General features: G+C 41.0%; 1 protein-coding gene and 1 long non-coding RNA gene across 6 annotated transcripts; one reads left to right on the forward strand and one right to left on the reverse strand.

Moving 5' to 3' along the window:
* Window positions 1–17,234: 17,234 nt before the first annotated feature.
* On the reverse strand, window positions 17,235–20,445 carry CCN2 (cellular communication network factor 2). The gene is made up of 5 exons (XM_068938330.1): window positions 20,031–20,445; window positions 19,714–19,936; window positions 19,338–19,589; window positions 18,899–19,110; window positions 17,235–18,570 (listed from the first exon to the last, which is right to left on the reverse strand). The coding sequence occupies exons 1-5, from the start codon at window positions 20,079–20,081 to the stop codon at window positions 18,274–18,276; spliced, it is 1,035 nt and encodes a 344-aa protein (XP_068794431.1). The 5' UTR covers window positions 20,082–20,445; the 3' UTR covers window positions 17,235–18,273.
* LOC104153122 (uncharacterized) lies at window positions 20,020–93,002 on the forward strand. Of its 5 annotated transcripts, XR_011140204.1 has the most exons (8): window positions 20,020–20,125; window positions 42,447–42,544; window positions 43,129–43,312; window positions 44,281–44,400; window positions 46,546–46,736; window positions 69,465–69,899; window positions 70,015–85,435; window positions 85,514–93,002. It is a non-coding gene; the product is annotated as an uncharacterized lncRNA (long non-coding RNA). The 5 variants fall into 5 exon arrangements; XR_011140205.1 differs by having other exon boundaries at window positions 69,818–69,899; window positions 70,015–93,002; XR_011140206.1 differs by lacking the exons at window positions 69,465–69,899; window positions 70,015–85,435; window positions 85,514–93,002 and adding an exon at window positions 50,194–56,716.
* The last annotated feature ends 20,750 nt before the right edge of the window (window positions 93,003–113,752 follow it).

Here is a 113,752-nt window from a genome sequence, read left to right on the forward strand (position 1 = left end):
AAAAATCAGAAACATAGTCATGGAAAAACATTTTGGAATGCCTTGTGCATCACTGCTTATGACTGAAGGATACGAACAAACCCTTTGGGCACACTGAATTGGCAGGGGCTCGGAACACAGCAGGCAAAGGAGTGACTGGAGATTTAGGAAAACGCAACCTGTGAGCAAAGACAAAAACAACTCCTGTGTTCATTTAGTCTAAGGAAAGGAAAGCTGAGGGACTTTCTGCTGGGAGCCTCTGTAGAGATAAAAGATTGTTCCAGAGTGGACAGGAATAATCTAGTCTTTTGACCACTATGGTAACAAAGAAAGAGAGGCCTGAAGTTATGACAAAGGACATCTGGGTTAGGTGTTAGATAAGGCTGTCTAACTACAGTATGAGTTAAGCAATGGGATGGGTTGATTACTTAAGCAGTGAAATGGCTTGTGAAATGGCTTCAGGCAGACAAACCTTAACAGCTCTGAGAGTCTGATACCTTTGGGGTGATGGGATAGGAATGAGCAGCAGGGCGAGCGGACATCTCAAGATGATTTTGCTGCTGAAAAATGTACAGGGAGTCATGCCTTCAGAGCTGTTCAGCTGGTATAGATTTATATTGTTAGCTGCTCCTCTCACAGAAATTGTGAGGTAATTTGCTTGGCTAATGTGTTATACATTTCTTGTTCTCTTTTATCTCATGGTTAAAAGGCTTGCAAAACCAAACCTGAATGAATTACTTACGAGGTCTGGGTGCATCAACCAAATCAACTGCAAGAACTGTGAAAACACAACTAGAGTTATTTGATACTTAAAGGTGCAAGCAAGATTCTAAATATTTTTTGATTTTATTTTTTCTTTTAGTGTAAAAGATAAACTATTTAAAAAATACGCATTACTTAGTCTGACTAGTTACTATTTTCATTTAATTCAAGTCTCCAACCACCCTTTTAATGTTGGACAGCAGCCAAAAACTCAACATTCAACATTCATCTTGCAATATTTAAATTAATTTTGTTGAATATCTTCTATTATGTTGCTACAGTTACCTGACACAAAATCAAGACCCATGAATCTCTAAGTGGGACTCAAAATGAATTATACTAGTATGCCTATGCTCAGGTCTAACATCCATCTAAATCCCTGTTACCGACTGACTATAGGCCCACAAATATGACTTAAAACAGAAGGCAGGCCCCTTAGCCCTCTTCTTTATACCTTAATTTCTCAGTGCTCCTGTCTGATAAACTGGAGATAACAGTGAGAGCTGCATGTCTGTTGTAAATAGGTTTTGAAGCACTCGGGCCATTCCCATCTCTGCTGCCACTGTAGCTGTGCTGGTACAGATATCTTTGTACCCATGCAGCAGACCTAATCCAGGAACAGTGCCAGGTAACGAGGAGCTTAGAGAAAAAAAAAAAAAAAAAGAACTAACATGTATTTTTGACTAGTATCTGTTCTCTGCCTCAGCATAACGGAGGAGTGCACAGTGGTAACAATGAGCAGAGGGAGGGAGTGTTGGATAGCAGCAGCTGGTTAAATTGCTGCTGTTACAGAATGAGGAGGTCCTCAAGCCAGGCCTTCAGACAGATTCCCAAAGCGGTTTCATTGCCTAAATCTCACCTGACAATGTGGCCCTCACACCCCAGTAAAAAAATTTCTTCTATCTGCAGAGGAGTCCTGCATAGTGTTCAATAGCTATGAGCTGGGAAACACATTTAACAATCAGAAGTTAACAATATGCTGAATAAGCTGCTCATTAACGGAGTATTGTTCATTTGTGCAAATAATGAAACATATTGTAAAGATAATCTGTGATCATGTCATTAAGGACTGTATCAGAGTGACTCTGTAAATACCACCAAATTCAGGTCACATTCTAGCACTTCCCTCTGTTTGCGGATTAATTTTGCAATCTTAAAAATGCTGCAATAGTTTATCTATCTGGAGGGAAAGGTTGTGTGAAAGTAATAGCTTATAATGTTGCTTTTCCAGTCAGTTTCTGAAGATGATATATCTAACCAGAAAGAAGCAAAAAAATGTTTTCCTTATGTATGGATAGTTTGCCAAATTAACTAGCTCCGACTTTCTTAATGTAAATCTATTTCTACTAACAAATGCTAAATTCATGCCTCCTTAAACAGCAACTGGTTGCAGCCATGCTCCCTCTAGTGTTCGTGATGTAATTTTGATGTAGGAGCTCCCCTAGGTCTGAAAGTTAGTGTGACAAGAATAACTATATATCACGACAAGATGAATAATCTTTATTAGAGAACTCAATAAAATATTCAGAGACATCAATTTTTAAAATCAGTCAATCTTCTTTCTTCAAAAGAAAGAAGTGTTTCAGTACAGGCATGTATGAAATTTTTGCCAAGAAACTCAAAATGTAATAAATTTCTCTGTGGCTTGTTCAGCTGCTAAATAAAACTTGCGTTGTTCCCTTCGTCCCACACTGCTACAAACAGCTTTTCAAAGCTTAAAAAATGAAAACTTACTTATCTGTAATGTGGGAGGACCAGAAAGTCTCTCTGTTTTGAAATGATTTAGCATCAGTGCCTTTAGTCTGGTTTAAGTGTATTGTTTCATATGCAAAGGAATAATTTCAACAAGAGAGACTCTGCTGAGAGTGTACTATAGAATTAGGGCAGTGGCCTGGGTGGTCAGAGATGTGAATTCAAAGGTTTACTCCAAATCAGGTTCCATCATATTTTAAAAAGAAAATGAAGCAATATCTAAACTGCTATATTTGAAAAAGGCCTGTTCTGGCAGACATATTCTCAACATATCTGTCACACACTAAAACCACTGTGTCCATCCCGATACGTAACAGTCCTGAAAACTGTCATCTGGTCATAGCACCTGCCAGAGGCTGTCCTGTCTCATCCAGTGAGTGGGTGGCCTGGGTTTCTGACTTTCTTTAGTCTGAGGAGATTTGAAGTGCAAAATTATCCCTTTAAATACAAGGTTGTAAACTGGGCGTGGCAAGCTGGGAGGCACTACCTCTCTTTTGCATGGGAGGGCACCCACTTTTCCAGGAAAATGAGATTTGTGGGGCCAGAAGGAAAAAGGAGTATAAAAGAAAGCCTAAATCTGTAGCTCTGTGGTTAGGACGCTCAGCTGGGAGAGAAGGATCCAATTTCTGACCTCTCTTCTTCCAAGAGCTGCAGTAAAACTCAAGCCTGTTTCTGAGGAGGCATCTTGGCCAGGACGAATTGCCCCAGAGCACCACTGTCAAGACAATGCTCGGAGCACTCGTATGACAGGATAACAGAGGAGCTGCTGTAATACTCTGTGCCCGCACTAGCGTTCCACTAATGAAGCTAGGAAACCACCCTGTGGCTCATGGCAAGGGCTGAACTAAGCTCTTTTACCATTTCTGCTCTTCGGAAGCGTTCTGGGGTAGAGCTAGTGTGAGCCCAGCCACTCGCTAAAGCAGAAGTTCTCAAATATTTTTGTTTGGGTGCCAGCATTGCCAGTGGCAGCAGCAGCAACACCTCCTGCTTACATTCATAGACCCTGTGGCAATGTCCAACTGTCTGGGAAGCGCTGGAGTACCACTCTGAGGTAGCTTGTATATCATGAGTGGTACGTCTACCATAGTTCGGGAACCTCTATATTACAGGAAACCAGACCAGGTTTGGCATCCTGTGACTCAGACTCCCTTGGAAAAGAGTCGGAGTCTCTCACTGAACCACCGTGAGTCACCACAGCAGCCCAGAACCTCAGGAAAGGCTGCTATGGAGACTGTGGACAAACTTGCAATAATTATGGAAGCCTGGCAACAGATTTTAAGGAATGCCATTGCAAATTATCATATTCCTCCACTGCCACAACATGTGTTAAATTTGTGTTGCTCTTTATTGCAGGTTTCGTCCACTTTATTTTTAGTTTCTCTGTTTGAATAAAACTAATACAGTAGGATGGAAAACTTTGAGTCACCCTAACGCTCCTGACCAATCTACCCGTGATCAGAAGACAGTGGAAGGACCCTTTGGTCATGTCCATAATACACTCATGACTGCCTGGAAGTCAGTCTGGATAGCATAAGGCTCCAGTTTCTCAGACCACTGTAAATCAATGTTTCAGCACCAGCCTATGTCTGGGGCTTCAAAGAGAAATTTTCCACGTCTCTTCCTATCTTTCTGTGCTGGAGGCTTCACTTTTACTATCCTATGTCTGTATTGAAGCTTTGAATTTCCTGGTTGTAGAAAGTGTATTGCCTGAGGATGAAAGATTTGCTTTTAACTCTTGTACTTGCATGGCTGCATTGGTTGGCACATCACGTCACTAAACTGTACTTATATTCTCTGTAACTTTTATACTCTGTGTTCTAACAAGTTGAAAACTGTAACTAGCTTCTTTGCACTGGAGAAAGGAATTATGCACACTTGGGTCTACTCTTTGAAGTAAATTGTTTAGAGAATGATGAAGTTTAATCATCACTTACGAATGCATTTGACTTTGAACAAATACTGAATGGAGCTGCATTTGGTGACACCTGGACCTCTTCTGGTCTGATGTGAGATAACTGGCCAAAGATCTACTTTGCTCAGTGTACATGATCTAAAGGAATAGGGCCTCAGGACAGTAGAAATCTTAGACAAACCACCTGGAAAAAAATAGGTTTTCCTGAGGTTTTTATGAAAATATTTCACATTTTTGTAATTAGCTAACACTCCTACTACAATTTTTAGAGATGAGAGCACTGGGAGACTAAATTACTGAGGTCCAAAGGATCCGTAAAACTTTTGCAGCATGAGGTTATGCTAGAAGATAGACTGAGGAAAATTTTTTTCATACAAGTTACTGTTTATCCCTTGTATCAGTCATAACAATGGAACCATTTATGCTGCAGATGTTAATAACAGTTTTCTTTCCTTGTGCAAATGAACTCAAATCACATAAAAGTATGTTACTTAATCATACTGTTGGCTTAAGCAGGGCAGGATGCAGTATGACTCTATATCGACTGTTCAGCTGTTCAATCACTGTGCAGAATAGTTGTTTTTGGGATATCTTACAGAATTAGATGTCATCCTGGAGTGTAGATAATATAAATACAGTGTCCTAGCTTTCTTAATTTAAAAAAAAAAAAAGAAAAGGAAGCACCCTTGCTCCCATATTCCACAAGATCAGGACACGCTGTAGCCCAATAGTTTGATTCAACCTGGAGAGATGGAGTGGTGTTGTGACGCTGAACATTCACGGCTGCAGAGGAAACTCACCTAATGCTTGGGGCAGTATTGGACTGATATGCTATTCACAGAGAGGAAAGAGAAGTTTTAACTGGATTGGGCACTTCTTGGTATGTGTACAGGGCAAGGCACGTGAACTTGGGAAGATGAAAAAACACCTTGAGGAGGAAGGCGGTAATTAGTAGACGTACCCACTAGCTGATTCCGAATTCTTTTTAAGAGCTTCTGTTAAAATGACTTAGAGACTCCGTAGCCTTGTCACCTGAGAGCTAACTGTAGCTCTAGGGAAACAGTTAGTGATAGTCACATAGATTCAACACTTGACTGATGAAAGTTGCATTCAACACATGTAGCTCCTTGACAACACATATAGCTCCTTGAACACAGAAAATGCAGAGATTCCTGAGACATCCAGAATGAATCCTTTGCCAAGCAATGACTATTTGCTAAACAAAGGAAGTCACCCAGGTCAAAATGAAGTCTATGAAAGATGGACACTTTTGGCATCAACTATATGATGGATCCAAAGTATTGCAAGTGCATTAACTAAAAGAAAAAGGCATGTGGAGCTTACCATCAGAGTCCACAAAAATCAGAGTTGTACACATCTCAGCAAGCCACTCAGCTAGCCAGCAGAAAAAGATGGCAAGGTACTGCAATCTGTCTCGGGCACAGGGGCTCATCTCTGGAGCAAAGTACCTTACTGCATGCATTGTCCTGCGCTGCAGCGGCCACGCTGCCTCACTGCAGATACCAGTCATGGTGCTACCATTAGCGCAGAGAGGCTGTGGGAGAAGCTCTTGGACAGCCTGGGAGGAAGGCTGAGGAGAAAGGAGGGGATCAAGATAGTACCAAACACTGTGCAGCAGCAGCCCCCTTCTGCACCTAACACCTATGCTCTCACCTCTGATTTTCCAGTCGCAGCCCCAGGGAAGACACTGGCCTTGGGAATCTGTAAGAAATCTCTTTCTGCAACATCCCTGGTCACATTAAGTACTGCCTGCATGTCACAATCGTGAGTGGTTTACACAATCATATCTATTGCCCCAAATCACTTACAGTTATGACAAGGAGTAACATCTTATTACAGAAGAAACATTGCTTTGATCCGGGGGAAATACACTGACTCTTCGTCAGCACTGCCGCTGTCATCCCTGGGAGCAGAACAGGTGACTCCCAGGAAAGAGCCGGTGTCCTCTGATGAAAATCATCTCTTTTTCTCTCACAACCCCTCTTCGCCCTACATCACTAATTGCAAGGGTGCAGCAGGACTGTCAGCGCAGAGGAGAGGTAACTTTGAGGAGCCACACCACTGTGCTGCCGGACAGCACATGGGCAGAGTCCCCTTTCTGCCCTTTCTTTCCAGAATGAATGGCCGCCCAGACAGTGTCTTCCCTTCCTGCAGATACAGCGTGGGCAGCCATCAAAAATCTCACTAGATGGCTTGCATTGCCTATTTCTGGGTTTTCCAGTCCATGGGGACTGGATTAGCTGCTTTCTGGCCTGGAGATTCACTGACAGCACTTAGGGGTTTCCCCCAAATCAGGCTGCCCCAAATCCAGCCCTAGGAGCTAATTGTGAAGGTGCCGCAGAGCTCAAGGGTAATGCTAGTTACGTGCTCTGGGTGAAATGCGATGAAATGGGCATCACTCGCTTGTACCAAGTACAAGCTTGGTCAGTAAATCCAAGGAGGACAAACTTCTTGTGTGTTGTGACCTTTTGGCATCATTCTGGATGCACGGTCATGGTTCCTCCAAGGAACTGCAGGCAGGTACTCACCATGTGATACTATTGTGAGTCTCGCACCACCTGGGGGCAACAAAACTGAACTCCACCTCTGACCCTCACAAGTCCTGAGCTCTTCGCTAACCACCTTGGCTAAGCTCTGCCACCACCTCCAAGGCCAGTCCTGGCTGTGATATCCCAACATCTGAGATATCTTAAAAGAAATGTCTTCCATAAAGAAACTAATCTGCCTTTACTCATGCTGCTTGGTCACCCTATAGCGTGGGAGGAGTCAGGGCTTTTACACTGGGAGTTCAGGATCTGCCGCTAACCTTCCTGTGTAAATGCGTCACAGTTCAGTTTGACTCAGATTAAGGTCTCTGCAGATGATGAGAGTAGGATTTATATGGCTGGTAAGCGGGTGATGCATTGCCACGGGTCTTGAATGAATGTTGGATTTTTAAGCCAAAGGGAGTCAGTTTTGTGACTATATGTTCTGGGCTAGTTAAATGGCTAGAGCCTAAACCTGCATAAATCTTGAATTTATACTTCAGGTGGAGGCTAAGAAAATAAGACGGCTGAGCAACATTCCCTTTTCAGAGGTGTTCATAAAGCCCAAACCAGTGACACTAGCCTTAACAAACAAACAAGCAAGCAAGCAAACACATGAAAAAAAAAAAACCACAGGGAAATAGAAGCTGTAAGAGCAAAACTCAAAACTTACAGTGAAGAATCTTTTTTTCACACTGAAGGAAGATATGAATGAGACGTGGATGAGAAAAAGGACACAGAGATATTTGTGCTGGGGAAAAAAATGTTGTGCTGTTGGGGGTTATCAAGAAAGGAAGATGTGGAGGTCACCTTTCAGAGACAAGGAAAGACAACAGAGCGCTAACTAAAGCACAAAGACTACAACTGTGCCACTAATAAAAAGGTCTCAAAAGAGGGTAGAGGGTCATTGCTTTGGGAATTCAAGGAAATAGAATTAAACATTGAAAACTATCACATATCTTTTTAAAAAAGGAAAAAGAAATTAACCGGAAGCTTTTACTTTTATTTTGGCCCCAAAGACTTGGACAAACATGTAGAAAGGAAGTCCTCTCCAATATTTATAAAAGGACACATCTTGGGAAGCTGAAGAATGGAAAACACCTTCCAGAAGCTTTAAAAATAGAGAGTACATTGGTTTTAGCTCCCTTTTTGGAAGATTGTTTCCTCGGACACCTAAGATGTAACAGGTTTCTAATGGCAGAAGAGGTGACATTTTATACAGTGATGGCTTTTTTTGGCATGTGAGGGTGATAAAAATTTCAGAGCCATCCTGAAAAAAGCTAGAGCTGCTGGGCTAAGGCTGAATCTGAATATAAAATATTTGCTAGGGGAATACCGTACCAGGGAGAAAACGTAACATAAGAATGTTCTTAGACATGCTTGGTTGAGCCACCACCAGAATGCTTCCTTTAATATGAAAAAAGAGGGTACAAGGATTTCTCTGTACAGCAAACCATGTGAGAAAAAGTTTGCCTAATCTGGATTCTCAAATCAGCACCTTGAGAGCACTACCTCTGCACAGGTAGCTATGCCTGTAACTTTTGACAGAGACTGAGAAATTGAAGAAGCTGGTGTGTCATCGTTATGACGGCAAGCACAGAACCAGGCTGTCTTCAGGCCTTCCCAAGAAGGAGGCTGACACAAGGAGAGGGAATAATTTTTGACTAACTGACCCATGCCTGACACAGTGGTACCAGTATCTTAAGGGCTCTGGGTTCTGTGCCAGATCTCAGCTTCTCTGATACTTACTGAGCATTTCCGGCTAGGTTAGCTAAGAGACTGGTCGTAAAGGTCTGAAATTCTGTGAATAGCTCTTGTTAAAAGTTGTTTTGGCTGGGAAAGGTGATATGAGAATCATGTCTCCAAAAAGCCTCTTTTGTCGTGGAGAAGGTCGTGTGAAGGAACACTGCTAACGGACAGGGTAGTGAAAGCAAATCTCGTGCTGGTTCTCTGGCTCTCTGTGATTACAAAGAATAACCAGTCTATTACTACTACTATTTAAAGGTGTTGTGCAAACAAAATGTTAAAAATTTTCACAAGTGTTTGTTTAAGAAGGAACTATATGGTACCCTCTGAGACTAATACAAACATCCGTCATTTACCTACCACTGCTTTGATTCTCATTAACATACCTAGCTGCGCTCCAGGCTCTGCTCTGTGCTGTGGCCGAGGGGCCAGCTGTGGTAGAGAGGATCCAGAGAATGACGCACAGCAGCCCTCTTGCCCGTTTGTACGTTCAGATTCATTTTGTGGAAATGGCTCTGAAGTAAGGAACTTTTTTATAGCAGGTTTGGGTTAGACCCAGAGCATCAGACTCAAAATCCCATTCACCAGACCAAACCTACACAAAATGGACACGACTCATTGTCTATGCATGTTGAAGAGGTCAGGAGGAAAGTAAGCTTTCCTTTCAGCAATTTACACAAAAGCTTATCGGGACATAATTAGTCAACTGGAAAAAAGAAGTGCAGTTACAGAAGGTAACTTTATTGGAATGCCAACAAATCCACAGCGCCTATGTGTGAATTTGTACCTGCCTAAGGAACGGAAGTAAGCCCTGTTTATCCTAAAACTTGAAACTCAGAGGATTAATTAGTTTAAGAGGCATGCAGGATAAAAAAACAAGGCATTTAAAACCTTCATTATTACCTGTAGTGCCTCTTTTCTCTTTCAGATGATTTTTCTGTGTACCTGCTGGTGACAATTATTGCAAACTGTTCATCCAGGCCAGGCGCTGTTTCAGGGAAAGTCGGAGGAGACCTGGGGGAGAGTCTGAGTGGGGCTCCAGCTATGCAGCCTGCTGCCGGAGCAGGAGAGAAAAGGGATTAGCGAGACCTTATTCTGTGACTTGCAGCTGGTTCCAGAGCACGCTTACCTGCATGTGTGGATTTCTTATTGTATTTTCTGCATCTTTAATATCGACAGTAATGATGTGCAGAGCGTATAAACATACGTCCAAGCAACGGGTGGCGCTCCGACGCATCAGTGCAGCCCACATGAGAAAATAAGAAATATTCCCGATATTCTAAACACGGCACTTGACAAAAGAGCCCAATCTGTCACCCGGAGAGGCCCCACCGCTGCTCACCGCATGGGGTCAGTGCGGCCCAGCCACGGCCTCAAGCGCTAGCCAGGCTCAACGCTAGAATATGCTCATACCCCCGACACCAGCAACATGTGACATGCAGGACTTCACTGCCTCGGCAAAGAGCAGTTTTTAGCCACACGTACTCATAAAATTCAAAAAAAAAAAAAAGAAAAAGTCAGGCTGACTTTGTCCTCCTCCCTGCTTGGGAGAAGCAGCTAGGTAAAATACAGGCTCCAAAGCAAAATTCATTTTCTCCTTAAAGGCTGGGTTGTTTCTGTGGAATCTTGCTAGCCCACAGGGTGTCCCGGTGTGGATATACAGAGTATAAATTCAAGGACTGGTTTAATGAAATTAATTATTTGGAGCGATCTAGCACAGAGTTGATGATTATTAATTTAATTATTTTATAATTATTAATTAAGAATTAACTATTGATTATTAATTATTATTATTATTATGAGCAAGTATCTGTTAGCTCACAATCAGCCTTCAACATACAGAACAAGGGGATTTTACCAGAAAGCATTATGGCTCTGATTTTTTTTTTTGAGACGGTCGTCTATCTGCCTGCACACAGTTGCTAACAAACATACAGTTAATTGTTTCTAAGTTGTTTTGTAATAAAGTCTGTGGAAAACGTCATGCAGAACCCAAAGAAAACATTTCATTAAAAAGTCTCTAATTTGATTTTCAACTGTGTGAAATTAAAGTACTCTTAAGGATAGAAGGGTGTCACTTGATTCCTGCTTATAGGAAGTCTATCAATTCTTCATACAGAAAGAGGGTTTTCACGCAGAGAATCGCTGCAGCCTAAAAGCTGGCTATGCTCCAAACCTTCCCAATGTTCATTATACAGTTACAGAGGTCAGAAAACCCAAAACTAAAGATCCTATTTGAATGCAAACACAGTTTTCCCAAGAGGAAGATCAGCGTATTCAGATTTGGAGAATGGAATATTATATAAGATGGCACATTTATATTATAATTGCATCCTCATGAGGATAACTACATGATCTGAAAAGCTGCAAAGGTGGGAGGGAAAAGGATTAGACCTTACTGGGCATCCTCACACTAGAATTATTCTGTGTCGACTAGATTCAAGGAGCCCGTCCTGCAGCCCTGACTCGAGTTGAGTTACTTTGCCAAATCTCCTCTAACAGCATTTTGTCAGGTAGCTAATAAAATGCCTGAAGCCTTTCTCCAGCATCCCTTGTTACTGCTCATGGCCAACAGTGCTGAGCACCTAACACAGAGCAAGCAATATAAACGTTGCTTTCCCTCGTAATGCTGACCTCAGGGGGCTTGTCGTTGGTATTAGCTGGGAGGTTTGCAACAAGATTCCCATTCAGGATCGCTGGCTGTGGCATGCTCTGATCTATGCAGTACTGTCAAATGCAGCTACTTTTCAGCAGAGAGTATGGAGCTGTGGCTGGAAGGGGCAATGCAAGGAAAGAAACTTTTCAATTCTGTGTCGCTTTTTCAAAAACAATAGGGTGATATGTAGATGAAAAACCTCACCTGCGCAGATGCCCCCAGCTGGGCTATTACAGCTGCAGTGCTGACGGAAAAACCCAGCAAAAGGCACTCGTGGCAGTTCCCAAGGTAAGGTGAGCTGGCATGCTCCTCTAACTCCTGTCACATAGGCTCTCAGAAGCTTGATCACATTAATGATCTCAGATTTTTTAACCTCAGAACAAGCCTAGTATTTGAAGAATATGTATAAGTGGAAAGGTTCAAATATGACTTTTGACATATTTCCATTGCTCTACATATTAGCTGTCTTGCATATATGGTGTTCTTGAGAATTAAGTCAGAACAAATATTATTTTCCACAGAGATCGATGAACTCTAACGCTGATCTCCTTAGGGTGGCAGAAAGTGGGAATTCATGAAAATAAGTATTTCATGGGAAGATCCACGTGTTGTTACTCCTTGGCTTTATAGGTTTTTGGTTACTGTCACAATTTTTCCTGCTGCTTTTCATGAAAGACATATTTCTTTTTGCTGTTGATTCACATATAAGAATGTGTAGATTTTGCACAGTATTATCTCTTTGCACAATATTATCTCTTTGTCTTGCTCTTGTCGGCTGCAAAACCGAACCCCAGGGAGACGGTTGTCTATGTAGGTGATGTGTCCTCTATCATTTTCGCCACTCCTCTCTACCTGCTGGGGTCTCCCCTGGGGCTGGCACTGCGCCATAGCAGAGAGGTTGGTGCAGCCATCGGTGGGGCCATATCAAATCTTGGGTCAGTAAAGGGCTGTCCATGTGGTGTAACCAAAGCGTAAGGTCAGGGCAAGGCAAATTCCTCCAGAGCATGATGTGCTGAATCGCAAAGCCCATGGTCAGATCTCTCCCTGAATGTCTTCTTTGGTTGAGAATAAAGACTTTTTTGGGGGAATAATTTAAGAAATAAAGTGTTAAAAAAAAGCCGTAGCATACCGCAGTATATTAAGAATGTATCTAATACCTTCCTAGATATTACATTGTCTAAAGCTTAAACAGTGAGTCAGTGTTTCAGATTCATTTTGAATTCTAGTCTGTCACATTCATTTAACAGCTATGCTAGCTTATTACTTCCCTAGTAAGTTATAACTTTAGCTATTTATAGAACATTTTCTTACATAATTCACCTAATCTGCGCTCATTCAAGTGAGTGTTGCCCAGCGAATGCGATGGGTGCCAGCCGGTCGCCTCCTGGCAGCCTTCCCAGGTGCACTGCCCTTTGTGGCTCCTTTCAGGACTTTGGACCACTACTGATCTAAACCTGTGCAACTGCTCTTGAATCAAATAGCTAGGCTGACTTATATCTGCTGAGATCCTTAGCATTTAGACCAGGAGCAGGAATACTAATTTAGTAGCTGCTGACAGTTCTTAAATCCCTGTTTTTAATAGGATATATTTCATACAATATACTTCTTCTGGATGTTGCATTTCTTTCAGTGACCCAGATAATTTGGCCAAGGAGTGAGTGACTGGAGCCCTACTGGACTGTGTTTACACCACAGGACGTATTAGGAACATCTTGATCCTACCAGGAAGGCTATAAAATGCTTTGTCCTTAATAGCATAAACACTGCGGCTACTACCGTGAGGACTGGATTTACTTAACATTAAGCAAGCGTAAATACTCCTGCATTTGGTGCTGTCTCAATAATGAATAGAAGTTGAAGGATGCTGTCATAATAAAGAGTCAAAATGTGTTTCTTGGGGGACTTTTCAGAATCTCCCCAAATTTGCTGCTCTCGGGGTGTGGGCTTGGACTGGGGAGAGCAGCTGAAATGGCCAGGGCCAGCAGTAGTGGTTGGCCTTTTATACGGGAGCAACACTCAGTCATCCTGCAGAGAGGGACCTTAGTCATGTTTCTAAACTCTGTTCAAACTTTAAATGTGTTGAACGCTTTAGTACAGTTTGGGAACAGGTTCTTTGAAGAAATTCCTGGTATTTCCTGGTTCCAGTGAGGCTGAAAAACACTGTGAGAATGTGGTGGTTTTTGGTATGTCCATTTATGGGCATGAATCAAAGGAACTGCAAGGAGGAAAAAAAGTGGAAAATGAGAGGAAAAATAAGTTAACTGAGCTACTTCCTCTCTCAGATTCTTCTTGGTTTTTTGGGCAAAGCCTTGCACTGGTATTTCATCCCAACTTCTCCTTGCTAACTACTTCCATATGTAGGCATAGTGTAACAACAGTTTCAGCCACATTTAAGCACTGTTTTTAAAGAACTTAGGGTTTTGGTGTATGATGAAAAGTCAGAATGGTTGAATTAATATATGTTTAGGTATGAATATTACTGTTCCTTCATACTTTTAACGTCCTTTTCAGTGTAACAGCGAGGAGTGCTCTCTTCAAGTGCAACGTCTGAAACAGCTATGCTACATGAAAAAATACAAATGGTCTCATTAGTGAGTGCTATTTCTAGTGATGTGTCCAAGAGTCAGTTTTCTCAGCTGAGTCCCTGTCTCGGTGAGACAAATAACTGGATACTGTTCAAAGGCTTATTTGTTCCTGTGTGGTTACGGATCATTAAAAGTGGCTCATTCTTGACGAGTTTCTTAACTAGTGTCTTTTGGATGTTTCTTAGCCCTGAGGAATCTGACAAATTTCCATCTGGATGTTTCATATGAAAGGGCCATAATCTGTGTCTGTTATTCACATCTGTATCGTGTTAGAAAGCTAAGCTGCAAATCCATGCAAATGTATTGTGGTACCAAATTCTGAAACATGACAGCTTAGAGTTATTTCATAAAGGGTTTGATGTTCTGGTCTCCAGCCACCTAGAACTCCTGTTTAACGATTAAATGAGTATCATTTATTAAAGGAGTGTCAAGTACACAGTAGTGCTCTGCCTGCTGTATTATTAGTATTGGTGTAGATCCATTTTAAGGAGATAGTTATTCTAATGCATATACTTTCATACATGAATAAAGTGTTTAAAAAGTACAGCAGCAAACCCGTGTAACAGAATTTTCTGAGGATGCAAACTCAAACTGCCAAAAGCAAACTTCTCAAACAAGGCTTTTGGGAAGCAATTTGAGCCTATGTGCTCTCCCATGTAAGTGATTTAGGCCTTTTGAAGTAAGTTTTTATTCTGCCATCTATCTGTATCTTAGGCCTGAAGAATGAAATCAGGAAACATCTTTATGGTTGAAAGGCCCACATTTTACCCACCATTTAAGATGCCACACATTCCACACAAGGTCTCCTTTATCCCAGAATGCCTTTGAAAGAAAGTCTCTCAGACAGTAGGATGCATATTTACATTTCTATTTAACCTTACAAAAAAGTATTTACATTTATTTACCTTCAGAGGTAAAACCTTCAGAGGTCTGACATCCTGTGAAGTGAAGTGGTGCAAAATTAAGGCTTCTGCCAGAAAACTGCATATGTTCTTGGAAAAAAGGACTGCATATCATTATGTTGCAGTGATACCTGAGATTTACGATCTCTGATTTGCTCAGGGTAGAGCAACAACTTGCCAAATAGATTTGCATATGCAGCATACTTCCTTATTAAAATACTCACAGTGGTAAGAGCAAACCACCATTAAAATATGCTGATAGTAGGCTGCTTAAGTCTCTTTTTCGGTCTGTGAAACAGTGCGAAAATTTGTCTCACGGCAGGCAAAGCAGCTGTATCGTTGCATTATCAGGCAGAGGAACAGGCCGCAGCCCTGTGCTGGTTTGGGAGCGCCCTTCGTGGCCATCATTAATCACATATGGCCCTCCCTCAACTGCAGCGTTGCTGCTCCTCTGCAGCAGCAGAGGCTCTGTGGCCTCGTATGCCAGGCACACCCAGCGAGCACCCGTGCGCCCTGGATGTGTGAGATACAGCCCCCACCGCAGGGCACTGTGAGCAAAAGTTGTGCAAGTCTCATGAGCAGCTCGTGAGACTCAAGAGGTTGATGTTACAAGAAATGGCCATTCATTACAATGCGTGATACCAATTTGGAAAAATATAAAAGAAAGGAGTGTAGCATTTGTAATCAATAGGCTTGAATAGCACTATAAATACACAATTCCTCAGGCCATTAATCCCAACCTGCCAACTATATTGTGCATCTTACTGTTCTTCTGACTGTGAGACCTCTTATAGGGCGCCTATGAATGAGGTCCATGCACGTCCTGTCCTTGCTGGACCTAGAAATGACAGTTCTCTTATTATTTGGGGGTGGAGCTACAGGAGTGGTTGGACAACCAGTCCTTGTGGTTGTACAAACATTTGAAGTGTTCCCAGAGTGAACTGAATGTCTGCATCATATTCATAACCTGCAAAAAAAAAAAAAAAAAAAAAGAGAGAGAGAGAGAGAGAGAAAACCGTGGAGAATGTCAAAGAGTGTTAGAGCCAGAGGCTACCCAAAACTATTTCATATGGGACACTGAAAGCCACTTCCTCATGCCAGGAGAATTCCTCATATTTTTTTGAGAGGAAAGGGAAATGCTTCTATGGCCTGTCCACAGTCTGGTGAGGCCACTGGAAAGACTCCCTCTGACTTCCCATTAGTTTAGGGCTCGGCTTGTCTTTCATGAGTCAAAGCTGGTGTTATAGCGATCTGCTGCTAATGCTAGCTGAAATCAATGGGATTGGAAGGTGCTCAGAAAGGATGGACATTTTCGTAAGCTAACACTCCTTCACCACTAGGAAATTCCAGCTTGAGCTTGTTTGCCTGAAAAGGATTCTTGTTGGAGAGTATATGTTTCTTCTGAAAACAGGAACTTATGCTTTTAGTGCTAAAGTTAACTTTAAAGAATCCGCCAGTCTTAATAGAGAGGTAAAGAACCTAGCACGTGACTAAGTGTCCCTTTTAATTCCAGAGGATGGGGGAAGTGAATCACAACTGTCCTTACACTGTTTTTTTCTTATTTGAGAAGAATGTTTGGACCATAATCAAAATGTATAGCTCTTACAGCGCCTTTCATCTGTGAGCCACACGAGTGGCTCTGCAAGAGTTTGAATCAATGGACATTTTACACAGAACTGAGATAAACTGGTACAATGATTTCCCCTCCTCTTAACAAGTAGGAAAGCAACAGAAATATTTGGCCTCCGACTGCTCTGTCTACCATACCATTCTGAGGTCTTCATTCAAGTAAAACCAAGTTTAAGCTGGCCCTGCTCCAGCTGGAGGTTAAACGAGACGAGCTCAAGAGGTCCCTTTCAACCTAATTATTCTGTGATAAAACTCATTAGCTCTTCAGTGAGAATTTTACCCAAGTTTAGGCTTCTGGATTTGACTCTAAAGTCAGGAACCACTTCAATTCAGACACTTTAAAAGCCATTTTCCTTGACTTACCTAAAAACAACTCTTAATCAATGAAACACTTCAATGATGTTAAGCACACTGCATGGAGTATTATAGCAGGGGCTGAAATAGTACAGTGACAAGCTGGCTTAGTTTAAAGTCACCACACGTGATCATGCAAGGAGCCTGCTACACTTATTAATGTAATACCAGGCTTGACAAAACAAGGCTTGCCCTGCTTCCCATTCAAAATTCAGAAGAGTAATAACCTATAGCTGGCTTGCTGTTAACAGAAGTAGCAGGTGACCTTAAATCATCAAGTTTATATCTGAGTGTATGTGCTTCTGGACAAAGAAAACAAGCAATACTTGAGTTTTTCCAGTGCAAAGCAACCCCCTTGCAGGAGCATGTCAGATAATAGTGAAGATTAAAGATAAAAGAAATGCCAAGTCATTTATATAAAAAATATAAATACTTTATTTTCAACTAAAAAGGTGCAAACATGTAACTTTTGGTCACACTTCTCAACACAAACTGTCCAATGAATAGCCATAGTCAAAGAAAAAAACAAATGCTCTTGAGTGGAAAGACCAATTAGCTACCAGAGAGCTATTTTCCCTTAGGCCATTTGTTCATTAAAGCTGAGGTAAATGTATTTTGCCAAACAGATGAGTGCTTAGTAAGGATACAGGCACCTCAACTCTAACAAATCTCCATCTTGATTTCAATTCACCATTTGACCCTATCTGAACAATTTCCACTAGAGTATCCATTTCATGCTTTGAATGCATTGTCAGACAAGCTTTAGATCCTAGCTATCTTGTTTCAAAAAAAAGGTTATCATTAAAATATCAAAGCATTAAACAAAGGCACAAAACTTTAAATTAATTTAGATAACTGTACAAATATATATACACACAGTATTTACAATATTAATAAAAAGTAGCTTGTTACAGGTAAATTAACTGCCACAAGCTGTCCAGTCTAATAGACATGATTCTGATTCTTGTTGAACAAGCCATAGGAATCAGAGTGTCGAAGCAGAAACATTACTGTCCTGACTAACAGGACACCTTCAGTGTAGCATGTTGCTGGGTGAGGGTTGGTGTTCCAGCTCTTGCTGTCACCAAACCCCCTTCAGCAAACATGCTAACGGTCTCCTTCTCAATTGCACTACTAGGTGAAACGCATGGCATCACATTAAGGGAACATCTGCTTGGATCTGGTTTTCCTGCATATTTCCCTTAAACCCCCTTCACACCACCTCATGAACAGCGTGTTCTGAAGCTGTGTCTTGCTGTGGTCCCACTGTCCATTTTACCTTCTTCTTCAAACCACCGTTTGGGGTCAGTAGACAAATTGTCTTAAGTCACATGGAGCAGTCTGTTGAACTTAAAAACAGATTTAAATACCTTGTGCTATTGAATCGTGTTTACAAAATGAGATGCAAATCAGTTCAAGTTGAGAATCTAGTTAGCGTCTCCTTCTGGCTTTATGCCATGTCTCCATACATCTTCCTGTAGTACAGAGACTCAAAGATGTCATTGTCTCCAGGGCAGTTGTAGTGGCACGCACAGGTCTTGATGAACATCATTCTCCTTTTCATGATCTCCCCATCAGGGCACTTGAACTCCACAGGGAGGGTGGCCGTTCTGTGGGGTGTGCAGCAGCGCCCGTCAGTGCAGACACCACAGAACTTAGCTTTGTAGGTCTTCACACTGGTGCAGCCAGACAGCTCAAACTTGATGGGCTTGGAGATTTTGGGGGTACGAATGCACTTTTTGCCTTTCTGTTAGGATGCAAGTGAATACAATGTGTTTAGAAGACAAGCTTTGACATTGCACTAAGTTTTGATGCTAAGAGCAGGCAGTCACACTAATCCTTATCAAGTTTTCCTCTCAAGCAAAATTGTTTTACATAGCACTGATATACAGTACGAGAGAACTAAGGGCATTTAATTGTTAAATACTCACTGCTGAGGCAAACCTAATTTTCAAGGTAAACCACTCGAAACTGACTCCCTGTCAGAACTGTACGTTTTTTTGGTAAGACACTGGGTCTTTGCCAGAGGTTGGAGGCACCCTAGTAGACCACACTTTAAAGATGAGATTATTTACCTTGATGTTCTCCTCCAGGTCTGCTTCACAAGGTCTGACCATGCAGAGTCTACTCTGTTTCTCCAGCCGGCAGAAGGCATTATCATTGGTGACCCTGGTTGAGATGCCCATGCCGCAGGTCTTGGAGCAAGCGCTCCACTCAGTGGTCTGCACTAGGCAGTTGGCGCGCATCATTGTCGGGTCTGGACCATAAGTGTCTTCCAGCCTGTAAGCTGCAGAGGACACACAGCATGAGACCACCATCTGCACTCCTGCCCTGCTCAAGGCCCTCTTCCCTTTCTGGAGAAATTCAGGCAGCCACAGTTACCTTTGGGGTGCCCCCACTTGCTGCTCTGCTCCCACTGCACCACCCCCTGCCCCCATCAACCAGCCTGCCTACCGTCGCCTTCCCTGCAGGATGCCTGTCCCACTTGCCATGCCCAGAGGGGCCCCCACTCACCGGCGAGTGCAGGTCCCACGGCGGTCTGCTCCTTGGCCTCATCGCACACCCACTCCTCGCAGCACTTGCCAGGGAGCTTCACCCTCCGTGGGTGGGGGCAGTCGGGGCTGGGCAGGCGGACATCCATGCTGCAGAGGGGCACGCAGCCCACCGCCCCGTCAAGGCAGGTGCACTGGTACTTGCAGCTGCTCTGGAAGGACTCGCCGCTCCGGTACACCATGCCGCCGAAGACACACGGGGCACCGTCCCGAGCTGCGAGGGCAGGAAGGCGGCGTGAGGCGGCGGTGCCGGCGGACAGCGCGGCGCGGCGCGCAGCGGCCCCACGGGCACGCTGTTCCCGCGGGGCTCGGGGGGCGCCCCCGAGGCCCTCACTCACCGGTGCAGACGCCGATGCGGCGGTTGGCGGGGGAGCCGAAGTCGCAGAAGAGCCCCTTGTGGTGGTCGCAGGGGTCGCGCTCGGTGCAGAGCTCGCCCAGCTGCTTGGCGCAGACGCGGCAGCAGCCGCAGCCGTCGGGCACCAGGGAGACGCCGGCGGGGCAGACGGGGCCGGGCTCGGGACCGCACTGGCACTGCCCTCCGCACTCCTGGCTCCGCGCCTCCTGCGGCGGCGAGGGGGACAGAGAGGGGCAGCGTCAGCGGCGCTGCCGAGCCCGGCGGGACGGGGCCGGGGCCGGGCGGGCGGCGGGCACTTACCGGGCAGAGGAGGGCGAGGAGGAGGGCGACGGCGAAGCTGGCGGGGGCCATGCCGCGGCGGCGGAGGGCTGCGGGCGGACGGCGGCGGAGCAGAGGTGAGGTGAGGCGAGGCGAGGTGCCGGCCGGGCGCTTCCCCTCAGCGGCGCTGCGCGGCTCGGTGTCCGTCGGTGTCGTCGGTGGGGCGGGCGGGGGTCGGCGCTGATGCTCGCGGTGCGGCGCGGTGCGGCGCGGTGAGGTGCGGTGAGGTGCGGTGCTGCACGGCGGGAGAGTGGCTGTGCGACTGCGGAGTGCCGGGGCGGGCGCCGCTTTATACGCGGCGGCGGCGCGGGCTCGCCAATGGGCTGAATGGGGCCGCGGACAAACAGCGACATTCCGCGCATTCCTGCGCGCCGCGCCGCGCCGCCCCGCGCCGCCCCGCCCCGCGCCGCGCCGCCCCCAGCGGCCCTGACCCCTGCCTCCCGCATTCCTGCCGTCTGCGCGGCCTGGCGCGCAGGCACGGCGCTGTCCCTCCCCACCCCCGCTCGCCCGAGCAACTCCCCCCCTTCTGCTTTTTTATTTATTTTTTTAAATCATCTCTTTTTTTTTTTTTTTTAATATGACTCACCGCTGCCGGCGGCTCTTCCTCCCCCCCCACCCTTGCCCTCCCTTAGAGAGGAGCGTGTTCCTCGATACTGAGTTATTTTCTAGACAAATTCGGACCGCTAGTGGGTCCCGGCCTCGTTGTGCGATTTAGCACACGCCGTTAGTGCTGTGACAGGCAGCCGGTTCCAGCGGGGGAAGGGGGGTGAGCGAGGTGGTGGGGATGGTTGCTAGGAAGGACCATGGGAATTCTTTATTTTTCTTTCTTTCTTCTTTTTTTTTTTTCCCCCTGTTCACTCCCCCCTCTTCTCTCCCCCTGGCTAGAGAGTGCAAGACGCTAGTCACTTCCAAAGGTGGATTGATGCCTGCTGATATCTTTAGAGAGTGGCTGGCCGGCCTTCATACCTACATGCATGGCTTTCACCTTGGGGTACCAGATTTTGAGCAGTGAATATTCTGAGCATTTTGTTACTACCAAAAAAGGTATAATTACACGACAGGATATAAATTGACTCTGTGTACTACTGAATCATACTGAATATTTGTAATGTGTTCCTTTCCTAATAGATGCTCTCTATGAATAGAGAGAGTGCCTATTTACTCTGAAATATTTGGCACAAAGAACTGAGTCTGAAGCATGGAAGAAGTGGCTATTATTTTCCCACTGCCTGTGTGCAGCTGTCATTTCTGAGCAACACATTCTTAGCACATCCCTGCTTCCTAATCTTGCTGATTATCCAGCCTAAGATTACAACAAGAAGAGTTTGGCGTGTCACCCCATTCTGCCAAAACCTAAGCATTGTGGTTTATATTTGACCAAACCCCAAACCTAAGCTTTGTGGTTTGTATTAAATCATTACAGATAACTGTTGTGATTTTCTTTTTTTTTTTTTTTCTTGCCAGAAGGATGGTTCTTCCCCCCCACCTCCCCATGCATCATTTGAATATTCAGTGATGTCATGTTGTTTGACCTCCGCTTTAACACAAGGAATGCTTGCATTTTGGCTTTTGACCTGTTGAGTATGTCAGTGTTTAATGAGAGACAGGCTTAATACATCTTACTAGGCAAATTGAAATTGGAGGGATATGTTTAAAAGATATAATCTTTTGCGTGTAATCTTTCAGCCACTATCATAATCCCCTTCTTTTCACCCTTCCATCCACATGCATACTTTCACACTATGATGCAGCAATATGTATGCACAGGATTCTTGAAGGAAAAGGAAACACTTTCATTTAAAACCTCAGGATATATTATACTGCAAAGCTCTATTTCTATTCGGCCAGCACTGTTCTTTGGCTGGTAAAGACACTTGGATGTCATTTCTTCTACTTGAAAATATCCATTAAAAGAAATCAGATTGGATCTGAAAAAAAATCCCATAGGAACAGTTAAGGTAAATAATATATGTTCCCAAACTGATGAGGCCTCCCAAAATCTGTATTTACTTGAAAGACTCCGATGGCCTCAGTGCTGAGCAAATAATATGTGTACCAAACTATGTATGACATGCATACCAAAATGCAAATGTAACCAGGTAAACAGAGTGCCTTTTTTAAATGACTAAATATGGTAGGAGAACATTAGAGAGAGAGGCTCTAGACATGTTTTATAACTTTCCATGTAAGAGGTTTTTTCAGAGAAACAATTTTATTAAACAAAACCCTAAGAATCTCACTGACAGAAAAAGTATGTTTAAAAGTAACAAACCACCAGAAAGCCAGGAAATCCAAAATTAAAGGATAAATCTGTCCTAACTCTTCATTCTGCGGGCCAAGTACAGCAGTCCCCGTCCACTTGCCGCCCTGAGAAAAAAGACTTAAATAGGCATTTGGCCTTTAGAACTAATTCTAGTCTTGCACCACTGTAAATTGGGAATTAACTCACTGAATTAAAAGTTTTTCCAACCGGTGAAACTGGACAAGAATCGGAGCTCGGAAGTTTGTCATTTTGGTTCTTGTCCTGTTAAATATGACTCACCAAGTACTGTGTGTATCCATGGACATGTACACACAGGGGAGAAGGTAAGCCGGAAGTAAAGGTAGTTTAAGAATGGAACTGGTCTTTAGCTTATCCTTACTGCTGACAACTTGTCGTGAATGGGGGAAGTGCATCTTGGAGCTGATGCACTCCAAATGGGTAAAATGCACTAATTTTGACTTCCATGTAGGTGTTTATACAGCACATGCTTTTAAGATAGTATATTTTCTCTGCTGAAATTAGGAGTACACTACACTGGCCTTGCAGATGTATTTACACAGCTATATAGGGTATGCATGTGTCTGCATCAGCTTTGGTTGGTACAGTTCCTTTGGTGAAGTCTTGTAAAATGTACAGGTGTGGATATGTTGCATTCCTCGCTTGTGTTTTTCCTTCTTCTTTTTTTTTTTTCCTTCTCCCCAAAAAGTCACTTGATCAGGTATCAGACATACGGAAAACCTGGCAAGACTACAGGAAAGTGGCTAGACTTGGAGTGTTTGTGTACTTAAAGAAAGAATCTTGCACATTTTCAACTTTCAGTCACAGATATTTTCTTATAAGAGCAACTGGAGGTCTGAGCCAGCCCTCAAAGCGGAAATCAAAAGCTCCCAGAGAAACATACCCGAGGAATGTGAATCTGATCCAAGAACCATACGCAATGCACATACAGGACTGTCAGTCTTATAGGAAGTGTTGCCATATATGGACATCTGGACCCTGAGCTGTTTATCATCACGATAGGCTTGTAACTGGCTTCAGACATTTCTGGCTTGCCTCCGGTTTGCTAAGCCAATTAGTTCCCCTCCCAAAATGCTCCTAGAATATTTCTGAAATATTGTAATAAATATATCTCAAAATCCTGAGAGGTCTAGCTAACATTACATTAGTGGACTTTTGCTTAAAATACGGATTCCAAGCATGGCTTTGTGCTAGCTCAGAAATAGATATGGAATAAAAATAAGGAGATTTATTCTGTCTTGAACGTGGTTGCCTGGTGTTTATCTTTCTTAGAAGTCGTCCAGTGGCTTATTCTATGTATCTGTAGGCATAGAAAGTGCTTCTGAAGCAGACTAGCTTCTACACTTTCACTCACCCTTTTCTGGAGGGATTTGTGAGCTCGTGAATCAACAGGGGCAAAGCAAAATAGAAGACTTCTTTTCCCAAGAACTGTCAACCAAGTTTTCCACGTTTCTGCTATTAGGTATTACTATGTTAGTGTGAGTCACGTGGTATAAATGCTCTGCACTGGAGCAATGACAGTTCACGTCAGCTAATCTTACCAATGAGATTTTATTTGCTAACAGGCATTAACTCTTCTCCAAAGGGAACTGGAATAAAAAGGCTGGGCGGCGCACTGGATGGCATAGGGCCTATGGAAATGTTCGCTGTTGAACTTGTGGACTTAATCCAAGTTCCTCCAGATACTGGGTCAGATTTTCTGCTACTGTCAATGAGGCAGTTTCATTGAGTACACCGCTGTCCATCAGAATACTTGGACTTGAAAGGTCCAAGTCCATTGAACTAAAGCCCTCAACAGTATAACAAAGCCATCAGAGGTATTTCTCGGTTAGCAGTTTTGAGCTCTGTTGTTTTCCATAATCGGAGATATTGCTTTATTATCCCCATTATCTAACATGTAATATTTTGTTACTTATGTCATGAAGAATGTTGTTGTAAGCTCTTGGCTTCATTCTCCAAAAGCAACCAGAGATTTTCATGAGTGTGTGTGGTCTTAAAGTAGCAAAGTGATTACTGGAAGTAGAATAATCTAAAGGAGAGTATTCAAAACACATGTAAAACTATTTGTAGAAAACAGAGATTATAAGTACCATGAACTCACAGGTCTTTTACCTGCCAAGCCCCAGATTCCGTGTATCTGAATTTATTCTGAAAAATTTGCCATAAATCTTCTCAGCTCTGCAGTGTTCAGTACATCTATGCAGAGGTCGGAAAGGCATAGAGCACTTTCCAGGGCTTACAAAGGTGAGTAAGGAGGGAAGTGATTTTCAGTTGTCAGTTTGCTTATTTCTCAGGTTTTGACTGAGGTTCACACCCTCGTGCAGTGCTGAGTCCAACCAATGCAGGACTGAAGTGAGTCAGAAACCACTCCTTTGACAATTGTCCTATAACTAGCTAACACAATTCATAAAAAACTGAGTGGCACTGGCTGGAGAGGAAATATGGTCAGGGACTGGATTCAGCACATTCACCAAAAATCCTTTGAGGTCCCTCTCTGGGAGGAACCACCCGGAAAAGAGCTGAAGGAGCAGTTCTGGACGTGGACCATATGCTTATTTTTGGTGTGAGAACTATCTCATTGAGTGCAAGCGAATGTCTCTACTGGTGCAAGCTGAGAGCCATCTCTGTTCCGGCTTATAGGAGCAGAAATGCATGTGATTTTATTTTCAATTTTTTTCACTTTGCTTCCCTCAAGAGCCTGTCAGTGTAAATATTGGCAAGTGAGGGATTTTTTTGTTTGTTGTTTTTTTTCCCAAGCTGAGAGACATCGATGTTTAATTAAAGCTTGACCAGATTGGGGGCTTCAAATAACAAATGCAGTTTACACCGCAGTGGACTATGATATGTGTTGATTTATGAACAAGGCAGTCTCCATCAACCCTATCTGTATGTGAAATATTTGGGGTGTACTGTGTATGTTTGATTTTTTGAAAGGTTCTTGTTTGGAAGAAAAGAAATTAGCAAGTGGTTATATGATTCTGTCTTCTCCTTGCCATCCTCAGCTTGAACTTTGTCGTTTTCCTTGCTGATAAACAAAGTCCAGGAGTCCTGTAGGATGCATTTATTCATGTTGTCCAATAGGGAAGGATCAGTATTGATACATTTGGGAGTGGTGAATAGAGCATTTTCTTCAAGGGGGAAGGGGAGATGTCACTATCTCTGAAATTTGCCTCATTTTTGATGCAGCCTGGGTGCATTGATCTCTGCATAATGTATCATGGGCTTTTCTATTTATGCAGACCTTCCTGAGGTTATGGAGGAATTATTATTTTAGAGGTCTATAAATTATACTGTCTCTGGAGAGCTTGATAAGCTGACTGCATCAGAGGTCCTATAAATGAACATAATGACCTCAATACATGAATATATTATTCTAGAGATTGCTTGATTTTCAGGAAAATGGCTCCCCTGGTTCAGCTGCCAGCTTGGCTGGCCGTTTTTTCAGCTAGTGATCTCTGGTATGTGAACTGTGTAAATACATCTGTACAACTGACGCAGATGGGGGAACTAGGATGTAACCTACAACAGCCAAGGTGGCTTCCTTATTGACCTGCGGATGTGTGTGAAATTTAGCAACTACCGGATCAGGTCTGAAAGCCATCTTATAACGCTAATCTCTCTGGTGTCTGTGGGAACTTGTCTGTCAGACAGTTTTTCTCATAGAGCTGAGAAAAGCAGGTTCTGGAAGAAATGTGCATTGTTAGGGAAGTGGGGACATTTCTAAGATATTTTGATTTCCTGCTAGAACTAATCAAGGAAATGATAGCTATCATCTGTATTTTTCTCTTCAACTCAGTTGTGTTAAACAGCCATGGTCCCAGGTCTTCTAGTGTTTACAACCGCACTGCTACAAATGTCATGTGGATGAGCACCCTTTAAGTAACAAGCATGAAGTTTTAAAAGTGGTGAGACTCATACTAACAGCAAGTGTTCTGCACTTATTACTCCATTTATAACATTTTTTGTTAAAGAGTTTTAAATAGAAATCAAGGCTAGGTTTTTACTGAACCCGGGTGTTTGTTTTAACCGGTTTGGACAATGGAGTCTCTATGAAGTTTGAGTCCCTGAAGTTATTTGCGGTGTGTTCCTTGTGAGGAAGCTACCCATGATGGACCTTGTGGAAAAGTCTAACCTTAATAGCACGGTAAATCTTTATGATTATTTAAGATTCAGTTGTGACATAGGATGAAAAGACAATTCATCGGTTGCCTTTTTACATCACCACCCAAGACTTACAGAGTGTTTGACAGTTCTAAAACTGTCCTAACCAATGCTCACCCTATAAATTAGGAACTTTGAGATACAAAAAATTTCAGGTGAGTTTTGAAAACATATAAACTAGCCATCTTTCTTCTTTTCTCCCCACGCCATTCTTAAGACAGAGGTTTGCGTTTCAGAATCCTTGGGAACAGCTTTCTTATTTTACCATCTTACATTCAGTGCGACTTCATCTAGGCCTTTGCTTTTTTTTTTCTTTTTGTTTGTAAACAGCTTACAAATAGCAACGATACAGTACGTGACTTGCGATGTGTGCTTTGGATTTCTTTTTTGCCATCAAGCTGCCACAGGGGGGAGTAGAAGTTTGAGAAGGACTGCGCTGCTCAAGGAGTTAGTCCCTGATACAAGTGATGTATTCCACTTGAACACAATACCATAGAGGATCTGTTACATGGAGAAAAATGGATGCAAAAAGAAGAATGTATATGTTAAGAATTAAAGGCTTCAGTTGGAAGAAGGCGCTAGAAGGTTTATGCAGCTGGGACAAGCTGAATGGTTCACTGCATTGCAAAAACCATGCTGTTTTTCTTATTCATTCCGACCAGCTTTTCTATCCAGATGTAAGGGGAATGTGAATGAATTGTTTTCCGGCCTCAGAATAGAAGATGACATGTGGGAGTTGTACAGTACTTCCAAAATCCCTGTCAGTCTGACGAAAGGCTTTTCCCACGTTAGATCTATTCGTTAATGAAGAAAAAATGCTATGCATCTTCGCAAGGCAGACTTGATAGGAAAGGGCTGTGCCTGTGGGACTGGTAGGCTTGGTGAAATCCCCTCTGCCTACTTAAAACATGAGTAACTGAGGTCTGGAGGGGTTGGGAACAGCAAGGGTGAGGAGGGGAGATGTGTTTGTTGAGCCTGGGCCCTGGGCGTGAGGTGGCTCAGGTCCTGCCAGTGACTGGAGCCGCTGTCCCAGCACATGGACTGTGGTGGCAGCTGGCAGCCCCTGCCTGTGCTGCTGATGGCCGTGTCCTGTGCCTAGGCTCTGGTCGTCCTTGACACTGCTGTAAACCACTGACAAACTCAATTGTCAGAAGAGAAGAGATGAGGTGTCTGCAGCAAAGTCTGGGCACTCTTATTCTGAGTCTCTCCAAATACAAGTGGCCTTTTTTCCCCTTGTCCCGCTAAGGTCAGGAAAGGGCTATATTGAGTGGCAAATTGGAAGTACTACTTGCTTATTGTTTTTAGGTCTGTGTTGGTGAGCTTTATCGTAGAACAATCCTAGTCATTATTTTTTTCTGTAGGAATAATCTAGTTTTCAGGGACTAGTTACTGATCAGTAAAGCAACTGAAAGGAATTAATCAATCAAGTGCCTTTTCTTTTATAAAATCCTGTAGATCTGTGTACAGATCCACAATGAAATAGAGTAAGTGGGGGAAAAGAGAAAAAATAAAGGAGAAATACAAAAATGACATTGATGTTTTTGTAGCCTGTCCTGTGAAATAACAAACAATACTGTGTATTACTTGCTGAATACATTATTTTAGAAGGCAAAGGAGAATACGGCAAGTAGATCTTTGCTTTTTATTTTAATGACTAAAGTAAAATGAAAAAAAAAACCCGTTCTTCAGGGGAAGTTTTTCTATACTTTTTGTATGCCTTTGATTCCAGGACTATTGAACTGTCATCAGAAGGAACATGGGAGAAATTCACATTCTTAGTGTGTATTATATTGATAAATTCAATGCCTGCTCCACAACCTGGTGCCTAATCTACACGAAAAAAAGAGAGTTAACGGTCCATTTTCCAAATCAGACATAAGGAATTTGTGTATGCTGTTAAGAGGTAATGTATCTAGGTTTGAATAGAATGAGGTTAAGTATATTGAAACTCTCAAGGAATGCCAGGCTATTTTTTTTTTCAACAATGAACATCCAAGATAACAAGAACATTTATAGATTTGGCAAACTTTGCCTAAACCTCAAATTTCTAAGCTTTTCTATGGGAAAGTCATGTTACAGGTTAAGGGAGTTAACTGGAGATAAAAGCATAAGTAGAAAAAAAGATAAAATGAAAAATATTCAGAGCAACTTTGAAAATGTCCCATAATTTCACTGATGCATGATTTCTAGAAGAAATGCAAGTCACAAACGTACTGAAAGTTGCACCACGGTTTATTGCACTCACCTGGCATCTTGCAGGAATAAAAACCTGAAGAACACTGAGCTGAACGTATAAACAAATTTAAAAATACCTGCACTTCTATCCCTCTCTTCCTAAAGTACATTCAACTTGGTTTATCACAGCTTTTTTTTTAGAACATTTACTGAGAAAATTGACAAGGATCTGTGAGTATGTGAAGGAAGATAATAAAAGAGGAAGTCACCTAACCATGGAAAAACCTAGTGCCCCAGTTAGTGTGTTTTTGCAACAGACAGTGTCAAGATTTTCATTCCGGACATGGTGTGTGTTTCTTAACATTTGAAGAATCAATACATGCACAAAATCAAAAACAACAGCAGAAACGGCATTATGTGGTTTGTAAATCCATAACCTGTTCTGTGGCTTTTCGTTTTTCATCACTTTGTTCTTTTCAAGAAAAAAAAAATGTTGAAAGTTTGAGAGAAATTATGGCAATCCATTTAGGGGGTTTAAGACTTCCAACGCGTTGACTAAATGTGTTAGCCCTTCTATTTCTACCCTTCAACACAGTTTAGTCCTTGGATAGGATGAATGGATAAGATACTTACTCTAGTGCAACGGAATCAGTCTTTTGTTTGTAATGATATAGATGTGTGCTTGTGTTTCTGGTGCTATAGGTCAAAGGTTTGTTCCTGTAGAGGATTTATTTTATATTATATTCAGAACCGATGCATAATATAGTTTTTGACATTTAAAAAAGGTTATTCTACTATGATATAATTCCAGCAATAAAACCACACATGCTGTGTTTGAAGCCAAATTAACTGATGAATGGATGACATGTCTGCTTTTTGTTTGTTGAAGGCCAAAAGTGCAAATTCTGCCGAAGTTATGTTTTTGCTGAAAATTCCTGCTTTTCCTGCTCCTGGTCCTGCTTTTGCAGCAGACCAACACAGAGCACTAAACTCTCCCCACTTAATTATAAATAACAAAAAATTAATATGCACAAAGGAAAAGCCACAATAACAAAAAGTTCTGTCCTGGAGATATTTATGAAGAGAGCCAAGCTAGAGCATGTTTGTGAGATTTGGAGCATATTTGACACTCCCCGACTAGATGAACCAGTGCATTAGAGTTTTGAGGAGAACTATGATGGGAATAACAAGGAAGTAGCAAGGGAAAACTGCTCCAAAAGGTTAAGAGCGTACAGCTCCCATACTTTGTGTGGTATGGTGCCAGAGTTTTGATGCCAGTGAGACTTTGGCCATTTATTCTCATGAAAATAGACTCAAGCTTTGTTATGCCCTTGACTAATGACTGGTCTTCCTTGAAAGGAAGTTTTTAATCAGGAAAATAATGCAAACAGTAGATACCAGGTTTTTGTTGTGTTGGTGCAATCTTTTTATGCCGCTTAGCTTGAGTCTGAGCTTACTCGGTTAAACAATTCAGGAGCAGAATGGCTAACTTTTATCGATTTCTGAGTTATGAGCATAAACATCCTAGTTTTAATATTGGTAGAAAGTGCCTTTCCCCAGCTCCACACAAGTAATTATATTCATTTTGCTCAGAGATTTAATTTCAGGGTGAGACCAAATATGAAAGAGCTTCAACCCAAGGGAGTTTCCACATGGAAATTACAAAGCATGCATTAAGTAAGTGTAGGGGCTCAGATGCTTGTTAGAAATACACAGCTATATCTAGCTATAAATAGCTTCGGCAGATTGACAGCGGTCACGTTCTGCCTGACCAACTATTAAATCTTACTCTGATTCCTTATCAAAACCTAGGCAAAGGCTTAGGTGAAGTCTTGTTTGCCTTCCCTGAAGGCGATCAGATTGTACTTCAGAAAAAGGAGCAGAGCTAATTCCAGGTGCGTTCCAGGTTTCTTCTGCCAGGAAGACACACTGGCCTCGGCGACTGCTTTATTTAAGCAGTTCTCTCTTACCCTTTTAGTATTGTCCTAACACAAAAAGAATTTACCTGTGAGTCAGTGAGGTGCTACTGGACTTCCAGTTTCACATCATTGCCCATGCGTGTGGGGGAAGACCTTCCCTACCTGTCCCGTCCTGCTCCTTGCAAAATATTCACTTACTTTCACATAATTTCTTTGCCAAATCCCTGTTCCTTTTATACACTTTCTCCTTTCCTGACCATTATTTTTCTCATTCCTACATCATTCTGAATGTTCTAGCTCAGTTTCTTGTCACCACCTTTCCTCATCTCACTTGGGTCTTGAATTATTAATAACCTGCCATCTTCTCTCAAGTACAGAGGTAAAACGAGCAGTTCCTCAAAACCTTCAGAATCTCCTTTACTGTCTTCAGAGTCTTTTAACTCCATTCTTTAATAGGTGCCTCCTTGATCTGTTTCTGATTTTGGTTTGGCAGTTAAGACTATCAACTGTCTGACTGACTATCCACTGACTATCTCTTATGCTAGCCCAGAGGAGAGATTTTTATGGGAGATTATGTAGGTGGATGTGCAGAGCAAGGATGTGGAAGATAGACCATCTCGGAGTCTTACAGATTTGTTCAGCCTGTACGGTAGCTTGGACAATGCTGTTGACATGTCTGCTTTCCAAACTAGGAAAGTCACTGTACTTCCTTCAAATATTTTTGGAGAGATTTCTGCAGTCTGTCAGATCTAAAAATAAACTGATCAACATAGTTAAAATTTTGACAAGATTTTATTTCTGAGAGTATAAAAGGCAGTTAAATGTTGATTTTCCTCCTAGGGAGCCCATCGGAACTATGATGGCAGTCAGGCTACGAAAATCCCTTTCAGAACTCTTTTTTTTTTTTTTTTAAAGTTTCAATATGGGGCATCCAACTACCTCCCTCTTCATCTATCTTATGCAGCCCACCATTTTCTCAACTGACAGAAAAAGTCACCAGGAACATTCTGTCACATCAATTTCAAAGGCAATTGGAAATCTTTCATCAAAGTTTGTTTTCATAAGAAAGTGGCATCCTGATGAAATAGACCATGTTCATCACTTGTATTAATTTTCAGAAAAATGAAGCTTAGAAAACACTTGGAATTCTTTTTTAGTATGTCATAAACATTCTTTTTTAACAGAACATTGGTCCTCTTTTGATTTTGGGAATGAAAAACATTGGCGGGGTTATTTTGAAATTCATTTGGTATCAATAATTTACTGGTCTTAATTTGCCTGAAAAACACGTTTAAAATTTTCACTGGAAATTTTCAGGGGAAATTTTTTAGTGTGTGTGATTATAAATGGGATTGAGGAGAAGTTTGGAATCCTGTTATTTTTTCAAGGAACAGAAAATTTATTTTTTTGGCCCATATTAGGGAAGACTTAAAAATACACTATGATTCATTTTGGGTCATCGAAGCCTATCATGTAAAAACAAATTTGTTAATGCAATTATACTGTTTTCTATCGCTACTTAGTTCTAAAACAAATCCAATTGATGTGAATGATTTGCAGTACAAAGCATTGGATTAAGTAGTTCAAAGGCCTGGTTTTGGATGTCAAGCCTGTGAATCCAACAACAAGGGATCTAGCACTGAGGACTTCCTTGGAGATCTGCAGCAACTGTTCTGCACCTTCTGTACTCCTGCTTGAGTGCTGTGCTTGAATATGTATTGCATTTGGGCCTGTTGGCCTTCATTATCTGAATGAAATGCTACTTGTACGTAGCGCTTTTCCATCACTAGAGTTACAGAGGGAGTTACTGAGGAGCAGAGCAGAAAGGAGTGCGTCTTGTGAGAGCCCACTTTGACAGCTGGCGGTACTAAACTGCCCTCTGATAAAACTCATACTGGGGCCCTACCTCCCCTCACAGCTGCTTCATGACCATTTTAATGTTTATAAAGTTTACTCTAAGTGGCCCTACAGAGCCCATCTAACACAGAGCAGTTTCCCAGCAACTCTTTACTGTAGTCCTAGTGGGACTTCTGCCATAACCCCTCAGGATCTGAAAGAAGTGTGACATGCCAGGGACGTTTTCAGAAGACTCAAGTGCAGGCTGCACTGTGGGTGCCTCCAGCTTTGAGAGCTGGTGCAGGTTATTCCTTGAGGGATTTTCCTGCCATTCATAGCAAAGGGTAATAGATTTCCAGACTTGTCAGCGTTACCAGCGGCTGCTCTTTCATAATCATGGCTTTGCAGATTAGTGCAGAGAAAAGCTGATGTGGGGGCCTTATCTGCCTTATCTACCACCTCCCAAGTGTGCACAGTTAGAAGGTTAGAAAAATCATCCTTTCATTCAAAAAAAAAAAAAAAAGCAGAAGCAACATGACCTCTATTTCTGTGCACTGATGTAATTCCCAACCTATTTTGAGCCCCATCGTCATCAGTGGGTCTTACCTAAAACCAGCAGAAAATATAGAGGATGTTGCTTTGCAGCAGGACATAGCTTTTAGTTTTCTTTCGAGTGGCACAATAAAATATCATGGGAATAGGCTTCAGCTTCCCATATTTTAATTCTTTTTTTAATCCCTGTTTTCATTTTCAAAACTATTTGGATCCGAGAAGACTTTTTTTTTTCTTTCCACTTCTGATTTGTTTGTTGGAACACTGTCTTCTCACCCTATTTGGATGTTAGGAGGCTCTCTATTTTTCCATTTCTGGAATAGCCATTCACGGCTCTGTGTTTCTTGTGCAAACCCTCAGAATTTACAGTGTGTTTATTGGTCTCGCACCAACTGCAATTTATCTCTTGTAAGATTTTGCGTCAAAGTTTCTTTCAGATGCTGTTATATAGATTTTATTGACAGAGTAATTCTGCTGTAAGCCTTGGAGTTTAAATGACATCTTAGAATCTGTAGTTAAATTCTTAAAGGATCTCACTAACCAGCTAATTCAAATATAGAGGCTTTATATCATTTGTTAAACTAGTAAATTTAGGATATAATTGAAGAGGTAGCAGTTTTTAATAGTAAACTGGTGCCCAAAAGTTACACTTTGTGCAAAGTGTTGCAGGAATGCACGGTACAACACAGCCCCTGCCTTGAGGAGACCACACTCAGGTCATTTTGCCTGCTGTGCTGCACAGATTAAGAGATTGTTCATATAAAAGAGCTTGTAAAATCTGGAAGCAGGGGAGAACCAAGGAGGGATAGGAGAAAGAAGGGATGGCTGTTTCATCAAAGTGCAGGTAAGTTAGGTAGACTTTGGGGACGTTGCAGTTGAAAGGAGAAAGGTGGTTAGATACAGGGCTGTGGTACCATGAGAATGGAGAATGGGAAGGGGATGAGTGTTATGAAGAAGCAGGATCTGAAAGAGTGAAAAAGAGGAAGTAAGTGGGACAAATTGGAACGGCAGAGGCAAGAAAGGAGAACTGCTGAGAGAAACAACAAAGGGCAGAGCAGAAAAACATATGGACAGATGACTGAAAGAATAGCCTCAGACCTCCCCTGGTGACTAAATTTGCTGGGAAAATCTGAATATCTGCTTGCTGATTTTGGTGCCAAAATGAAAATTAACTGACTCGGATTCCTGTAGAATTTGAGCTATAGATATGGAGGACTGCTTTAATGTTAGTAGGCTAGAAGGCTGAAAAGGAAGATTAACATGCATTTGGGATTCCAGCTGTAGCCTGCTTCTTGGCTTACCAGGGAGATTCTCAGCGCCAGCCCGTGCTGAGTTTTGCGCCATTGCCGTTCTGCCGGATGGCTAATTAGACTGATACAGAGCAATGGTAATGGACTTCAAGTCTTTGACTCTTTTACAGCTGCGTAGCTTGAAATGTGGGAGGAAATTGTAGAAGCACATGGAAAGTGAGGATGGGCTGCATCTAGGTGAATGAGATCTGAGGTGTTTAACAGCGCAATGGTGCAAGAACAGTGGATGGGAACCAGTATTCTGGGTCAGTAAAATGAATTATCTGCCAAATCAGTCTTGCTGCATGACTGTATTTCTCCTTTTATTTCCTCTTTGTCTTCCATTAAAGTGTACAACTTTAGAGTAAGTACCTTTTGGAGGCTGACTCAAAAAGGAAAACTTCATCTATCCTTGGTTTGAGTGCTACCTTTTAAGCCTAACGTACTATCTTATTAAATCAGTATAATAATCATGTGTTATACATAGCCTTGGTTTAGGACTAGGCATAAGGTAGTTCTTTGCTGAAAATCAGAAATGTTTGGGACTTTCTTTTCCTGCTATGGTCCTCTGAGTTTCATCCTGGGTGTCATAGGGTATGGGAGCTCCATACCCTATGACAGCCTATTTTATGTGGCAGCTGCATGTTTTAGAAGAAAATGTTGTAGACAATTGAATGTGCATGCAGACTTTTGGATGCTTAAACTTTCTGACTCAAAACTTTATTTTCAGTTCCTGATCACCGATTAGCTCTGTAAAGCAAAACAAGCAAAATAACTTTAACTTCTAAAATTTATCCCTCTTCCGCTCTCATGGGCTCTCTCCTTTTCTTCAGACTATAATTTTGTAAACAGCCAGATGGAGTTTTGCTTCCAGAGATCACACAATCCATATTTTTGTCCCAGCTAGCTATTTCAGGCCAATTTAGACTCTACTGAAAGATGGATTTATAAGGAAAATGTTGACAGATCCTGGCCTCTTGTATCACTGGTGGGAGCCATGATAATAATAATGATTTCCTTTAATACTCTTCCATCAAATGTTCAAAGCAATAGTTTTTCCTTTGGTGCAAACATCAAAAACATGGACAATTTTATTCTTCTAAACTTGGACGACTTCTGTGTTACCACCATTTCTGTGGGAACGCAATGCACGCTTTTCCAATTCTATTAAAAAACCACCTTTTTGGCTAAAGCATGTGCCATTACTAGCAGTTTCATTAAGTCTCTTATATCTTGTTCTAGGAAGTGGGAGTCTGCCTATTCTGTTTCTCCAGGACTTTCTTACTGAGAGAAGTGTACATCAGAACTGTTTTTCCTCTCTGAATACCTTCAAATTGTTTATCTTCTTAACCTAGACATCTTAAGGAGTTCCAAGTAATTACATTACTATCCAGTGACAGTAGTGCTTTGCTTATATTTATGTTGTTTATTATCCCAAAACTAAATTGATTTTAGAGATGATGCCAGTGAGCTCTGACATCTGATAAATGTTATGTCAAGTCTGGCTGCAGTTTAGTTCTTTACCTTTTGGGACATGTCTTTTGCATTTGCTCTGGGATGGAAATTCCTGAAATCAACTCTGGAGATGTTTGATTTGTATATGGAAAGAAGGATGTAAGAAATGTGAGGGGATGTCCTCATTTCCATTGTTATATTTTATCAATTCTGCTAAACTGGAAAGAAGGGACCAGTCGATTGTCAGTGATAAAGCTTGGCAGTGCAAGGTAGAAGTTCCATGTTTAAATGTAATTATCCGTATTCTGCTGGCAAATAACTTGTTCATAAAGCAGCCTTCTTTACTGTAAAGGAAGACTGAGGAAATATTTGTACTGGCTTATGTAACCTCATGCATAGCAAGAAACTGCTTTCCAAAGAAGGAACTAGCTTTTCTGTGAGTAAGAGAAAGGTGAAAGTTACTTACACTCCTCTCAGTTTTGTCTTAAGAGTTAATAAAAAGGACTGACCGATGTACTTACGTGCCTGTCTTCACAAGTGGAAACGGGCAGGCCTTCTGAAGGAGTGATCTTATTTACATGGAAACTGTTTTACGTAAGAAGAAGAGGTTGGTCCGACAAAGGTGAGATTTGATTTACATCCATGCTCATTCCTCATGACTGGGAGGGTGTTTGAATGGTGTGGTCTCATTTACATCATGCCTAGACTGTCTTTTGCTCGTCTGAATTCATCCCTTGCCTGTGGCTATTAAAGGAAGGAGCTGCTGCAAGCAGACTAAAAACGACTGTAGGAAAAAAAAATTGCTGTTTTCCACTTCTGTTTCTACAGTGTATGCATTCCTGCTGGTATGTACCTGTAAAGAGATGGCCACATTCCTGGGGAGAGGGTTTTGGGTCTGTGTATGTATGTTCATGTGTGTATATGTATGTTCATGTGTGTATATGTGTTTGTAATGCCAAGATAAACATGATAGTTCCTGTGCTCCTGTGGGTGTTGGAGGGTACTAGAGCTGTTTCTGAAGAAAGGCAAGAAAGTCAAATTTTTATTCATTGCAAATTATTCCTTTTTGGTTTTTGCTTTTTTTTTGTCTTTATTTTTCAAGGTGCAAGTGCAACTTTTCAAAGTGCTGCTGACAGCTGTGGAAGAAGGCCTATATTTAGTCACTGTGTGTCACATTTCATGTAGTCACTTGCATCGGAGTGGACTTGGCATAAACATGGTGACAGCATTTTACACATAAGCTCTGAACTAGACTGGAAGACTGCAGAATACGCAGGGCAGCAATGAATTGCCTATGCTACATGCGGTTGCCATGCAATGATCTGTCCCTTCTTCATCACATGTACAATATATATTCCATATATACTACTGTATCTTATGGCCAGGAAGCAAATCAACTGTCTAGTACTGTCCTCTACTAGCATTAACTCTAGGATGCAGATACATTTTTATCAGAAGATGGACTGTATATGTGCTCCTTGCGTGTGGATTGCAAAGCATCCAGAAAACTTTCAAGCTGCTGTTGACTTGATTGTGTTGATATTGCTATGATTACTCTGGTACCCCCCTATTTTTCTTCTTTCACTCATGGCTGATTAGGCACCAACTGGGTGAATTCCAAGTAATAAGAAAAGCAGAAGGGAAAAGAGGTCCTGTGTGGTGATGGATTTGTTTGAAAAAAGAAATTAAAATGCCATGAATCTACAACAGTTGGACAACTGGTCCGGATGCATGTACATGGGCATCAGTATTATTTTCACGGAGAACAGAGTTATTGTGTTATTTTGTCTCTGAATGGAAAAGGAAGGGACGTGAAGCTCTGATTTGTGACTGTTCAGAGCACTGAGTGTGGAAGGAGGGGCTGTCGGTGCTGGAGCTGGCTGGCCCTGCCATGGCTGGGACAACTTTGCTGCCACATGCCTTCACTCAGCAGAAGAGCAAGGCAGGTACAAGAAGGTGGCTTTGTGTGGCTATGTGTAGGTCACAATTCCCACTTTCTCCCAGTTTCCTCACTGATGCCTTTGATTATACTCCTTGTATCTTGTGGTAAACATCTAAGCATGACGGCCTAAAGATACTAGTGTTTTTTAAAGTTACAGTAAACCCTCCTTTTCAACTTTAGATACCTCCGAATACCTTTATAAACATCTGGCGATAAGCCACTTCAACCCGCATAACTTGGTGAAACTAGAAATCTATCTATCCAGCACACTGTGGTTTAGGAGATGAAAGTTAATAAAATAGTTCCTCTTTTTTCCTCTAACCAAGGCATTACACATACTTTTGCAACTGTTTTCCCGAGCTAAGGTGCACAAAAATAATTGCATGCCACTCCACTGCAGGAGGAAAAGTGTCTGGCATTGCGTCACTGGCGTGCAGACAGGCAGGAGAGCCAGAGTGCTTGCCGTCAGGAACCCTTGCACGTACTTGGGTTGCAGCTGAAATTTTTAAATGACACATACATATTGCACAACTTTTGAAGCCGAGTCCTCCAGGTGATGTAAACCAAGTGAGTGACGTGTTCTGAGTACACAAATGCAAATATACCTGTTTAGGCCTGAGGAGCTGACTAATGTGTCTAAACTGCCATCCCGAAAGCTGTGTAAATTAGCCTGCCTTGTGTGCTATGCTGCTCTGCTTAGTCTGCTGTGAGCAAGTCTGCTGTGAGTCAAGCTAGGCTGTTTAAAAGCAGGCTTGTGAATCTCTACACTGCCCTGCATTCATGGCTGAGACAGCAAAAAGAGACTTATGCCTCATTTTTAAAATTGGCATAGGCTCCAAAGCACAACGCTGCTTTGTAAAGATTGCCGGTTTCCTGATCTTCATCTCCTTCTTGAACTTTCTTCCTCAGACTTAGCTTCCCTTCATCCTCACCGCTGTTCCCAAGCAAATGCCCTGGCTGGTTAGATCTGTGTGGGCAAGTGGGGGTGTCTGCCCCTAACGGCAGCTCTCTGCTAGCAGGGAGCAGCCGTTCTGCATGTACTGAACGACATGACAAACCTTCAGCAACAGCGCATACACCAAAATAGATTGTTTCTCTTGTCAGAGGAAAAGATGTCAAGTTTGTAACTTTAGAGAACAGGGATCTAAAGAAGATAAGAGTGTAAAAGACATTACTGCAGTTCTATATTTGAAATCAGTTACGTATGTGTGTGGTAACCCAGATGATGGGTGGACTGCACTTTCCTATTACCATAATTACGTTTCCTTTCATAGCTAGGGTTGGGGACGCATCCAGACATTGCAGAACACATCAGTAGATGTAGTGTGGCTTACTCAGTCTCCATTTATCAGACTATGCCCCAATTATGTTACATTTAGGAAGGAGAATCATTTTCTAGTTATAGCACACAAAATTTGTGGCATTCTAATCCTAGTCGTCCTACTCTATGACCTTGCAGAAGTTGTTTTACTGCTCTTTGATGGTAAAAAATTCACTCTTCTCATGGATGGATTTTAACACTGTGCCAAGTTAAAAAAAAAATCAGAATCTAAAGTTAGCCTTCTAAGTCCGTATTTAGGGGCTAAATTAGGTGATTTATTTTCCACAATTCTGAGCACCCAGCTACTGTCTCCCTTTGAGGCCAGCTGGAGTTTTTGGGTGCTCAGCAGTCTGAAACATGAAGTGAACGAAGAGTGAAAGCAGTCACTTGTGTACACGTGAAGAGAAGCTCACTGATGTGGTATGAGGCAGTCCGTCTTTACTGGCTGTTTGTCACCGTGACAGTGTTGGGGAGATGTGGGTGGGATTAATCTCACTAATTTTATCAGTCTAAAAGTTGGATGTCTACCTTAGGCTGGTTGTTCAAAATCTCGTTAGTAGGTCCCTTTGGTTCAGTGGATGCTGAACAGCTCTCAGTGGAGACAGATTTGTACCCCCAAAGTGTCATTCTGCCACCTAACTGACTGTGGGATGAGTTATCCTCTGGAGATGCTCAGCTCTTTCCACTGAATACAGTGATGTATAAATGCTTAAACAGCTAGCTCAGGCTCTGCTGATAGTAAAGTCAGCATGTGATTTATTGGGCTTTAGGTACGTCCCAGTGTGTTGCAGAGCTGTTTGTCACTGAGAAGAACAGTGAAACCCCATCACAGGTTGTGAAAGTTATGATCATGTGAAAACAGGGAGAAATAGTTGAGGCTTGCAAGGAAGAGGAAATATAAACTTGGCTGTGATCATTAAAAACGTATTCCATATAGATGGAAAGGTTTATTTCCACTGGAGAGCTTTGTTTCTCTGGGGAGTGTTTGAGGAGGAAGATTAATTTTCCCACGGGAGAAACAAGCTTTGAATAAGTCAGCTAAAATGGATTGTTCTTATGTGCACAGCAAATCTGTAGGAGAAACAGAAGACGTTTACATGCTCCCTGAGGAGGAACCATGACAAGCAGACAATTAAGCAATTCCCCCAGATCCCCAGATTTAAAGAACCACGTAATGGCTTAATTGAGTTGAGTTGCTGAGAGTGCGGCACTGCACTGAGATTCGTGCTGTGAAGCGCACGATTCCCAGAGGCATCCATCAGGTTTTAAAGAATTGACTTTCCATGCTAATTGACCCAGATGTGCTTGATTTTACCTCTCAATCTCCAATTGAATTACCGGTAAAGAGAAGAGAATGAGGAAAAAAGACTCAATTTTTCTCATGTACTATATTTAAAGGCAAGCGTTCCTAAAGCAATATTTTGTAGTGCTGAAAAAATTGCTCAACTTGAACTGTAGCAGCATTTATTCCACTTTATTATTTCCCGAGTGGCTGAACACATATTTTGCAAGGACTAGGGAATATTCATTAAGCCAATCTGCTTGGCAAAGGAACTGTAGGCATCGTCTCCAGAAGAATGAGCATGGTGCAGATGGATGGGCGATGTCTGACCTGTCTGACCAGTCAGCGTTAGGAAACACAGCTTGAAGTCTGAGTGTTCTCATGGCTTAATGGAGTGCTGGCCTGACGCAACAATCAATAACTAATGAAAATCAGAATTTAACTATTTTTATCTTTAGGAAGGCAAAGAGCCAGGTGTAAGGAACAGGTTTTGCAGTGTGAATTAGCAATTGAACTCGTCCGTGTACCAGAATGGTAGACACCTCATTTTGGCAAGCTTTGGTCACATTTTTTGTATGTGTAAACACCACTGGAGCACACAGAATAATTAGCGTAACACTGAGGGCTCCAATGCCCTGTGTGTGTGTGTGAGTGCCTGTGCGTGTGTTTGTATGCGTGTGTGCACGCGCAAAATTTCAGCTTTTGTTCCTTGTCAGTTCACAAGCATTAATTGATTTACAAATCAAGTATCCTTGTGTTGTAGGGAATGAATCCTCCTCGCTAGCTGCATTCTTGGAATACCACTGGAGGCTTTCTTTCCTAAAGAAGTGTGCTGTCTACCTGGTTAATGGTTTTGAAATGTTCTTTAAACAGTACCAGCAAAAGACACGTGGAGAAGCTTTGGTATATTCAAATTTAAACATGTTGCGTACCATTGAAATTAGGGGAGTTAGCTGAGGTTTTTCCCATTGTTGGAGGAGCCCCTGGTCCTTATGGTTAGCCATGTTTTGTACTAACCATTGCAGTTAAGGAGCTCTGCTGTGAAGGCATTCAGGGCATATACTTCTTGTGTTAAAGACTGCATGCCGTTTATGGTCAGATTTTTTTTTTGTTTCCTCCTTATGAAGGATCTCCTCAAACTGCTGAATCATATTATAGCTGTAGAACTGGTGATTTTTCAGAATTTGAATCATAGTTGAGCTCTCTGGATATCAAGCTGTGTAGCCACGTATGGGCTCAGCAGTTTGGCAGCCACTGAGGACAGCTTTGGCAGTATCATATTCACAGTCCAGATGTTGGATGGTTCAGCCACAGTATACAGAACATTAGAATAGAGCAACACCATGGCTGAAAATTACAATTTATTCTTAATTTAAATACCAACTTTTGTAATGTTCTTGATGATTTAATCCAGGCATTAAGGACCAGACTGCTTTGCATGCAAATCTGTATCCCACCCTAGGAGAAAGTCGAGGTTATATCCCTCATGTAATAACTCCATTTGCAGTGAGAAGCCTTTTTGGAGAGGACTTCTGAGGTGAATTATAGATACCGTTGTGCATAGCATTAGCAAAAAGCATCATGACTGTAGAAAAAGAAGTAAGGTCAGAGTGGTACCTGATTTGTAAATGTGATAGGATCATATTTTGTCTTAATTTCTGCTTATTAAAAGTTAAAAAATTATTAAGATAATAAATAGCGCACTGATTGTTAGAGAATCCAGTAGCTGAAGAGGTTGCTTATACTTATAATACTCCATACTCACAGACTTACTAAGAGATCTTGGCAATTTCCTCAATTTTAGATTTCTGTATCAGGCAAATACAGATTTTGTTTTCCTCAATGAAAAATCGGAGAGCAGTGTTTCCTTGACATCAGCTTCTTGTGGTCAACACATTAAGCAAAAGGTTGAGCACTGTCCTTTTAATCTCAGGCCTGAATCAGAAGGCCCAACTTTACTCTATGAGACTGAGCAGGAGCTGGTATGTTTTGTTTGCGCCAGCTGGCATTTTCTGATAGTAAAAACCTCTTTCAAAAAACTCCCACACCATGTATAAAATATATTGGTTACATCTGCAGTATGCTTACTGATTTTTGAGAAAAAAAAAGTTCTTATTTCATATTTTATTCATTCAAAGTGTTATTTTTCTTTTTTTTTTCTTTTTTGCTCTTTGCCTCCCCTCAGAAAGGCTGGCTGCCAAATGTCTTCTGCCTGCCTCCGCATTCTGCTGTCTTTCCTTCGATCAGATATTTCTCTCAGTCACTCGAGGCAGACACTCTGAGGTTAGTGGCGTTAGGGTGACAAAGTTCTCTTTTTCCACACTGCCAGTGTAGGGGAAGCCCCTCCTCAATACATTAGCACTGCTTCACCCTTTGCCCTTACAAAGTGCAGTGAGTAATGCCTTAACCATCATTAGAAAAGACAGAGACAATCTCCATTAAAACAGGATTCTTCTTCAAAGCCGTACTTCTGCAAACTCAGTCAATTGTGCTGCTGCCTACATGTACTTGATTTAAAAAAAAAAGTCTTTGTTCAAACTATGTGTTTTGGACATACTAAATTTTGTGCAAGTGATACAATAAACTGCTCAATTCATGCATCAACATATCGTTATGACAACAATACTTACTAAGGCTGCGAAAAAACCCACTGTTTTGCAAGGCATTTAAAACACAGCCCTTCATTTTTTTTTCCTCATAGGGAGCGCTAAATCTGGAAAGGAATAAACACTGAATCACCTAGGCCAGGTTACTTGCATATGTCTACAGAAAATAGGTTGAGAAACTTTTGGGTTTCTTTTGTTTTGAGAATGACTGAGAGACACATCGTAGCAAACTGTTCATTGAATTGATCTAATTTATTTCAGCTATATCCTAAACTTGAGACATGGAGAGAAATGAAAATAGAGGACATGCATGAAAAACATTTACAAAATGCCACGGAAGTTCCTCTGAAAGTGTGAATACTGCAGGTCCATCCTTCAGGCAGAATTGATTATTTCACTGTGGCCATTGTGCTAAAACTGCACCTCTAAGTCCCTCTGAAAGGAGGTAATATATCTGAAAGTATTATTTCCCTGCCAACCACTTAAACTAAGTAGTTTGTAGTGAGACGTGGTACTGGAGAAGGACCCGTGCTAGAGTAGGAGATATGGCATTGATACGCAGACATTTCTTTGGGAACTTTTATGTGGCAATCTCATTGCCAAGTAAATAGACACAAGCCCCAAAGATGAATATTGTCCCAAAAGGAAGAAGAGAATTAGAGACAGGGAGAAGGGATGTTGGAAGAAAGAGGGCTTCCTGAGCTCAGTGGGGAAAGAGAATAGTTCTAGTCTCTTGGAGTGGAAAAATAGTCTTGAAGAGAAATGAGAAGAGCAGCAGAAAAAATATGAAAGAACCAAGATAGCGTTTTGTTTGTCTTGTTTGGTGTTTCTGCAGCTGGGATGAAGCTGAGATCCTTGAAAGAGTGCATGAAATGAAAAAAGTTGTGCAGTTGTGCCCTTGAAACAAATTAAATAACTGGTGGGAGAGAAAGCTCCAGATTAAGAATATTTTTAAGGAATTCAGTGTCAGCAGATAGAGCTGGTCTAGATTCTAGAAGACTCTAGAAATATAACAATGTGTTTTCTTCCAAGGAATAGATATGTATAATCTTTAGTTAATAGGAAGTAGCATATTTTTGCACTGGTCTAGATAATTCCCATTTTTTCCAAAGCAATCAGCTACTTAAATGCGCACATACTGAGAAACGTGTAAAGCGTTTGAATAGAGCTTTCGGTGAACATTTTATTATTAGAAGTGAGAGCTAAGAGGAGGAACTATGAAAGTTTGTACCTGTTAAGGATTTGCCTGATAGATTCATGAAGGTTCTTCCTTCTTAAGATGGCAGAAGATCAGCTTAGATAAAATGTCTGAGTTCAAGTCAGAAAACTCCACCCTCAGTGGGTATAATTATAAAAAGTATCAGACAAAGAAGTTTTTATGATCTTCATATTGATCTTTTCTGTCTTATCCAGGAGTCCAGCAAAGAGTGAAATCCTTGAAGGTAGTCTTGCAATGAAGAATTTGTTGTCTCAGTAGTTGAGATTCTTTTGGTCCTTTTTTCAACAGAAGAAGACCAAGTCAGAAAGTGATTGGTATGTTTACAGAGTTTGTTTTGAATGTAATACTGACAAATATAAATATTTTAGTTCTGCATAGTCAAAAATATGTTTTGTAGGAAGAAATCATGGAAAAATGAATGTGGCAATTCTATGTAAATTAAATACATTCCACAAGTTCTATTAAAAGAATCATTTAAAAAATTCAAAAGAAACTAGGAGATATTTTTTAAAACTGTATTCTTGGGAACGAAAACAACTGTAATAGAAGCAGATGCGTCCATAGAATACACAACTTAACACTTCAGATAGCCAAGCAGCAATGCAGTAAAAGGATTGTTGTGTTCCTGGAATTATGAGATACACATGAAATGTTTTTAAGAAGCCTAAATTAGTTAATGACTAAGTCATACTGAGTGCAGATGTTTATTCTAGCTAGATTTCTCAGCTATTAGGTATCTTGGATACTATTAATCCTATCCTGCATCTGATTTCCTCAGCATAATAATCATCTCATCTTACAGGTGCTACACATCTTTCCTCAAGTGTTTTATAACATGTAGTTCCAGCAGCTTTGTATGTGTACTCATGCAGAGATGAAGCATCACCTTTTACGGTCTGAAGAGGGATACAGGCTAATGATCATTGTACAGAGACCCACTGTGTCATTTTACAGCAGGAAGGCAGGCAATGGTGTAGTTCAGATGCAGAGTTTACAAGCCAAAGGAGCTGGTTACATGACGCATGTTAACACTTTAGCTCTTCACCCATTCCTTGCGTGTGGGTAACAAGTGCCCTGCTGTGCTACTGAATATGGGAGGATCACCCTCACATTTCCTCCAGCTCAGCAACTGGGGGTATTGCTCCAGGTGCAACACAGGATTTGGCGGGAAACTTTATTCGCTACATAATCATTACCAAATACTAGCCAGATACCTCACTTTAAATACCTTTTGAAGGTAGAACCAAATCCTAGAATAATTTACGATCTTTAGTGCAAATTCCAAAACAGTGTGTTTGTGAGAAGATCAGACATAGTTAAAGGTTATACGGTTATACAGAAGCCTTAGAAATATATGAAACAGCACTACTCTCTCACCTGAATTAACAGCTGAATTAACAAATTGATTCTGTTACCCCAGGGCAAGAAAAATACATGTGTGCTGAAAATGCTTAGCTGCACAGTGGAATTGAAATGCCAGGTTCAAAGGTTTTTTTTGGCCTGGCAGAGAGGAGAGCCAGTTAAATGTTGGAGGGGATAATTACACCTCTTCAGTCCTTTGTATAGTAAGTGAAGAAGGAAACATTTCCTAGTGAATATATTATATCAATGGTTGCTATATATATATGTATATGTTTCTTGAAGTGTTATGATGGCTTTCCTGCTGCAGAATATAATATAGAACAATTATTCACCTATATACCTCAGGATAATTCGGATCTTAGTGATTTTTGATTTTACTTTTGTTTTATAAGAACACAGCATGAAGTCATTTGTTTGTTTGTTTGTTTGTTTGTTTGTTTGTTTTTTCTGAAACCCAGAGTTAAATTCTAGGCTTTGCTCATCCTTACTTGGATTAGATATGGGTCAACGCCAAATGATTTCTCTCTTCCACTACCAGAACAGTAAGAGGTGTGTTTTTATAGCATTTGAACTTTAGAATTTGAACCTGAGAAAATCTTTGCTGCCCCAACCCCTCGCAATCCCACAGTGAGATCTTGCCAGACCTCTGATTTTGCTCTCCTTGATACATAGAAGAAGATTTGGAGTGACAGCTCGACACATTTCTTCAAGACGGGGGACATAGATGAAGAAATTCAGGGATGACAAGTTTACATGCTGTGAGATCAGAGTTGCTGTAGGACAGAGTGCAAAAATGAAAGCTAGAAAGTAGTAAGAACAAAAAGGTTAAAAAAGATGTGTGAGACAGCCATTAACTTCTCTAATCACTGAGAACGGTAAGTTTATTTCCTGGATCTGTATTTCCCCACCCACATAGCACAGAACAGGAACAGTTTCCAAAGAACATTATTATCTAGGAAATAGAATCTCTCTTTCAAAGTACACATTCCTGCTGTACTAGACCTAAAGAGCTTGTCTGGCAAGCACATCCTTTTCTTTTACACTGTTATTGTGAGAATTAGTGCAAAGACTTTTTTGTACTTGTTGTGTTTCTCTAGGGCCTTCAGGAAGATAGTTGTTAACTGTTTCCAGTATACGGCTGGCAAAATCACCTTTTCAGGAAAGTGAAATCAAGAACTTTCTCTTCTCTCTCTGCTAAAATACTACTAAAGGTTATTAAAGACCTCAGCAATGAAAATTCTCCTGAAAGAAGAGGACAGAACTTCAAAGGAAAATGAAATTCCTGATTGTAAGTAGATAATGAAAATACGGATATTACTGTAGACGTTGCAGCTCTTTGCATAGGCTGTTCATTTCCCTGCAACAGCAGTGGTTTTGTCTACACTGTATACGTCTTTTGAGTGGAAAGGGGCAGGAACTGTATTCTGTATTCTTTTTTAACGTCAGTTTGCAACTAAACCTCAGGACAGCATTCATTAATAACTTTATATACTTGAGAGCAGCAAATCTTTCTGCCATGTGGAGGACCTGTACTGTGTATTGTACTGCTGGATCTGCTGGTTTTTCTAGGGAGGTTGGTTTCCCTCGCTGTACTTGAGCTAAGGTCTGAGATATTAGTACAAATGCATCCAGCAACACAGCAAAGGGGAAATACCGCAGAATCTTTTATTTCTGTTCAAAGAACCTATTAATCTAGTACCTATACTATCATAATCATGTTATGGAGATGAGTAGGTTGTCACTCACGTGTTCTAAGCGTGGATTTACTGTAGGGCCATGAGTCTGTAACTCACTTCCCCTCCCTTCTCCCTGTACTTCTGCCATAGGTAACATTTGCTCTCCAGATCACGAGAGGCTTGCACCTTGCCCTACTGCTTGCATGTAGCCTTTTATGTCACCTTCAGCTTGGAGTTGTAGGTCTGCAGGGAAATCCAGCCACGAGACACTTGAAGTAGCAGTTTGATCTTTGTCAGTGAGATCAACTCAGTTTAGAAGCATACTGTTGAGAGGTCAAATCTGGGCTGGAATATTTTAAAGGGCTGTCAGAACAGTGTAAGCAGGAAAGACAGACGTTGCAACCACCAAGTGTTTGACTCCAGCAGAGTGTCTTGTAAATGGGGATGTTTAATAGACCGTGGAGAAGTTAAAAGGAAGGATTAGACAACTGGTGGGGTCAAGTGCACTTAAGTAACCATAACTGCGTAGGGTAGTGCTGTAATTAAAAATGCTCCTTCACTCACTCTGTTGGCCTCAGCATCGGAGCCATGCCTAGCACAGACATAATCTCAGCTCCAAGTGGTTTCTATAATTGGTCCAAATCATAAGAAAGCTTTAAAACTCATATATATGGTTAAATTTAAAAAGACAGGTGGGAGAAAATACTTTTATTATTAGGACTCTTGCATAAAAGAGTTAACCACTCTATATTCTGAAATGAAAGTATTTCTGATAGCTGTCTGGAAATCTAAGCTCTGCAAAAAAAGTCTCAATTTCTATTTTGCCGTGTTTAAAATAACCTGTTTCTTTTTTTAGTGAGCATTATTATTGAAAGTATTAGCATCAGAGGAAATGTTTATCAGAAAGGTTTTGATACAAAATGTCTGTGAAAGCTATAAGGAATTTTTGTTTCTAAATTAAAAGGCTATTTTTGACTGAAGAATTTCTCTTGAATATTTTCATCATCTCTAGCAAACATACAAGAATTATATAACTCCATTAAATGCTTAGAATAATATTTCCAATGCACATTTTGTGTGTTAAATTAATGGAGTGTTTTCTTGCGCACTAGGCCAGAATCACATGATGAAATTTGAACTGGTTACTCTAGGCTTACATTCTATTTGGGTACTTGTTTTGCTCAGGCATTTAGAAAGAAGGTAAATCTAATATTAAAAATATTGACTTTCTCTTTGAAAATGTGTTTTAAACAAATTATGAGCGTTGCTGCTCTGTGCTTTGTGATGGTCTTGCTAAGTTCATGCTCAGAAAGGAAGCTAACAAATGCCCTCTTCACAGCAGTGATGGAAATGTGCGAAACTCTAAAGTCTTTACATTCTGGAAGAGAGAAAGATGAGGCAGGAAAGGGCTATTTGCCTGCCAGTAAAAGGATTATTCAGAATATGATACTTCTGTGACTCAAAATAGCACTTAACTATTTCTTTTATATTATATTTCTTATATCTGGCATGTAGAAATTCAGCTGGGATACTGGCTTCTTAAAAACCCCCTTTTACACAAAGAAAGAAGTGACCTTGCTTCCTCCAGAGTCTTAGCCAGTCTTGCTCCTTCTACAAGCTGCCTTAAGGCATGTGTGCCTTATACATGCAGCCATGTAGAGTGCAAGAGAATAGTTTATCCTACAACCCTAACAAAGTGTTCTGGGAAACAGAACTTAAGACTGGATCTGGAGTCGACGTGGACACAGGTGGAGCTACAGTGGAGCCTGTTTAACAGCAGCACAACTCTTAAAGATGACCTAAATTGTACTACCAAGATCTTTTTTTTTGCCCTTTTTTACATCAATGGCATAGTCTAGTGACAACTAAAAAATATATAGACCACCTTGGTATGCAAGTAAAATGCTTCATAAGAACCTCGGAGACTGGAATAAGTTACGGTGGAAGATGGGGGAATTGCTTCCTGGGGGCTTCAAGAACAGCATCTTCAGGAGTTTTGGACAAACATCTGCATCTGTTAGGCCATAGGTGGAGGTGATCCTACCCAGATAAGGAGATGTAGATTTGATAATCGCTCAGGAGTCATATGACTTGTTTGCCAGATGTCAGTAGTGACATTTCAGGTCACTTAATGTGAAGTTCTCAAATGACTGGTGCAAATGCTGAACTGTGTCTTTCTGCCTGGATATTAAAGATCTGTATTTCTTGCCAGTATCAAGTGCAGAAAGCTGTTGTTCCGGTGTTTTGTCCCAGAGAGGGATACGTTCCCTTAGCACCATATGTTTTGAGGTTGGGCAAAGCATAAAAGGAAAATCATAAGGGGCTATATTTCTGCCTGGTCCTTAGTGAGATCATGAAGGGTCTCACAAAAGATAAATATAAGCCACTTTGTTATGCATTTTCTTAACATTATATTTGTGTTTAGCGCATTCTGAACAATGCAGGCAGGAAAACAAGAAGACTGACTTTGGTCTTAAGTCACTTGAATTGCCACTGAAAGCACATTTTCTGTGCCTTTTCATTCCTACCAAATGTTTCCTAAGTTTGCAGAGCACCAAGCACAGCAAGGCCTTGGTCCATGACTATTAACTTCGACCACTATCGCAATGCAAGTAATACACAGCAGTAATTTGTTGTGAAGCGGCAGATCCATGCTGTATCAGTGATACCCTGAGAAACGCAGGCGCGGTTTCAAAGCAGAAATCGGAGTCGGCACACGGCCAGGCTGCTGGAGCCGTGCTCTGCTCGCTGTGAAATGCGCCGTTTCTCTCAGAGGGGAGACGGTGGCACCTACTGAACGTGCTGTTTGACCAGCCACTTCTGCCTTGTTTCTATACGTGGAAAAAACACTTCACACATAAAGATATCTTGTGTTTGCTGACTGCATTGTCACAAGAAGTTTCTTTTCAGCAGCGAAGAGCACCGATTCAGAACTGTGAATGCTGGAACCCCTCCATAATAAACTAGACTCTCCAGAAGAAAGATATTTCGATAAAAAGCAATCCAGAATGTCTTCAGGCCTAGAAATAACACAAGCTTCTCTCACACATCTCTTCGCATATTGTCCAGGTACCTGTGGCTCCTCTCTCAAAGCCTGGAAGGAAGGTGGTCATTTGCCCAGTCCAGTGGGGGCATGAGAGTCATAAGCCCCCGCGACCACCCTCGCACCAGCTCCTCACAGCACAACCGGCTCCATTCTCATGGGCAAACGCATCCGAAGACGTCCGGTGTGGACAGTGCGGAAGGGTGGAGCTGCCGGCCTCGCCGACTCAGCAGCGTTTCTGCGCTGTAGTAAAACTGCTACCTGGACGCGGGCGCTGTGGGAAGGCGGGTGCTGGAGGTTGTTCCTGCAGCATTGTGCCAGGCTGCAAATCCCAGCAGCTGGATGGAGTCTGTTAAAGAAAGATTTTACATTGTGTTGCCTAGAGGCAAATGTTCAAGCAACAGTTAAAATGGCTCAACAGCTCATCCACTAGAAAACAGGGTTTTTTTCCATAGTTACTTCCCAGTCTTGGATATTCAGTCCTACTCACTGCAGAGATCCAAAACTGGCACAAGAGGCCTCTTAAGTATTAGGCTGCCCTGTGTGCTTGGCACCAAATTCAGACAATTTTGAGAACGGTTCAGATCTTCTGGAGTTTTTTGTGTGTGTATGTGTGTATTCCTTTCCATAAGAAAGTAGTTCTATTTTTAGGACTTGGCCCAAATTGTTGAACCCAGTGGTTTGAGTTTTACTGTTGTTGTTTTTCCTCTCTTCAATCAAAATGAAGTGGTTCTGGCTGATCTAAGCTGAGCAGTAGTGCTGATTCTCTTAAAGTAATACTCAAGGAGGTTTTGTGAGTGCATCTGTGTGTATATGTGCATGGAAAGTTTCTCTACGTTTCCTGAAATAAAAGGGATCTTTGGCTCGTCTATGGTCTGTGCTTGTAAATGTCTCAACTAAGATTGTTTTTATGGAAGACTGTCAAGTGGGGCAGGCCTAAAATATAATAAAGTACATTTTATATTTGAGGCTCATCTCCCCAGTCTCTTCTGTTTTCTTTCTTGCTGCAGCTGTATACCATGCATTGTCTAGTGTTTCAGTTGATAATCAGATTTGTCTTCAGCCTTTACAGATACCAGAAAACCCAATTTTTATCACCCGTGGAAAGTCAGAGAGCATAACTAAATCATGACCAGAGCAGTGATTGACACCACTCACCTTTGGCTACAGAGCATGTGTGTGTCTTGACTACCCAAGGATGAGAAAAAGTATAGCTTCCTCTGCGTGGTGATATGCTTAGGCTAATTAGTTTTTTTAGCCTTGCTGCTTTCAGGACTCAAGGGATTATGGTTAACATGGAGAGCTACCCCTCTCTCCACTTTGTGTGTAGTGTAGGAAGTTGTCATTTGCTGTCTCTTTGTCTTGGAGGGGCTGCCCTTCTGTTGCGCAGGGTGTCCGAGCAGAGAGGAGGACAAGTGCCATCGCTTGCTGATTTGGGAACTTTCCAAAGAAATAGAGAAGGGCAGATCTGAGCTCTTCTTCTTCCCCTTCCCAAGTACAAAGGTGAAAACAGTCAGCCACTTCCCACCTAAGTGCACATGTCCACCAGACGACTCTGGACTGTCCTGTCTTTGCAGAGCGTTGCCAGATCCCTCCACTCTGTGTTGTAGTTTGGGCTTTGATTTGAAGAGAGGAAGGTGCCTTCTAATAATCTGGAGTATGACAGCTGAGCCACTGAGGACAGAAAATTTTAAATCTAAGCCTTTCCTCAGGGTTTCCCCATTTGCTAGCTAAAGTGGTTTTCTCCTTGCTGTTAATTTCAACAGCTTGCAGGAGGTTTCCATCTCAGGTAACCGTCCCATGCGTAAAGTATGGTATCTAAGAGCCTACCCTGGCTAGTTCCTGAAGACCAGCTATGTCTGGCAGTGCTGCCACTGAATCTCTTTCTGGCCATAGACTTTTGCTCTTACTAACAAGTATATGTTTAACGGCCTTCCTTCCAGGCCTTAAGGGCATCCAAAAGGCTATTTTTTAACATTTGAGTGCTCTCATCTAAATCAAAACAAATTGCCAAATCATTTACAACAGCTTCCAAATGTAAGTCTAGCACCAGGTCTTAAATCCTATTGAAATTCATATGGAAATTCCTATGGCATTCATATGGAGTTTACCATTTCCTGGGTCCGAAATATCTCAGGTTCTTTCTGCCTTTTGGCCACAGATTCTGGAGTTCAGAAATGCGTGAAGCTCAGAAGACGACTTGTTTTTTCTAAATAGTTGTTATTGTTCCTTGCCAGAGAAGAAAGTGGCCTGTGCTTTCAAAAAAGAGGCAAGCAAGATAGGATGGTGAGCGTGCCTTTGGGGAAGGGAAAGGAAGGGACGCCAAGTCTGAACCATCCAGACTGGTGAAAGGAAATAGCATTTTGATGCTAATGGGAAAATTAGTAGCCTCTAAATGAAGTCTGCTTGCTACCAACTCAGCTCCCAGATGGTGAATGCTTACAGATGCTCCAGCCCTCCTGATCGTTTTCAGGTCTTTTTCCTGAAGGAGGTGCCACAGTTCATAGCAGGCCTCCCAGCACATACTCCGAGGGCTTCAGAATCCACCCTGAGGAACAGTTTTCAAGCACAGAACTACAAGACAAACAAAGAAGATTTTTCTTGAGTGTATATTCCATTCAGAAATGTTTATGACCTTTTGTTTAATCTATTCAACTTGCACATATTTTCTATTCAGCTACTTTGGACTGAAATCCAGGTCCTTGGAACATTTTCTTGTACTTAGATAATGCAAGAAAAACAAGTAAAAATATCATAAAGGAATTCTTTGTATTTTCTTGAAAAGCAGTGTACACAGCCAATATTCTGTTTGTAAAGTTGGTAAGCTTGATGTATGTGTCCCCAAGTTTCTTAGTATTCCTTGAAAGCTTTCTGCACTAATGGATTGCACAACTGCATTGCTTCACAACATTAGATCCCTGAGGCTCATAAATTAAATGCCATGTCAAGTTTTCTCAATTGGGAGTTGTCAATTATAGAAATGTGTCATAACTACCACTGTCTCTAGCTGAACAAAGAACACCTGGAAAACAAAACAGTTTGGTTTGTGAAGGAAGGTGGTTTCAATCTCGAAGGCAAAGGGATAGCATTCTTTTTCTAACATGCAGTGCTGCTGAAAGGAAAGTTCACTATGTTGGGGACCAAAAGTTTAAGTATTGTTTTGTCTTTTTTAATGCTTATTTTTCCTGGCAGCCTGTATTGGTTAGGTAGTGTGTTTAAATGAGTACAGATGGTTGCAGGTATTCTCTTTGGAGATTTGAATCCAGGCAGGAGTAAATCCTGAACTCTGTAAATTTTCTGTGTTTCATCTTCTGAGGATACCTTTGAGGAGGAGGTCTTCAGACCCTTGGAGTGCCACAGAAAGTCACCGAATCTGAGGTGCCTGAGGACATATCTGCCCCGTGCAGCAGAGCTGGGGCAACACGCTGGCCAGTGCTCTGCCTTGGCTGCAGCGCTCATGGGCACATTGCAGCAGCAGAGGCGCAGTGCGGGTCCTGAGGGTGCTGTCATTGATTGTGACACCGTATAACTGAGGGTCAGCAAGAAGGTGCTGCTCCTGTTTCCTGCTATAGCATTACTGCTGTAACTTGGGGCATCTTTGCGCCGCTATATTGTCATAGTGGCGTTTCTGAAAGCATTATTCCTCCTGTAAAAGGGTGAAACAAGTCGTTCCTAATTCTCGATGCACCAGGAAAATATACTTGTAAGCAGTTTGTTCTGCTGATCTGACTGAAGATATGATCTTTCCTGGCCACAGTGAAAATGTAATAAATGTATGGGGAATAAAGTACTAGAATAAACAGTGAGGTAACAAAAATATATGAATTTGTAAAGATCACATTCTTACAAGGGGATGGTGCTATTATGATCACCAGTGCTATTAGCACAAAGAAGAGCTCTTCCCCCAGTGAAGCCAGTAGAAGTGACAACCTTTTTTATTACCCACAATTATAGAAATAATTGGTTAGTGGGCTTTAATTTTTGATGCCACTGAAGTGGCGTAGAATACTGGATTGTTGGCCAGCATTCACAGAGCACAGGCAACATCTCCAGTTGTGTCATGGTCAAAAGCACTTGGTGCCAGGCCTGGTGACTCACGGTGAGTCTACGTAAAGACGTAGGAAGTAAGGGAAAGGCTAGGGCAGAAGCTCCAGGGAGGCCAACGGTCAGGGGAAAAGCTGCTCCGCTGTGTGCTATACCTCTGACAGTTATACTATTTTTGGGTAAAATAAAATAAAAATATGTCTGCTTTATAAGCAAAGTTTTCAGAACCACTTGTCGGGAGCTGGAGAGGGGAAGAAAGAGAAAGAGGGGAAAGAAATGACTTAAAAACAGACGTTTGTGAATATTTTTCGTATCAGTGTAACACTTCCCCTTTTGAGAGAGAAAACACGTCAAATGCATTAGTTTTGGGAGCAAATGAAAAGGCTGCTCGTGGGCTCCTGATCACGTTCGGTATCTTTCACTCTGCATGTCCTCTCTGTTTAACCTCTAGTCTCTCCACAAATATCCAGGAACTGCAGTGCGTGGCCAGCCAGCCAGTTTTCCTTTTATGATAGACTGCTGTCTTCATTCCTGCTTGGTGTGTGGCTGTTGCTTATGCCTGCTGAAGTGCTCTGCCTGTTTTGTTTGGCAGCAGTGGGCATAAATGCTCTGAACTCTTAGTTGTTCATGATGGCTATTGAAGGCTTTAAAATCTGCATGCTGGAGTCAGATTGGTGAATGTATTTTTTTTTCTTTTTTGGGCAAACTCCACATTATTTTCCAAGACGTTAGATCACTGCGTAGATCACTGCGTTGCTCTATAACACTTAACAGCCCCTGGCAGGAGGCTGGCTGCCTGAGTTCGTCATACAAAGAGGAGAAAGATTAACTTGAAATTTTGAAAAAAGTACCAATTTCATCTAATAAACAAGGGGCCTGTAACCAACCAAGGGATTCTTTTGCCCTGCCAGTCTTCCCCCCTGCCACTCATAAAATGGTGACCTACACTGCTTAATCACCTGAATGGGAGGCAGGAGAAACAAGGATGCATGAGGTGAGCTTGGCTAGTACCAGAAAAGAAAAAAAAATTGTCCATGATCCACCAAAAAAGGAGAAAAAAGAAAAGCCCACACACAAAGTAGGACATGTTAGGAAGGAGAACCTAGATACACTTTTAATCTAGAATTAGTAGTGGATCTGATCATAGTAATTCCACTCTTTGAACAGATCAGAGACACCGAGTGTAACACTAATGACGTGGCCATTCTTCAGGCATCAGTGGGACTCTAAAAAAAATTTGGCCTGGACATACTCTGCTATATGGTATCCTAAGAGCTGCTGGTCCACCGACATCTTCTGGGTGCAAACGAGTGTTTTGGAAGTGGTGTGTCTGTGTACAGCTATGGCTCAGCGTCCACAGTTACAGCGCTGCCGGCTCAGCTCTGATCCTGCAGCTTGGCTGTGCTGCCCCGCTCTGGCACGGCCGTTGATAGCCTGCTCCATCTGCCCTCAAATTGGTTTCAACTTTTAAGAGCTCATTTGACTACCAGGTGTCATGGCATACCAAGGAGGCAAGGCCAGCCACTCCTCCAGGGGGGAAGGCTTGGGAGGTGCTACATGGTGCTGCTACATTGATTTTCCCAAAGGAAGAGGAATCTTTTCGTGGCCTGATGGGCCTGCCTTAGGGCAATACCCTGATACCATTGCGCAAAGTTGCTCTTGTACAGGCAGATCAAGAGCGTAGATTTCCTGTGCTTTGCAGAGATCCATGTTTTTCTGTCCATATGAGCCATTAGTTGCTTTCTCTCTCCCCTTTGACAGATGTTTAGAGACACGTCTTGTGTTTGAGGTGTATTTTCAAAAGATTATTCTCTTTCTGAAATATGCCTCACGACAGTCTAAAAAAAAAGAGAGAGGCAGAGAGGCAAGATTTTTTATTAGAAATGCTCCCTATCAGATGAGACCTGACAAAGGAATTGGCCTAATAATGGAATGGGAATGTTATTTAAAAAAAAAAAAAAAGTTCACAAAATGGAGACCGGGGGCGGAGCGGGAAGGGGAATTAAGTTTAGAACTTACTTAATTCCTCCATGCTCAACAGCCTCATTTACAGGAAGAATACAACAAATCTCTTGTTTTTGCAGCACAAGGGCTGTATACAGGTAAACATTTTGAGAATTTTGCCCGTAGTGTTTGCCTAGCTAGACCATAAAGGATTCTTGTGAGCTGGGGGGAGCTGGTGACACTACATAGCTCCAAAGAGCTCTCCATTCCTCATGTGTCCGTTTGCCCTAATGCCAGTAAGGGAGACCACTGGAGTCATACTATTCCTGTGAAGCCATCCAATGCATTTATTCTCAGTACAGACACAGTGGTCTTCCATTTTGCAATTACTGAAACAAGAATATCCTGTCGAGCTTTCTTGCTTTCCTCCCTTCCCCACTGCCACCACTTGGTATGGCTGTAGGGAATATAAATGGAACAGGAAATTTGACCACGTCCAGGATCAATGTCATTAAAGACACGTCTTGTTTTAAAATCTAATTTTACATAACTGCTCCGTTATATAATACGCTTTTGTTTGTCGTCTTGATTTTTATCGACGTAGTGTACATTCCCCTGGACCTTTTCATGAAGGAATGTTTATACCTGTGGGCAAGCGCTAATGGCAGTGAAAGGCTTGCATTCATGGGAACAGCATTTAGCGATTCATGGTTGCCAAGGTAAGCAGCAAAGGCATGCCCTCTGCCACTCCACTGCCTCTAAAAGAAACAGTCTCTAAGGTAACAGGCTAACACCCCTTGAGGCCAAAAATCTTTAGCTTTTTAGACAGAAAAACACATTAAATAATACCAAGGAAAGCATTTTTTTGTCCAGGCATTTTTTCTGCACAACAGAAGAGGGGTTCAAAGTGTTCTATTTTTGGTTCTTCACAGGAATTTAATTCAGATGCTGCCCAGCGCCCTGTGAGCTGAACACCCCTTTGACAGTTTAGTTTCAGGGACACATAGGACTAATGAGCCAAGGCATGACTGCAGTTGGAGGCTGGCATCTCCCAGGCCTGTGACTGTTATTCAAGAGAATAGGCAATTTCTCTGATTAGCTTAGAATTTGCAGCATTATCTGGATGGTTATTTGGCACGAGCCCCTTTTTCCAGGACACAGTCAATGTGAGAGACTGAGTCACCAGAAGAAACGGTCTGCAGGGACAGCGCTTGCTGGGTGCGGTTTGTGATGGGACAGGAGAATGGGCTTCTCTTCTTGACTTCATCATGTTCTCAAATCACTTGCCAACCTCCCTTTCTTTACTGTAGCCAAAAGGGAGAAGCGGGTAAATCAGCAAATCTTCCCAATATAAGATTTTAATTGGAAGAATAAACAAACCCTCAAATGTTAAAAATTGAAAGCTGACAAAAAGTATAATGTAACAGCCAGATGACCTTTCTGCTAATCTTGTCGCATCAGAGATCCACTGCAGGCAGAAAAATACTGTCTATACCATTTGCAAGGCTTTCCTACAACTCAGTCACCAGTACTGGATGTGAAGAAAAGTGAAATGGGCATTTTCTGAAATATTTTTTCTTCTAAATGACTTAAGCTATTACATTTGCTTTACAATCATAAAGTGACAATTCATGGGTGGTAACAGAGTAATACAGGGCATGTTTGTTGTAGTATGTCTTTTAGCATCTTGTCCAGTTACTGCAGTTGTAACAAAGGCCTTAAGGGCTCTTCAAGAGAAGGAATGTGTTTCCTGGAGTCCTTTTGCAACTTGTTCAAATGACTTGATGTTGACATTAATATAGATTTTTTTTCAGAATAAAGGCAGGTTGATGAGCCAACCTTACTATATTTTCAAATGTGTAACACACGTCTTGCAAGTCAGTATTTCTTTGGGAATAAACCTCATTGTATTGAGCTGACTTATAACCGTGACAGAGCTGAGTGATACCCCCGGATGTTGAATCACCCACCTACTTTCAGACTGACAGAAAGAACAGTGCCCTGATTACTTTCAAAGAGAGGATATGCATCACCACCAACTCCCTTCTCCATTTGCTTCCACTTCATGCTCTACAAGCTAAAGAAACTGCAGAATAAATGTGCACTTTCTAGTGGCTAAAAACATAATACCACAAAGAACATTAAACAGGGAAACGTGCATTTGGCATATCATCCACCCCAGAAACACCCAAAATGTGATCACTTGCCATCATGTAAAAGCTGCAAAGTCAAGGACAATCTGGGAAGTACCCAGGCACTCTTGTAAGTTCAGAGCCTTATCATGTATACATTTTGATGCAGTGCACAATCACATCCTATTACACAGGAGAAGTCCTGCTCCTTTTGCAATGCAGGTTAGCTGGGGCTCACAGCTGGAGCAGCAATTCAATATTTGTTCATTGCATGTCTCACTTTATTGAAGTCTCAGATTTACAAATGGACTTAAAATGGAGAAGCTGGAGATATATGGTCATCAGAGTAAGTCATGAGAAACAGTCTGTCTTCCAGGACAGTGTCTGCAAGCATCTAAGCAGCTACCACAATGTATACCTGGACGCCTTCAACATTGCTACTGTGCCTGCCTAGAGGGCTCGCCAGCTTGTCTGACGATAATAGCCTCTTTCTGCTACTGGGAATTTGCAAACTAAGCAGCCCTGTGCCTGAATCCATTCGGGGTGGGTGTTGTAAGCAATAGCACATGCCCACGGCACTGAGTCCAGCCGTCACAGCTGCTTCCAGTCAAAACATGGCCAAGCTGTGAAATAAGACTGGTCCAGCAAACAGTAGTATTAAGTCTCTAAGTTCTTGCATGTTCTCAGGGACATCCCTGTAGATGTGGCTGAAACTTTTCAAACCAATTCATCTTGAGAAAGTTACATAATATGTAAAATATATGGTAGAGTTTTAAGTAGCAGAACATACATTCTTGAAATGGGAAATTTTAGGCTCCTGTATCAATAGACAGCAGTATTACATTCATCTGTGAACAAGTAAATAATAAGAACTGGGGACTGATTTTTAAAAACCAGCTTTTAAAAATGCTGGCTTCATTTTACTTCCCTAAACTTAGTGCTGCTATTTTAGTTCACTCCACAAATAAATTATACTCTGAAGAGTCTACTCTGTATCTCTAATTATAAAATATCATTTGCTATCTAAGCTATCATTGGTAGCTGAGTATTCTGACCTCCCCTTTTCAAAAAACCGTTATATTGTTACACTAAAAAGACAGACAACCTTGTGAAAAATTAAAGTAAAAACTAGTTGCTCATGCTTAACAATGTCTTGACAGTAAGGCCTGTCTTTCAAGAACTATAAAATACTTCCATTCCCATATTTGAAAGCTGAAAATATGCAACTTCATTTGCTTAACTGTCATTTTTAACTATAGCTGGAAAAATGCATTAGTTCATCTAACTTAACTGACATCACATCTGTCTTTCTTGCCAATCTATTTATGTGTACATCTGCAGATGCTTAGAGACAGTGTGTGCATGCATTGATATAGATTTTGTATAGAAATATACACATAAATGGAAATTTCAGCAGCTAATCCAGAATTCAGCAAGGTCGTTAGACAGTCTTCTGGCTAAGTATTAGTCCATCCCTCTGGAACCCCGACTAGGACTTTTCCTTTTAATGTGCTCGCTAGATTTCAGTAGCTGCTGCCAGACACGGGACAGGGACTCCACTAATGAGATTTTTTTTTTCTCCTTTCAGGCTTTATTCATTCATTTAGCAAAAAATTGACTGATGATAGAATCTCAAATAATCAGTGTTTTATACAGCATCTGGATACTGGAGCTTTTAGAATATTCTTCCTATAAAATTTGCAGTTAGCCAGTGTCCAAATATTTTTGTCCTAAAGAGTTGGCAGCTTTACCTAAATGGTATGTGTTTTCTCTTCAGACACATATCAGAGAGGCCATACTCTTATTCAAACCTTATCTGAGTCAAACCTCTTGATACTGCAATATCAGACTGGAAATGATATGGATATAAGACTTTCTGGACAGATTTCCAATATTTGTGCTTCTGGTCCTAGCTGACATGACCATGATTTCAGCTTTTCTTCTGAAATGTTGACAGTTATTTCCACATCTATCCCAGATCTAGAAGCACAAAGGCAGAGAAAAACATTTGCAAAGAAGAACCTGCTATGACGTTTCAGGAAGCAAGGCAAGCTTCGGATAGTACTGATTCTAAGAATAGGCAAAAGTCTTGTTTCACTACTTTGCCCATCTTCACCTCAGCATTTGACAAGAAATCTGAAGATATTAAAACTCAGCCCTCCTAGAGGAACACAGGCAAATGCAGCAATGCCTAATGATATATATATTAGGAAAAGGAAAACAACTGAGCAATCAAGGAGCGATTGATTATATCCGCTAGGCAATAGTAAGTACTCAGAATAGAGACAGAAGTCCCTCAGTATTTATTGCCAGATTAAAGTCTACTGTTCTTCTGAAGTGGTTCTCAAAAAATGCTGACCTAGACCATGTTTTTTTGTCTCCTGGTGTAAAGAAGTTTACTCTATTTGCAACTAAAATATCATTTTTCTTTCTATCCCAGACATTATGTATATGGTTGTTCAAAGAAGCTAGTCATCTTATCCCTGTGCGTTGTCACTTACCCCTGAATAAATAATGTATCAAAAAGCTGGTCATCTTATCCCTGTGCACAGTCATTTACTCCAGCATAAACAACATATCTGGTATAAATGATTTGCACCTTGTGGTGCTGAGCTGTCTTTTGTGCTTCATAAGAGCTCCCTCATTTTTACATTAATGTCATACTGCAACTGGGACAGGTTTCATGGTGATGCTACATGAGCCAGGAAGAACTCTATCTTACTTTCAAGCCCAGAAACAGTTCACTGACCTGACAGCTAAAAACACCAGCATCCTTTTACTTGTAAATGTGAACCATTCTTGAAATGCCAACCAGGCTTTAAATAGCATTTTGGAAACACCCAGAAAACTGTTTCTGTCGAGACTTATGGGACTTCTGCAGAAGTAGTCAGGTGCAAATACAATGAAAACTGTAATATTTACATATTCTGTAAACAAAACATTGAAGAAACTCAAGTCCCACCAGAATCACAAGTCAAAAAGGAGTAGGGATAAACAAGTTCATTAATACACAGATTGGTTGAATTTTTCACCTTGATAAACAATGAAGTCATTGATATACACATATATACAAATAGATGTAAACATTCAGAACTCAGAAGAAACTAATATGTTTATCAAGGCCCATTTCCCAAAATACTACTTACGGGAAGGAGCTGAAGGTTTAACAGAAAGAAACTGGTTTCTCGGACCTGTAATTAACTTTTTTTCAGAGAATGAGTTAGATCTTACAAAGACACTAAGAAAACTCTGAGCACATTTTCTAGAGATAAAGTTCATCATAAAACACACCCTATTGCAAACAGAAACACAGCTTCACGCTATGCATGAAATTGTCAACAACTACATGTGCATGCTCATTCACCCAAAACATAAAATCTTTTCTAGAAAGATGACATCATTGTTACACATACTAACAGGATAGCTCCTGGCAAGCTAGGGTGCAAAAATTACCTTGAGTATTTGAGGGAGCAGAGAAAATGATATACTACAGTTCTTAAACGTCCTCAGGATTATTTTTTGGCAGCTCATCCAGGATTAGTGGGAATACCTCTCAGTCCTCTGGGTTTAAAGTAGAACACAGTTCCTTTTGTTCTGAATCCACTAGCTATAAAAAAGTCAACATTTCCTTTCCTAATCTTCAATGTAAATTAGAACTGATATAGAGGAAATAGAAAAAGCTTCATTAACCTAATTTCCATGGACATAATATTAACCAAAGTCTACTTTTCTTGTAGTCATCCTGATAACTTTATACTAGCCTTATTTTTGGTGAAATACACAGCTGAGGAAATCACCAGCCGTACAGATCCCTCAAGGTTCCAAAAATGATGATAGTTTTACTAGAATTAAAAAAAGTCTGCTCTGAGACTTGAGGAAGCTGAAGTTAGTCTAATCCAGAATCCTTAACACTTGCTTACATCTCTCAGAACAGTGGCAGAAACAGAAGAAAAATGCATTTTAAAAGTTATACACACAATCCTGCCACCCCAAGTTTTCCACTATGGGAATGATTGAGCTAACTTTGAAGTTCATTGATTAATTCCATGTATTTTAAACATAGGTGACAAACATGGGTATTGGCCTAACTATGGCCTTGTTCATCTAGAAGCTGGCTAATGCCTGTGGCCACTGATCAACTGCCACTGTAGTCTTACAACTGATTATAATACTTTGCTGCATAGATGAGATAGAAGTAATCAAGCTCCTTAAAAGAGCTTATTCAACCAACTATCTCAGATTATCCTCCTACCTTGCTATACCACAGTGTATCTGAGAACTCTGAGCTCTCTGGCACTTTCTTTTTTGCAGCTTTCCCTGCTCCCTGTGCTATGTCAGTCTCCAGGATATGTTGCCTCCATGCTCCTGGTGCATGTCTGTCTCTATACGTGTCTGTCTCCATACAAGTCGATCTACCCAAGCTGGCCAAGCACAGCATATGCTCCATGCAGTGAGACAAATGTAGTTTTGGCACCATACTAAAAGCGGGCATAGAAATATGCCCGAGAGAGGTCATGTCATGGAAAAAAATGCTGGGTGGACACACATCAGTTTGGGGTCAGGTGGGCATATCATGACCTATTTACAAGAACTTGGCTGCACTGATGTACAACATATGTTGCAATATAGTGCCTTAGGGAAGGAGTTAGAGGACCGATTCTAAATGAAACTAACCCACAAATTCTTGGTGAGTATCTGGTTAGAAAGCAGTGCTTTCTAAAAGGATCTGGGGGCTGTTTAGCTGGTACAACACAAAACAAATGTGAATAAAAATGTGATGCTTTTGCAACATCAATGAAAAAAAGAAAAGGTGAAATTTTAAATTGTAGGTTATATTAAGAGGAATGTGGTTTGTAAGACTGTAAAGGAAGAGAGGGAATTGTTTTACTCCACTTGGCTCCTAGTTACAATAGTGAGACAAGTTTTGGCATGAGAGTCTGGAAGAGAACAGTAAAAATTATAAGAAGGTTAGAAAACATGACCTAGAGGAGAGGGTAAAGGAACTGGGTTTGTTTAGTCTAGAAAGGAGAAGACTAGAGGGGACATGTTAACATAATCCTCCAATATATGAAGTGTTGTTATAAAGAGGACAGTGTTCGTTTGTTCTCCTTTTCTCTTTGGGAACAGGACAAGAAGATATCTACTTACCATTCAGCCAAAAAAGAAGTTAGACTTAAGGTGAAAATACCTAGTTAGGATACTGACATACTGGAACAGATGCCAAAAAGAAGCTGTGGAATATCCTCCACGCAAAGTTTTTCGAAAATGGCCATAGACAAAACACCTATCAGGGAGTTTGAGTGCTTTATCCTGCTTCGCTGATGGAAGATGAATTGGAGTCTCTGTTGAGGTCCATTCTAGCCATTTTGGAAGCCCTGTTTCTTCTACAGCTTAGGAGGACATTAACACAGCACTTGCTAACAAGTAGTTTTTGTGCACAGTAAGTTTTGGATGATTTTTTTTTAGATACTCTGAGCTATTTTGTGATTATTACACTGATCTTTTCCTTTCTGCTTCATCTTTGTAAATGCTTGCATTCGTTTGAACTGACATAATTAAGTGTATTGAATCAAGTAATCAGAACTACTGAGGTTAAGAACTTACCCAAATTATATAACTATCTCTGGCAGAATTGCCATTACAAAGAAGTTAAATTTAATGACTGTTTACCTGGAAGTTCAAGAGCCAGAAAGAGAAAGAATATGTTTTAGTAATTTTAGTTTAAATTCTTAAATCTGCAGCAATAAAATTTTTGTGTTATATGCCTTCACCTCCTCTTCATTAGTCACTTAGGAAGAGAAAATAGTTCTAATCCTCCTCTTGTAAAGTAGATCTAACATTAAAATGGTTCTAGCACCCGAACGTATGTGTGAATTCTTTTTAACTGCCTGTAGTACTCTTATTTAACTCAGAAATGGAAATATATACTCTATCTTTTTCTACGAAGTATCTCTATCTTTTTCTATAAAGTATCTGTAAGACTGAAGATGACTTGCAATTACTGTGAATTTTACAGAATTAAAAAAATTCTCTCTTTTTTACTGGTATTATATGGTCAATTTTAAGAAGGTACACTGGGAAAAAGTTAAATTACAGCTTGAGAAGATGTTTTTTGTTTTTCAGTGGGCTGGAAGTGCTTGGATTGATTAGATAAGAGGGTAAATCCTGGAGGTGACAGGTTGTACGTATCTATGTATGTCACAGATTAGGCAGGAGTTAAATTGGTGCATGCCGGAGAGTTGGTATATTTGTAGTCTTTCATAAGAATTGATCTGAAAGCACCTTTTCTTATGCTAATTCCAATATGGGAATACAAAGTATGAGGACAAGCTTTCTAATTAGCTTGAACTGTTTGAGCTTTGGGCTAGGAAGCTTACAAAGTGCTTGCCAGGTTTTTTAAAGCCTTATCGGTAAGGTTTCCAATATCAGCAAGGCAAAACTCTTAACCGTTAAAGATAGATTTTAGTTTGCTAGGCTTTATCAGCAAACACATACTCCTGAATAAGTGTTTAGGCTTTACACCTTAGTTGGTGATAACAGACTTCCAAAAGTCCCATGTCTGCCTACTTCCACTCGCACTGCAGTTAGTGGCAGACTTTTGTTTTACTGGGCCTTGTATAGGGCCAATGCAAGAAGCTGCCAGAAACCACTTTCTGGGGACTGTTTCTGCAAGTAGTTTTTTGCACCCATTTTCAGACCCCACTGACTTTAATAGGAATTACGCACTTTGGCCTAGATCAGACTAATGTGGAAATCAAAAGGATTGTTACCACTAGCTTTGCTAAGTGTAGAATCAGGCCCCTAAAGTTTTTGGAAAGTGTCAGGCCAAAAATGATGTGACTGAGAGTAGGAGACCTATTAAAGTGTCACTCCTGGTCTCACTCACCAAAGCAGACATCTGAAGGAAGGTAACTCTTCCACTTGTTTGCACACTAATGACTAAAGTCAGAATGACCTTAACTGGATAAAAGTAAAAGTAATGAGAAGAGATCTTCTTCACCACAAATTCTAATCAATTCTTTTTTTAAGATTTGGAAAAAAGTTACTAAAAAAGCCCGTTACCTTTCCTTTTATTGGCAATCAGAAGCAGAAGGAACAGAAATGGAGGCATATACAGTTGGTATATTTTCAGAACCATCTAACCTTTTGGAAACTTTCAGAATCATGCAGAGCCTCTAAGCACATAGAGACATGTTCAGCTATCATTTACAGGACGAACTGTGGATAATTCGGAAGAAGCATTGAGAAATCTAGAGGTTACTTAGAAATGCCAGATACTGTAGGTATGTCCATACTGTAACTTAGGTGCTTAGCTTGTTCTCAGGCTCCAGACCTCTGCTCGTTCACTTCCTTGGATACTGGAGTCCTGGAGTCCTTTGGAATAAATGTAGTCCTCTCTGAGATGAAATCCCCAAATTATTCTGGGGATAATTTGCTTCCAGAACACACCAATATGGCTTTTCCCTCACTATACAGTTTTCCTATGCTATTCTAGCAAACTTTGTGCCTTCAGGTACCCACACAGAGACTCATACCATGCCCCTTACTGAGCATTACTTTGATATCATGCTATAAAAAACAGTATTTCAGCAGGCTGAAATAATCTGAAAGATCATAACAAATAATAATAATAATGTTTAAGGGCTGCAGGGCACTTCTTTGGGCTCCAGAGGAGACAGCAGGTCAGTTGCTATACGGTATAGCCCTGAGAGTACGAATGCAAGTTACCCCATGTGAGCTGGTGTAGGATTCTTCCCTAGGGGAAAGCCTTTAGCAGTGTAGATGTAACTAGTACTGCACAGGCAAGATGGAGAGTTCCTAAAACAGAAGAAATAGAGGTATTCTTTAGAAGTCTAACAAGAATGAGGAAGACCTAAGGAGAAAAATAATTTATAATCTATTCAAACAATAAAAGGAATGATGGATGAAAAGCACACTAGTTGGATAAGAAGCTCATTCTACTTCTGCCAGTACTTCATTGCAATGTGCCTCAGCCAGACCCCAAGCAGTGACTTGCTCTACCATAATTCCTGCATTTAATTACCAGTGAAATACTTTTATTACCAGTGGTTAGCATCCAGCCTTTGAAATGGTACACTGAATGCCTCATTTTTATACCAGTTAGTCAGAAAAAGCCGTAATTTAACTTTGTTTTGCAAGTATCTTTCCTCCTTGAGCAGACTGGCATGCAGAGAAAGCTCAGCCCTCCTCACTCCCCCATGTCTGAAATCCTCAGAGAGAGGAGAGATGAAGTGGTTCTTCAAATCAGCACTAGGCTTCACTTCAGAGACACTCTAGCAACAATTGTACAGGAAAAAAAGAGAACAATTTTCTGACAGGAAAAAAAGAGAACAATTTGTCTTTCTGTTCTTAAATCTTCTCTTCAGAAAAACACAAGAATCTAGGAGATGAAAGACCTCAAGCTCTAGACCTGCTGTGGCCAGCGTTTTCCAGAAATAGCAGAACCTCCTCAGTACACTGCCTTATGGAGTATGCCAGAAACACGATAGGAAGCAACCATCTACAGGCCTACGGGAAAATGGAAAAAATGCTACAAATGCAAAAGCCTTTGTCAAGTGCGTGTGCTTCCCAGACAGCTGTGAGAACCCTATCTCAGAGCCACTGATGTGTGCCAGTCATTATTGCTGGGAATATGTGCAGAAATTTAGAGCAAGAGTTTTGTCAAATCTCTTCAGTCGCATATTTGATCTTCATGTGGAAGTGATGTCACATGATGGTTCATGATTTCTCACTTTGGCACAGATTTCATTTGAAGATTTGGGTGCTCTGCAGTGTGTCTGTCCCAGCCATGTAGTTCTGAAGTAAAGGCAATTTGTTTGAGCAGGTTTTGTAGATGCCTGAGTAGCTTATTGAACTCTCTAGCTTTTTTAGTAACAGATGTATAGAGAAGCTAAGGATCTGCTGCAGATAATGAAGAAATCACATGCATTTATACAAAACTGTAGATTTGAGGCTATTCTTGTAAAGACTTTGACCTCTAGAGGAAAAACAGCGCAAAACATAAAAGTGGTATCTTTACAGCATTTCACCCACCCCGGACAGCCTACAGGAAGAACACAGCCTTAGGCTTCTTTTTAATACATTCTCCTCATTTAAAGCTTGGGTTTTTTTTTATTTTTATTGGGCAATGTCAAAATGTTGGGACAGCAAAAAAGGAAAAGCCTCAAACCATTTCAAAGGCTGTTGTAGCCTTAAAAATTCAAGTGCTAAACTAAATAATTTTCCAGAGTTCACGCTTTCCTTTAGCTAGGACAGACATGTATAGTTACATGTACAACAGCTTTCATTAACTATCACTTTATCTCAAAAGTAGCAAAATCATCCATTTATTTGACATTTATTCTTAACCACTGGTTCTAAACAAAGGATAATAAATGACAGTTCTACAGGCACTGCCTATTTTGGTTTTACTTGTAGAAATTTTACCTTGATTTCTATGCAAAATTTTATTTTTTGAATACCAGTCTTGTTCAGGAAGACATTCCTTCCTGTTTCTTGAGCGAACTGTCTGCAGAGTGTATGCATATGTGTGTATGTATATTAGGCACACTGAAACGCTTTGAACTTGTCTACATTTTTGATAAGCTACAGATGTCCATTAAACTGATTGGAATAACTGTGATACCCGTGGCTATAGAAGATCAAATGGAGTAAGCCTATAAAGATCAGAATAGTGCTAGGATAAGCAGTCAGCTTTTCTGTGCTTTGAAGACTAGCTTACTGCATTTTATTTTTCCTTTCCTTTCTCTTTTTTCTCTTCTCTTCTCTTCTCTTCTCTTCTCTTCTCTTCTCTTCTCTTCTCTTCTCTTCTCTTCTCTTCTCTTCTCTTCTCTTCTCTTTCTCTCCTCTCTCTCCTCTCCTCTTCTCTTCTCTTCTCTTCTCTTCCTTCTTCTCTTCTCTTCTCTTCTCTTCTCTTCTCTTCTCTTCTCTTCTCTCTTTCTCTCTTCTCTTCTCTTCTCTTCTCTTCTCTTCTCTTCTCTTCTCTTCTCTTCTCTTCTCTTCTCTTCTCTTCTCTTCTTCTTCTCTTCTCTCTCTTCTCCTCATGTTTCTACAAGCAGGATTTCCAAACTCAGCAAAATTCCTGAGCTCAGTATCTACCCTGGAGACAGTAAATAGAGTTCAAACATACATAGGTTCATTCAGTGATCAGGGGATGATCTGTGCTGCCACTGCTTTCCTCATGCCCTTGTCCTCACCTTGCTTGAACATACAGTGTGGAACATCCTGAAGAAAAAGTCTCCATCCACCACTTCCTTATATTAATATAAAGGCAGCTTCACCTCCACCCATCTAATTCTTCCTTTTCCTCAGTAAACCGTGCAATCACAACATCCACCCTTCCCCCGTCTCTCGCTGTGTCTTTGGACTTTAAGCCAGGTAAGAGCATGCACTATAAATTGAGGTGAAATACACAGCTGGATAAATAAAGTGAGATGAAAGGGAGAAAAAGGGAAATGTGTTTCCTATCAGAGAGTTTAAAAAACAGATTTGGCACACAAGGAGAAAAAACAAAACAGGAAACAAGGTTCTACATATAAATTAAACTTTTTCACCCTGAACCTTTTTAGATAGCCCAGAAGAAATAAGAATATGTGTTTCTTGGACTGGCAAAGCAAGCATTCCAACACTAAATGGTTTCCTGTTCAACACATTCAAAGCCAGAGACGGTTTTGGGGGCTTGGTTAGAAATATGTGTGAAGTATACACTTTTACTTCAGGCCAAATCAAATGTTTTTAATCTTCCCTCATCCCCTCCCCCACAAAAAAAAAAAAATGTGCAAATGTGACCAGACAGCTTGCTCCTTCACTGAGGAAGTTCAATAATTAGCCTTTAGTTAATCTGCAAACACTCACACTTCCTGTTAAAGATACTTAAAAAGGAACTGGTCAATGTCATTCTGTGCTGGTATTTGAGGCTGTTGATCTGCAACGAGTGGATGCCTATGAGAGCTCAAGAATTTTGTTGCATGCAAAGAGAGGGCAACAGTGAATATTTGAGGATGTGAAATGTTTTACAGTATGTTTCCTCATTGGTGTCAAAGCTATAATTAACAAATTGTTGATTCATTTTGTTCTTCTACCACATCAGCCTCAAATGTTATTTGGTACTGCATGTTCTTTGCAGATCTTTAAGGTTTTTTTTGTTTTTTTTTTAGTTTTTCAAGGTTTGATTACATGGCCAAAAGTGAAAACAACACACGTGGGAAAAAAGCATGGAGCATATGCCACAGATGTGCCAAGGAGAGGAGGTTTCCCCGAAGCCAGTTCCTCCCGGAAGCCACAGGGTACTTTTTGCAAAAAAAATCACAAAAGTATATCTTTTTTTACAGCTAGCGGGAAACAGAGTAACATCTACCTAACCTGCGCCTGAATTTTTTCCTTTCACTATAATTAATGAAGTCTCACCGATTACTGCTTCTAGTAATGTTTTTTTCTTCCAGCTCGAAACAAACAGAAAACACGTTAGTGGTAGCCAGCTACTTTCTCTTAACATTTTTTTTCATTGTAGTGTTTCTGAGCAGACCCAGGATCTAAGCCCTGTCCTGTTTCAATATCTGAAGAAAGCTATGTACCAAGTTCCGTCCAAGATGGTAAGTTGCTGCTACGACATTGGTCTTGTCTGTTGATATTATGCTACTTTGAATGAACCATGTTGCATACTTTATTCCAGTAGTTTGTGTCTAATTTTACCGAAAATATTACCAGGCCTTTATAACATATATTTTGGGATTTTCACTTGAAGAAAACACATCCTAGCAAGATGTCCGTATCTCCAGCCTCACCTGCGTTAGTAGAATTCAGCCTGTGCTGATTTGCACCAGATGAAGCAATTATTTTCTCTCAGCCCAGCCAATTGTAGTGCTCATTTTAAGAAGTACTGATGAAAAGACAGAACTGTCAATAAAGACTGTGGCACTTAATGAATCCTAGATAGGCTGCACTGATGACCAGTTCCTCGACCTCTGCATGCTTCAGAATTGCTATTGCAAACAATAGAAGGTATCTACTTTCTCATGGCAAGTCCTGTGTCTGGAGATAGGCAATGGCAAAACTTCTTCCATCTCTACATCTCTGTTTTTTCACCTCTGATGGGGGCATGGTGACAACGTGAACCAACATACAAAGCATTAAGGAAGTCATGGGAGCAGGTCTAGATGTGAGGAGAACAGCACAGAACTCTGATTAATGGGAAAAATTAAGAGACTGAATAGTACTGAGAACATCAGAGGCAACTTGGAAGAGGAAAATGGACCGAGTGACAAATGGGAGGAAAATCAATTCAATTTTGTATAGGGATATTTTATTATGTTGATACCACAGACAAAATATGTGTGGTGGAGTTTTGAATAGAGAAAACTTCTGACAACAGGTGGCAAGAGAAAGAAAAGATGGAACATGCAACTATTATCTCATACTTGGAAGGGCAAAAGGAAAGCAAGTAGGGTAGAGATTACTTCTGCTGGTCTAAAATACCAGCAACTTTTAAAAATCTGCAAAATAGATCAGATGTAAATGGTGGTATGCACTTTGGTACTACATATGCACTTTATCTAGAATTAGTTATGTTCTTTCTGCCGTGGCTCCTTCTGCTTCATGTTCCTGATACTCTCAAGCTCTCTGCTTCGATAAGTTTTGCCATAATGACTGCTTGACATCCTGAGGGGTAAGCAGGTCTGTGCTCACACATTTTCTGTAGAGTTGCTGCAATTACTAATTATTACTAGATGTTTACTTTTAGAATATTTGTTATATTCAACTAACAATTTATAAACTGCAAATAATTGCATGACTGTAATAACATATATTAGTTGGCCGTAAACACTAACTTTGATGTGAAGAGAAAGGAAAGGCACTAGCCAATCAGGGATGCATACTTTTGCAAACAGAAAATGAAGCAGAGCAGTGAGCTATTGAGAATTTGGTGGATGACCTCAAACTAACCCACAGAGTCATTTAGTTTTATATTTTGCCTTTTATATTTGTATCATGCATATTGCACATTGTGCAACGTTCAAACTAATTACCGTGGCATCTCCTTAAATTGTCAGTAGGTCATACACATAAAGACAACTTACACGTTTAGCTGCTTCTGTACAATGAGCTTGCTGAACGCCCCAGCTGCTTCTTGAATCCCTGAGTTGCACAGCATGTTCTCTCTGAACAGTCCTTCACGCCTTCTTGTTACACTTTGCTGAGACAATGGACTGAGATGAGACTACAAAATCATTACAGAAAATGCCTAAACCCCTAAAAAAGGGGTTGTTAGCCCTTTTTCAGTGGAGTATCTTAGGCCCTAGGTGCTAAACCAGGAATTGAAGTTATGGCTTTACGAAAGAGATGATAACAGATTTCCTTTTCCAGTTTTCCTCCAAGTTTCCCATGAATGTATGTCAGTTATTTTTCTGATATGTTAAATAAGTTATTAGCAAAGTAGTATGAATTTTCAGGAAGGAGAATAAATATGTCCCATAGAAAACAAACTGTAGGGTCCAAACTTTCTCCAGAGTTGCGTTGACACAAATGGAACTACAAGCTCTCAGAAGTGATCAGTCTCAACAAGTTGAACACGAAAGGCACAGCATCTAGTCTAATAAATATGTTTCTTGCATCTCCTTTTTTCCTTCTAAAATTGGCTTTTGAGACATGTCTTTCACTTGGGACAAAGGAAAGTAAAGGTTTGAAAACACAATAAAGATACACATGTACTTTAGCAGTGAGTCATAACAATTACTCATAGCATTTTTTCCCCCTTTTTGGAGAGAGAATGAGGAATAAAACAAAGAGAGAGCATAACAAGGAAAGGAAAAAGGAGGGAAAGAAAGAAAGAGAGAAAGAAAAACAAAGAAAGATGGTTGAGAATAGAAATCCAGCTAAATTTGGAAAAGAAAGCCAAATCAAAAGAAAGATTTCAGAGATAATTTATAGTAGTTTAAATCCCTGTTTCTTTTGCCAGGTAGAGAAATCCTAACCCTGTTACATGATCCTAACATAGTTCAAAATGTTTCAGTGAATCATTGCCATTACCAATATGGGCAGAAATTTACTATATCAGCTTCCCAGACACTGAACACAGTGTTGGCAGAACTGACAGAATATGAACCCAGTGAGTCAGATGGGGTGTTCTTTTTTTATCTTCAAGACACACAGCAGCAGTTTCAGCCATGTGGCCTTTGGGGCTGCTCCTGAAGCCTGGGCAGCTGGTGGGGAATAATCTGATTGCTGATCAATGGCACTGTAAGACTTTTATGGTAAATGGAAGAAGTCCCAGCAGGTAATAAGACTTTTATGGATGTCCTCTAGGTCATGTAGGTTAAGTTCAGGAATCCAGGAAAAAAATGCAAACAGACAAAACTGTAGCTGTCATTATAGCAATATATAGTTGCAGATATAATTATCTCAGTTGATGAGCTTTATCTTGGAACTATTTTTTTCAGTTTCACAGTGATTCCCAGTAGATGCTCATTGGAGCATTCCACCTGTGACATTTTCTTTTAGTGGAAGAATTTCAGATTTTACTCTCTTTGCTTGCTTGCCTCTACCATACGCTACTTTTGGAGACAATAGTTTAAACAAAGCATTGTTTGCTTTATGGAAGCAAATAGCATTCATCTGTTCTTTACGTGATGGAGGTATGTTTTGTTATGTAGCAGGAAAGACTTTGATTTTTTCTGTATCTCTGCTAATGAAATAGCTAGGACTGAAGATAACTGTGACAGAAAGAAACAAGGAATACTCTCTGTGCTCAGGAGAAACACACCACTGTGAAAGCAATGTAGGGGTGCTGTGAAGCTGTTGTGTGTGCTGTGGAGCTGTTATATGACTGCCTCCTGCCAAATGGCGTGAGTGGATAAAATAACAGCCAGAAGCTCATGTTGCCCTTCAAGAGGCATCAGACTTTGTTTTCCCTGAATTTTCCATTCTTCTGTGCTTTCAGTGTTCAATCCTTTGAATCATTTGAAAAGTCCAAATATCAAAAACAAATACTCACTGAGAAAGTCAGGCTACGCCGCATCTATATCTAGCTAGGAATTTGCAACTGTTTCTTCCACGTGTACATATTGCTGTGTGCTTGCCTCGTCCTTATACTTCTCCTCAGGCATCTGCTACTGGCCATAGTTAACGAGAGGATGCCAGGGAGGTGGGTCCTTGTTCTGACCTAGCATATTTGCCTTTTCTTATGAGCAAACCTACTTACCAGAATCCACCCCATCTCTTCTACTACACTGCGTATTGAAACAATCTCCCTTGGGCCCTCGGGCCACTTTCTAGTCATCACAGATTACTAACTATGGGGTACTGACGCTCTAGGTGCTAGCGAAATACATTCCCAGACACTGGACCCTAGTTCCAGTTTCTATTTTTGTCTGTGACATGTTAACATCAAACCTATGGGACCTGTCTGTCTGAGAATTTGCCAGGAGGATTTTTTTTTAACAGTACTTTTGTTCACCCATTGACCTGAATCGTCTGGATTAAGTTGCCCTTCAGGGATCTTCAAGCCCAAGGGCTGGATTTGTTGGAGGATTTAGAGAGTGTCTGACATATACCCACATAATTTCTTTTTCAACACAAGTACAATGATATCGATGCATCACATTTCTGATGAACAGCCAGATTTGTATCAATGCACTGCAGGGAGACCTGGGTCCCATAGTGTCTTAATACCCAGTGCTGTGGCAAGCAACTGAGATATTGTTTTTCACTTTGTCCAGTGCAACTTTGAGCATTCCTCTTCACAGAAATGTGGATAAAAGGAAGACTAGATAACCAATTAAGAGATAGTGCTTCTGTTCACCTACCAGAACTAATGTACTAACTATGGGAACTATGGGAATCTGACCTGTTGCATCTGTGCTTCTGAAGGTGAAATATTGAAGAATGTTAACAAATTGTTAATAAACATCATACATTTTTGTTTATGACCACCTAATTAGGTTGGTCATATTTGCAGGTGGAATCTACCATGACAGAAACAGATAGCTTTTAACTGAGCTCATAAAATAGTTTGTGCTATATCTTTTTTGGATATAATCAGCATAAGTTCTTTCTTCTAGAATAATTTTATTATGTGGCGGAATGCTATATAAAGGAGCCCAAGGTGGATTTTTTTTTCATTCAACTATCTTGTTTCTATAGAATGAAAACTAAAGAAAATACTGGGAGACCCAGATATAACATGTTCTTTTACTGGTGAAATACAGTTGAAACACAGTTCTGAAGATAAGGTGAATTCTAAATTAATCTCAGAAGGCAGCTTACAACATGCAAGGTGCTATTTTCAGCTGTTTCTAAAATAACTGAAAAATCTATCCTAACTGAAAATTCTAGGGTCTTTTACAGCTCACCAGATGAAACTGCTACCGGTCCTAATAGTGTAACTTGAGGTTTCCTTTAGAGTGCTATACTGCAAGGAAAACCAACAGGTAGGCAGGCAACAGACTAATGGGAAATACACTTCAAGCTCCAGCAGGAATTTCTTCCCTCGTCTGAATAAGTTACTGAAATAATGATTTAACACTGAAAGAATGGTTTACTCTTTAAGACTGGTTGCTTGACTCTTATCTAATTGTAGATGTTACAGCTCTGAGGGCACTGATTGCCCCAGCCGGTGTGTAACCAGGCTATGACCCTGGTAAGCCTCTTCTTCCCCCGAGGACATCCGTCCGGTGCTCTCAGGGCCCTGACTATAGATTGAATCACATTTGAAGGACAAGGACTGTCTAAGTGATCATTTATGAATGATATTTAGTGTTTATTAACCATCAAGTTTTTTCAGGAACCTTCCTAAGTGTAAGCAGGCAGCTTTCTCTTTCTCTCCATCTTTCTCTCTCTTTTTCTCTATAAATACACACACCCACCCACACCCACCCACCCACCCACCCACCCACACACACACACACACACACGTAGATGAAACAGCCCAGATTAATTTCAGAAATGCCCACTGATTGTAGTGGAAGACAATATCAATGTAAAATTGATACCATGGATACTTGCACCCTCACATCACTGGAGAAGTGCTCTAACCTGGTAATTCAATGAGAACTAAGACATTTTAGACAGCTTGTTATCAAGTCACCATATATTCATAGCAGATTGGTTAATCGGCATCCTATCAAAAGCAAAGACTGAAGATTTGCCTTATGGACTAATTGCATCTGGGAGTCTGTGGAAACGCTTCTGAGCTACACTGAGCAATTCCGTTAAAAGGCCTCAGGAGTGGAAAGATGTGCATAAAGAGAGTAGGAAAGACAGAAAATACAGAACTTCTCCCTTTAGTTATGTCAGGGGTTCTTTCTCCTTTCTGTATGTAAAGAAAGCAGGTGCTGTGATATGTTCTGCAAATAGATACAAATATATGCACACAGAGCTAGGAGCATCTTGTACACAGACGTGAGTCAGCACTTGGCAGGTGGCTAGTTGCAGTCATATTTCTCAGACAAAAATTACATTTTCAAAAAAGGAATTAAAGACACAAGACAGGAGGGTCTACTTCCTACTGGCCTAGAGTATTAACTGTTACATTAATTTCCCTCTTCTTCCCACATAGTTAATCCTACATTACTTCAGGTGTTGTCCGCATAAAACATCCAGGAAAGTTGTGGTGAATTGTATGGTGCATTGGATGGGTGCAGATAGACTTGAATAACTGTTTTTGTCCTCCATGCTGGCCAGCCAGTTCTGGACTGAAAGCTGTACAAACATAATTATGTAGTATGGAGTTCAAACTAGCATATCCTGTGAAAAGGTTGCAAGAAGACCCCATTATCAGTTTAGTTCGCCAGGAAGAATGGTGTGTGGTGCAACATTTGTTTTATTATTGGTCAGTGGCCAGAGAATCATTTCCATGGCAAGACATCACCTTGAGAACTATGAACACCAGTAAGTCTGCTACTCTTATGGCAAACAGCATTCAGCTTCCTCCTGCCGCCATGGGACCGTGTTTCAGGCTTCAGCACAATTTCTGATTTCAACACCAATAGCCAGATGTGGCCAGAACCAAAGAGGTGTAGGTAGTGCATGCTTCTGTACGGTCTGATTCATTATGATGGCTGCAGATTTCAAATTTTGCTTATCCTATGATAATTAGTGTTTGTAGAGGTATCTGCAAACTGTCTTTTCAAAAACAGCAATATGTGAGAAAATGTCTGCCTTTGGTAGAAATCTATCTATCTCTCCATTGATCTATCTGTCAATCTTTTTATCTTTCTATCTAGATAGCTATGTTAGCTATGGAAAGGCAGAATGCCAAGAATCAAATACATTAGTTTTGAGCATAAAAGCATAGCTGAACCTTTGTGTTCAAATTTTCTCACTCGAGGGCACGCTCCCGTGTTACCCTCTGGCTCCAGTAATTCACCAAATCTCCTTTCCAAGTAAGGAGGCTGTGATGTTACCTGAAAGATGTGGTTTAACCAGACAGCTAAGCCTACAGAGGGAAATAGGAGCATGATGCCCACCCACTATAATTTGCTTAAGGTATTATGGTAACATTTCTGTTTCCGTTGCAGGTTAAAATAGTTTAATATTTTAATATTTTTGGCTAATTTGTTTCCAGATTTTCTGTGGGAATTCTTTGCTGCCTTTCTTTCTCTCCAACCCCAACTAGTTCTAAAGCTTTTGTCTGTTTGTGCTTATGTAATGCAGTGTAAGGGTAGGCCATGGAAAGGCATCGAGTAGGCCTGTACAGAGTTGGATCTTGGTAGAAACATGGTTGTGTATCTGGGGCAGTACGAGCCTGTGTTAGGTTATGGCTAGGAGCGTTAGGTTTTGACTCTTCACAGGATTTTTTAATCTCCCTAGCTGCAGTTTGACCAGGATATTATCGTTTTTTCTGGTAGCAGTATGCTTTAGCATGCACACAGCAGTTCCAAAGAAATCCGGGTATCACCAAGGAAACAGTGGAATGTAACGCTGTCCAAGTCTCAGAAGTGCCCTACTTTGAGATGGGATGACTGGCTAGAACAGGAGATTTTTTTAAATTCATGATAATAGGAAGAAGAGTCTCCTGAAGGACAAAGATATATTATATATGAAAAAACTCAAAAATTATTTTGTTGGGAAAAGTGAGAGATAGTTAACCTGTTTTCACAACTGAAACCAGCTGTTTTCTGGTTGACCAAAATGCGTTGCTCAGTGGGAGAAGTCCAATGTGGTAGGCAGGCAGGCAGAGCCTGGCCACTCTTGTTGTTGCTTGCTTGCTTTTGCTCCTTCTGAGGACATGCAAGTTACTCTGAGTGGATATGTACTGCTCTATCTGAAACAGTTTCCCTGTTACTGGGCCCCAGATGAGAAAAGACATGATATAAAAAGCGCATTATAAAAAGAACAAAATATTGTTCTGTTCCTGTGGTGAAGGGGCGTGAACGGGCTCAAAGTGCTGTGCTGTTGCTTTTGTGGACCCTTGAGTAGGGATCACTGTTTATAAAAATAAACAAATAAACAAGGAGCTAATTAAAAGCCTTTCAAGTCAGGCATCTCTGAACTTCAGGACTGGACTCCAGCTAGTTCTGAATGATGGATGTAGTATCTCATTTTTAGCAACATCTTATACTTTGCTGGGCACTTAGAGTGGGATTCATTCTGCCTTACTTAGTCATCAAGAAATTAGTTAATCTGATAGTACAGTCACCCAGCCTGTTGAACGTCTGAGTTCAGATGCCCTTGAAAAACTCCCTAATCATCTGGTGTTTGGAAAGCTTGTTTTCCACATCTTCTGCTAAAGAGGGAACATTATACAAAGAGGAACTCAACACTCACTGGGCCAGGAAGACAGAGAGAGGGAGCATGAGACGACTGGCTAGCAGGTTGCAGGACCGTTTCTGTGTTTTACCCAATGTTTGTGTAAAGTGCATTCACTCTTTGAGCAATGATCAGCAACTGGAGGAAAGCAGGTACTGAGGTTCAGTCTGCCCATTTGACCAGCTCTAGGCAGCTGCAAGTGCTGGAGTGCAGGTGGTTTAGTATTGGAATCTTGGGTGTTCTGGTGTGGTAAAAAGCAATCTGGAGATCTAAGTTTTTGGACACAGGCCTAAAAATTAAATGTTGCAATACATTTCCTTCAAGAACTTAACTTTGCTCTTGGATCCAATGTCTAATTTGATCCATACGCTCTGCATGTGTCCTGTGCTTTAGTCTGGCCCTACATCTATTCTTCTTAGCCCCAGCCCTGTCCCTCCTGCTCCCTTAATGGATTATTTTTACTTTGACCTGTGACCTTTAGCAAGCAAGTCTTTTTGGCTGGGTTGGGTTCTGTATCAAAACACATTTTCCTTTTGGAAAAAAAACAAATAACAGGAGGGAATCTGTAATTCTTTCTAATGTCTCTTCCCCTTAAGTGGTAAACTTGAAAGGTAAAATGTCTACAGTACCAAGCTGGAAGAGTTCTGTTAATGGGACACTGACACAGAATAAACACTTCTGCACAGTGTTTCTGTTCTGCAAATGATTCCTCATTAATAGTGTTTATTCTAAATTGAGCATAAAGTTATGAACATAGAGCATACCACTAAGAGTCTATTAATATAGGGTCAGATTCTACAACACTTGCTACGTCCAAAAAGTGCTTGCTTGAACCAGTAAGTTCTGTTTAAGGTAACGGTGCTTTAATACCTTTTTGGCTGCATAATCCAACCCCTATTTAGGGATGCGACATTATTTTTTACAGCATTGGTAAGATGATAAAAGCACTTTATGGAAAAAATTTTAAGCTCTTCAAGAAAGTGGTAGCTGATGTCATAAACAGCATTCTTCCACGTCCTTCTTACAGAGCTGTTGGGTGGCTTTTGTAGTGAAATGGTTGCCAGTATTTCCAGTTTAACACTCTTTTTAAGAGGTTATCTCCTACCTACAAATAGTTGGAGGAGAACATTGTTATGTAAGCATTAAGATTTTTTCTATCTATCTCTGAAGAGTGACATTGGATTTAAGCTGAAAACTAAAGTACCTGTTGATATAGATCAGATACTTTGCTTAGACATTCATTCATGTATTAAAACTACCCTTAGCAGTAATTAGCAAAATCCTCATTTACCCTAAAACGTAGTGTGGACTGGATGGATAAGGGATGAGTAGTGTTCTTTTTTCAGTCTTAATCATTTCAAGAAATCTGGTTTCAGCAGTGATGTGTGTTGTGTCAATATCAAACAGGGGCTTGAGTATTATGTAAATAAATGGGCTTGAGTACCTCTTACAAAAGACCTAGCACCCTCTGCTTCACCTGACTCTCTGTTAGGATCACACATAAAGCTGAGAGCTCAGTCATACCCCCGCAAATTCGTGCTGCTGTCCGGCTCCCGCGGCAATGTTCTGATAACCATCCCAAGTGTGTTTGTGGTCCGTTTTGTTCCCATCTCTTCTTCAGTAAGTGCTTCTCTTTAATGCAAATCTTCTTCCTTGCTGCTTTTTATCTTGCATTGTATTTGTAGAAAACAGAAAAATGCTCCCTGTGCATTGTCTTGCCAAACTAAACAAACCATGCTAATTTACCTTCCAGGTAGATTTTTCAGTGCTCCTGGTGTTTTGAGAAGTCCTTTGGTATTTCATTCTCACTTGAATATAGATGACAATAACTATGTAAATGACTATACTTGTGCACAATAAATCAGATGAACTCTTATCTCTCTCAATAGTAAGAAGAAATTTTAAGACTTGAAAGCCTTTTGATCTCAAATTCCAGAGGTACCGTCCTCCCAGTATTAGCAGCCTTCCTCAGTGGTATGTGAGGCAGATATAGGGAAATAATGTCAGGAGTCCAGGGATATTGTTTTTCTTCCTTCTGAGAACTAGGGCAAAAGCACAACTGGGCTATTTGCTGGTATCCTGAGCCATTATTATTCTCCAAGTCTCATTAAAACAAAACAAAACAAACAAAAAAAACCCCTGCCTTTGTCTCAGGTCATTCGAGAACATTTGCCCTCCTCTGTTATGTATCCAGGCAGGAAATGTTTTTCTTCTTTTAAAATGAGCAATGCAAGGATACTGTGGAGAATTCATGTAGTGCAATAAGCTATCAGCACCCTCCAGTTGTTTATAATGGCCATTTTCAGTCCAGACCGGGACACTCAGTTCTTGCGGCTTCTCACTGTGCTGGCAATCTTCTGTGTACGACAAAAAAAAAAACCACCCAGTTCCTGATAAGTTTCAGAGGATTACTTTTCTCAGCCTTATCTCATAGTTTCATTCAGCTACTGAAAACAAGTGCAGAATTTTACTGCAGACTTGCCTCTGTACTCTGTGTTTGGCCATGATAACTCTGGGTTTTGTCTTCCCAGAGACTTCGCTTCTCTCTTAACGAGATAAGAAAGAAGATTTTCTCTCTTTTGCCTTGTGAATGGATGCGGCCTATGTCCAAGCTCACTTCAGAACAACAACCCACAACTGCAGTTATGTTTAAGTGCCTCTTCTATAAAAATGCATTGTTTAGCTGGAGGCAACAGACTGGGCAGGGATTATGGCATGCCAGAGATGCACAGGAATGTGAGGCTACTTTATAAGCACAATTTCCAATCTCAGCATGCCCCTCCACAACAATTTTGTGTTACGAAATTAACATGGATTTTTTTATGTAGAATATTTTAAGTTCTGAAGGCCAACCATAATGCCACTTACGTGAGGAGGGTTTCTGTTTTAGTTCAGTCATGCAACCAAAAGCACTGCAAGGGGAAGCTTCCTCTTTGCACACAAAAGAGGAGAGAGCCAGTAGCAGTGGAAGAGTCCTGATATTTCCTCAGTTCTTCTTCTGGAGAAAGTAATCTTCAGGATATTCAAGCGTCAGCAGTGTAGATTATTTGGTTATTTTATTCCCTAGCTTGTGATAATTCTCATCTGTGCATATTTGCATAACTGCACAACAACTAGTAATTTTAACCGCACTCTGAATGGAAAGCAAAGCTCATTTTCAAACTGTTGATGCCAGCTGGAGAGCACAGGGCTTGTTTTCTTTCTAAAACTTAGACTTTCTTTTTAGCCTAGCAGCTACTCCCACATCTTCTCCAAACTTGTATTTGATGCTTGGTAATGACATCGAAAATACTACATTCTAGTGATATTACTGAGGAGAGGAAAAAAGGCAAGAGGATAGTCAGAATGATAGCCACAAATTTAGGACACATAAATTAAAATCTCTGTGGTAGCCTCCCTGCATTAGCTTGCGCTTAGCTGAAGAGCCGCAGCAGGCCGCATTCTCCTTGATTTCTGTGCTTCCGTCTTATATTTGTTAAATGTGAATAACAGAATTTCTGTCATCATCTGAGTTTATATAAATATAAATTGCAAAGTTCTAGCTATTTGTTGTGATGGAGAGTGCATTGCTATTTAAATTGAAGAATTCTGAAAGGACTCATTAAGATAGGTGGCATAAAGACTTGTTTTTACTTATTTATTTCTTCTCATCAGGAGGAAGCTCATTTTAAGCATAACAGCAAGTGCTACAAACTGCAGAAAATGATTTCTTTGTTAGAAACAGATTCCTGGAGTCTTGCTGGGAGAAACTGCTCCTAGCATTTTTAGGTTTTCCAGAAGAGGAAGTACAAAAGAACAGTTGAAATAATAATTCTCCTGAAAAACCAGAGTCCAAGACTTGCATTGTTTCTCAGGAAGCAGAGGCCTGCAGCCTCATTAAAAAAAACAAAACAAAACAAAACCAAAACACTAGATAGCACAGACAAATACAGTAACTATTTGCACTCTGTATTGACTTCTTGACATGCCTCCAGAAGTGTATTTTTGCCTCAAAGAATTCCACAGTGATGCTTTTCTGATTTTTTAATTTCTTATATGAGATGTAGCATGCATAGGCAGAAGGTATAAATGGAGGAGGTTAAGAAAGAGTCAATTTCATTTAAATAATTCTTTTAGTTGTTCTTGTTATGAAATCAATCAAGTACAATCAGCAAACTGATAAATATAAGTCCTGATCCTGTGCCTACACTAATAGAAATGGAAATTACTACCTCTAGCTTGAATTAAGATAGTGGGCTTTTGCAAACAGCTAAACATACCCCAAGCACTGTGATCACAAGACTTCTCTGAGGAAAGCAGCATAAGGACCAATTTGCAATTATATAATATAAGTGCCCTGCTACTATAGAAAATTATTCCCTCTGCATTAGAAACGGCAGTTAAGTGGTAGGGAGCCCAGCAGGCTGTAGTGTCAATATATCAGAACAGAACTGACTTAGAAAATCCCACAGCTTGACCCAAACTAGACAACACCTACTAGCAGCAGATATAATATTTCAACTGGAGAAGTTATTCTTCAGTTCCTCATGTTAGGAGATTAATGCTCAGTTTTGCTAGTGCAAAAATTCTTGTTCAGAGATGACTACGTTTCAGTGACAGCTCTTTCCTACCCATCGGTGTCATCTGCAAAGTTTCTACTGAGCAGCTACAGTGAGAAAACATATGGGAACAGAGTTATTTTAATTAATACTTTTCGTCTCAAAACTTAATGTTGTTAACTTTAAGAAGTCATTAGAATGCTGGCACTGAGAGGAGACAATGCTTTGGGGTTTTAATGAATTCCTCCCCATACAAATGTTGGGAGCAACATATTTTCAGCTTCCAAGAAACAGAGGGCATTAATCTAAGATGATGTACTTAATTACCCTAATCAGGGTTTCCTCAGTGAGAGGCAATAAAAATAAGAGCACGTGATTATTTCTATATTTCTGAGTAAAAACATTGATGCCATTTACTAAGAAATATTTGTGACAGTTACTAAGAATATCAGTGACAGTTTGAAACAAATGTCTCCAATACACATCTAATGTCAATTTTAAAGGTTCATTGTTCTTGGCTAATTGCATGCCAGTTGATCATTAAAAATAGAGTTACTGAGGCTTAGGAAGTATGCATCCTTTACATGAATGTTAATCCTCAATAAACATGCTTTTAAAAATCAGTTGGCTGACTTTATATGTAAAGCAGCGAATTCAAGTCACAGAACCTTTGTAAGATGCTTACTTTAAAGTACCACCCTTGTTTCGCTATTTATACTACACTGTCTTTTCCAATTAAAGGAAAAAACATGATTCTTGTATGCACATAAGACACTTCAGAATTGGCTCTCACCACATCTCCTCTTTTTTATCTCTGCAGAAGTTCGTTTCTAATAGATCACCTCAGTTTAATATTGAAAGTGCTTAAATCGGGTGTTGTGAGAGAAAGTTTGTCAGAAAGAGAAAGTGCACCTCTTAAGAATCAGTTCAGCTGAAGAACTATTGCATGTGAATAGCTCTGTATATTGAATAGCGGTGACTTGTTTTGTTAACTTACTTTGTTTGTCCAGGGTGCACACTGCTTTTAATGGGGATATGATCCTGTGTCTATTTGAAAGAAATAGCTCTGTCCCTGAGGCTAGTGACAATAGGTTCAGGCCTGAAGGGTTCAGAATGCTCTCTCCAAAGACTGGAGGCAGGTTAAAATTTGTGCAGTGTCATACTACAGGGTAAACTTTGTAGTCCAGATTCATTCAAAGAGTTATAAAGAGATCTTGTATCTTTGCTACAAAGAGATGAAGCCATTCAAATTTGCTATGCCAAAAAAAAGTCTTGTTCCGAATTCTCCTAAACTTTGAAGACAAAAGGAGATTAAAAATCCAGGTATAAATTTTGTAGCTCAGTTGATCTTTTCCATTAAGAAGTCATGAGTGAAAAATGTTTTCAAGTAGAAATCCTGCAAAAACAGATGACATTACCTTAAAACTGGGCAAAATTCACTATTCTAGTTTGATTTGATTTTGAGTTCTTGTGTTTATTTAAACATGAAACTCAAATCAAATCATGATTTGATTTCAGTAAAGAATCCATCCAGGAAAAGACACGAGGCAGAGGAACAAATCTCACCCATTTCCAATCCCAGTCTCTTCTCGAGACAGAGCATATCAAGTTTTTCCTTGCATTACCTGACCAATGTATTACCTGTGCAGTGCAGGTCATTTTTATCTCAGTCTTTATACTTTTTCTGAAATAGTGAAATATTTAGGTTGAGCTATATATTCCTCTAGATATTTATTATTTTATACACATTTATATATTGACACCTTCCAACACAACTCAAAAAATAAAAGGTATGGTTATTCTTTCTGGAAAGACTAAGGCTTTAAATCTGTTCTCTAATCAGCTCACTTGAATAGGAGTTTTAATGAGGTTCGGAGGACAGGAGATTGTTGCCGTATGGTATGGCAGAGATCATTGCTTGTCTTTTCTTGGCTCTTCTGTGTCACCTGCACAGTTATTCAAGAAGGAAGTAGTTATTTTTATTTATAGATCTTTTGATAACATTAGATACACACACATCTAAGACATATCTCCCCTTACCCCTGTAGGAGAAGAATGCCCCACACTTCTGCACACCATATGTGAGTCCTTCGACTCTGCTCTGCAGACCCATGTGTGGAGGAAGGGATGCTGCTTGCCAGGCCACAATATACATTGGCCAGGCACCACTGGGTAAAATCCAGTTAACTACACTGCTTGTAAAACCTCTTAGTATATTGTGGAAAAAATGCCTAAAGGGTAACTCTGGAGCAAAGCTTTCTGAGAGTCCCAAATTTTACTCCAGAGAAATGGCAGAACTTGGCGCTGGTGCAGCGCCAGGGGATGAAATCCTGATTCCGTGTAGGACAACAGGAATTTTAGGGGTGATGTTGCCAGATAAGGTCAGGTCAGGTCAGACCCAGAGGCTCTAGGTAAATGCTCCTCACTTCCAGCAAATCTCTGGGTATCAATGGCTCTTAAACAAAGAACATTCTCTCTCTTCTGTGGAAAGGGAAGAACTCTTCACAGCTGAATGATCTGCAGAAAATGGAGCTACAGAAAGATTTACCTTTTCCCCAGACAATCTGCAATGATCTGTTCCTCTGTTCGTAACTGTGGTTACAGTGCAGAACAAGCAAATGAAGTTACAGTCTTTGCATTTAGATACAGAATTTGCCTATCAGCTTTACTAAAAGGGATCACAGGCTTACCCAACAGTAAATTAGCTTGTTTTGTTTTGCTTTTTTTCTCTTTCTTTTCCTCCTAGGATAATCCAAACCTGAGATTCTCCAAACCATGATTACTTCACAGGACTTTTTTCTCTTCAGGCCCCTGAGCAAACCAGCAGGTGCACCACAAGATAGAGAGTAAGCCTCTGGGTGAAATGTTACCGATCAGGCTGCTGATCCAATTTACACACCTAGCAGATGCATGTTTCCTCTTAGGATGTACTTGGTACAGAGAAGATCTGGGTTCCCTGACTGGTGCGTGTGTGAGGCTGCTTCCAGGAACTGCAGGAATAGACCTTTCCCAACCGCAGGAATAGACCTTTCCCATAAGCAAGTTGTCCTGTTGATCCCGAGTCCAAGAATGGCCCTGTCTTCCCAGGTAGAAGGTAAGACTGGGTGGCCCTTGGCCTCTTGGAAATGGACATTTGGTTATGAACAAGGCTCATGTGATATTAATGACTGGGTGGTTAGTACAAGGAAATACCAGGCACATGGCCTGTTCTATAGGGGGTCGTCAAGCTGGAGATGGTGGTAGGAGCTCAAGAAAATGCCTAATAACTTGAAGGCTTTCTAATAGCATTAGAAGTTTTATGTTCTAGAGCAAGGTAATGAAATCTTATGCTTCAGAGCATTCAGTGGTCACCACAGGAATCAGGAAGGCATTTCCCCCTACAAGAGCTTTATCCTCTTGCCTGGGTGGTTTCCTTCCTTCCCCAGAGCAACGATTAATGGAGGCTGTTGCAGGCAGGACGCTGAGCTGCGTGGGCCTGTGGAGTGACCCACACATCTCTGTGTCCCCATGTAGCTGTTTAAGGAGCTAAGGGCTTTGAATGCAATGAATGCATTATGACAGGAAAGCTACAGCAAAATGCCTTCAAAGTGAAACCCTGGATGAGCTTTCACTATTTATTAGGTAGAGGCATTGAATTCAAAAGGAATTCACCCCTGGAACAGAGAACAACACTTGGCAAGCTGCTTTTATTGAGGGAAAATGATTAATGCCTTGTGTCAAGTGCTCATAAATTGGTGTGGCACTTGTGCACAGCATCTTTCCTTTTCTTAGGTAGGATGCTAGTAACTGCCTGGTAGCAAAGAAGAGTTCACAGGACTGAGTTTTTCCTAACATGGTTATGCCAGCCAACTCCTTGGTATCCCCTTCTGATAAAATCTGTCCCCTATTTTGGCTGCTTTCTGTTTCTCTTCTACTTTTATTATTTCTGTGGCTTTTCCGCTTCCTCTTTTTATTTTCCTTTTCCTTCTCTTCTGCCCAGCTGAGGGAAATAGTTTGTCAATTGTTACTGAGATTTTTTCTTTGATCTGGCTACTGTAAAATATTTTAATCCAACACAGAATACTTTGCTGCCATTTTTTCATTACCAAAATGAGCTTTTTTCTCACAGGGACATTTCTATACACATATATACATACCTAAGAGAAATATGGGCAAAGGCAAATAGCTCCAGCAGAGGAGCTTTCACCATCAGCTCAGGCCAAGGCTTTTTGCTTTTTTCTGCCTGGGTCACAATGTTTAATTTTATTTTTCTCATGACATCACAGACAATGTATTTTTTGACTCCTCACTCAGTAATTTTCATTAAAGGTACCCCAGATTTGTTGTCATTAATTTTTACAGCCTTGTAAAAAGTGAAATGGTGCAGCGGAGGAGGAAGCTTGAAGAGCTACGTTCTGAACACTAGAATATAAAAAAGTAATTGTCTCTTTAGTCACTTTGTGCATTTAATCACCAACATGAATTGAATTTACGCAAAATGAAAGCTAGTCCTCTGCATGAGAGAAGTAGAGAAAAGAATCTGTCATTTCTTTTTTATTAATTAGTTAAAGGGGAAAAAACATCTGTCCCCTGTTTAGTGGGAAAATACAGAAGTAAATGAGTAGGTCCCAATATGCCATGCACACATATATCTTGCAGGCCATAACAGTGTTACCTTTGTCATACCACATGGAAATAGCAGAGCACAGCCAAATAGTTCACAGAAAGTGCTACCACCAGAGAAAAGCCTCCAGCTTCCATTCTTCTTGGGATTATCCTTTCTTCTTGAACATAGAGCATCATTGCCTGTTAGGATCTACCCAGACATGCAGGAGCACATAAGCTCTCAAACTCATGTGGTTTTGAGGATAAGTAGCAAATAAGGGGTAAGGCAGAAGAACACGGAGTGTCAATCTGTTTTGCATGATGGTCCCTATTACCTGTTTCCCCAAAGGAGATTGAGAATGGTTTGTTTCTGTGTCCCACATGCGTTGGTCTCTGCTGGTTGTGGATGGTAAAGAAGGTGCACTTTTAGTGCAAATTCCAAGCAAGTTGTTTTTGTTTTCAAATATCATGATTTTCTTGTTCTTTCCTAGGGTTTGATACAATTTGCAAACTCAAGAAAAAGTTTTAAGGAGATGGGGACTATAAATTTAAAGAAATAGTTTGGGAAACAGCGAGTAATTGATCTGAACTGGGAAAAGACTGAAACATTATGATTTGTGATGCAAAAGGAAAAAGGGGAGGGACAGAGTTTTGGAAGGTCTTGCAGAAGAAGACAAGAATTTTTGCTCTGATGCAGGTGAAGAAAGAAAACCAGTAGCAAGAGTAGAGAGAGGGAAGAATATGATCAGAACTTTTCGTTAGTGGTTTGTCTTTTTGTGAACCATAGTGCTGTAACTCTGGAAAGCTGTGGAGGCAGAGATTATGATAAGCACAGTCATGGATATACAGAACACAGCTGCAAAAGCCTGCGAAAGGCTGTTGCATCTGCTCCCCTGCTTCAGCTGAAGACCACCATAGTCACAGTGAGAGAGAGTAAAGGCAGTCTGCGATTATCAGTCACTTAGTCAGACACAGCACACCTGGGCAGAGCAACAGGAGCTGTACAACCTGCAGACTTGTCAGTGGATTCTTACCTTTAGGTAAGAAGAAGAGTAGAACAGCTGGGCAGGAGGAGGAGCGTGTAGGAGAGAGATGTGAAAAGGTGAGCTTGTTCCACCTACAGCGATTAACGAGCCAGCTTTGTTTCCGTTGCAACATCACTTACAAAACATGAGCCCAATCCCTAATGAGCTTAACTTTAAAAATAAGAGAGAGCCTTTCTTTCCTTGGAGTACTTGTTATGTGCTCAGAATGTGCTGTTCTCTTTCCAAAAGCTTTTCATCTTAAAGTGCATTTTTGCCAATCAGTCTCAGACAAGAGTTCTGTGAAACAGCATGGCAAAGGAACAAGACTGCGTGCCATTCAACTTTAATAAGTCATGGGAGAAGATGTTGTTTAGCCCTGCAGAGTTTATAACTCTCAGATTTATAACTGTAAGTAATTAAAAGGAAGCAAGCCATTTTGGGCCTGCCTATGCTCAGGAGCTGGAGCTCTTCTGGGGCACAGTGCCTTGTGTCTGGCATGGCTCAAGGGTCTGTGCTCTGACGTAATCTTTCATTTTTAGCACAGTCAAAATTGGGTGATGTGTAGCCACAGAATACAGATACAGATATAGCTACGATGCAGATATATCTTTACTTTAGTCTCACAGTCATTTTTGAAAGCAAAGTGGCTAACTGCGCTGGCTGCTCCTTGCTAGCAACACAGGAGGCTCTGTGGGCAGTGGGGAGAGTTCACAGAGTCTCCAGGCTGCTTAGGGGAAAAGGAGAGCACTCTTAATCTTCCTTCCCCTCTTGGCACAGCACAGTTTTGGGTCTATGCCTCACGGTGACACCAATGTTTTGCAGCCTTGTGTAAAGCTTTGGTATTCATGAGAATCCAAAAATGCCACGAAGATCTGGGTAACCACAGAGTGGTTGCACGGGCAGAGCTGCTGGCAGAGCTGAGCCCCCATTCTGCCTTTGGGACGTGGGTGCGACCAAGAATAGGCTGCGGAGAGCTGAGAAATTGGCAGATCTAGGAGCCTGGACTGGCTCCTAAAATGCACTAGGCATGATCCTGGAGTCCTAATCCACATAGGTACCCACAGCACAAGGAAGGACAGGATAGAGGTTTGGAAGGCTAAATCTCAGTATTTTAAATTACAGAGCAAGGCGTCTGCAGCAACATTCTCTGAAATTCCAGCCCTGTGCAGGGCTGGAAACAGAAGCCAGAAGGCAGAGTTTAATGTCTATCAGAGAACGTGGATGAGCAGGGATTCAGGGTCATGGGAATGAGAGATGCTTCTGTGATATGGGAGGCATATATAGACATATGGATTTTGTATGAATGTTAAAGAAACTAAACTTCTGGCACTCAAAACAAGAAGGCTATGAATGAGATTTTTAAACTGAAGAGTGTTAAAGGAGGCTGATAGGTGTGGAAGAGCTCATGGTTCAAGACAATGCTTCTGTTATGGATGAGATGCATGAATCCTATATCCAAGTGCAAGGTAGATCAGAGTATTGATAGTCGCATAAGAAATGGAAAACTGTCAGTTAGACTACCAAGGACCGAATGAGTGGTATGCATGCTTCCAAAGGAGTGAAAAGAGTCTAGTAAATAAGATGGAAAACCGTAATGTATAGCCCTTCAATATTGACACTAGGTATAGCAGGGTCTTGCTGGAAGAAAGATCAGCACAGTACGCAATAATACAGAATATTCCTGAAAATAAAGTAATCTGTTCTGGCACCGGAGTAATACCGTAGTTTAATGAGAACCTAGCATCAAGCCAAGTTAACAAATTAGCTGCCTCAGTGAGTAACACCAACTATGTGCAGGCTGAAATCCCAAGCCGCAGTAAGTAGGAAAATATATCATCAGGTCTCTATCTCCAGCTGCCTGACAAAGTTAATAACATTGACTGCCATGTTCTAGGGAGATGGAAATGCAGTGGAAGTAAGAAGGTACGGAAGTTCAAGTAAAAGAGGGAACAGTATGATATGGTTATTTGCCCACACATTGAATGCTGCATGCTATTCTCATCCTGTCTTCTAAAAATTCATGTATTAGAACTGCAAAGTGTTCAGAGAAGGGCAACAGGGGTGACTAAAGATATGGAGTGCCTTCAGCATGAGGAAAAATGAAGTAAACTAAGATTTTTTCAGCCTGGAAAAGAGATGACTGAGGCTGAAGCACACTATGCTACCTACATGTAGAAGTCTATAAACTAATGAGCAGCACAGAGAAAGTGGTTGGTGGGTTTAAATATCTTTTCCAACAGAAAAATACAGGACTAGTAAGTGCCAGCTTCAAAAAACAAAGAAAACAAAAAACAAACCTCCACTCATGCATGCATGCATCACGACAGCAGGAAAAACCAGGATGAGGTTGGTTTTCGTTGCCTGATAAATTACAATCTTGACCCACACTCCAGGAAACGAAGCAGTCATTGGTTTTGGGACTGGAATGTTTAGAAGTTTTTTGTACTTAGCCACCAAAGGCACCGGTTGTGTGCATGAGTCTGTCTCTAAGAGATGATCCTTACAAGGGGTTTTAAAGAAGCTTAACCAGAACGATAAAAATAAGGCAGTAAACAGGAAGCAATGGGAATTTGTATGAATTTATTTGTTATATAGGCTAAATTCTATATACAGTCTCCAGAAAAAAAGCAAACTGATAGACAAACAGAACAGCTGGGCATACTGGTGAGAAGAAATATCACATATGATTCAGTTGTTATATCTGCTGCATGGTGATTTAGGCCTTCACAAAGATTTGTGCTATCTTTGTCTGTCACTGTTTGTGCTCTCCATATGGTTATCTGTGTAACTATAGGCACAAAAGCTGTGTGCTGAAGTGCATATGAATATTCATTGTCATATTCTTTTTGTTTCTTTTAAAGAGGTAAAAGTTAAAGCGAAAATAGGTCATCTAAGAAAGGTTGTTTTAGTTTACTCTGACCAGAAAAGCCAGGGACTCATAAGTTTTCCTTCTCACAATGAGTACTCAGTAAGTAGACAGCTACAGAGGTGAATTATCTTCCCTGGTATTTTAAATAGTAATATCATAGAGAGGCAATACATTCTCTATGCTTATATCCAGATTTTAGTACCATTCAGATTCAAATGGATCCACTATAAACTCTCTAAATGTTCAAGGGCTGCTCTGCAGCTGAGCGTATGTTCTGGAGCACAGTGGAAAAAGTGCTGACAAATATGCCAGGTGTCTAGAACTGTTTAAGCAGAGCAGACTATAAATTTCCCAGGTGCTGATACACAGTCCAGCCAGCCAGTTAGTGGGGTTCAGGTACCAGCAAATCATTTAGGCTCAAAGCCACAGACCTTAAACTGTTAGTATCAGAGCAGAGGATGTTCACTCCCTGGATGTGGACTACTTGTGCAGTCATTTAAAGAGGGTAGTTACTATGCCTGTGGAGGTATGTTCACTTCCTTTGACAACTTTGGAATGATAACTAGGAACTGTGGCAAAACTACTTAAAAATTAGTGTGACTGCTTAGAAGAAACACAGTTCTAAATTAAAAATGGAGAATACAGTGCCAAAGAAAGAAAAGCTGATTATGGTTCACGAGGAGAAACAAGTCATACCAAAAAGGAAGAGCAGGTAGTGTCATCACGAGAGGAAAAAAGATAGTATCTATTGAGTGTCAGCTAGTCTTCTTCAGGAAAGAAATAAAATAAATGGTAGAACGAAGGGAAGCATTGTCAGATAAAGTGAAGACTCCTTTAGTTGGGGTGCTGGAGACTTTTAAAATAGCATAACCATCCTTGAACCACCAGGCTGCTACGCTACCTTTGACCAAGACCAGTGGGCATTGATAGTTACTAGCTTTGCTAGTCAGACCAGAAAAAAGGCTGAGCTCTACTGCAAACGCCCTTTGTAACAGAGGATCTCCCACAGAGCTTATGCTCTTGGCTGGCATAACCTTCTTGTGGTATATCCTTCCTTCAGCACCACTTCTAGCTCTGTCTCCCTGCTGCTTCCTATTAAGCACTCCATGCTCTGGGGGAGAGAGAAAGATTCAGGGCTGATGTTATAAGCAAATCTTCTATAGCAACAAAAAAGATGAAGAGAATACTTCAGCCTCTTTCAGGTCTTTGAAAAGCTGTTTGTGGTCTTGTGTCTTGCTCAGAGTATTTCAGAAGGTCTCTCTTTATTGTCTTCTAATGGTAAAGGATGCCAGTGCCTCAATCACAATAGCATATTGTGTCATAAACAGTTTTACTGAAGGCAATGGAACCTTTAATACTCTACAAAAATAATTAAAACTAGCTAGCTAGCAGGATTAGCCTGTTTCTATCCTAATAAACTCTTTTGGCCTGCAAAACAGAGTACTTATGTGCAAAGTCCCTGTTGAGGATGATCCTGGGAATATTTGAACTCCAAACTATGCAGAGGAATTGTTTGGGAGTGCTGGCTGGCATGGACCAAAAGTCTGCCCAGGAGCACTCTGAAGGGGAGCTGAATGGACAATTGCATTCCGTGCTTGGAAATGGCTCTGGGCACCATCCAATTTACTAGCATAGGCATAACCTCATTGTCTAAAGCATCTTTGCTTCAGTCTTCACTGCTAAGGCCAGCCCTCAGGAATTCCAGACCTTGGAGACAAGAGAGGAAGTCTGGAGAAAGGAAGACTCTCCCTTGGTTGAGGAGGATCAGGTTAGAGATCTTTTGTCCAAACCTGACATCCATAAATCCATGGGCCCTGATGGGATGCACCCACGAGTGCGGAGGGAGCTGGCGGATGTTATCGCTAGGCCACTCTCCATCATCTCAGAAAGGTCCTGGAGATCAGGAGAGGTGCCTGAGGACTGGAAGAAAGCCAATGTCACCCCAGTCTTCCAAAAGGGCAAGAAGGAGGAGCCAGGAAACTCCAGGCCTCTCAGCCTCACCTCCATCCCTGGCAAGGTGATGGAACAGCTCCTCCTAGAGGTCATCACCAAGCATGTGGAGGACAAGAAGGTGATCAGGAGTAGTCAGCATGGATTCACCCAAGGGAAATCATGCTTGACCCACCTGAGAGCCTTCTATGACGGAATGACTGGCTGGGTAGATGAGGGCAGAGCAGTGGATGTTGTCGACCTGGACTTCAGCAAGGCTTTGGACACTGTCTCCCATCACATCCTCCTAGGGAAGCTCAGGAAGTGTGGGCTAGATGAGTGGACGGTGAGGTGGCTTGAGAACTGGCTGGATGGCCGAGCTCAGAGGGTTGTGGTGAATGGCGCAGAGTCAAGGTGGAGGCCTGTGGCTAGTGGTGTCCCCCAGGGGTCAGTCCTGGGTCCAGTCTTGTTCAATATATTCATCAATGACCTGGAGGAAGGGACAGAGTGCACCCTCAGCAAGTTTGCTGATGATACAGAACTGGGAGGAGTGGCTGACACACCAGAAGGCTGTGCTGCCCTTCAGAGGGACCCGGACAGGCTGGAGAGGTGGGCGGAGAGGAACCTCCTGAAGTTCAACAAAGGCAAGTGCAGGGTCCTGCACCTAGGCAGGAATAACCCCAGGCAGCAGTCCAGGCTGGGGGTTGACCTGCTGGAAAGCAGCTCTGCCGAGAAGGACCTGGGAGTGCTGGTGGACAACAAGTTAAACATGAGCCAGCAGTGTGGCCCTGTGGCCAAGAAGGCCAATGGTCTCCTGGGGTGCATGAGGCAGAGTGTTGCCAGCAGGTGGAGGGAGGTGATCCTGCCCCTCTCCTCAGCCCTGGGGAGGCCTCCCCTGGAGTACTGTGTGCAGTGCTGGGCTCCCCAGTACAAGAGAGACATGGCTCTACTGCAGAGAGTCCAGCAGAGGGCTACCAAGATGATTAGAGGGCTGGAGCATCTCTCCTATGAAGAAAGACTGCAAGAGCTGGGCCTGTTCAGCCTGGAGAAGAGAAGATTGAGAGGGGATCTCATCAATGTGTACAAGTATCTGAAGGGAGGGTGTCGAGAGGATGAGGCCAGTCTCTTTTCCATGGCACCCAGCAACAGGACAAGAGGCAGTGGGCAGAAACTGAACCACAGGCAGTTCCATCTGAACCTGAGAAAAAACTTCTTCACTGTGAGGGTGACAGAGCATTGGAACAGGTTGCCCAGAGAGGTGGTGGAGTGGTGGAGTCTCCTTCGCTGGAGATATTCAAAACCCGTCTGGATGTGATCCTGGGCAATATGTTCTAGAGGACCCTGCTTGAGCAGGGAGGTTGGACTAGATGATCTCCAGAGGTCTCTTCCAACCTAAACGATTCTGTGATTCTGTGATTCTGTAAAGTGGCGGACTCCAGAGGGCTTCCTAACTCCAGGATCTGGATACATGCTCCTTTGCATCCCAGCCTCATGCTGAAATGAGATAAAGGCAATCTCATGCCTTAACTGCTGTGAGAAGGAGCCTTTGGTACCCAAGGGAGAAGGGTGACAATACAGATGACTGCAGAACCAGAACTCTGTGTCACACATCTCTTGGTCCACATCCACCCTGACAGGATAAGACATTTCCTGACTTGGTGAGGGTATTAGAATATGGCCCTAAATAATCATGCTTGTGACAGTGGGACTCAGTCTGTATCTATTTTGCTTCTGACCCTTCTCTATGGAAAATGGCTATGTTTGAACTTGAATTCCTTCCAGAGGACTAACGAGGCATGAACTGTTCTGTAATTAAACCAAACTATTTGAGTCGAGAGGAATAACTGAATGCAATTTATCTGAGAGGAATGATGTGTATGACCCCTGTGTAAGACTGGAAAGACTTTATAAGCATGTCAGAATAATTTCATAGCTAAAATGCAGAGGCCTAGAATAAACTCCACAGTCTTTGTGAGGTGCTGTGTATTACTAAGAGCCTTGCTATGTTACTTGCATTACACTTGCTTAAAAATACCCTGTGCTGAGATAAAGAAAACTGTATTGCTATTTGCACATTGGGCAAATATATAAGAATTATCTCTTGAGACCACCATTATGACTCCTGCTCAGACTGATGGTTACGCAGTTCATCAGAATTCCTCGAATGGTGGTAAGTGGATCCCAGTGTTTTCCTGTTGCATCCATGATGTGTGTCACATTGCTAGAGACTTTAATGATGTTAAAAGAGGTCAAAAAGGGTTTTGAAGCTTAGAACATCTGCCCTTGAAGATCCACTTCAGGGGTCATGACCCCGCTTCCAATCATACTGCCAAGCTTGTGAATGAAAGTGAGGTTGTGACACTTGTTTAGGAACTAGTAACTTAAAATAAGCTTCAGGAAGAAGGAACAAAAAAACATTTACAAAGCAGTGTATACTTGGAATGCATGTCAAGTGTAGGGTACTTTCCAAAGAGACAAGACTAGGGTGAGGTCATGCAAACATGCAATGCATTGTATTTCTATTTAGGTCATTCTTTTTCTCCATAAAAGGAGAACAGCTAAACACTCTCAAGATAGAGCAACTCACAGGAGCTGGAAAGGTTCTGTGCTATTAGATGATTTAGATCCCTGTGCTGCGTTTGAATTGTCAAAGTGCCCAAGTTATAAACTTAGAATAACAAGATTTTCCATTGAAAACTGGGATTTCAACTGTTGGAAATCAGGATGGAGTGTGTGCTATAGAAGCTGAGGATATTATTCAGTCATAGGGTAACTATGAAACACTGATATGACAAGTCCTGAAAAAGGCACACATTGTCCTAAGATTTATCAGATATGATGTTTCTAACAGACTGGAGACTAGTCCAAAGCATCACTGGCAGTTTTATCCCTGGCACCAAGTACAATTTCTCTAGCGAGCTGAATTCAAACCAGAATTGGTGCAGAGAGGATGACTGAAATGTCTGGGGGATGAGAATCCCCATTTTACAAAAAAAAAAAGAGACTGAATAGGATTGGTTTGTATAGGTGAGCACAATGAAAGCCTATAGGGAAAGGACTGCATTCCTTAAATACATTGATGGGTAAAGGGGAGCAGGGGGAGGAATGATTTGAGCTGAAATACAGTGTTGCATAGGAAAAAATAGTTTTTTTTTAATTTGACTGTGAATCACTCTGAGTTAGAAACTGAAAGAATTGGCAGTACTGGGAAATTCTAGCAGAGATATTTTGAGTTTGGGGCAAGAAACCTAACTGGTTTTAAGATGTAGCTTGCTGAAAGGGATAATACAGGAATGAGTAGGTAGTATCAGGGGACAGGGATCAATGACATGGAAGCCAGTAAAGTAGGTGAAGTTTCTAGCTCACAGACAGTAGTTTTTAGGGAGGGGGAGAATCTGATTGCCCTTCTATTAGTAGGATACACTGGGTATGGTACATCCCCCAAAGCTCTTCCTAGCCTGACACTGAAATGCTTCCAGAAAGCTAAGGTGGAGTCTGGTTTGCTGCTATGCAACGGATATGTGTCAAATAAAATGTTGTTTTCCAGATATGAAGCCAAGATTTTGCGTTGCTCAGTGTTATATTATCACTCATAGTTATATGCAATTCCACTCTCTCTATGGTGTTTAAAACTCTTAAATGTGGGTAGACAGTTATAAGAGCATTCTTATATCATTAAGCAGTGTCTTCCTGTACTGTTTGCCCATTTCATTTTATGTGAAACAAATGTGAATTCTCTCATTTCTTAACTATTTTAATTCAGTGTATTTTGTTTTTTTCATGATCAACTATGCTGTTTTTACTGAAAACGTTACCTGGATTTCCAAGTAAATATTTATTCCCTTGCCTCCCACTATGGTTAAGGTGGAAGCTTGATCAGATTTATAAAAGGGTTTAAATGGTGACAGATCCTGCAGCCCATCTAATACTATTTACTGACTTTTCACACCAAATTTACTCGACAGAAACGAAACTGTTCATACTTAAATTCTTTGTAGGGAACACAGACCTGTTATTCATACAATGCATTTGTGAATAGAGATGCAATGGAAAGCAGATAACACTCTCAACTCCAGGACAATCCAGAACAGCAATGTAATTTAGATCCAGACTGGATCAGGAGGCTATGAGCTGTCCTGTGCTGCTCACACTGCTTCCAGCTGGCTCCAACACTGACCTAAACCTCCTCTCTCTTGTCATCTGACAAAACTGCAGCCCATCAGGGGAGCCCCTGGCACCCTGGCTTGAGCATATTTAAGAAAGAGTAGCAGCTGCTGGGACAGGAGACAGTTGGACAGAAACATTGCTGAGGAAATGGCTGGAGATGCACTCTTGGAAGCAAGTGGTCCATGCCTGAGGAGATGCATCTCTGAGGGACTGTAGCCATGGGTGACCCACTCTAGGCTGCAGGCATCCACGAAGGGACTGTGGCCCATGGGCAGCACATGCAGAGGAGGGATATCCCTGAAGGACTGTGGCCTGTGGGCCACCCATGCCACACTGAGACACATAAAGCAGTAGAGGAATCGCCGAGTCAGACTTGCTGAGGTTGAAAGGCACTTTTGGAGATTGTCTAGTCCAACCCGCCCTGCTCACAGGATTCAAACAAGAAAGTTTAATGCTGGCTCATCTCCAACTTATTGTTCACCTAAACTCCTAGGTCTTTTTCTGCAAAGCTGCTCTCCAGCTGGTGGGTCCACAGCCTGTACTGGTGCATAGGGTTGTTCCTCCCCAGGTGCAGGATTTTGCACTTCCCTCTGTTGCACTTCATAAGGCTCCCCTCTGCCCATTTCTCCAGCATGTCAAGGTCCCTCTAACTGGCAGCAAAACCATCTGGGTTGCCAAACACTTGTCCAAGTTTTGTATCATCTGAAAACTTGGTGCGCTCTGTCCCATCACTCAGAACATTAATGGTGATTTTAAACAGTACTGGCCACAGTTTTGACACCTGGCAGACAACACCAGTGACTGACTTCCAGGTGGACTTTATGCCACTGGTAAAAACCCTCAGAACCTGGCAGTCCATCCAGTCTTCAGAAAGCCTTACTAAAGTCAAACTGAACAACAGTCACTCTTCTCCCCTCGTCTACCAAGACAGTCAGCTCTTCGTAGAAGGCTCTCAGGTTGGTTAAACCTGATTTTCCCCTTTTAAATTGATACTATCTACTCCCACGCACCTTCTTGACCGTCATATGTTTGGAAATGGTTTCTGGCATTATTTGCTCTATAAGCTTCCCAGGGATCAAGGTCAGGCTGAAGATAAGTCTTGTTAGTAAAGACCGAAGCAAGGAAGGCATTGAGTACCTCAGCCTTTTTGGTTTGCTTTGTCATTAGGTCCCATGCCCCATTCAGCCGCAGACCCATGTTTTCTGTAGTCTTCCTTTTGCTGCTGATATATTTGTAGAAGCCTTCCTTGCTGGTTTTCATATCCCTCAACAGATTCAGCTCCAGGTGGGCTTTAACTTTCTTAACCCCATCCCTGCAGGCTTGAAAAATGTTTCTATATTCCTCCTGGGTTAGCTGTCCCTGCTTCCACCTCTTGTATGCTTCCGTTTTATGTTTGAGTTTAGTTAGGAGCTTCTTGCACCCATGCAGGCCTCTTGTTGCCTTTGCTTGATTTCCTGTTCTTTGCGATGGAATGTTGTTGTGCTTGGAGGAGGTGATCCTTGAAAATCAGTATGAGGCAGAAGCAGCAGAGGAAAACCAGTAAGAAGCACAGTGTACCAGAAAGAAACCAGTGCACACAAAGCAGCAGACATCTGCTGTTATGCACACAACCCAACTCCTAGACTGCCCATTACCTCACTGGAAAAATTGGGACGATCTGAGTGAACCTGTGGCAAAAATAAGGGAAGCTGAGATTAGGAAGGTGGGGAGAATAGATGTTTGACTTAAAGCAAGCCTGGGGAAGTGGGAGGAAGGGTGTTTGTGTAAGTGTTTGTTCTCTTTTCTCTTATTCTCTTTTTTTTCCCTCAGTTCCTGAATCAATGTTTACAAGTTTCTGTTAGTTGGCATTAAACTAGATTAAATTAAAATTCCCTAGGTCTAGACTGTTTTTCTTGCACAACTAACAAGCGCTATAGTCATAGTTTCATTTCACCGCACCGTGGAGACCCTTTGGCTTCTTTTACTTTGACATGTGAAGACCTTAAAATACCTTAAAATTCTTGAAAATTATAGGTGAACTCTCATTAAGACTATATTTTTTAAAGTATTCTAAAGAGAGCTCTAGCTGCACACACGGGAAAACCAGCCAAGTTGTCAAGCCTACAGCAAGCTTTGTCTATATGTATACAGTGCTGAAGCAAAGTTAATTGACTTTGCTGGTTTGGGTTCAGTGCTGCACTTATGTAATTGCACAGCTTCCAAACTACATCTGCTGTGTGTCTGTTTTGTAGCCGTGGAGTAGACACAAAAGTGACTGCATCCATCTTTGTAGATACTTTCTAGTGGATATGTCTCTAACGTGTTTTGAGCACGAACCGCTTCACGTTCTCGTCATCAGGAAGTAAAATTGTGCTCTCATCCTGACTATGGAAGAGGCTCAGAAAACACTGCATAAGAATGTTTAGCCACAGACTTTTCATGGCGGCTCAAACACACAGCTGCAGACAGCACCAGAGTGCTGCCTCCATGTTTTTGTCTGTCCTTGTAGACTCATTACATAGGTGACATTGTGCAGACATGGCAATGGAGGATCCTTTCAGGAAAGTCTCCATTATTATGTGCTAGGGGGATAAACAGATGAGATTTGGAAGTTATGTGAGTTGTTCTTGTAAAAGCACAGACTCCCAGATCTGGAAAGCAAGTGTCCTACATTGAAGCCAGGTGTGGGGGCTTTAGAACAAAGAAATTCTAGCACAGGCCTAGAATCTTTGTTTCATTAACCAGTTTTTTAAAAAAATGCATATTCTTAGCTAAGGAGCAAAGACTTAGTGACATGAGATATGAGTTTTTCTTCTAATATTGTCTCCAAATATTTTTGATGAGATGCACAACAAGGAGAAGAACTCAGAGAAGGCATGGCTGATCAAAGAATCCCTTCATCATGCGGCCAAGGACAGATGCATGCACTCCTTTTTTGGCTATATTAAAAAGTATTCTGGTAGACCTTATGAATAAAGAACAAGCTAACGTGCACATAAGCATTTTATACTTTCATAGAGGATAGTGTCTCTACTGGGTAGAGGAATATCTTAGTAATTTTGGTTTTTAAAAGCAGAAGACTCTGAACCTTAGATGAGTTTGGGTAAGTCTAGGTGCTTATCCAAAGCTAGATTTGTAACATGGGCTGGAAAAGGTTGAATTATGTTCAGATGTGCACCCAATGCAAGCCTCTTGTAGCTCTTATTCAGCCTGAGGACTCTTCTTCCTTGCGTGTGAGTCATTATTAAGAGGGCAGTGACTACTGTGAAAGAAGGTTTCATTAAAGGATGCTGCTTTTTGGCAGGGTTACTCTATCCAGTTTTTCCTTGAATGTCAATCTTTTCTTTTTCCTCCTGGAGCAAAGTCAGACAGCAACCCAGGAACACCCCTTCTCCTTTTGGCTGGATCTCCTGATTTTTTGGCCTGTTTTCTCCCCAGGTGCAGGGGAGGATGAGAACTTGCTGAAGTTGGTTTTGAAAATTCAAAAATGTGAAGAAAGGGAAATTAGACCCTGTCTGTGGATAAATTGAAATGGAGATCAAAGTCCAGCACTTTCAAGCATAAATGGTGTGTGTGCATTTTGAGAGCAGCTCTCTTAAGTTTGACTGTAAATCAGTCTGCTTATGTAATTCTACCATACCCAACCCAAATTCCTGTCTGAAATTATGTTTATTTGAATAAAAAAGTCTCTACTGGCATTAAAAAAATCAAGTTTTCATATTCTAGTACAGTTATTAGTAAAAGCAGCAATAACTCTGCTTCTGAAAAACAAAGATGTGCTAGCTGCTACACTAACATAAAGATAGCTTCATCTTTTGTTACTCTCTGAAACTTTCAGTGGCCCTTGTTTTTTTGTTTTTTGTTTTACTTATGACACATGGTAGCAGTGAAAAGAGATTTGCTGTGGAAGGTTGTATGACTTGGAGAGGTACTACCTGCTGTCCGAAAACAAGAGGTGGGAATGAAGCTAATGGGCTCTCTTCATGCTGAGGCTACTGCACTGTCCCATTGCTCCTACCAGAGTAGGATCTTCTGAATGAAACCTCAGCTACAAAGGGAAGAAAATTTCTTATGTCTTTCTCACTTGTTGTACACAGGGGCAATTATCTCTGGTCGAAGGATCCCCTTTCTTTTGGTATCCTTTTCCTCTGAAATCTCACTGATTTTGAAATCAGAGTAGTCTTTTGCAGTCACTGTTGAGTTCCAGAAAGATTTCTGGGATAATAATGGAGGAAAAGAGATGTCCAATATGTATTTTTTTAACGTGTCAAGGGAAAGGATGACTATAGCAAGGGCTTCGGAAAGCACACGGAGTAATCTAGCAAATATCATACCAAGGGCCTGTTTTATAAACCTTGGGGAATGGTGAGTATTACTTTGTCCTGGATGCTCCAGCCGTAGAGATTAAGTAAGTTTTCTGCTGGAAAACTTTCTGTTGTTAGTAGATATTTGCCAAACTCCTGTAAAGACATGGACTGACCTGTGTATTCTCAAAGTCTATAATCTTGGGGGTGCAAGTCTTTTAAATACTTTGGCATCTACTTTACCAAAACAAGCTGAGAAATATCACTCTAAAAATAGTTGTCTTTTGGCACTACGCAAGTTTTAGGTAAGACATTCCTAAAGCTTAAAATAATGCATATAAAAGAATATCTTCTCCTGCAGAACCAAGCTGCAAAGCTGAAAAGCACAAGCACTGGCTGTTCATTTTTGATTAATCTTTACTCTCTTGAAGATTAAATCTTGACCATATTTTTATTTATATATAATGATTTTATTTTTGCTTTCATTCTTTTAATTTTCTTATAGTCCTAAGATCTAAAATGATGCTATGAAAAAGATTCTATGAATAAAACTTTTATCTGGGAAGCCTGAATAAAGCGGGATGGATTTGAGTTAGATGCTTACTATAGGGATAAATGAAAGGCTAAGGGAAAGCCAGAGAAGAAATATTCAGATTCATTTTTCTTCCCCTCCTCAAAAGTAAAAATTCCTGGGGTGTCCATCTGCTATGGCTGCAGCTGAACTGCTGAGAGAAGCCTGCTGCCTTGCTTTATTGGAAGTACCCAGTTAAATATTAGGTATTTCCTACACCACAAGTGGAATGATTGTTCAGTTTGACCAAAATATTTTTGCTTGGGGACATTCTGTCATACTGGTCATGGCATCAGTCTGTGAAGATGTGCTTGTGATACTCTAGTGTGCTTTGCATATGTTTTACATGTTATGAACTATGGTACAAAGAAGTAAATTGATTTGTCAGTTGAACAAGCCTGGGAATAAAACTAAGGGCCAAAATCTACAAAAGCATTTAAGACTATAACTCCTTTTTAGGCAACAAAATTCACCCTGAAGTTGATGGGAGGACAGGAACCTAAATACCTACGTGGATCTTGGCCTGTATCTTGTTGATCTCAGTCCAGTGCCTTCCTCTGCCGTGTCTTAATAGCTTCTCTTTCACTAATCATCTCCATGTTTCCTGGAATCATGATTTTAAGCCATTTCAAGATTCACTTTGTGATACAAGAATGAAGGAAGGTAACTATTTCTGGGCTCAGGTTACTGACATCATGTGTTGGTAGTCTGGTGTCCAACACGTCTTGCAGTTTCTATGCTAGGTCGATCAGTATGCTGGCTTTGAAAGGTGCCCTTGGACTGGTCCTTATGTGAACTTGGCTCTTTATCAGAGCACGCAGCATGACTGCACAGTTTTGGTAAGCTTGGAAAGTTCCTTTAAAGGCTTGCAAAAAGGAAAGGCCTCATTTCAGCACATTTTTACCAGTGACATAATCTCCTCTTAATATTTTTATACGTAAAGCATCGTGTTATTTACCAGGTCAAGGAACTCATTCCCAAAGAATGTATGCCTCTAACTCTAGGAGAGAGACTTTAAAAAAAACCTTGTTGTTGCAGTTCCGGCAGCTTTCCTGGGTGTTTCATTCTTTAGCTGGTTGACATTCTTTCCCAGTGAGTCAGAACACGATAAGGCACTAGTGCCTATTTATAACCGGCAGTGAGAGATACTTGCTTACTGATGCAGTACTTAGTGAAGGGGAAAAAAAAAAAAGCCCAGCCCCTAACTGCTTGCCCTGAATTCTGGAGTTCCTTACTCCTCCGTGCTGGCATCCTTACTGCTCTCTGGAGGGCACCACGTGTGACTTGGCCTTGGAGAGCAAAATAAAAAAAACGTGTTCGTGACTGTGCAAAATGAGTCACTGTGAGACCATGTGTGTTTTCTTTCTATCTCCTCGTAGTTTTCGTGTTTGATTTTTGTTTCTCTGAGAATGACTATTTATATGATGGTAATACTTAGAGGCCCTAATACAAGCTAAAGCCTACAACACTTGGCCGTGTGCAGACACAGGGTGGGAGACAGGCTCTGCCCTTAAAAGCTATTGATCAAAGTGAACTTGACAACTAAATGAGAACAGGCCACAGGTACAACATAGCTTTCCCAAAATCAGGCAGCAGGTCAATCACTTACCAGACTGTAGAGTTATTTTCTCTTAATCTTCTCCCACCAAACAGTTAAGAATGATGGAGAAGGTAAAATAAACATCAGCAGAGGAGAATTAACTTCAGCGTACTCGGTGATAGTTTGCTACTCTCCTTGGTTCACTGCCTTGTACTGGATGAGAAAACAAGGGATCTTGAACCTGTTTGGTACATTCATTGTGAATGTCCTAACCACGGTGGTATGAAGACAGCAACTTTCTAGCCTTGCTGACTTTGTGACTCTACTCTTTAAACTTCACATCAAATATATACGGCATCAAAACTGAGGCTTTGTCAGCTGAGAAGCCTCTGTAGTAGCCTCTATCCAGAACAGCTTCCCTTTTAGCATCCTGTTCAGCTGTGACTGTCTTTGAGATCTGACAAAGAATGTACTTTTTACCAACCTGGTAATCCAAGATATCTGTTTTCTAACCTGATAAAGAATGTCTGGAGAATTTTATTCCTTTTCTGAGAGATGGGAAAAGCTTATCATTAGGAGTAGGACTATTAGGAACAGACAGCACAGATTTACCAAATTTCCAAGGTCCATTGGTATTTTTGTTTCCATGAGGTCTATATCCATATTGTTTCACTAGTGAGTATAAATAAAAGCAAGGCACCACCTTGTCCATGTGAAGTGTCTTCTTGGATGCCATGTCATGGCGTGTCTGGTGTGCTGATATCTCCTATGTAAAAGTTCTGAAGAGCATAATCTGCATGAAACCATTTATATTCTAAAGGCATTAGAGTACACTTTAGAGGATCATTAGGGAATGACTTTAAAATATTTGGAGTATATCAGTGGCTAAAGCCTTTATTGAAGAATTTACTAAGATGATCTCATAATTCCCCACAAAGTTAGTCAACCTCTACTTGTTTCTACAAGAAGTTTTCATCTTGGGCTTTATTTAGCGAAAACCAGTCTTGGCACGCGCCTGCCTACTGTGTAAGCTGTCAAGTGGAATTGAACTGAAATTAGAACTTGTAAAGGAACTACTCTTCCTTACATGACAACGTTTTTCTAATTTCTGACAAAATGTTCTTCATTAAGGAATAACAACTCCTTAAAAAAATCTTAAGCTGGATTTGGGGTATGAATGTTCTGGTAAAGATTTGGAAATTTTAATCTTTCTGGTGGAAAAAAAAAATAAAATGGGAAAAAAATTGGCAAAGATGCATCCTAAATATGGTTAGAATGCTCACTCTGAGTAGAAAAAGACCCAGAGTGAAATAAATAAATGTTTGATTAGATTAGAAAAGATCTATTATAAACTCTGTCAAGAGGTGTGGTGCAAGGTAAAGTGTACTTAAATAGATTGGTTTAAAAAAATGTAGTTGCATGTTAGATCAAGCTTTCTGCTTCTCAGCACTATAGGACCGTTTTCTTATGAAGGGACCCAATAGGCCCAGCAGTTTCCTAATAGGTAATCTGAAATTCCTGAATCCTGAAAAATATATAAAATAGAAGCAAATGTCTAGGAAGAAAATGTCCTGTTGGGAGTAATTCTGCTTTGATTGGGTGGATGCTAGCTTTAAATCTGCATATTAAAAATGCAGTGTTCTATAATCTTTTACAATTAATTAATTGGACGTCAGTAAAATGTATTAACAATTCATATTCACTGAACCAAGTTCAAGCAGTAGCAGAAAATAAGGATAATTCAATCAGTCTTGAAAAGAGGACACAGTATAGGTTGTCTTTCCAGAAAGCTGATAGTCAAGCTTTCAAAGTTAAGGTAGAAGAAGGTGAGGGAATCAACTGAATGAAATAGGTGAATATTTAAATCTATTTATTTATATTTAAATATTATTTTGAAATAAAAGTTGAGCTATGGATTATTGCATTGGGATATTTGAATCTGAATCTTTCTGAATTTTTCTTAGGAAAGCTTTCTGAATATAAAAATGTGGGAACATTATTGTAACATGTAACATTCATTTATTATTCTGAAATCTAAGGTGAGTTATGAATAACACTGTTCTGGAGATTCAAACGTGTGACTAAGCAAAAGCAAAACTTACTGAATGCCTGAACCACTTGTAACGCAAAAGAGAGTTATAAAAACCCTACCTAGTACTTTTATGAATAATAATTTTGGGGGGGTAATAGCTTCATCGTGCCTAGAAGTCATAGTCATAGACTATCAACGCACTGTGGGGAATGCTATTTGGAGAGATCAAAAGAAGGTCACTCTCTAACAAATTTATACTCTTTTTGAAACAAGATGACAAAGGCTGAAGATCAGCATAAGCCTGGTTACAGGTACATTCAACATTCCTGGTAGTCTCAGCCCTCCATTAGCCTAACTTTTGTCAAGATTTCCTCAGGCATCTTGTCAAAAGGGAAATTTCAATAGGGATTTAATGGAAATCAGTGAAATGGCTTTGTGTAGGACAGCATATGTGAAAATTCAAAACGTGGAATAATGTGAGTGCAAACCAGCTGATCAAAGATGGAAGACAGCTATCCATATAGGTGAAATAGTAGGGGAGATGGAAACTAATTAGTCAGCTGTTTGAAGGTAAAGTAGCCTTTCTCTAATGTATAGGAGAAAAAGGAAACAATTTAAATCAAAATTTAAAGGTGCAAGAAGAAAGACAACAGTAGTCAAAGTGATAGATTAGTGAAATGATCATTGCAGTAACTTTCAGAACGACTGAGAAAAGAGTAAAAGTATTAATAAAAGTATTAATAAAAGAAATAGAGATGTAAGGTGACGTAAGGCATGGCTGAGCAATGCATCCTTCGCATATAGCAGCTTTTCATATCCTTTTTCTGAGGAAATGCCATGTGGAACATGTGGCCGAAGTAATCAGGCTGCCGACTAGAGGCTTTTCGGGCTGATAGAAGCACCCCTCTTATTTACTGAATATAAAATAAACTCGGTTCTTTTGTTATACATCTGGATGGAGAATGCAGGAAAATTACTCATTTGTGCTCTGTTTTCCCTCAGTGCAGGGGATGAGTGGCCAGGAAAGTAGTTTGGTGACACTGGAGTGGGGGACGGATGAGCTCTTTGCGCAGTATCTGAAGTGGCCAGAGACTCCTTGACCTGTGGGAGTATTCCAGCAGTGAATCTCTGGTTGGCATACATTCACTTTGAGTAATGCAAAATGTATTGAACAAACCAGAGGATTTTCCCTGGGATGCTGTAATTGTGAACGAACCATCTAGAACAAAAACGTTTAAAAGACACAAACCTCACAATCCTCCCTGACTTTTGATTTTCTTTTTCCCATGTTGAATCCATTAATTTAGGCGTTTTGAACTATGACTTAAGGAAGGCCTTTAACTATGTGGGTACGGACTGCTACCAGTTCATACAATCACTACATGGGTGGGATTTTCAAAAATACTCTGAGGCGGCCTGTGGGAGAATCCCATTTTCCTTGTCTAACTCAATGGGTACAGAATGGAATTTTTCTTTTCCACACTTACATTAATGAAACAGGCTAGGCTGCAACAGATAATAACGAATGTCACTACAGCTTGAAAAGCACAAGTTCAAATAAAAATATAATGCGGCCTTCTTATAAATTGTGAAACTAGACAGCCTGTAACCATCTGGCACTCCACCTTCTGAAAGAACATCTGTAGTGACAATGTTGTTCTTTCTGTAAGAGTACCACCCTTTAACTGTGACCGTCATAGAAAGCCCCCTTTCAAGCCAAGCTTTATTCAACTTTCAAAGTGCATACGAAAAAAACCAAAAGCTATTTCCAGTGCAAGCCAAAATATTCACAGTTATTGCATCCTTAAATCATACCTTATGCCCGACTATATCAGCATGGGCAATAAACACTGCATGTCTCAGCCTCAGCCCCAAACCTAGCCCCAGCCTCAGCAAGATTAAATACATTCTGGGCACTAGGTAAGAAATTATCTGGATACTGAAATCAATTTACAGTGAAGTTGCATGCCAATTAGATCTCCTCTGAGCTGGTTTCAGTGGTCTAGTAGAGGAGCCATACTTTAGGTATCAAAACTACTTTTGAGTGACAGCTTGAGATTCAGAACCCAGCTGCCTTGGATAACATGTGATTTAAGCATCTCACCAAGCTATTTAAATTAATTGCAGTGCCTTAGGTGGACTCCAGGAACAGGCAGTACCAGTCTCAAAAATATTGATGGCAACTGTTAGATTTTCTGTACAGAGCAACGAAATCTGATGATTTAATTGAGGCTGAACCATAGCAGGAAACAATTTTAGATTCCTTCATGAAAATAGTCTTCATAAAAGGACAGAATATCACCCCTTCTTAGTCTTTCCCTGTAATAATAAATAATAGGAATATGGAGGGAGCTGAGACACTATGTCTGGTTGTGAAAGAAGCATTTAGTTTTCCACTTGCAGTTGTATCACTAGTTACTGTGGGGCAGAACAACCCAGAGTCAGTGGAAAGAGTTATATATGAGGCTCTGCAAGTCCAGCTCAAATTCTGACCTCGGATCAACTGAGGAAATCTTGACAGTATCCCCTTAACTCCGATTTTTGCTATCCCGCACACTGACAGAGCTGGTGACAGGTAGTTTCTGCTTCAAAGGTTTTCATTTCCACCTTCTAAGGGTGTCCAGTGCTGAGATGTGACAGAGCTGGCTGGGAAACCTTACATGGGGACAGCATTTATATCTATTGCTACTGAGGAAGAAGTTAAGCATATGCCTATTCTAAAGTATATATCTTAACCATTGATAGTAATGGGAGATGGACAGAAGTTTAGTATTCTGAATAAAGACACTTTGAAACGGTAGTCAAGGTGACTGCTCAGACCAGCACCCTCAATTTAAAACTGGCTAATACTTCTCTCAATCCATTAGGCTAAGTGCGAATATCTGTCAAGATTAGAGTTAGGTAGAGAAACAGTCATTAAATAAATCTCTTCCACTGAAATCTGACAAGCTGTCAGGATGGGAAAACCCCATGGGACATTGGCTACTTGGAAAACATTGTGGCAGAAGCCAAACAGGCTCCTTATGAGAGGCATCCTACTCTGCTGCCTTCTCGGCTTCTCGTGTATCAGTGCCTGTCTTGCTCATAATTCAGTTTCACACAGAATTTTTAGCCAGGACAGACTCAGATTTTGAAATGGCAAAGTCCTCTGTGGAACAGAATTACTATTCTTCATCCAAGCTGAAGAATTACTTGATTTTTTGGTTGCTTAAATTTCTGTGACTTACATGAGTGAGGTTACACTCATGCAAGTTACAGAAATTTAAGTAATTTTCTGATGTGGACTTCTGACCAGAGACGAAGTGAGCCTGGAAAGCTGGTATAAAATTGATTAATTTAGAATTAAATGAGAACTTATATATTTTAACCGACTATTTCAACTTATAAATACCTTGCAGATAGTTGAAGTATGCTCAGAAAAGACTTTAGACTTTGGACATAAACTAGATGATTGGGCTTTTTTTGACTGAGTTTACTTGACTGGTAAGTTATGATTGGGCATGTATGACATGTATTTCTTCTTCCAGAGTTTTTCCAAAGAAAGGCTATATTTCAGCTGCACAGTGAAATCTGCTCTAAAAAAGTTTCCAGCTGTGCTAACCTATGAGACTCCGATAAAGCACCCACTTTTTGGGTGCTTTTCCAGACTGCAGTAAACCTTCAAGTGATCATTCTTAATCTTAATTTCTGCAGTTTTTTGAAAGTTTTGTGCTAAGTGTCCAACTGAATAGCTAGCAGTAGTCATTATTTGCAATGTAATCTTTTTCAAAACTCCTGAAAATTTTCCTTCATGGTATGCCATGATCTGAATTTTTTGCTAAGTGTCAAAGTGAATCCAGCATTTCTACCCATATTTTAATTGATCCAAAGAAAGTTCTTTTCTTCTTATAACGTAACTTCCTTTCTCCCTCTGACAGCATCTTTCCCATTTCTCTATAAAGGAAATTGCAGTGTAATGAAGAAAAATGCCAGAAATGAAGCGTAAGAAAACGGTAGTACACTAGTCAAAGAAGTGTGCACTTTCATTCTAAGGATAAAAAAATCTCTATTTTGTCTACGGCTTCGTGTTTGATTGTAGGCCATGTTCTCACTGAGAGGTTGACACAGACATATTTTCATATTTTCAGCATTATTTTCCTTAGGCTTCTGTACTACTGTACCTATTTTCTTGACAAAGATGGTTACATTGTCCTTTTGTGTTCCTCTATCAAATCCTATATGAAATCATTTATATCTCTAAAAACTTGCAGCTGGCATGAGCAGATCCCATGCTATGTCTTTATGGTTGTTGGTCTGTCTGTGGAAGGCAAAGCCCTAGGTTGGTGTTGCCACAGACATCTTATATTGTCAAAATAGAACTTCAGCTTGGCACAGACAGACAGGCCAAAGAGGTGGTGGCTGTTAACAAGCAAAGGTAAATCAACAGTACTCCATTTTCAAATATTAGCATGGAGAAAAATATTTTCCTCTTCTGGATGCATTATTCTATATTTCAGAATTTTTCTTTCCATTTTTGCTGCTTCGAAGACCTTGCCTGAATAGCAACTCAACAGCACAAACCAGTGTGAGGAGACTGTATTTCATTCTGGCTGTAAATCAGACTTCTTCTGCAGAAGTTTATTTTCATGTCTGAAATGGATTTCCTATTGTTTTTGACAAGGGTGGAAAATAGATCTAGCTAGCTTGGTCCATCAGGCTTATATTCTATGGCTCGATCTATGGCTCAATTGTTTTACTGGCTTCTTTTAATGTTTATTGATTTTGTAAAATTTAATATGTCAGGATAGCGCAAGGAAACACGGGATTCTACACCTCTGGAGAGCAGTAGTTAACTACCGAATTTATACCCTCTGTCATTCTCTGTTGTATCTTTTGTTTTGGGGACCTGGTGGCCAGATCCTGCTACTTGTGCAATAGTATTTAGAGTTTCCTTTGCAATTCCAATAGAACAGTGTTTTCCTGTGACCAGGACAGCCACTTTTGGAAAGACATAAAACAGGCCTCAGTTTATCTCCGGGGTCTCAGCTTTCATTTAAAACAAACAAACTGAAGGACAGATGAAAAAAAAAAAAGTGATCTGGATTGTAATGCCTGACTTTTAAACATCCAGGTTCCCTGTGGACTGCATGGCAGGAGTTTTCACCCAGGGTTGAGGACAAGGAGCATCCATCCCGTGCCGGCACCTCAGCGTCATCAATAAGCAGCCGGCAGGTTGTCAGAAGAGACCTGCTGTGTGCTGTGTCAATTTTTGAAAAGAAAAGAGTTATTCTCAATGCATTTTGTGTCAATCCAATACTGCATGAACTGTGCTCTTAGCATGGCCCCTGGGTCCGGACTCCTGGGAGACTAGGGAAGGCCTGCTCTCTGCATCCTCATTGCACCTGTGTTAAGCACCACGTTCACAGGACTGGAGGGTAATTCAGGCAAGAAGGGATTTCTGTTATATGAGGAAACAAATTTCAACCCACATGAAACTTGAATATCATGAAATGACATGTATACAGGATTTAGTTTATGCCAGGGTTGGCTGATATTCAAATGGCGCTTTTCAGGGCTATAGATCTAGATTTTGGTACCAAAAGCAGACAGAGGCCTTACTTTGGCCCAGGGGAGTTTCTTACATGGAAGATACTGGGGTCCACCAGCAGCAGAGCTTTAGAAACCTCGCTAAAGTCTCTCTTTGTCAGTCTGTCATACTGGTAACATGCAAAGGCAGCAGAAGTAGCCACAGACTTTGGACAAACTTCTTATAGCATGTTTCTGTAGACTTTTTTTTTTACTAGCACTTAAAAGCATCAGGTACGCTTGCATAGCCATGTGCCCTAAGTAGGGATTTTCCTGCCTAATTCCAAGCTTGCAGGGATGAGAATGTAGGAACTAAGGCTGATCAGGGTAAGTTACAAGGTGCTTCAAAAAGTAATGGCCATTTTTCTTCTGTTTGCTAACATGAAACAACAAAATGCTATCATCTTGTTGGTATTATCTTAGTGATGTATAAGCTATACTGTTCTTAGTTTGCATGATATTCTTTTCTTAAAGCTGTCTTTCATTACATGGGTGCATATTGTGCACACATGCACACACGCACACACACAAACATACGGACTACAGACAGAATGAAACATCAGTTCTGCAACATGTGTTGTCTCATTAACTTGTGTGATGATAACTCTGGTCCTTTCTTTTAATACTTCAAATGATAACTTGTTAAAAAATTTAATGCTCAGAAGACTACCTAGGTGGTAACTGCTTTCAAAAATTTGAAAAATCTTGAAATAGGAGACAGGTATTTCACCTAAATAGCAGACATGAAGAGCTCTAAAAGCACAGCTCACAGGTAGAAAACAAGTGTTTCAGAAAACCAGTCATATTCGGGATGTATTTTGCCGGACTTAAGCAAAGAAAGTTAATGATTCCTCCAAATAACCACCAAAACCAGACCACTCTCACAGAAAGTCAGAGGTAAACTTATAGATTTGGTATGCGGCTCTCTCCTTTGAAATTCTCTGTGTGTTTGATCTCACAGACACTATCATTATAGGCGTGGTCTTCACTCCAAATAACACATCATCTCATCAAAATGAAATGTTTACATATTCACCATATTTTACACTGTAAATGCAACACACAGAGAGATATCCTGCAAAAATATCACTGCATTGTAATTGGCCAGTCTTTTTCAGGGCAACGGGAAAGTGCATGACAGCACACATCTAAACACCACGCCACCTTCCGAGCAAAGGGTAATGTTCCCTGGAAAGCTTTTATTCTTATGTTTTTATTTTATGGAAGTAAAATTTTCCCCAAAGGGATGTTAAGTGTGTTTTCCAGTCTCTGTATAGTCACTACATCTCAGAGATGATTTGAGATTCGCTAAAACCCATCTATTGTGAGCATGCTAGCAAGGATGAAGAACCAGAACTTTATTAAACAGGCTGCATTTGAGAGCTTTACCCGAGCTGCGGTCCAGCAGAACGCTGTCATCATCAGTGAGTGGGTAATGCCTTTTTGCAGCAAAGTACCATTAATATTTTTAGTGACTTTTTTTAATGGAAGCAAGGATTAACTACGGACACTATTTTCCTCCAACCATAACAAAGAGTCACAGTGGCAACATTTGCTCTGCCAACCTGTCCTTCCTCTTCTCTATGGGAAAATAAGCCCCGCTGTCCATTTTGTGTCACCGCTTTGAGGTTTAGCATGTTATGATTCAGAGTGGGTGGCAATTCTCTCCTGACCTCAAAATAAGAAAGAAAATGGAATGTCAGCATTACAGATAAATAAATCTCCAGGCTCCCTCTGGCTCTGAGGGAAGAACTGAAAGATGAGCTGTATATTTATATGGCTTTTCTGCACTGCATTCAGCAGAGAGATATTGGCACTCGCACTAAGGGAGTCTGTGACAGGCCTGGAAGCAATCTAGCTGTGGCTCTTCAGGGGTGTTCTCCCTGTTTCTGGCTCCCAAGTAGAATTGTTTAGGCATACCCATATTCATTCACATTTTCAAGTGTACTCAAAGTCTGATTCACCATCTAAATTCCACTCATAGCAGGATCTTCAGAAGTTTTTGGTCCCAAAGTTAGCACTTAAAAATAAACCAAAAACAAAAGCATCTAGAGGAGTGAACAGTACTGTAGCTAGCTTTTAATTACTAAGGCTAATGGAGAAGGGGTAAATAACGCTGAAAAGTATTATTATCAGTTGCAAGTTATACTCCAAGAACATACCTGGAACATTCACTGGTTTTCTGTAGAGAGAGGGGCAGGAGGAGAAGCAGGCCCTAGAATAAACGTTTTACGTCAGGTACTACAGGTGTAGCTAGCTAAGAGATACCCATGCAATAAATGCTAACTTTTATTGTGATGCCAGCAAAGACGTTTACAAAATTCTTACCTCTGTGACTTCCTGAGTTCAGTACTGAGCTCTGTAATGCCAGAGTACAGCAGGGGTTATCTAAATGAAGTCAGTGAAGTCAACACATCTGGTAGCACAGCATAGTGACTCTGAACCTATCAGTATTTCTCACCAGGAAAACCAGAGTAGCACGAGCTATCTATTTCTGAAATCTCACAGTGCTAAGATCTGCTTAGGCACTTGAGCGCACATCTCTAAATATTAAATAGAGGAGTACTGTTTCAATCGGGGGCTTTCAGACCAGATTTT

This window comes from Struthio camelus, chromosome 3, assembly GCF_040807025.1.
Source record: "Struthio camelus isolate bStrCam1 chromosome 3, bStrCam1.hap1, whole genome shotgun sequence".
NCBI classification, from domain to species: domain Eukaryota; kingdom Metazoa; phylum Chordata; class Aves; order Struthioniformes; family Struthionidae; genus Struthio; species Struthio camelus.

Excerpts from the sequence above, each read along its gene's own strand:
- CCN2 (XM_068938330.1), bottom strand. The coding sequence starts at position 20,081 with ATGGCCCCCGCCAGCTTCGCCGTCGCCCTCCTCCTCGCCCTCCTCTGC. Across the intron at positions 19,111-19,337 it reads CGTGGGACCTGCACTCGCCG|CTTACAGGCTGGAAGACACT; the intron begins GTGAGTGGGGGC and ends TGTCCTCTGCAG. Across the intron at positions 18,571-18,898 it reads ACCTGGAGGAGAACATCAAG|AAAGGCAAAAAGTGCATTCG; the intron begins GTAAATAATCTC and ends GCATCCTAACAG.